Here is a 116550-nt window from a genome sequence, read left to right as displayed (position 1 = left end):
TAGCTGTCAACTTTGGTATTGAATAAAATGGCTTTGGTCCATAATGCCAGACCGTCACTAGTATTTCCTCGTTCATTAGTTCATCCATACAGTATTTTAAGGTATGTCATGTGACTAAACTGCCGCACAGGATGTTCCCAGAATCTCCTGATGTTACCACCCAGTTGGGATTAGCTCACGGAAATGCAACACACTGACAGAAGTCAGTGCGGCCGACAGCCGTTTACACCGTCCACTACCTAATGTAGGTTACATGTTACTAAAGCATATTTAACAAAGTTTCTAAGTTAAGCACAGAGCTTCAGACAGGTCAAACAAGCAGCGTCTGCATTTCAAGGAGGTCTGTGCTGAACATCTGCACGTGGACATTGAAGGTTCTGCTATGTGAGATTATCAGGCTGTGACAGTGTTCTACTTCTCCCACTGACCTTAGATCAGCTTGTCTCCTTTTGCTAGAGATGAACTCAGGAACTGGAGACTGTCACCAACCGGTTTGGACACGACATGCAGTTACTGTACATCATTATTGTTGCAGACTCGCTAATTATTACATCTGTATTCAATAAGTTGATGTATGTAGTAAAGTGAAGTAAGGAAGAAGTTTCTATGGACAAATGAACAACCTGATTAGTGTTTACAACAAAATTCTGATCTCAGTCTGTTATTTAACGCTTCATGAAAGTGTTGTGAGAGTGTCATGAGTAATGAGTAATTATTTTTACCATTTTACCAACATATTCAGAATCTCACAGTAAAACATGAAGAAATACAAAGTAAATGAGGTTTAACATGAAACGTATTTATTACAATTTGTTTCAAATTATTTATGAATATGACTTGTCTTGACTGTCTTCTGTTTACAGATGGAGGTCAACACCACTGATTATGTGAAGAGTCTCCCAAACCCAGCAGCACAGAGGGAGCAGTGATAAAGACACTTCCTCTATGTGGTTAGCACTGGGAGGCTCCCCTCTGTCGGGACCGGAGGCTGGAGGGAGCAAAGAGGCGAAGGATGCTAGAAGAAACATCACAAACAGATGTGTTGTTAACATACAAGTCTGCATTGAGATGTTAAGCTTATCACCACTTTACTACTCAGGTAAATTACTGCTCAGGTGATTACTTACAGCATTGAGCCTCTATACACACAGGTGACAACTTCTCTCCAGGTAGTCCTATGGTGTCTGTTGTCTCCATCCTCCACAGCTGCACCTGTCGCAACCAAAATGAAAACATTGGCTTCAGGAGCACATGACGTCAAGTACAGACTACGAATAAGCCACGATATGTCATTCTTACTGAATGTAATTGTGCAGCCGAATTTCCTGCAATCCGTTTGACATCTCCTTGGACTGCAGGACCATGGTCCAGATCGGTCGTCTCTAGTAAAGTGAAAGCATTAGAATGCAGAGTGAGTAACTACATCAGAGAAATACTTGAAGGACATTTTAGTTGTATTTACCATTGCCTGTTGTCTCCTTCTGCAGCTAAAAGACACAAAGACAAAATATTACACTACTGTCAATTAAAATGTAGAAAAAGTCAAATGTAAACGTATCCCAACTTAACATCTTTATTTACTTACCTTGTGTATTTATTTTACCTTAATCTGCAGGAAAAAATAATAAAACAGATAAAGTGTCACCAGATAAGTGTAACTTATCCTTTGTGTTTCTTTATCTCAACCTAATAGAACAAATAAAGTGGTACGTGTCTCCTCACCTCCTTCTCCTCGTCTCCTGGTGCCCTCATCGTCTTCTCCTTACGAAACTGAATGTGAAGAAAGATGATTAATTTGTAGGATCAGGTTGTAATACAAACATTTATTTCTACTCAACTACTTCCTTTGACATCTTTGAAATGGTCACACAATCAAAATCCTGTATTCACCTTTGTCCACTGGACTGACAGACACACTGGTCAGTACATCAGTATCAGTGGCACTGCTCCCTGTGGTGTGGAGCATGATTGGAACAGCAGACAACCATGTGTCCCCTCCATAACACATGATGCTGCAGTCCATCCTGCTTTGCCACTGAGGAGCTTCAGTGGGAGATGACATGTGTCCCCAGTGCCACTGTGACTGAACTGACCTATGGCTGTAGAGGAAAACATGGTAATAAAAATAATAGTTACCCTGCCAGACGCTAGAGCAACTTGCATGGGGGGGTCGACGGCCCTGCCAGGCGCAGAACTCAGCCTCCAGGGTGAAAGAAAAGTCCATCCCACCACCATGCTGAACTGTACACGCAGGCCCCAGTGCCAGACGCAACCTGCGACAAGAACTGCCCAGCCAGACGCAAAGGCTAGTTCTCAGGGTAAATATTAGCATTCAAACCTGTATTCATCCAGGAAAGAAAGAAAGCTCCCAGTGCCAGACGCTACCTGGGACAAGAACTGCCCAGCCAGACGCAAAGGCTAGTTCTCAGGGTTTGGATGAATACTTAAAATTACCAAGAAAGAAATCAAAAAAGAAAAAAAGAAGACAGTAGGATAAACTGGTCCTGTCAGAAACAGAGGCCAGTTATCCGTGAATGAAGAGGTGGCTGCTGCCATCCAACAAAGGCAAAGACCAAGTTTACTGTGTGACACAGTGTCTCACAGTAAAACATGGTCTTTTGGGAGCAGCCCCCTCCTCATCACTGTCCTCCCTACCTCTACCAGGTGTGCTGCTGCTGCTGCTGCTGCTAGGAGCCTCGTTGGTTTCCCCAACCGCTAAGTCCTCACTGGTCCCTTCCACTGTGGAGCCTGAGTCCTGAATAACAGGAGACAGGGGAAGGCCAGCATCGGGAACACAGGGCAGCTCAGAAGGAGCCACAATAGGTGGAACCAGAGGGGAAGGAGCAGGGGGTGAAGGTGGAATAGAAGAAGAAGGAGCAAAAGAGCATGGAGGAGAAAGAGGAGGAGCCGGAGAGCAAGAGGGAACAGGAGAATAAGGAGGAGGGGGTGTGGAAGGAACAGAAGAAGGACGAACAGGAGAGCGTGGAGGAGAATGAGGAGGAGCAAAAGAGCGAGAAGGAACAGGAGAATAAGGAGGAGGGGGTTGTGGAAGGAACAGAAGAAGGACGAACAGGAGAGCGTGGAGGAGAATGAGGAGCAGCAAAAGAGCGAGAAGGAACAGGAGAATAAGGAGGGAGGGGGTGTGAAGGAACAGAAGAAGGAACAGGAGAGTGTGGAGGAGAATAGGGAGGAGGAGGTGAGGAAGGAATAGCAGAAGGAACAGGAAAGCGTGGAGGAGAAGGAGGAGGAAAGAGATCAGTGTAAAGAGGAAGTCGAACATCTAAGTAAGAAGGCAGGTCAAAGCGGGGTACCACCTCAATGCCAGAGGTGGGGGGCCCAACTTCCTGAACGTGGGAAGTGGCTCGCTCAAAGCGAGTCCTCCAACGCCTAGGTGGACGACCGTGCACAGCAACTGTGTGTGAAAGCCAGAGAACAGACATTTGGAACTCACTTCATCTTCATTCACACTACAACAGGAGGCCTGTAACACTAAGCACCTAAACTGCATTCATGCTCACATTAGCTGCACTAACCCACCTTGCATCACATGCATCATCTACTAGTCAGGTTTCTACCATGTTTTCACACATGACAGGAAATGCTGCACTTAGTACAACAGTAACAACAGTTTTTAGCTCGTTAAATGTACAAACTTAGACGTCTTGTTCACATGTGTTTGTCCCATTGAAATGAGACATACTCTCTACACTTGTCTGACAAACAAACACATTTTAGCTGCAAATGGAAATACAGCGCTTGGTAAAAAAAAGTCAAGCTTAGCAAGCTAACCTGGGCACCTTGTTGCCATGGTGATTAAGAATAGGCGCCGAGTCGCCATCTTTTTTTTATTTCTACCAAATCTCAAACGATAAATGGGGAAGAATTGTGCCAAAGCAAAGCAAAATATCAACGCTTCCACCTTTGTTAACATATTCAACTGCTATTACACCTAGCATTTAACCTTTCAGTCAGTGTTTATACATCGTTCACCGTCAGACTGTACACACTTAAGACACTAGGAGGAGCCGCTTACCTTCCCCCTCCGGCTGCCACCGCTGTCTGCCTCCGCGGCTCCACCGTCTGAAACCGTGTCCAGAGCTCCCAGATCCTCGGGCGGCAAGTGGCGCTCCATTGCTTCTGCAAAACAAATTAATGTGGTCACCAGACTTTTGTTTTGCTGTCAATGTCTCCAAGACCAGAGGCAAATGTGTAAAATCACACGGCTGCGCTTCTTTATTAACTCAGCGCCGGTTACCATGGTTTTGACGCACGTGCACGGACGTGCGTGACCACGCAAAGGGGCCGCAATCAGACGCAGCTAAGCGATCTCTGCTAGCCTAAACATGGTCAGATTTTCTTTGTAGATAAAATGATTCGCCATGGTCTGTTTTCTTCGCGTCATATTATATCCGCTTTGTTTCGCCGCTCCAACCGTTGTATATTATTGTAAGTTTTTATCCAATCATATTTCACCAGGCTTGTGTCGCCAGGCGATAACCAATCAGATCTCGAGTCTGCGACTAGCGACTCCAATTATAAGGCAACATTAGCTCTGATTGGTCAGAAACCAAGTCAATCTTTTTTTTGTATTTCCTGTTCTTCTCCCTGCAAATTAATTCCGTGGTTACCATGTACAGGAATTTCCACATGGACTTAAATTTGAACTGAACGATAATGGAAGATGTTGAAGTTGTTTAGGGCTGTTTAAACAAAGACGTTTTATCTGAGAGCGGTTTTATTGAAACTTTTCGGCCCTGGACAGCTGTATTTAGATAGCGAAGGATGTGGTCGGTGCTCAGTCAGAGTAAAACACTGCGGTCCAGTGGATCGCCATTCGTTCATCCGTCATTTATTTTTTAAATTGATCAATAATCTAACTAGAGCCCAAAATAAATCACTCACTATCAACGCTACTTTCTGTTTTCATAATAAGGTGTAATTATGTAAATCTGCAAAAGAAATATCTAATATACAAATATACAATAAACTTCTCATCTAACAATGGCTGTGCACTTTTACTGTATAATGTAGGATTTGTTAGTAGTTGAAAGCGGCATCTAATGCTAAAAAACAGTATTAGCTGTCAACTTTGGTATTGAATAAAATGGCTTTGGTCCATAATGCCAGACCGTCACTAGTATTTCCTCGTTCATTAGTTCATCCATACAGTATTTTAAGGTATGTCATGTGACTAAACTGCCGCACAGGATGTTCCCAGAATCTCCTGATGTTACCACCCAGTTGGGATTAGCTCACGGAAATGCAACACACTGACAGAAGTCAGTGCGGCCGACAGCCGTTTACACCGTCCACTACCTAATGTAGGTTACATGTTACTAAAGCATATTTAAACAAAGTTTCTAAGTTAAGCACAGAGCTTCAGACAGGTCAAACAAGCAGCGTCTGCATTTCAAGGAGGTCTGTGCTGAACATCTGCACGTGGACATTGAAGGTTCTGCTATGTGAGATTATCAGGCTGTGACAGTGTTCTACTTCTCCCACTGACCTTAGATCAGCTTGTCTCCTTTTGCTAGAGATGAACTCAGGAACTGGAGACTGTCACCAACCGGTTTGGACACGACATGCAGTTACTGTACATCATTATTGTTGCAGACTCGCTAATTAATACATCTGTATTCAATAAGTTGATGTATGTAGTAAAGTGAAGTAAGGAAGAAGTTTCTATGGACAAATGAACAACCTGATTAGTGTTACAACAAAATTCTGATCTCAGTCTGTTATTTAGCGCTTCATGAAAGTGTTGTGAGAGTGTCATGAGTAATGAGTAATTATTTTTACCATTTTACCAACATATTCAGAATCTCACAGTAAAACATGAAGAAATACAAAGTAAATGAGGTTTAACATGAAACGTATTTATTACAATTTGTTTCAAATTATTTATGAATATGACTTGTCTTGACTGTCTTCTGTTTACAGATGGAGGTCAAAGCCACTGATTATGTGAAGAGTCTCCCAAACCCAGCAGCACAGAGGGAGGCAGTGATAAAGACACTTCCTCTATGTGGTTAGCACTGGGAGGCTCCCCTCTGTCGGGGACCGGAGGCTGGAGGGAGCAAAGAGGCGAAGGATGCTAGAAGAAACATCACAAACAGATGTGTTGTTAACATACAAGTCTGCATTGAGATGTTAAGCTTATCACCACTTTACTACTCAGGTAAATTACTGCTCAGGTGATTACTTACAGCATTGAGCCTCTATACACACAGGTGACAACTTCTCTCCAGGTAGTCCTATGGTGTCTGTTGTCTCCATCCTCCACAGCTGCACCTGTCGCAACCAAAATGAAAACATTGGCTTCAGGAGCACATGACGTCAAGTACAGACTACGAATAAGCCACGATATGTCATTCTTACTGAATGTAATTGTGCAGCCGAATTTCCTGCAATCCGTTTGACATCTCCTTGGACTGCAGGACCATGGTCCAGATCGGTCGTCTCTAGTAAAGTGAAAGTATTAGAATGCAGAGTGAGTAACTACATCAGAGAAATACTTGAAGGACATTTTAGTTGTATTTACCATTGCCTGGTGTCACCTTCTGCAGCTAAAAGACACAAAGACAAAATATTACACTACTGTCAATTAAAATGTAGAAAAAGTCAAATGTAAACGTATCCCAACTTAACATCTTTATTTACTTACCTTGTGTATTTATTTTACCTTAATCTGCAGGAAAAAATAATAAAACAGATAAAGTGTCACCAGATAAGTGTAACTTATCCTTTGTGTTTCTTTATCTCAACCTAATAGAACAAATAAAGTGGTACGTGTCTCCTCACCTCCTTCTCCTCGTCTCCTGGTGCCCTCATCGTCTTCTCCTTACGAAACTGAATGTGAAGAAAGATGATTAATTTTGTAGGATCAGGTTTGTAATACAAACATTTATTTCTACTCAACTACTTCCTTTGACATCTTTGAAATGGTCACACAATCAAAATCCTGTATTCACCTTTGTCCACTGGACTGACAGACACACTGGTCAGTACATCAGTATCAGTGGCACTGCTCCCTGTGGTGTGGAGCATGATTGGAACAGCAGACAACCATGTGTCCCCTCCATAACACATGATGCTGCAGTCCATCCTGCTTTGCCACTGAGGAGCTTCAGTGGGAGATGACATGTGTCCCCAGTGCCACTGTGACTGAACTGACCTATGGCTGTAGAGGAAAACATGGTAATAAAAATAATAGTTACCCTGCCAGACGCTAGAGCAACTTGCATGGGGGGGTCGACGGCCCTGCCAGGCGCAGAACTCAGCCTCCAGGGTGAAAGAAAAGTCCATCCCACCACCATGCTGAACTGTACACGCAGGCCCCAGTGCCAGACGCAACCTGCGACAAGAACTGCCCAGCCAGACGCAAAGGCTAGTTCTCAGGGTTTGGATGAATATTTAAAATTATCAAGAAAGAAATCAAGAAAGAAAAACAGAAGACAGTAGGATAAACTGGTCCTGTCAGAAACAGAGGCCAGTTATCCGTGAATGAAGAGGTGGCTGCTGCCATCCAACAAAGGCAAAGACCAAGTTTACTGTGTGACACAGTGTCTCACAGTAAAACATGGTCTTTTGGGAGCAGCCCCCTCCTCATCACTGTCCTCCCTACCTCTACCAGGTGTGCTGCTGCTGCTGCTGCTAGGAGCCTCGTTGGTTTCCCCAACCGCTAAGTCCTCACTGGTCCCTTCCACTGTGGAGCCTGAGTCCTGAATAACAGGAGACAGGGGAAGGCCAGCATCGGGAACACAGGGCAGCTCAGAAGGAGCCACAATAGGTGGAACCAGAGGGGAAGGAGCAGGGGGTGAAGGTGGAATAGAAGAAGAAGGAGCAAAAGAGCATGGAGGAGAAAGAGGAGGAGCCGGAGAGCAAGAGGGAACAGGAGAATAAGGAGGAGGGGGTGTGGAAGGAACAGAAGAAGGACGAACAGGAGAGCGTGGAGGAGAATGAGGAGGAGCAAAAGAGCGAGAAGGAACAGGAGAATAGGGAGGGGGGGGTGTGGAAGGAACAGAAGAAGGACGAACAGGAGAGCGTGGAGGAGAATGAGGAGCAGCAAAAGAGCGAGAAGGAACAGGAGAATAAGGAGGAGGGGGTGTGGAAGGAACAGAAGAAGGAACAGGAGAGTGTGGAGGAGAATAGGGAGGAGGAGGTGAGGAAGGAATAGCAGAAGGAACAGGAAAGCGTGGAGGAGAATGAGGAGGAAAGAGATCAGTGTAAAGAGGAAGTCGAACATCTAAGTAAGAAGGCAGGTCAAAGCGGGTACCTCAATGCCAGAGGTGGGGGGCCCAACTTCCTGAACGTGGGAAGTGGCTCGCTCAAAGCGAGTCCTCCAACGCCTAGGTGGACGACCGTGCACAGCAACTGTGTGTGAAAGCCAGAGAACAGACATTTGGAACTCACTTCATCTTCATTCACACTACAACAGGAGGCCTGTAACACTAAGCACCTAAACTGCATTCATGCTCACATTAGCTGCACTAACCACCTTGCATCACATGCATCATCTACTAGTCAGGTTTCTACCATGTTTTCACACATGACAGGAAATGCTGCACTTAGTACAACAGTAACAACAGTTTTTAGCTCGTTAAATGTACAAACTTAGACGTCTTGTTCACATGTGTTTGTCCCATTGAAATGAGACATACTCTCTACACTTGTCTGACAAACAAACACATTTTAGCTGGCAAATGGAAAATACAGCGCTTGGTAAAAAAAAGTCAAGCTTAGCAAGCTAACCTGGGCACCTTGTTGCCATGGTGATTAAGAATAGGCGCCGAGTCGCATCTTTTTTTTTATTTCTACCAAATCTCAAACGATAAATGGGGAAGAATTGTGCCAAAGCAAAGCAAAATATCAACGCTTCCACCTTTGTTAACATATTCAACTGCTATTACACCTAGCATTTAACCTTTCAGTCAGTGTTTACATCGTTCACCGTCAGACTGTACACACTTAAGACACTAGGAGGAGCCGCTTACCTTCCCCCTCCGGCTTGCCACCGCTGTCTGCCTCCGCGGCTCCACCGTCTGAACCGTGTCCAGAGCTCCCAGATCCTCGGGGGGCAAGTGGCGCTCCATTGCTTCTGCAAAACAAATTAATGTGGTCACAGACTTTTGTTTTGCTGTCAATGTCTCCAAGACCAGAGGCAAAATGTGTAAAATCACACGGCTGCGCTTCTTTTATTAACTCAGCGCCGGTTACCATGGTTTTGACGCACGTGCACGGACGTGCGTGACCACGCAAAGGGGCCGCAATCAGACGCAGCTAAGCGATCTCTGCTAGCCTAAACATGGTCAGATTTTCTTTGTAGATAAAATGATTCGCCATGGTCTGTTTTTTCTTCGCGTCATATTATATCCGCTTTGTTTCGCCGCTCCAACCGTTGTATATTATTGTAAAGTTTTTATCCAATCATATTTCACAGGCTTGTGTCGCCAGGCGATAACCAATCAGATCTCGAGTCTGCGACTGCGACTCCAATTATAAGGCAACATTAGCTCTGATTGGTCAGAAACCAAGTCAATCTTTTTTTTGTATTTCCTGTTTCTCCCTGCAAATTAAGTCCGTGGTTACCATGTACAGGAATTTCCACATGGACTTAAATTTGAACTGAACGATAATGGAAGATGTTGAAGTTGTTTAGGGCTGTTTAAACAAAGACGTTTTATCTGAGAGCGGTTTTATTGAAACTTTTCGGCCCTGGACAGCTGTATTTAGATAGCGAAGGATGTGGTCAGTGCTCAGTCAGAGTAAAACACTGCGGTCCAGTGGATCGCCATTCGTTCATCCGTCATTTATTTTTTAAATTGATCTAATAATCTAACTAGAGCCCAAAAGAAATCACTCACTATCAACAGCTACTTTCTGTGTTCATAATAAGGTGTAATTATGTAAAATCTGCAAAAGAAATATCTAATATACAAATATACAATAAACTTCTCATCTAACAATGGCCTGTGCACTTTTAACTGTATAATGTAGGATTTGTTAGTAGTTGAAAGCGCATCTAATGCTAAAAAACGTATTAGCTGTCAACTTGGTATTGAATAAAATGGCTTTGGTCCATAATGCCAGACCGTCACTAGTATTTCCTCGTTCATTAGTTCATCCATACCAAGTATTTTAAGGTATGTCATGTGACTCTAACTGCCGCACAGGATGTTCCCAGAATCTCCTGATGTTACCACCCAGGTGGGATTAGCTCACGGAAATGCAACACACTGACAGAAGTCAGTGCGGCCGACAGCCGTTTACACCGTCCACTACCTAATGTAGGTTACATGTTACTAAAGCATATTTAAACAAGTTTCTAAGTTAAGCACAGAGCTTCAGACAGGTCAAACAAGCAGCGTCTGCATTTCAAGGAGGGTCTGTGCTGAACATCTGGCACGTGGACATTGAAGGTTCTGCTATGTGAGATTATCAGGCTGTGACAGTGTTCTACTTCTCCCACTGACCTTAGATCAGCTTGTCTCCTTTTGCTAGAGATGAACTCAGGAACTGGAGACTGTCACCAACCGGTTTGGACACGACATGCAGTTACTGTACATCATTATTGTTGCAGCCGTGAGCCTCGCTAATTAATACATCTGTATTCAATAAGTTGATGTATGTAGTAAAGTGAAGTAAGGAAGAAGTTTCTATGGACAAATGAACAACCTGATTAGTGTTACAACAAAATTCTGATCTCAGTCTGTTATTTAGCGCTTCATGAAAGTGTTGTGAGAGTGTCATGAGTAATGAGTAATTATTTTTACCATTTTACCAACATATTCAGAATCTCACAGTAAAACATGAAGAAATACAAAGTAAATGAGGTTTAACATGAAACGTATTTATTACAATTCGTTTCAAATCATTTATGAATATGACTTGTCTTGACTGTCTTCAGTTTACAGATGGAGGTCAACACCACTGATTATGTGAAGAGTCTCCCAAACCCAGCAGCACAGAGGGAGCAGTGATAAAGACACTTCCTCTATGTGGTTAGCACTGGGAGGCTCCCCTCTGTCGGGACCGGAGGCTGGAGGGAGCAAAGAGGCGAAGGATGCTAGAAGAAACATCACAAACAGATGTGTTGTTAACATACAAGTCTGCATTGAGATGTTAAGCTTATCACCACTTTACTACTCAGGTAAATTACTGCTCAGGTGATTACTTACAGCATTGAGCCTCTATACACACAGGTGACAACTTCTCTCCAGGTAGTCCTATGGTGTCTGTTGTCTCCATCCTCCACAGCTGCACCTGTTGCAACCAAAATGAAAACATTGGCTTCAGGAGCACATGACGTCAAGTACAGACTACGAATAAGCCACGATATGTCATTCTTACTGAATGTAATTGTGCAGACGAATTTCCTGCAATCCGTTTGACATCTCCTTGGACTGCAGGACCATGGTCCAGATCGGTCGTCTCTAGTAAAGTGAAAGTATTAGAATGCAGAGTGAGTAACTACATCAGAGAAATACTTGAAGGACATTTTAGTTGTATTTACCATTGCCTGGTGTCACCTTCTGCAGCTAAAAGACACAAAGACAAAATATTACACTACTGTCAATTAAAATGTAGAAAAAGTCAAATGTAAACGTATCCCAACTTAACATCTTTATTTACTTACCTTGTGTATTTATTTTACCTTAATCTGCAGGAAAAAATAATAAAACAGATAAAGTGTCACCAGATAAGTGTAACTTATCCTTTGTGTTTCTTTATCTCAACCTAATAGAACAAATAAAGTGGTACGTGTCTCCTCACCTCCTTCTCCTCGTCTCCTGGTGCCCTCATCGTCTTCTCCTTACGAAACTGAATGTGAAGAAAGATGATTAATTTGTAGGATCAGGTTGTAATACAAACATTTATTTCTACTCAACTACTTCCTTTGACATCTTTGAAATGGTCACACAATCAAAATCCTGTATTCACCTTTGTCCACTGGACTGACAGACACACTGGTCAGTACATCAGTATCAGTGGCACTGCTCCCTGTGGTGTGGAGCATGATTGGAACAGCAGACAACCATGTGTCCCCTCCATAACACATGATGCTGCAGTCCATCCTGCTTTGCCACTGAGGAGCTTCAGTGGGAGATGACATGTGTCCCCAGTGCCACTGTGACTGAACTGACCTATGGCTGTAGAGGAAAACATGGTAATAAAAATAATAGTTACCCTGCCAGACGCTAGAGCAACTTGCATGGGGGGGTCGACGGCCCTGCCAGGCGCTGAACTCAGCCTCCAGGGTGAAAGAAAAGTCCATCCCACCACCATGCTGAACTGTAAACGCAGGCCCCAGTGCCAGACGCAACCTGCGACAAGAACTGCCCAGCCAGACGCAAAGGCTAGTTCTCAGGGTAAATATTAGCATTCAAACCTGTATTCATCCAGGAAAGAAAGAAAGGTCCCAGTGCCAGACGCTACCTGGGACAAGAACTGCCCAGCCAGACGCAAAGGCTAGTTCTCAGGGTAAGTCAGCCAGCGCTTCTAAATGTTGCAGGAGTAGTATTGTGTTGCTGCCTTAAGGAACTGCCCTCACGTCACCATTGAAATCCACGTCTGGGACTGCAGTGCAGGTCCGGTTTGCCACCGTGTATCCAGCCACGTCCGGATATCTGTGTCCACTCTGCTATAATAACGGTTGATCCACGCATTCGCAGTTGGTGGTCTGCAGCCGTCTCTCACGTGGCTAGGCTGTTAGGTCAACGGGCTAAAGCTAGCTAGCTGACGCGGAGTAAGATCCAGTTTTCTGATCAAACCTTCTCCTTCCAGTGTTGTGTCGAATGTAGGTAAAGTGGCTACCAACACCACAAAAGATAGAGACACCTTTATAACGCAATCCGTAGCAAGTATTAGCCTACTACGAGTTTTTTTAGAAATCCACAAACAAGAAGCGCTGCGCTGATGTTGCGCTAGTCTCTCCTCTTGCGCTACCTTCTGACTATCTTGGTTCATTGTCCCTGACAAAGGTTCACAGCACACTACAAAACTCAGTCAACTTAACATTTAATAAAATTTATGTGAATATTTGCTCATAATAATATATTACTTTTCTTTCTACTGTCTTTATAAGCTTAGATAATGAGTTTTTCTTTGTGAATAACAACACCAAAATTTACAAAGTCGCACCAGACAGCTGGAAGAAAGTGCCTACAGCCGCCTTTGTCCTTTTCTTCAGGGTCAAATTCTTTGTCAATGACATTTCTATTCTTATGTAAGTATCTTTTCTTATTTGCCTTGGAACTATACATACTGTGATCCTGTGACCTGCTGTGTGTGACGTTGTCCACTAGGCACAACCAGACCCGTCACCAGTATTACCTCCAGCTCAGGAGAGACCTTTTGGACGACAGGCTCTCCTGCCACGAGGAGACGGCTCTGTACCTGGGAGCGCTGGCCCTGCAGACGGAGTATGGAGACTGCATGTCTGAGGTGACTTTATTAATCAACGCATGACTCTCATCTCACTGCACACTCAGGGAAAACATTAAACAATTGATAACATTGGGGTGGTTGATAACATGGTTCCCCACGTTGTTTTAGGCTTATGGTAGGAACTACTACCGCCCCGACCAGTACGTCTCCAAGAGTGTGATGGAGAAACGTGCCTTGCCTTACATTCAGGCGGAGCTGCTGCGACTTCACATGAGCAATGCCCAGATGCTCCATGAGGAGTCAGAGCTCGAGTTTCTCAAGGTGGGCTGCTAGTGAAATCGAATTTAACAAGAAGTCCAGTAGTTGAATTGAATGTCTCTCTGTTCCGTTGTCCCTGGAGGTGTGTCAGCAGTTGCCTGAATACGGCGTCTTCTTCCACCGTGCGGTGCGTGAGAGGAAGCCTTCGGAGGAAGGGATAATCCTTGGAGTCTGTGCCAGAAGAAGAACAACAACAACATAGTTGGAGAAACCAAACAGCCACTACACAGAAGGATGTCTCAGCACAGATGGAACAACACATCAGGCCCAGTTTCAGCAGTGGAATGAAGTTCACATTCTGGACAGAGGAGGAGGAGAGTAACCTCACTGTTCTACCTCGCTACCTCCCATTTAGACACATGTAGTCTGTCTTATTACAACTGACTTTCGTGCCTCCTCATTCCAGAGGAAACCTCCACCTCTCCAGCTGTTCCTCCACCTGCTCTCTACTCTCACTGCAGATCAAACATCATTGTCCAGGGAGATTCCTGTGTGACCTCGTCTGTCAGCCTGTTCATCAGCATAGCAAACAAGAAGGGACTCAAAGCTGATTGTTGGTTTAGTTTGAACTAACAGAGTGGTGAAGACTGAAGGAAGTAATTCAGTTTAAACAACGCTTGAATCGTCTTTAAGAATATGATTTGTAAAATATGATTGTTTGACAGTATGAAAGGCAGCTGCTTGACTTTTTTTGTAGAATGGAATCACGGTGAAATCATCTAAACACATCTGGATCCTAAGTTTTAGTTACTGCTTTGTTCTTTGTTAAATCAGCCCATGAGTCACAAAATCAACACAACATCACTCGTTGATATGAATCTGTGTTTACTTTAAAGGATGTGATCCAGAACAGACCATACTGTATGCTGTGTATTTAATTTAATTTATTTTTAGCACCAAACGCTCTGTATTTACACTTTTAATCCCTAAAAGTAGTCTGAAGACTCGCTTTGTTGTGTTCCCTCTGTTTTGACCTGACTAACTACCACCATCCGTCATCACCTGTGATTTGCCCTCAGTCTGCACATATCTTCTGCTCATGTCCTTAGACCTCTAGGCAATTGGACAAGATTAGAAAGGCTCAGTGCAATAAGAAGTCTGTGATAGCTAAGTTCTTTGATACAGAAAAAGCATATTATATGTGGTAAAGGGAAGGTTTATTAATTAAATTACAGTATTATGAGAACAATTTCAGTTCAATTAAGAAAAAAATTAGCAATTGTTATTTAGTTGAGAATGGGACACCACAGGGAAGTATTATCCAGTGTTGTTTTCACTAATGATAAATGATTTATTTCACACCATAGGTGACACAGTAGGAGTATCACGTTTTGCATGGGGTTAATGGGGTTAAGAAAAGAATGTGGAATTACTAAGACACTCCAGGAAGCAATGGAAAAGATGAAAGGTCAGGCAATGAAGTAGGAATTCTGATTTTCAGTAGGGAAAATTAAAGTAATTCATTTTAAGAAAAGAATGCAATTTATATTCAGGCAGCACTCAAACTATAGAAAAACCTTAGGAACCTGCAAGACAAAGGTCACGAACAAGGGCATGACGGGAGCCATGTGGTGACAGACAGTAAGGTTGATCAAGCTGATCACGTCATTTTCAGCAAGGTTGCATGAGTTTGATGGTGTCTAGATATTAGATATACTGTATGTTCAACGTTCTCGCACACCAACCATATCGTACTATTCTGAGCTAAATCAACGGGATCACATTTACATTTGTTTCTTTGTTCCTCCTGTGTATTACACTCCTCAACAGAATCAGAGATTGACGCTTGCAGCAGTTTCAGTTTTCCAGTTTGATGCATGACTTCTCCTTTTAATAAGACTTTATTTGTGGTCATTTTAGAACTGAGGACACTCAAGTTGGGGTGTGAAGGACTGGCCACTAAACCAAACATGACCGTCTACAACGTATACGACTTCCTCCCTGTCTAGAAACTTTATGAACTCAGTGTCCGGTTTGATTCCTGGAGGCGGCCCTGGTGCCTTTCTGTGTGGAGTTTGCACGTTCTCCCCGTGTTTGCGTGGGTTCTCTCCGGGTTCTCCGGCTTCCTCCCACAGTCCAAAGACGTGCATTAGGTTGATTGGCCTCTCTCCATTGCCCGTAGGTGTGAGTGTGTGTGTGAATGGTTGTATCTCTCTGTGTTGCCCTGCGAAGGACTGGCGACCTGTCCAGCGTCAAAATATCATCCATCCAAAATGGATGGATGGATATGACATTTCAGCACGAAGAGAAATCAAGTTTTGGTTGTGTTAAAAACTGAATAATTCACCTTGAGTGGCAGTTTATTAACATTAACTTTAACATTTCAACTAAACAAACAGATGAGGGTCTGAGCGGTTTGTGGGTCTTGTTTGTTTTCTTTGATTGATTGGCCACCAATAATGAGCCTTTACAGCTGATCTAACCGTCGACACGAGCAGACACGAGATGCTGCAGAACAACTAGCTCAAACTACAAGCTTTTCGGTTTCCTCTGGGATCAGCAGTGGTTTGGATTGATTGAAATTCTGACCGCAGCGTCTGGATAACAATGTGCCTTGTCAGAGGAGCCGGAATATACCAAAATACTGAGAAGAAGAGGATTGAACATTTTTTAAAAAGATTCAGGAGAAGCCTGCAAACAAATGAAGATTGCAGAGTTTGGTTATTAGCATCCTGTTCTGCAGTGTGTCCTTCTGATAAGCATCCAGGTTGTTATCATACAGTTTATGGTTTGGTATGTTCAGCTTAGATGATCATTACATAGACAATCACTTGTGTCCACAATTAGATTTGTATCTGATTATTGTTACTGAGAGATTAAAATTGCTTTTAAGTTCTTTTATTACTCTCTTGTTTTTTGACAGAACTTTTATTTTGTAGGTTGTGTTTCCGTTTTTGCACGCCTTTGTTTCGCTAACTTGTGTGTTTCCGCCTGTTGGCTTGTGTTGCAGTTTGTCCCTCTGTAAAGCAACAGGCTGGAGGCGCTTGAAGAAATTGTCAAAAGGTGAAGGGAAAAGCATAGTTTGGGAGACTATTATGAAGGAGTGGCAGGAGGACTGGGATGAAGAGGGCAAAAGACGCAAACTTTGTTCAGCAGAAGGAATTAAAAATAAATTTACTTTCGATTAATAAATAGATTTGTAATGTATCAACATGAAACTGGTAACGTGTAATTAAAGTGAGCAACATAATGTCATACAAGTAAATTTAATAATAAATCTAAATCTTATGTAATAAAATATACGCATATACTATATCGTACGATATATTTATATATATTGTCATGATAATGCGATTCCTGTTCTAAAAAATAGCATTTATTTTACTTAAATATTATTAATAAACATAACTCATTACTTGTGTAACATTTAAGTTACGTTTAATAGTACATTTTACTTGATTCTGGTAGGTAAGCGGTACTTTATTTCTCCCCAGTAAAATATAATTAAAAATGTTGTCTGCAATTGTGGGCTGTGGGATTGTGGTTTGCATCAGCAGCAGCAACAAGTGTATCCACCGATCGGACGTGCTGTTAAAGTATCAAAGGCACAGTCACGTGGTCCACGAGAAACACGATGCCTCATGCACTGAAAAAAATGTTGGAAGAACTTAATTATGTTATGTCAACTGGTCAACATAATTAAATTAAGTTTTTTTAAATACAAAATTTACCCAGCTTTGGATTAGTCTGATTATTTGCAGGATGAGTATTTGCATGATTGCCTGTGTTTGTGGCCTATGTCACTTTCCCTGTTCACACTAAATTGTAACATTTGTCAAATTTACTAATAGTCCTGTGAGTTTGAATTCACATTTTTATTCACACTGTCATTTAAGAAGCCATATGTTTAAAGACATTTGTGGGAAAGAAAATGTTTATACAGTAAACAAGTAATAAAAATTCCATGTTGTCAGAGAAACACTCTGCAGAGACGTCAACAGTAATGAGTCAATGCCTGCTGCAGCTTCCATCTACAATAAGACCAGTGTTTGTGCCAATGCAAATGATACAGTCAAGTCACACTAAACGCACGTTTCCACCACCTCTGCCGCTGCTGTCCTCACCAGCTGCTGCTCATCACTCTACAACTTTAATATTTCCTGTTGTACAGTGTGTGTGTGACTGTTTCTCCGTTCTTTTTACTTCCAGGTGGTCCAGACGGACCTCACCCGGTCCACGTCTGTCCTTCACCCAGACCTCAGTTGGCTCATTCTTACAAACCCCATCCACTTTCTGCTCCATGATCTCCTCTTCTTTGTTGGTTTGCTCTTCCCCCTTTTTCTCCTTCACCTGCTCCTGCTTTATTTCTTCATAGGTTTAAATATTCATCCCAACCCTGAGAACCTCCCTTTGCTTCTGGCTGGGCAGTTCTCGTCTCAGGCACTGGGGCCTGTGTTTACTGTTTTACAGTACAGTATGGTGGTTGGATGGACTCTTCTTTCACCCCGAAGACTGAGGAATGGTAGTATAAATAGTAGTATAATAAAAGTATAAATTTTATGTTTTACAGGTGTATTGTGATATTCAGTCATCTGCTTTTATGGAGTTCTTAGTCTGACACTAGTAGTAGAAAAAAATGTTTGTATTCCATTTAAAGTTAATGAGATCCTACAAATGAATCATTAATTTTTCTTCACCTTCAAGTTTTTACAGGCTTTTAGGGAGATGGAGACAAAGAGGAGGAGAGGAAGTTGGAGGCAATGCCAGAATACTGTATGTAAAATTCAATGTAAATCATGTTTTTACAGATTCAGTGTGATATTCAGTCGTCTGCTTATTTAAGTCTTATGCTGAAGTAGAAACATATATGTTTTTATTATTGTTTGGTTCTGACTGTAGACAGTTTTCTTCTCTACTGGTACAATTAACAGAATGAGATTTTTCTTGTTTAAATAGCACAAATATTTCAGAAAGCCAAATTTAGATAATAAAACCACGAAAACAAATGTTTTCTTCACATGTTGGACTTAACTTAACTTATATGAGCGTCATTGATTCACATGCCGAGATCTTTGCTCTCATCTCTGTTGTTTTCCTTAAACTGGAATCCTCGACTTCCCAACGAGCCGGAGGATACGTTCCATCCACTGACTGACTCTGCACCCGTCATCTGCTGAACCATTCAATAAACCTTCTAAACGTGAGCTTGTTGTCTGGTCTGTTACTTGCTCCCAGTGCCTCCTGTCAGGGTCAAAAAAGCCACATTTTTTAGATGGAAGGCAAAATTTCTGCTTTAATGTAGCTAAATGTTTTAGGTTAGTAATTGTGTATTGTCACACTTGCATATCTTTTCACCTTGTGTCTTGTGATGTCTGACACTGTAAAGGCTTTGGTAATGTTTAGACTGAGCGATTTTTTTAATCGCTCACTTTAAGTTTGAGATAAATCATTTAATTATGATGTAGGATTTAATACTCTTCGAATAATTTATTTATATAATATAATATTTATTATTAAAGCAGTATGTTAGTATGAATGAACAATATCACAAATTACATTAAGCAAACTTATATTTCTGTAAAACAACTGAATAGTGCTTCTTTGCAACTTTAATACTGGCCGGTTTTTATTTGTTTGAGCAACTGTGTGATATATAATTTTCCATGTTCCCCACTATTAGGCATGATCACATTCCAAATTCCCCATTATGAACTTGTGCATCATGCTGACAGTTAAAACATGTGGTGTGTGGTGGTGCTCAGGCTGGTATCTAGTGCAGGCCGGGCTCACACCCAATGTTCCTTGACAAACAGCTTATGGAGCTTCAGATAGCAGCAGCTGGCAAACTTTATCTGTACAGGCCTCCACACTGCAGCATGTGTGCTTTTCAAAACTAGGAAAATTAGGAACCACATCATAATTAATTCAACTCAGTTTTCTTTTACAATTGACGCTAGCACTTTATGGATTGAAACCCAACAACCCAACAAATCCCACCTCCTGCTAGCGTTTTATTTCAAAAATTTATTTATATTAATAGGTAGATAATAAATTGCTAAAGTTGTTTTATTAAGAGACTTCTTCAATACAAGCCAAAATAATTTCAACTTTTTATGGGCAGACTGAATGAGTAAATAAAATAATAATATTAACCAACCAATCAATTCAACAGATACCTGCCGTCGATCATCTGACGACCCATCACAAGCTTGACTTGAAGTCAACAGCTTAGACGGTGGCGCTATCTGCGGCTCGGAGCCTCCGCCCCTCCCTGGCCGCTGCCCGATAACACGGAGAAGAAAACAGGCGCCGCCACGGAATTATTGCTTCATCTGCTTTTACGCGTCGCCTGCGAATTATTTCCACGTTACTAACTTAATAAAATGGTTGATTAACGACGGCTCCGCGCGCCCTCGTCGCCTGGTGTGTCGTCTCTCCCTGTGTACGTTCCGCCGCTGTTAATTCCCTGTTGGTAAGTGCGATGCTCTCAAAGAAGGAGAAGGCGCTCATTGCAGAAATATGGGAAAGTCTGAGTCCAGTGGCCGAAGATATTGGGTCAGATGCGCTGCTTAGGTACGTCCATCCTCTATTGAAGTAAAGTGTTCATATGTTACTTCAGAATTAAATTAATTAAAATTTATTTTCTCTTTGAAATAATAACTCACAGAGTTGATAGTAACCATAAACATAAAGTATATGAAAATGACCCTAATACAATGTATGATGATGATTAGGTCCTAATCACTAAGCACTAATCACAACATGTTTATTCGCTTCAACTGCAACCACTACCAGATAAGTTTAATATATATATATATATATATATATATATATATATATATATATATATATATATATATATATATATATATATATATATATATATATATATATATATATATATATATATAATTTCCATTTTCTATAGGATGTTCGCCTCCTTCCCAGGCACCAAGACCTACTTTTCTCATCTAGACATCAGTCCTAATTCCTCCCACCTACGCACTCACGGGAAAAAGATTGTGCTGGCCATAGCAGATGGAGCCAAAGACATCAGTCAGCTGACTGTCAGCCTGGCTCCTTTGCAGACCTTGCATGCGTACCAGCTCCGCATAGACCCCACCAACTTTAAGGTGCATGTCATTCATGTAAAACAACAAAACACGGGCCTCTCGGCTGCTTCTGTCATCATTGTTCTTCTTCGCAGGCTGTTTGTACAACATTAGATCAGATGTGTCTGATTGTGCTCCTTAGACGTCATGATGCTCTTTGTACGGTAATATCCTCTAACGGGCAAAATTAATTAATTACACAAAGGTAGACTTTACTAATGACCAAGTGACTTCTGCAGGCAGATGGTTTGACTGGACTTTAGTTATTTAGTATCAGAGCTGGATATAAATTCTTGGTCTATGACATAAAATCCTAAACACATATATTATTTTCTTTTTCTTATTTTTTATTTGTTTGCCAACCTATATTAATTCAGCATATTTGGATTTATGTTTTTGTGACATCGATTGATTTGTGGAACATTTTAATTTTTCATTTCATAAAGGAATCTGGATAATCACATACAGAAATGTAAATGTGATCTCTGTCTCTGAGTCAGTAATAACCAGTTGCATGCATCACTATCCTACCTTAGAAAAGCAGGAAGTAGGGAAATAAAACACACTCAAAGGAAACGTTAATTCAACATACATACATGTGCAATAAAATATGATGTTCTGTTTTGTGCTTTGGGATGATTTGAAAAAGAAATGTAACCATTTGTGCTTGACTGAACTTCTGGCTTCCCTGCAGCTCTTCTCTCAGTGCATGCTGGTCACCCTGGCCTGTCACCTGGGGGAAGACTTCACGCCAATTGCACATGCAGCGATGGACAAGTACCTGTCAGCGTTTGCAGCTGTGCTCGCTGAGAAGTACAGATGAGGCCGAGCCACAAGACGAACAAAGAACCTTTCTTACGCTAAAACATATGTTTTAAACTATTTGTGTGTATTACTATTTTTAATAATAAAATGTGCAATGAACCTGAAATCTTTCATCTGTTGTGTTGGAGTACTACACAAGCTTTTCTGTATTTACACATATGGACCAGCAACTTACTAAAATAAACTGTGTTTTTTTGTGTGTAGCATTTACAACCACAACTCCACCAAGATTATGTTTAAAACATTAATAAAAGCAGAATTCAGTGATTTGCAAGTCTCATCAACACATCAGATGGGCCATTTTATGGAAAATATTCTTTCTACCAGAAGAGGGTGAATATCATTTTGTACTGTAGCGCTGTAGCTTAAGTTGTTCCTCCCTTTTAAATGTAATATGCTTCAGACCCCCTTTATCACCAGCTATGAATTTGCCAAATGCCCCTCGGAGTGTTTTTACTTTTCTTTGCAACTTTAATAGGCAGGTTAGGCAGATGAAAATGGATGGATGGATTACTTTTTCAGGTTTTGTTGCCACATAGCCAACTTTTTTGAAACGTCTTCCTGCCATCAAATTTAAAATGAGCTAACATTTTTCATGAAATGGTAAAATGTCTGTTTCCAAATCTCACAATGTTCTTAATGTAAGCTGCAAATATAAATGTCTGTTGTTGTTGCATTCTGTTGTTTTTTACGTCTTATTATATATTTATAATATTTATATTTATTATAATATTTATTTTATTATTATTATATTTATGTTCCAGTTTTTTGGAATCGCACTTGAAAACGCTCGCTCATAGAGGACAAGTTAGAGAAAATGGAAAGGGATACACAAAACGGAAACAGCACCTACAAAATAAAGGTCCCCACACCGGAAGTCATGTGGCCGACAAAATGGTTTCATAAATAAATTTAAATTGTAAATTGATATTAAAATTCAGCGGTTAAAGGACATAGAAAATACTTCTGCACATAAGAAGATTGATAAAGTGACAGCAAACTGTGAAAAAAACTATAGGTCACATAATAGACTACAAATTTTGGAGGTGTGCGTGGTATTAAACGTGTCCTACCGCTCAATTTTATTTTTTTTATAGTTCTATTTAATATGTAAAATTTAACGAAACGCAACATAATCTTACAATAGCATGCGATTGAAAATCAAATGAGCTGCCACCACCAATAAGGTTTTACTAAAGTAAGATAGACGCTACAGAAGCCTAAAATTAAGTGTCCAGACTTCGATTTTAATACGTACTCATAGTTCCCCTGCTGGTGGAACCATGAGCTGCATGATGTATGTTGGAAATATTGCATTTGTGTTTTCAGGCAGGCAATTGTATTAAATGCGGTTTTAATTTTCCAATTTTTTTAATTATTGTTTTTTAACATTTTTTTAGTTTAACTATGCACTACATTAAACATTAATGTAAATATTTAATAGACAATAAGAGAAATGTAAAAGGCAAAGTACATGTTACATTTTAAATTCAATACCGGTTTAAAATAAAAATGTTTTTTTTATGTATAAAACAACAGCACATTGATATATTTAATTGTTTTGAAGACTAAATACCTAAATATATTTTAAATATTCAGCAACATTTATAGAAATACGATTGACTTTCACGTTAGAGTCGTGTCTTGTCCTGTCAGTAAAAATCGTATTCTTATGTTTATGACGCTGTTTTTATTCGTTTGTACGTTTGCTTTTCTCTGTTCAAATTGTCCCAGGTATCGGTGTAATGTGACTGCGCGTAATTGCGCACACGTAAAAAAGCAAAGGAAAACAAGTCATTATTGCCTATTGTCTTTTATTTCTTTATGGAAGAGACACATATGACGTGTGGACAGACATCGGGTCTCCTTAACGTGTCCAGGTGCTGGGTTTAGTGGTACTGCCTTCCCAGGGCGGACACCACCACAGCCAGGAACTTCTGGAAAGCGGCCTGCGTGTCTGCGGTGAAGGCGGTGCCCAGTTTGGCGGCGATTTCAATGGTCAGACAGTCAGCCAGCAGCTGGTGGAGGAACAGGGGAAACGTCAGACGACGTGACACCAACCGATCGGCCTTCAGGTGTGCGCTGTGCATTTGTTGTAATCCCGCAGAACTTACCCTGAAGTTGTCGGGGTCGACGTGCAGCTTCTCGGAGTGCAGGACGCTCAGCTCGGCATAGGTGGCCTTGATGTTGTCCATGTTCTTCACAGCCCGGTCCAGACCGTGGAGCACCTTGATGCCGTGAGCTGCCACGTTGGGGTTGCCCCTGATGGCCTCGGCGTTGTAGAGGTTACCGAAGGAGCTGAAATACCTCTGAGTCCAGGGGTAGACGATCAGACACCTGCCGGGGGGGGGGGGGGCGTGAGTTGGTTAAAAGTCCCAGTCTACAGTATCTGTACGAGAAGAACGCTTTTATTTATAATTATATTCATATGTGTGTCTTACCTGACCAGAGCCTTGGGTCCGATCTCCTCGTAGCTGAGGTTGGCAAAGATGCCGGTGATGATGCTGCGCTCCTGCTCAGTCCACTCAACCATGGCTGCTCTTGTTTTTGCGTTCAGGCTTGAAGAAAAAAGCTGAATACTGCTCTGCTCAACCCGCGTCTATTTAAACGCCCCAAGGCGCCCTCCACCCAAAAGAAGCCGGGGTCGCTAATAGGCTGGAGATGCGCAGCATCCGATAAAGAACACGCTTTTCCAGACGTTTCTGTGTGTTCGTAAAACTGAGAAGGTTCTAGAATTTTTTCTACAACATCAAAATCTGTTCTTCCGTTAGAGAACGTGAGATCGAACTTTTGCAAAAAAATATAAATATGAACTTGTGTGACGGAAAACTAGGAGAGTTAGAATTATTTAGAATTATTTCTCATCACACAGTTTCACATGAACACACACTGCATCCTTACATTAGTTTTAACAAAACAGTGTTAAGCTCCTGATTTCACTGTGGTTAATGAATATCGTGTTTTCAGAGTTAAATTTGGAACCTGAAAGTTCTTATCTCCGGTGTCTTCATTTTATTGCTTAATGTCCTGTAGAAGAAAAAGCTTTTCAGTGGAGCAGAAAAAAAACAAATGACTATTAGATTACTATATTTGGTCATAAAAACATTAACATAAGACGTTTTTATTATAAAAAGCTAATAACAAAACAATTTGTTTTCCTAAAAAAATAATTAAATCCAATTTTCCGTTTTTCCCCAAAATAATGAATGTACAATATAATGTATCTTACAATGTCAGAAAAAATAATTATGACATTTTAAATCTTATTTAATTGTATTGATCTTTGTCCTAAAAGCCACCGAGTTCACGCTTGTCTCTTGACAGAGCGTTTCATACCCCAGCTGTTATCTGTGCGAACATGCCGGTATTATCTGCGGCAGCGCCCCCTCCACCCAAACACTCGGTGCTCGAACTCTCGCTGTGTTTTGGTTAAGAAAATACTTGAGCGCTTTGATAAAGGCGTTAAGCGCTGTTGATAGGATATAAATTAATAGCCAATGCCAAAAGTAGTCGCATTAAGGAGAATCAATCACAGATAAATCTCGTGCTGCCTTAACAGCTGTAGTTCGATAAGACTCACTTTTTATTTGTATTTTAAGGGAGATATTAATGCTAAACCCTTAAAATGTATATATTTTACTGACTAACTTTGAAGGAATGTTTAAAATGCAGAAAAGGACACGCGCTTCTGAGATTAAATGAAAGAGGAAATTTTAAACTGGAGTAGGTCCAGGTATTTTAAACAAACTCAGTGAACCGTATATGTGTTAAATGTCTTTAAACAATAAACAAAAACGGAACAAAAACGAAAATTCCTAATTTAATGCACTTTAACGTTTTAAATCTGTGTAAAAATTTTGCTTGTACTAAAACAATTTTTCTGCGTTGTGAGGTTATGGAGCTACTGGACTATACGGACTTAGAGCAAAAGTAGAAACTCTAATAAGAAATCAATGTTTCATTTTAAATCGGATAATTAATATAAAGATTTTGTAATCTATTTGTAAGTATATAGCATAACGTCATTTTCTTGGACGTACGTACAGTAAAGCCTCTCATCGCTTTATGTCGGCACTTGACATCACTGCCGACGTCTGTGACCTAAACCCACTAAAGCTCAAAGGAAACTATTTCATTAACTAACGACCCGTTGAGACCCCGTGTCAGAATTGTTTCAAGTTAAACTCAAATTTTCGTCCTTTCCAAAGTGACGCCCCGGTGCGAGCAGCTGATATCACCTATTTGACTGGCATCCAGCCAGTGAAGCTTCTATCAGGCTCGGAGGCCGGGTGCCATCTGCGTCAGCGGTCGCGGCTTGGCACGCGTCCCCGTGGGTGGGACCCCCGACCCAAAAGAATTTAAGCAGGACGCCAAATTATCCATCAGCAAACGCTATCCGACTCAGCGAGAGAGAGAGTTAGAGAAACAAGTCGACATGAGTTTGACTGACAAAGACAAGGCTGCCGTCAAGGCTCTGTGGAGCAGAATCTCCAAGTCCGCAGATGCCATTGGGGCTGATGCTTTATCCAGGTAAGTGTCACTGGTTCCAATGGAAATCTTTTCACACACAGTTCACTAAACGCTCCACGCCTATTGTTCCCTTCTCACCAAGGATGCTCGTGGTCTATCCCCAAACCAAGACCTACTTCTCCCACTGGGCTGACCTGAGCTCCGGCTCTGCCCAGGTGAAGGGCCACGGAAAGACGATCATGGGAGGAGTCGCTCTGGCTGTGGCCAAGATTGACGACCTGACTAATGGCCTGCTGGACCTCAGCGAGAAGCACGCTTTCCAGATCAAGGTGGACCCGGCCAACTTCAAGGTATAGAGAAAACACATGCATTTCATGATAGTAGGAGTAGGAGATTGCTTTTAGCGCACACGTGTCATCGACCTGGGTTTTGATTTCAAATCAAATAAAAATAATAATATAATAATATAATTAATAAATTATATTTCGCAGCATAAACCCATTTTGAATTGTTCTGTTTCCGTGCAGATCCTGGCTCACTGCCTTCTCCTGGTGATCGCCAACTTGTTCCCCGCTGACTTCACCCCCGAGGCTCACGTGTCTATGGACAAGTTCCTGGGCAACGTGGCCCTGGGTATCTCTGAGAGGTACCGCTGAGCTGCAGCGGAGGCTCTGCCACGCGCCCAGCCCAAAACCCATGCAGACAAATGAAAAAATAAATCGCATCTAATTAATAAACCTGTTCAACTGCGTCTTTTGTGTGTGTTAACATGTTATGGGTCAAAAATTTGATTGTCCTAATTATGTGGACATGTTATGGGCAGAAAAACAAAGTAAGCGATCATATGTTTTGTGTTTTTATTGATAATGTCAAATCCACAATGTGATCATACCGTTTATATACATAATAAAAATGTCTAGAGGAACAGATTACATAACATTATGACACGTTCACATATCTCGTGATATCTGGAGAGAGGCAATGGTTCCAGGTTGGGTAATATTGCTCGAGTAATAAACACATAATGTTGACGGCTATGATTTCATAACGAGTCGTAACTTATTGTCCCCGAGGATTAGTCTGAAATGTAAAAGGGAGAGAGGCGTTGTAATACGTCATTCCATTCTGTTTACACCTCGGTTCCCGTCTGGATTCTCTTACCTGAGCAGAGCGGCGGCTACTACGCCTCCTCCGATGGGACCGACCCAGTACACCCAGTGGTACGTCCAGTAGTTGGCCATCACAGCTGGGCCGAAAGCTCTGGCCGGGTTCAGACACGTCCCTGATATATCGCCTCTGTAACAATTAATAACATGAGCAAACTTTAATCAGCAAAATATGGGGATGATTAAAAACGCAAAGACTGTCAAATAGTAATAATAAAAAAAATTAATGAAATAGGCCTATGAATAAAATTATTATTATTATAAAATATAAATATTAATATTTTTAAACGAATTAATATATGCATAATTGTGACAATATGTTTATTTCTGACTTACCAAAATAATTCATGGGGTTTTATATTATTTGGTTATTTTTAATTAACATTAATACATTAACATTATTTATTTTAGAACTGTTTTATTTGATATTTGCTTATAATGAAATGATTATACTGTATGTTGGCTTAACCTGAGTCATCACTAACTGTTTCCTTTCTTCACAGCAGCATGGTCATCGCCCTCTTATCTCACCCTGCCAAGACGTTGATGATGACGGTGCAGCCCACCAGGAACGGAGCCAGAGGGGTTTTTGTCTTGCTGTTGACCGCCACCAGCAGCACCACCATCGTGACCAGGCAGGTCATGGCCACCTCACCAAAGATGGCGCCAGACAGCTGGTCCTGCGACTTCAGGATGTCAAAGGCTGCTCCTGTGGCATTTAAATAGCGCCCTGCAGGAGTCATGATCTGCAAAGGTTGACATTGTCCAAAGGAGCCGAAATATAGATAATATACACTACAACGTTTTGCAATTTTACTTTGAATAAATAGGACTATTTTTTAAAATGACCTTGGCCATTCCAGCTCCAAGCACCCCTCCAATCAGCTGGCTCACAATGTATGGCCCCACCATGATCAGCTCCATGCCCCCACACAGATAGATGGCAATAGTGAAGGGAGGGTTAAAATGGGATCCACTGCAAGGGAAAATGAACAGTAATAACTGAGTGCTGCATGGAACCCACTAGTGGCCACTAGTAATTACATCATGGAAGCAAGACACACTGTTTCTTTACCTAATGTTATCCATGACTGCCACCATCACTGCCACAGCCAGTCCGTGCACCAACGCAGGCTGCAGCCGCCCGGCCGCCGGCACGTTCTCGATGACGGACACGCACCCGATGAAAACAAAGAACATGGTCCCCACTAACTCAGCCACACAGGGTTGGAACAGCTTCTCGTATTTGCTTGGTTTGCTCGCAGGCGGCTTCTCTCCCTTCTCCATCAGAGCACTGGCTGCTTCCTTCATTTCCATTTTCTCAACTCCCATTGCTGCTGGTCAGGGGTCGGAATAAATCTCCTCTTCTGGGACAGCTCTCGTCTGGAGTAGAGCCTCTACTCCGGATCCGGGCTGCAGGGTAACTCACAGGCACTGGGTTCAGCAGCAGACGGCACACTGAGCTATATTCGCGTCACGAGTCATAAACTATCAAGAATATAATCCCATTTCAAAGTGACCTGCCCGGTTCAGGTCAGCTAATGTTTAGAATAGTTTATATTTAACAGAACCAAGTTCTAAACAGGATAGAAGCTTGTCAAGGACCCTGTGGTCAGACGTGTTTGAGTCAAGACCAGCCTGTATTTCTCATCATTACTCTATTTAGCTGGTCAGGCACCTGGTCCATAAGTCAGTGACCTAGTTAGATAAGACCGACCCGGACCATCAACCTGACGCTAATGTGGATTACTTAAATGACTGGTTTCCAACCTTTTTATCATCTAGGCTCATTTATATATCCATAAAATGTGTGTAATAATCCACAATTCTTTAAAAAGCAAATGTATGTATCAGAATCTTGTTTATTCTCCTGTTAATCATCTCACGAGTTCACCTGTTTATCTCACGAGCCTTTGGACAGGCTGGGAACCAAACAACCAGGTCCAACCAGAGCAGGTGTAATGATTCAATACAAATTTATGACCAAATAGTTTGAATAAAGTCTGCATTATTATTTATGATGGCTTTATTATTGCCAACTCCTTATTCAGGAGTTGACATTTTTCTTTTTTTTTAGTAGGTTAAATAAACACATTTTAAAAAAAGGGTTTCAGATAATAAATTTCAAGGACACTATTTAATACTTTTATCCTCCTTGTAACACTCTATAAAAATATTTTCACATTATACTTGCCAACATCATATAAAGCAATTATAAAAAGCTCCACTTCAGTCGAATAAAACCATAAAGTAGTTGTACGATATTGCATCAGAAATAAATCCATTTTATAGTGCGTCATACTTATCGTCTTTCTGCATAATGAGCACATTTAATTCTTGGACTATTTTGCTGAGACTGGTATTTAAGCTATGAAACACTGCATGTGTGCACACTCTGATGATGCATATTACAACTTTTAAATATTTCTCTTGTTAGAAACAATTTCTTGATATTTACTGCCATGTTGCAGTTGATCAAAGGGCACCACTTTATGACATAATCTAAGTTTATTGTCTGGTGTATTGCCTCGTCCTTGTACCATAAATCCGTCAGTGCAGAGATTTTGGTTCAGAGCTTTGAACCCAGCTTTGAGAATAAAAGACAGATAATACATGCGGCCGATAAAAATGTGTTAAAGTTGCTGAATATTGCTTTTCAATTATGTCTGTATGTTTTCCAGCCATTTTTAAACACAGGTAATCAGGTGGTATCGCATCAACAAGACTTTATTAAATCATCAAATACAAACATGGTAGTAATATAAACAGAATTTATACAAATACACTTTGCTGACAAAGTTATAAGAAATAACATTTCACTTCAGCCAAATTCGAGTCTTGTGGTCACCAAACAGCAACCTGCAAAAAGAAGACATGTATTATTATTAAAGTACAGAATTTGTATTCCAACAAATAAGAAGCAGAGAATGAACATGTGCCTGAAGTCTAAAACACATGACTATAAGTAGACTGTAGTGACTAGAGTACACTTGGCTGAGCCCTTTAGTGGCTGCAGGGTCACGCCAAGTGGACAGCACTCGTTACATGGGCATCTGTCATGAATCTGCCTGTTGAGGGTGAGATACTAAAATACTCCAGAATTAAGGGCACTCTCCCTGAACTCCTCAAACTGCATCCGAGACGACTCACTGACTGACAATTAGTATGATTTAATAACATTTTAAGAATGAGGAGGGCTGCTTCTGTTCTGAGGGTGGAGCTGCACCCCCTACATGCTGTAGCTGAGAGGAGGATGCTGGTCCAACTCCTCTCTATCCTAGACAACACCCCCCTACACAGTGTGTGGCTGGACAGAGGAGCACCTTCAGCCACAGGCTGATCAGTATTACGTGCTCCACAGAACGCCAGCGGAGATCCTTCCTACCGGTGCCATCAGCCTGTACAACTCCTCCCTCTGTAAGATTCAACCTGTATCTGTATAGCATAGTACATGTGTATATGTATGCACTTACAAAGTAATTTGATATGAATGTGTGTTTACATGTAGATGTGTTGCTGTATAAGCAGGTATATGTGTATACATATGTATGTATATGGTACATGTATGCATATTACATGTCTGTCGTTGGTAATATTTTTTACTATTTTTAATTTTCTTCCTGTCTGTGAAAGCAATCATAAGCAAAACAATTTCTCTCAGGGATTAATAAAGTTTTTTGTTTCAGACTAGCAATAATATGTAAATCATGTTACATGTCATGCAACTATAATGATACATGCAAAGTAGCTACATAGTACTGTACATGTCAGTGCACAGAACCTCTTTCCCTAAACTTCATCTGTGGTTAAAAATAGTACTTTTTCTTTGTTGTAAATTGAGAAAATGTAATACACAGGTTGTTCAAACCCATAAATATCAATACAAAAGATCAAATGTCAGCGTTTCAACTGTCTGTGAACAGTGAGACAAATTATATTTACTGTGCAGCTTAGTTCAAACCGGTACTGTATCATACCTGAGAAAGCTGACGGTGAGCAGAGCACCACAAATTGGTCCAACCCAGTAGACCCAGTGATGAGTCCAGTGATTGACAACCACCGCAGGACCGAACGCTCTGGCAGGGTTCATGCAGGCGCCAGAGATTGACCCTCTGAAACGACAGCCAGCGCAGGTCATCAATAAAACACCTTTAATACCATTCTGTTGGCAAGATTAATACAGTGCTACATACTGTAGGCGCAGCGTTGATGTGTTGTCCCTGGATAGCATTGCAATTAACAGGTTGCTAATAAACACTGATATTCATCTGATACTTAATAATAAACTATGCCGATGACCTTGGTGTTTATTGGTTGGTCGTGTTTAGTCAAGTAATGGCCAAAAGTTAAACTTTAGTCATCGGACCACCTTTAGTGTCTCCCACCTCTCCTCTGGGGTGAGGTCGTCTTGTTGTCATGCTGTCATAAAGCTTTGAATCGTGAAGGATCCCAATAACTGCCGCTAGTGTATCTTTTGCCATGTTGCTTTTAATTCCTGTAGACGAGCCCTAGTTTCCACCTTGCATGCAGATTTAGGTAAGTGAAGTAGTTTAATAGCTCTTATTGATTTCTAGATTAAGTTCCTCATGACAAGCCGCACAACTTTAAATTGATTGCAATTAAGTAATCAGTTAATAAAATAATCTTCCTACGGATACAAACTTTTGTTTTGCTGCTTTGTCCTTGATATTAAAAGAAGCTGTTAATACTGTAACAAGTTGTGATGTGATTACCTACTCGGTCCTCTACACAAATGCATCATCCAAAGCACACCCTTGGCGCCTGCTTCCGAGGCTCTTACCCAGCGATTATGTTGGCTGTCACAGTGAGACCGATGCAGAAACCGGCCACTGGCGTACTGGTTTGTCTGTTCACGGCCCCCATGCACACCACTGTGGTGAGCAGCAGGCTCATCATCACCTCTGCCAGCGTGCATCTGACCAACTCGCCTTCGGAGACCACGAAGGCCCCTCCACTGGAGAGATCATAAACCCCGGGATTGTACACCGCCTGGAAGCACAGCCGTTCAACACGTGGCCTGCTAAAGGTAATATTCTCTAGCAGTTATCACGACTTTCCAGTGTTTTGTTACCTTGACCAAACCGGCACCAATGATCCCTCCTAACATCTGAACCAGAATGTAGGGAATCAGCAGAACCAGCTTCATCCCTCCACACAGGTAAACACTTAAAGACACTGCAGGATTAAAGTGTCCCCCACTGCAGTGAAACAGAATGACAGAAACAGACACATAATCGTTTGGATTATAATGAACTTATTAGACGCGTGAAAGTTACATGTATTCTTTACCTAATTTGCCCCAAAACCATGATGATCACTCCCAGCGCCAGTCCGTGTCCCACAGCAGGCTGCAGGACAGACATTGCTCCGTTTGCAATAACAGACGCGCAGCCCACAAACACGAACATGGTGGTTCCGAACAGCTCGGCCAGGCAGGGCTGCACATACTGCTCATACGTGCGTCTCCTCCTGTTAACGCTCTCGGCCGCCGCCTCGGCCATCCCTGTTACTGTGAAGGTCTCGGTCTTCGCTTGGGTTTCTGTCATGGTGCCAGGACCTCTCGCTCTGCTGGTGGACCACAGGCGCCTGTGCCTGGACTGACGAGCGCACAGATCTGCAGATGAGTGATCTTGGGGATGATCCACGAGGCAACAGGCTTCTTTTTTTGTTATCTGAGGCCCCACCTTCATACACTATGATGTATCCTCCTGAGATTGTTGGGCAGAATAAGGAGGAGCTAATAAAATTATTAGTTGTGCAGAACACAAGCACAATCTGATAACAAGATAAGAATGACAGGTATCTGATCACTCAACAACTTATCATTCTTTTTACACCAATAAAATATCAATTTCAGCTAAGTTGTTCATAGCTATGTAGGAAGAGATACGTTTGCTGGACAAACTTATCTTTAAAAAATAGAGAAAGTAAAACAAGTTTTTTTTCTGATGAGGTTTCATACATTTTAAACCTTATCAGAAACAGTATTTAACTTGTTGGACAATACACAATAACTATTCACTTTTCATTTTTATTATAGCGATATCTTTCTTGGGTTCACCCCCCACCTGCAGATTACCCAACTGATAGCTAGTGATTTTATGAAGTCTATCACAAAGTCCATAAAAGCATCACGTGGTCATACATAAAATGACATTTTCTTTATTCATCCGCACTTCAACAACACATATCAACAGCACATATCATAATCTAATCTATTTCAAACTGACGGTTGTTCATGTTCTCTTTGCTCAGAAGCAAGAGCAGAATAACATTTAGAGGCAAATGCAAATTAAGCAGCAGTTTCATATTCATTAATTTTTTTTTTTGCAGTTTGACATAGCAGCAAGCACACACGTTCTGCAACAAAATGAGTTCAAAAAGACAACGGAACAATATTGTGTGTAAAGTGTCATGAACGTCTTCAGGACCAACATATGAACTTCTTCAGGCAACAAACATTCTTGTTTGACTTGTTTACCGCTGTTAATCCAGTGCCAGTGATCTGACAAATCTCTTCACAGGTCTCACGGTAAAATCTTATCTTCTACACGAAGGACACACTTTTTCTGCTGACGCTGAGAGTCTTCCTACTTGAGCTGCTCCCAAACAAGCACTTTGTGAGTGTGGTTGTGTGTGTATGTGTGTTGTTGTGTGTGTGTGTATGTGCGTGTGTTGTCCTTCTCGTGGCACTGACATGTGAAATGGATTCAAACAATGAAGCAGTTTTAGTAGCAATTAAAATGTCAGCTGCGACAAACCTAAGGGAACAGAACAGGACATGCTATTATAAATGATATTCATTCAAAGTAAACACAAATTGCAAATTTAGACATTAACAAATAAGTATATACAAAGTAAATCAAAGCAGAGTTGCTTATGCTGTAGTTTTATATGATTTGTGCATTACCCAGCTTAAGTTTGTCTTTAGTGGCCCAACATATGCTGTAGTGTTGAAGAAGTTGCTGCAACAGTTCCTTCTCATCCAGGAACTCCAGTTTCTCAATTCTGCAAAGAATAATGTTTTAATATCTATTCAGTTTTTCTTCTTATGCAATCATAAAAAAAGCACCAAAGAATTTGAAGATAAGCACATTGACACATTCCAGTGCATTATATGATGATTATATTATTATATTATATAATGAAGTTTATATACACCCAAATGGAAAATAATTCTGACCTATCATATATGATTGAATTGTGTGTGGAAATGATGAAATGACTGCATGTGCGGTTACTTTACAGAAAGGAAAAATGTACTGTAATAGCAATGATCTTTCACAGATACTGCAGTATATCATGTTAAGCCAGTGTTACCTCGCTATATCCTCTTGAGGGAGCAGACTGTAGATTGTCATCATGTCCAGAGCATCAGCATGTTCCCAGCCAGTCTTCAGAAACCACTCCGTCTGTAAACACCATGCATTATCAGTGTAATCTCTGCATATCATTAATAGAAGAAAAACCTTAAAACCACAGCAAGAAACACCTGCTAATTGCGCCTGCAACTGTATTTTTTGTTGTTTTAATAACCAACTCATAGCCCAGTCCACGCTCCCTTATTACTTTTTATACAGTTATTGTGGCGCAATTGCCATGTTGTATAAGGTGTGCCAAGGTCAAAACTAAAAAAGCAAAAACATTTAATGATTCTTTCTTAATTGTGTTTTTATTTTTGATGCTACAATCACAGGTAAACTGACACAGGTTACGCTGTGTATCATTGAGTTGTTGTTGGTCACAGAGGATCAAATCCCTTACACTTCAACTACAACTCTAAATCACATAACCTTTAAGTAATATTGCGAATGGGTTTATTCAGTATTGCTGTTGACAAAATGTGCATAGCATCACCTGAGAGTCCAGAGATTGACAGGTCTCCACTCCTGCCAAGCTACAGTTGCGTCTCTGCAGGTTCTCGATCATCACCTGGCCAAATCGGTCGCTCATGTTTACCTGGACCCAGACAGGGATGAATGGACAAAGCATTATGTGGCCTCTTTGAGAAAGAATACACAATCCAGATACATTTTACCTGTGACAAGTCTAACAAGTTGTGTTGCCTTAGCAGGTACAGTTTACTTTACCTGTTGATAGTTGATGAACATGGCGGTGTGAAACGTTTCTGCTGCCCAGTGAACAAGGTTTGAGGACTGAGATGGTGTCATGTAAACCAGCACACACTCTGACAGGAATAAAGTAGGTAATCTGTAAATGAGTCAGAATCAGAATCAGCTTGCACAAGACAACCAAGGAATTAGATGTGGCGCCTACTGTATAGTGCCAATCAAACTAAAACCCAAGAATACAGCAATTGGTATCTTTAAGGTGAATGACCAATGCTTTAATTTTGTTAAATAAAACCAAGTGTTTGTTGTTTGTAGTTAAGGACCGTTGAAACCTTGGGATAAATGTTTTTAAAAATAAACGTGGCCTTGTGCATGTGTGTAAGTGCTACATTACACAAGCATCAAACACCAAGTGAGCTTCAAAGGTGGTTGGAAAAGCACCTGGTAACAACGTACAATATGAAAATATCTCTTTTAAAACATACTAATGCAGGGGCCTCTCTTATAAGTCAAAACAAACATTTTGGGTGGGGTACACTTCTAGGCCCCAAATGTCAAACACAAAATCTGCATTACAGCAATGCAGACACTTGGTAGAGTTACTTATCTTCAGTTTCTTACAGCGAGAAAAGACACAGATAAGCTTAAATTCTTAGACCTCTAAAAACATGCTGAGAAAATGATAACTGTTACAGAGCAGTACAGGCAGATTCCTGTCTCAGGTTGACGCATGTTTTAAAATCTAACCAATTATTTATGACTAATATGGAATAGAATATTGAAACCAATCACACAAAACACTTACTCCGGATTAAGCTGGAACTTCTTCAGTTTCTCATCCAAATTAGAAACGTCTCTGAGATCTGCACCGATGATACAGTAACGGTCCGAGTCCAAACTGTGGGCATCTGTGACATCAAATCAAAAATAGGTTTGTGACATTAAATAGGCAATTATTTATTTTATTTATACTCGTTGATGTGACATGAAATGGTGAGGTTATAACCAGAGCATTGTACACTACCTAAGAGTAAAGAGTCTGTAGAGTGGGTTTCGATGATAGGTTTGGACAATGGCGGTTTCGTTCTGGAGAAGAATGAAAAGAAAAATTGAAAATTATAAGCAAAAATGCAAACGTGTTTTAAAAGCTTTTCCCCAAATATTTACACATACATGTTACAGCAATTACATCTATCTTAAGTAACTTCGAGCAATATAGCTGAAAGTTACAATTTCGGTTGATGTTAGAAGTTACTAGTAATACAAAACCAAACAGGAAGTTTACCAAATTTTTCCTTCATTTTTTCACATTAAACTATTACTTTATCTGATTTGAGCATTTGTTGTTGATAAAAAACCCCAACATGACCTGTACAGACCGCAAAGACCCTGTGAGGATAATCTGTTACAAAATTTTTGATTTGATGGAAGGCCCAGGATTTAACACACATGTAAGTATAATATTTTGGGGTTAAGAAAGAAAATACATTATGGTCTCAAAATCATCATCAGGTTATTCGACAGCACTCTTAATCAAGAGTAGAAATAAGAAAATGATATGGAACAAAATGTTATCAATAGTAGATACACAGAAAAAACTATATGCACAAATTGATTACATGAACTGAAAATGTATAAACGTATATCATACTCTGTATGACAGTAATAGCAAACTCTCTTTTGCTTTTTAAATTCTTTCAGCTGAGCTTACTTTGTCTCTGTCTCCCCCTACAGATCTTAATTTGCATTGCAATCAAAGCATGAACAAACAGGTGTGTTGCTTAATGTACAGATTGTAGAAGTTAAAGGTTACATTTCTTGGTACCAGATCTATAATAATAACAACAACATAATTTCCTTACTTAATATTGTGTATTTTCCTGGCAACAACAGTTGGAAAGTCGACTTCAAAAAACTTCCTCGGTAGGGAATTTTCATCCTATCACAAATAAAGATATACACACAAGCTAAAGACCCATGATGTGAGTAACAGCGTAGAAAAGTCTGACAGAAAAATTAAATGTTAAATCAGGGTGTATAGGTAAAACCCTAGTGCAGCAAATCTCTACCTTGAGTCTCCAGAATGTTGTGTCCAATCCAGCCCCAAGGTTGATTACTTGACAGTCACAATTAGCTTTCTTTATAAATGTATTAAGGAGATGGTTTACCCCTTGAACACGAGCATAGTACCCTATCAAATGAGATGAGAAGGAAAATAAATAATAAATTTCAGGTCATTTCAGAAATATGGCAGCTAAATTCTAAAAGCAAGCTGACGAACAGATAGAAAGGCACGATAAACACTGCATCTGGGTCCCTGGTCGGGTTTACTGTTGACAGGGTCAGCTGTTAAGTGGTGTTAATAACTTATTATTCTCTTTACTCTTCTACAGACACTGCACATATTTGTTTAACTGAGCAGTATATAGTGTAACCTGCTACAGATCATGCTAATAATCATTAAAGCTTTACACTCATTATATTTTTATGATGAAGAGAGGCAATGTCCATTAAAGGAGTAAACACAAAATTCCTCAAAGTGGACGCTGTAAAACTTGCCTCTGTTGATTTCAGGTGCTTTTCGCTCTCCTGGAGATCTTGTGAAGTACTGGATGTATGGGTCCTTCCAGTAGCCTTTACTGGTAGCAAACCTAGGACAACAAGTAACAAATTAGAAGAACTGTCAAATTATTAACGTTTTAAAAACAAACAAACATTTAATCCGAACAAATCAAGACCAGTCTCTGCACAAATTTGTGATTTTCGCCTTTTTTTAGTCTCATAATAATTAATGGGTACTACCTTTTGCATGTCGTTGCATCGTCACACGTCGCCCTCACTGCTTCATCTGCAGTGTCCGAGTCTGTGAAGGTCTTCCGAGTGGCCATTATTGCTACTCTGGTCTAATGTTATGTAGTCAACACTAAATCGGTTGCATGCTCTTCTAGCTCCTCAAAGCTAGCTTTAGCTTGTTTTGACAGCAGGACATTTTTAAACAAGTGTTTCAAGTAAAAAAAATAACAATTAACCTGTGAGCATAGTTCAGTTGCTCAAGCACTCGCGTAAAATAAACATAAATATCGGGATGGAAACTATGAAAGCAAACAAATTGTGAGATAGTTATATTTTGCTGGGTAACAAACTGCTTACTGTACGCGAACCTTCTCCCGGAAGCAAATAAAAGCCACATCCGGTTAGAATATTTCAGATTAAAAGTGTCACATAAACCGCAGTATTTTTATTGCAGAATATCTGTCAGAGCTTTGTGCCGTGCTGGTAGCCGTTGCTAGTATTGTTAGATTATTCCACTTAACTTAACTTTTGTAGACTTAAGTACAAAAACTAGCAGCTAAAAGGCTTTTATCTGAAAGGTTAGCAGAAATCATCAAAGTGGAACAGAATGCTGAATCACAGTCTCACAATAAAGACAGGATGCCCATTAATTCCCACGTGAAGAAAGGTATTTGCTTTACAAACATCTACAAAGCCACTACAAAGCACTTTCCTGGGAATGACTCATGTTACTGAAACAATCGAGAATTCATCAGTGGAAAGTACAGCATGTAATCAGATTAAAGACATTATCCTTAGCAAATGCATTAAATCAATTTGCTATTACGGAGAAGGACACAGAGCAACTACAAGCCTGTAATAATTTTCACAGAATAGCCTTTATCCCTGTTGTTAATATGAGACATGGACATATACAGATATATCCAGTACTGTGCTAAAGACCTCAGTGACCTGAATTAATTTTTAATCTTTCTCTTTTAGTTTGTCTGACTTATTACGATCTGGAAAGAATACAAGAATGATGTGGCACTCTTCATAGTGATGGCAGTTTAATCCTCCAGAAGCCTGTCTGACTCATTTTACTGGTGTTAGTTGCCTGAATTGTAATCAATCAATCTGCCAATCTGAAACCTAACTGTCTTAGCATAAAGCATGTGATTAGGAGCCCAGACCTGCTGTTGTGCTCATAGGCTGCTTGTGAAATGTTTGATGAACACATTACACCTCCCTGTTTAATGAGTGAATTGAGTTTATTGGATTGTGGGAGCTAGTAATAAAAATGTTGGTGAACACAATGGAAAACTATAATTTTACTGCTGTGACAAATCCTTTTGGTGTCTTAAAAGCTTAAATGCTTGTTTAAGAATTTGACTAAAAACATGTTTAGATGTGTTCATACAGTATATTGTGGCAAAAGGAATCCTGTCAGCCTGTATTTGATAATTAGTATTGTTTGGTTCATACTTTTTGGTTTAATTACAATTGACTTTATTTTAATTACTTCCTTCTTGTTTTAGAGCTTGATGTTTTGTGCTTTGAGTTGTTAATTTCTATAGCAATTTCATTATCATTTTATCCTTTTTATTAGCAGTGCATTCTTAGAGTATCCTCTAAGCCACTCTCAATTACTCAAGTGTTGAACAAAACTATTTTAATTCTACGGTTATAGCAGATTGAGCCTTCAAGATTTCTTCATTAGTGAAAAACAAATTACAGTTGGATCAAAAATGGGCCAGCATCGTTTATTATAGTTAGATTTTTATAGTATTTCAATGAAAATATTTAAATATATAAATTCGAAGTTGTATTAGTTTTATTATTGCTGCAGATGTGTTTTTTTGTCCATAGTAAGTGTTGTGTTTTTGTCTTGCCGGTGTCCAGGGGGAGGTGGTGCTGTCTGGCAGATGCTGTGGTGCACTAACGTTACTTCCTGCTGCTCCTCCGTGTGTATGTGTGCACGTGTGCATGTGTGCGCGCGCGCGCGTGTGCTGGAGGTGAGTTCCTGCGGCGGCGGCTGCTGCTGCTCTTTCGTTTCCCTGCTCTGCTTCGGGAAAAAGGGACCGACGGATTATCCAGCTCGGTAACGTTAGCTCGCCAGCTAACGGTCGCGCTAGCGCCTGGGAAGAGCCATGAAAAGCCGCGGGAGCCAGTGAAAGTTTGTCGCGGCTTCCTTTGGAACTTGACTGCGTGGAAAGACACTAAAGGGGAGTTTTCGGATAATGCCGTCGTTTCCAAGGGAAAGTTTCCTCTAAATTTCCACTTGGGAAGGGCTAGCTAACGGGCTAGCGAGGCTACAAACTAGTTTTAATTGGCATTAGGCTCAATGGCTCGCGCTAGTTTCCCCCTGTCATAGCTACATCTTGGAAAATTCAGACGAGGCGAGGCCCTGTGAACTCCATGTCAAACCAAAGCACTGCTTTCAAGCGTTACTTCGGAAGACTTACGCTGCCAAGGGACCGAAAATGAAGAAGCAGTTCAATCGGATGAAACAGCTCGCCAATCAAACCGTTGGCAGGCAAGTATTCACGTCTGGAGCAAACAATCACAACACAAACTGTTAGAAAAAGCCAGAAGTGGTCTGTGTTGACGAGGTTACTCTTTCATGACTGAGATATTTCAATAAGTCATCGGTATTGGCTCCACATGTTTAAGGGAATATAAGCTTAGATATTTTTATCTATATGTTCTAGAATATGACTAAAGGGCAGGCTATAGTCGTTAGATTTTTTGGATCTATTGATCTTTTTTAAAGAATTTGATATGGATAGTGGATATTTCCTCACAGTCATGAATGGATTATGAGAAGGAGGGCACCTGGACACAGACATGTGACTCATCCACTGCCCTAGTCTATGGGAAACTAAAAGTGACACCTTTTCAAAACTCTACTTATTTTGAGCTTATTGTCTTTTTAATCCATCCTCTTTGTTAAGTCTTTTTGTTCATTTTTGTCTCCGTGCCCCTATAAAGTGTCCAAACCTTTAAGGCTGTTTTCAGGGCTGCTGCTCTGGTGAGAAAGAGAAACTGCAGCTGATCAGCTGTTTATGTATTCAGTATTACATCAAAGTTCAGTTTCAGTGCGTTGTAATAATGTGTCCGCAAACATTTATACCAGAAATCCAACTTAAACCATTTGAAACACATTAATTTATTTGAACATATTAATTGGCGAGCATGGTCTCACTCTAAACTTGAAGCATTCTACAGTGTCTAACCATCATAAAAAAGTTGCTTTTCCTGATAACCAGATTTACTGTTTTGTCTATACAGTGCATTATATAAACAAAAGGTATACCGTCTGTCAGGTAAAATATATAGAAAATAATCTCCATAAAAGTAAAGGGAAGTTGATGAAAGATATACAATTGTACTCCTATAGTCTTTATATATATTATATATAGTTTTTTTTATAAAAACATTTCAATGCATATTCACATATATCATACTTCGTATTAAAGCTAGAGATACATGTAGTTTTAAGGCGTCACTAATCATAATATTAGTTAATTTATAAAGTTAATTCAAATATTCTTTGAGACACTAAAAGATCTAGTCGAAGTAAATCCCCCAGGGGGTCTGGCAGCTGAGCTGTAGACTGTAACTGCTACTTCACTATCCTCCGTAATTGTTTGATAGTGACATAATTGCAAGAGCCTACAAGGTTCTGTCCTCATAATGTGCCTACAAGTCAAGACCAGGGAGAAGCAGGGCAGCTGGAAAAATCATAATCTCCTTAACTTGTGTGCCTGCTCATGTAGCTGCATCTGCAAAAGTGTGGAGTGCAAAAGAACCCTCTCTGCTGCTCCCTGGGTTCCTGTGATTGTGTGAAGGCAGAACTCTGTGTTCAGTAAGCAGCCACTCTGAGGAAATGTCTCCTTCATGTTCTACAAACAGGAAGCTACCTCCCAGTGACACACTGGTGCGTTTTAGGTAAAAGAGAGGAAGGGAAAGAACTGAGAAACTGATGTGCAGGGAGAAACTGCATAGGGAGCAGGGATTATATTAAAAACCTTGATCTCCTAATCGCAATATGCTGTATTTTAATTCTCTGATGTAGTGTATGCCTGCTCATATCTGGCTAATGAGACCGGATAGTAACACCTTTACAGGGGGTAATATAAATACAGTATCACACACAGATAAGCTGGACAGCAGTACTGTTTGTTTTGTTTGTGATATCACCTTTTAGATCTGCGCGAGATCAATTACACAGTAGCTATGGAAATATTTTGATTGATTTTCTTGTTCATCTGACGTAGGCAAACAGTAGAGAGAGACAGTTATTCAAACCACAATTCAAATCTAAAAGCGATGGAGGTCAAAGGAAGACACGTTCACTTTATTAGGTCCTGAAAACATAATTCTAGAGTAATTGTGGAAGTTGCTGAGAATGGCTGTTAGCAGGAAGTCGAAATTATTGTGTTGGCGAGATCTAAACATAAAAACATATTGCTTTCCTCCAGTTAAATATGTCTTTTTACATTTAATTAAAATTAATATCCGGCTTGTTTAAAGCCATGGCCCAACATTTTGGGAAGTCTACAAATTAGGGTTCTGGCAAAGACTTGGAAAAATAATAATACCACCCTGATTTGTTGGTTGTAACATCTAGACTCATTATCGTCTCATTGTAATGTGAGTTCATTGAGAGAGTGAAAATAAGAAAACAGCGTGCGCGATTCTGTTCAGAGAACAGAGGAGAATAAATAGTTTTCGATCTCTTATATATCATCAACATCGCTTAATATATCTTTTTTTTTTTTTTTTTTAAAGAAGGATAAAATAATCATTATTATGACAAATTACTGAACCTTTGTCCTACTATATGTGACTGGTCTCAAAGAATTTATCAGTTTTTGCACTGTAATATATATTAATTTTATTCCATATCTAACAAGGAGTCTTTATCCTGACTTGATACTAAATCTGATACAGGCCTCCTGCATTTTGAAGCTTAGCTCAACCTAATGTTATCACCAAATTAACAAAGTGACTCTGGGTGGTTCCCCCCATGTATCACCTGATCAGTGAACGTACTGTAGGTGTGTCAGCTTTTGTGTTGCTGTTGTTGTCAATAAACTTGACCTACATATAACTGGATTGTTTTTGCAGTAAAAAAAATATATATAAAACAAAAAAAAAACACAATGTTAGAATGATATGTGAAAGATTTGTTCACAGCACTTGCAGTAGTGTGTCTCAATCAGGATAAGAATAAGTTGTTGTTTTGATACAAATATGTTAAAAAGGCAACAGCAATTCTTTTTTTAGTGATGATTAGTGTAAACCTAAAACATTACCATCCACACAGTGTTTATGTTTTGCTCATTGTTGCCCAGGGCTGATGTTAGTATAATGGCTCACAAAATGAATGGCATCAAGGAGATTAAATGAACTGGCATTTCTTCTCCCAGGTAGTATCATCTGGGTCCAGTATCCATTACTTTATGCCTTTAGCTGCCAACTGTTGCAGCAATAAGAGGCAGGGCTTCCTTACGCCTCGGCACTAATTGTATGGTGGGCAACAGCTGCTCTATTGTGCATCTGGCTAAAGTATTCACTTACTCCCCTTTCCACTTTGATAGTACATTGCCATGGTTACCATTTTGAACTAGGGCTGTGCAACTAGGATCTCTTGTTAATAACTCGCATGCGGTGCACAGTGACACACTTTCCTCCAAAGGCTGCTGCTTCACGGAGGCACAGTGGGGTCAACTCTGTTCTCGCTAGGTCAGCTGATGCCAGCAAAACAATTGTTGTTTGTCCTTTGCCCAGGCTGCACACAGCCTGTTTTTGCCTTTGTGACACAGTACATTTTGGGGTTAGTTTACACAATTGCTGCTTTAATAAGAGCCAGCAGTGTCTTTCCTTGCAGTCTGGTCATTCAGGTTTAACCAGGTTAGGCAGATAACTTTAGCAAATGTTGCTAGCAAATGATACTTGCTTAATAACTGGAGTACTTGTCAAGCTTTGGTGTGTCTCTTGGCCTGTATACAGTTTAGTCTAGTTTCCTTTGGTGTTTTGATTAGATTTAGCTCATGAGCCACAGAGGCTATTAAGTGGACCAGATGCACAGTGCTGTGTTTGAACAGCATGGTGGTGAGAAAAGCATTGCATTTTTAAACTTTTAATGTTCTCATCTTACACGAAGCAACACGTATATAACCTGTAGAAATGACATACTGTAGACGTTTATCTATCAAAGTCTGCATGATTGCCTAGCTTTTAACATCAGAGCATCAACAGGACCACAAAGCATGTGTAATACCCCAGAACATGTGTTTTAAATTGCGTCCTCGTCTTCACACTCTGTACATGTGCATCGTAATGTTTGTGGTTCTCTGTTGTTTTCCACAGCTTGCTGGCAGCCTTGTTTGTAGGTTATAGGTCCTTACACTACTCTTGACCTCACAAGCTTCATTATAGCTCCCTTGCAGAGAAAACCTTTCTATACATCACTAGCCTCTAGATTATTTTGGTTTGGCACTTTATTAACCTCCCACAACCCTAGAATCATCTTTGTCTTACCCCCCAAACTATCGTCCCTCTCTGTTAGTCTCTCTGTTTCTGTCTGCCACTGTGTTGTAATTGATAGCAGCTGTGATGAGGTTACTATAGTTCATAGAGAGCAGTTTTTGGAGGAGGGCCCAGGCTTCATTTAGAGCTCCAGTTACACATAATGCAGGCTCACCACTGTCTGCAGATCACTTCGTTCTGGAGGCCAAACCTGAAAATGGTGGTTTGACTCAGCACAATCATTATAACCTGCATATAAAACCACTAGAACTAGAAGAATAAGAATATAGTCACATTTTGAATGACTCATAATGAAGTGTTATAAATAACCAAATGTCAGCTTCATCTAATTAAAACTGCAGCCATTTCCAATTCATTGATCTGATGAGAGATTTTCTAGTTTATAAAATGTCAGAAAGGTGTTTTTATATTTGTTCAGAACATTATTGCTTAAAAATAGCCAAAAATATTTTACTTTGTTAATTTCTTCTGTTGGTCAAAGGTAAAATTCAATATAACATTTCATTCATATTTAAAGGCAATCATTATTTTAATTTAAATGCATGTAATGCAGCAAATAATCAACAGAACTTGCATGATTTGGCTGAATAATAACTATAATAGTTACAGTTATAATACAATAACTGATTTCTTATTTTGTTTTGTGTTTAACTGAATAACTGATTCTTATTTGTTTTGTTTATTTTGTTTTTTCAATAAATTATTCATACAATTACATTGTTTTATGTAATTATACTGTTGCAGGGGAATACTACCTAACAGGTGGATGACTTTACCAAAAGCCATCAACCTGAAGGTGTTGATAAGCAGTATGAGCTGAGCTTGTGTTTTCCAGCCTTCTCCCTTTAAGTGAATCTAATCTGTCTGACCTTGTCAAGTCCACCTATTAGTTTACTATTAATAGGCTCTGGCAGTATGGCTGCATGTGGCTGTGCTGAACACTGACTGCGGATTATTAAAGTCAAAGCTTTGAGTGAACAGTAGAATGCTTTCTGTGGCACACTCTTATTTAGCCTGATGTAATATGTTAATTAGATATAATTCACTTCTAAAAAAGGCACGGTGAGATTTTTTTTTATGCAGCTGTAGCACAGTAGTGTGACGAGAGACTCCCCAGGCTGGATACCAGCCATGGCAACAAACTAAATAGACCCACCCTCGACTGAAAAATTCCCATAGTTGTCTTAGTCACTAACCAATGTTTCAGTCTACAGTCTACAAGTGCAGAGCAGGAACCAGTCTTTCTGGAGCAGTGTCATTGGTCAGATATTTTCACAAGAACTATGTAAAGTGCCATTTATTTTTTTGTTTTTGTTGTCTGTTAATTGTAACTTGAGATCTCTATTGTGCTTTTTCACCCACAGAGCAGAGAAAACAGAAGTCCTCAGTGATGACCTCTTGCAGGTAAATTATCAATCTGACTGGACACTGGATTTGGCAGCTTCTTTCTGACTGAGGACACAGTTACCCAGACCAGTATTTGCCACTGGCAAAGGTTATTGAACTGTACTCTGGGCAAAAGGTCACATAAAGCATAGTGCAGTGTAATAGACTTGTCACAGGCTGATTACTGAATTGTAAGGCTTCTTTTATCTTCCCATACATACTTTGTGTTGCCAGTTGATGAACCAACTTGACTTTATGCAAATCATAGTGAAACTCCAACTTTATTGTCCAGGCCTGAACAAGCTGCACACCATTCTGCACATGTCTCTGTATATGTCTGTGTGGGAAAGCTGCCTGTGCAGGGATTTCCCCAGAGAGAAATCTCCAACAGGTGGGAATGGAACAAAATATTGGCTGCTCAGCAAAGACATTCCAACATGTGGCGGTCATAAATGTCCAAATAAACTCAGCTGACTTAGCTTTAATGCTTCAGGGCAGCCACAACAAACACACTTGATATTCTGTCCTTCATCTATTGGTCTATTTTAGCTGATCCTTAACCAACCTACATATAAATATCGCATCATACCTTCCTCAAACTAGCCTTATATGGATGAAAGAAAAATGACAGCGAGCGTTAAATGCAGCATGGGCTGATGATGATTAACCATTTGGTTTGCTCTTAACCAAAGCTGGGATCATGACAGCTGATTTTAACTGTTTCTCAACTTCTGTCTGCAACTCTGTCGTGCCACAACTAGCTGCAAATGAACAATTATGTATGAAAAACAACAAGTAAATGTGGGATGAAGATCCAAAAATCACTCGTACATGAGGGAATGTGGTCCCTTAGCTTGATCTGCGTCTTTATTCTTAGCATGGTTATCTCAAACCCCAAAACCTTTTCGTATGTGGAGTTTCCGTGTGCCAAAGAGACACCCAGAATTCTTGTGCCAGCTGTTCATTCCTTGCTGCTCGTCTTCTCCTCTTCACAGCCCCCACTTACCACAGGGTATGACACATATAGTCCTACAGTACACCCCTACAGTTGGGTGTAAGTATAGGACATTTTATTAGGCAGTCCCCTGTTTGGCTGTTCCATAATCATAATGTGTTCCCATTGCAAACAAAGAATATTTGTTTGCTACCAGTGGCTCACTAATTCCACCGTACATCACATTGCATTATTTAGTTTATCCTGGACAAGTAGAGGCATGTTCACATCCCTTTCTCTTGGAAACCAGTAAACAAACACTGGCACAGACAGATATCTTTCTGTTTGTTCTGCTTGTGTGCAGCGTCAGGGCTCCCTGGTGTATGACACATTCTGGAATTGACCAGGTGTTGACCTCATCATGTAGCGTGAGGGAAACATATCCTACTTACTTTTGGTTTAGGTTCTCCCTCTACTCTGCATTTTTATGTTTTTGACTGCGTGTGTGTGTTTGAGTTTGACCTAATTTTCTTAAAGTGAAAGGAGGCAGACTCAAGTACTCTGTTTTTTACTCCAGGGCATTTAATCTATACGTTTCCATCACACCCACATGGAAATGACATTAGCGTACAGCACAAAGAGGCTAATGTGGGAATCTCCAGGTTGTTTTGTAGCAGGGTTTCAATGGGCTTGATTCTTCAAGCAGTGCTCATAGACATGTTTCTTATTTAGACCATGTGTATGAGAGTGAGCATGCATATTAAAGTTCATATTTTACCCAGCTGCTTTGGGAATGCCGGGGCCTTCATGGGTTGGGAATGACGTAAGAGCACAAGAACACTGGGAGGGAAGAGGTGGAAACTGGTATTTTGTTTATCCTCCCACCACATTTGTTTCCCTCCACTTCTGTTTATTTGCCTCTTGACCTCGCCCTTCCCATTTATAGTTGTAGCACTATTTGTACGTGCATGTCATTTTATAACAGTAAAGACTCCCACTTTGCGTCATCAAAAACACTTAATCCTCACATAAACTACATTTGAAATCCCCATGAGAGTTTGTGTTTGTGTAATCCAGACTTTTAAGAAGACTTGTACAGTAACTTGCAGTCATGACATTTAACCTAACACTGGTACTCAATCTCTGTCGGGCACCTGGCTTGACAGTCATGAGTCATCCTGCAGAACTAAAGTTGGTATATGGCCTCAAGCCAAAAGAGCTGTAAGTCTCATCAATGCCAGTATTATAACTCTAAAGCCTAAAAGCACAGAGTGGGTCTGTGTAGTTGGACGAAGGCCTGTGTAATCAGAAAGGCCCTTTTAAAGCCACAGCACCCTTCACTTTTGGTTACATCCCAGTGGCTACAGAGACACTTCCGATGAGTCATGTGCTTGAAAGATAACATTCCTGTGTTTTACCGCAGGGACGCGCATTATCAATCATGTTGGAACTTTGACCCCTGAATCCCTCAGACAGTTGCAAATCAAATGTCTGCATGAGGTTGATTAGTTAACCATGATACATGAGCATTGTTTTGTTAGTTTATAAAAAGAGATGGTACTGTTGTTGATGGTGAACAATCAACTTCACTCAAGCCCAAAAGGTTCTTGACTTTGCACTGCTTTGTCTTATTTTCCTGTCTTATTACAGATTGAACGGCGCATGGAGCTGGTGCGTGTGGTGTCCCACAACACGCACAAGAGGATGGTGCTGTGTCTACAGGGACACGTTGGTGCTGATGCAGAGAAGAGACATGTAAGACACCTGCAGTTTAACTTTTTATTGACTGTTCAGAATAAGTAGTAACTCAAGTTTGGTGCCACCTCCCATGCAGTTTTGAGTTCTTGTTTTTTGTATAAAATACAATTTATAATGAGCGGGCCTATAGTCCATGATGTCTTTTGTGTTTTCTACCCTACACCATCTACAAATGCACTACAGTCTGTACCACGCCTCTATACAGGAAATGGTCAGGTAAAAAAAACACAGATTACTTATTACACTTCTCTGGTCCGCTGCATCACTTGCTCCATTTCCCATTCAGATCTCTGTGCATGACACTTTTGAGTTAAAACAGGATGCTGAACTCTCTAAATGAATATTGTGCTTGTAACTCAACTAAAGAAAATTAAGTTCTAGCAACTTCTCATTTCCCCAGCTTTTTAAATGCCATTCAACATCAGTATTTTCCTTTCTTGCTTTGGGGAGCTTTATTCCTCTTCCTGACTATTCCCTGTCAACCTCTAAACTGGAAAGCCATTGATTAGTTTCCATTGACTTAAACATCAAATGCTGATGCTTCTGATAAGATATGAATACTTGTGGTGTCTCTGCACAATTTGGTGCATTTTCCGATTGGTAGACGTGTAATCACTTTTTGGTTGTCTCGCATGCACAGAAAAAGCTTCCTTTGACTGCACTATCCCAGGCAATGGTGGAAGGTGGAAACCAATTAGGTGAAGACTCTTTGATAGGGTGAGTTTGTGACACATCACACGTCCAGTTCCTTCTTACTGACATCTGAGCACGTTTGTTCTAGGACGTTTGAATGTAAGGATGCTGTCTGCTCAGTTTAGTTTTTTTGGTCACGCGACTTTTAGCACTTCTTTCACACAGTAGACGGGATTATATGTTGTGTCTGAGAGACAGACATAACGTAAACAGGACGGGGAAGTTTATAGACGAGGATCTGAAAAGTGAATGTTTCGGTTTTCCAGTAGCTATAGTTTGGTCTGGAAATAAAGAAGAAAGGGGAAGTTCAAAAAGCAGAAAGTCTGGTTGTATTTTTAATCTTACTAATTTGATTTATTTGAATGCTTATGTGATCCTAACAATGGACAATATATACACTGTATGTTGTCCTGATTGATTTAGCTAAGACACCCCCTCTCCTTATAGTATTCATGTGATGTACCACACACAAGTGTGCTATGAATTTTGTACCCCTTTGTCTTCATTTTGCTGTATGTGTGGTAACAGGAAAATGATGGAAGTGTGCGGCGATGCAGAAAATCGTCTGGCTTCAGAATTGATGCAGCATGAGCTGCAAATAGAGAAAGACGTCTTGGATCCGCTCAGCCAGCTGGCAGAGGTCAGAAAACCTAAAGGGGTCCATCACAGCTTATTTAGTAGATAACAAGCAACTTATACAAAAAAGAACACACAAAGTGTACAGGTTGCCATGTTTTGTTAAACAGTTTGCAGACCTTTAAAATTGTGTAGACTGTCATAACAGTATTGATTATATTATCACAGCATTAGTCAAATAATTGAAAAACAGTACTGAAGTAGAATTTTAGTATAGTCTCCAAAAGGTCTTTTAAAATAACTTGCTGAACTTGGTTTGTTTTGGGTCATGTTACTGTAGGTAGACATCCCTAACATCCTGAAGCAGAGGAAACAGCTGGCCAAATTAGTACTGGACTATGATTCTGCCAGAGCAAGGTTTGTCCATCCATAGCTCCCTGTCCTTAGGGATTTTTTTTTTCTTTATTTAAACTAAAATAAAACCAAAAGTCTACAAGACTCCTGCATTTTACATAGCTTTACTATCAAACAAACGTCTTCATGGTATCTTTTAATGCCCTTTTTTGTTTTTCTGACCTCAGGTGGTTGCAGGCAACCAAGTCAATAATCTCAGGAACAAACACTCAAGCATTAACAGCCAAGGCTGATCTACTCAAGGAGGAAATGGATGAGGCAATGAACAAAGTGGAGCTTTGCAAGGTAACCACTATTCATATATTGGCTTTAAACACATTATATAGAAATATAATCGTCATTATCTTGGACCTTGGACCCAATACAAAAATCTTGAATATCTTTTTTTTTACCTCGCACATGTTTTCAGTCACAGATTAACAGCAGGAGATTTTTATTCATGTACTTTAATGCTCAGCTCAGCTTGTTGCTATTCTTATTTTACCAGATCCTTAATGAATAGTTGACAGCAGCTGTGCTGTTCTTTCCCTTTTTTGTATCTGGCTTTATTATTGATTTCACATTGTGACTGTATAAGTATAGCTTTTTAAGTTCCTGTGTTTCTTTCACAGGACCAACTAGCTGCAGATATGTACAGTTTTTTCTCAAAGGAAGGCGACTATGCCCGCTACTTTGTAATGGTGAGTGAAGTCACAACTGCTTCTACAGTAACTGACTTTCTGTGGGGACACAAACTGTGCTAGATATTGTATTAATTTGACTGTTGTTGCTTGTCTTACTACACTTGATTATATACTTATTATATCCCCATAAATGTCCTTGTGTTTCTATAGCTCTTAGAAGCTCAAGCTGATTTCCACAGAAAGTCTCTCACTGTTCTGGAGAGTGTTTTGCCAACCATCCAGGCTCAGCAAGGTATAATGAACCCCAACACACCTCTGTTCATTGCGTACTACATCAATATTGTCTTCTTTGTGCGGCTGTAGCTTCTTCATTGCTTGGTGTTTCCATTATACAATGCTTTTTATTATAGGCACTGAAAAGTTTTGTCAAAAGAATGATTTGTAATTCACAATTTTTTTCACATTTTATTTTCCATTTTACCACCTCTCCAAGCCAAGACTCTTGGCATGTGGCTATGACTCAAGAGCTCCACATACTCACCTTTTCTCTGGGTTCTGTAGGCTTTCCCCTGTTGTTGACCCAGAAACCTGCTTTACAGAGCCAAGCCACGGATTTGGGAAAAAATTGAATGAAATAAGAGCATCTGCTTTCAATGTCCTCTTTCCTTTTTATTCCTGTCCAGACTCTTGGACGGAGAAACCTGCATTTGGCACTGGGTTGGATGAACACCTGAAAAGAAGTGGAAGGGAGATTGCGCTGCCCTTAGAGGCCTGCGTCATGATGCTTCTAGAAACTGGCATGAAGGAAGAGGTGAGGAGGGATACAAAGATACCTGCTTTAGTAATTCACTTTTGTGTGGTTTGTTCATTTTAATGTTTAAGGTTAATTAACAGCATCTTTCTTTCAAACTCATCTCATCAACCGTGGGTTTTATTTTAGGAAAAACCTTTGAGATGCTCTTGAGGTGTCAGTTGTCTTTCCAGTTCTCTGCCCCAAAGAGTCAAACTGAATTAGTTAAAGCAGCAGTTGTGTCTTGTGACTTGTGAATAAACATAGAATAAAATAACTTTAACAAAGACCTTTTAGCTTCTGAACAACTTGCATCGGTTACATTCATGGCTTCTTTTGTTTTCATTGAATTAATCCCAAGCTATAAATTAAAATGAGTTCAAAGAACAGAGCAAAGTTTCTTACCGTCACAGTTTAATTTCATTTTGATTTAATGTAGTTAATCTAGTTGTTGCCTATAAGAAGTCAGCTGTTGATACGTAGCATGAGAACAGCTCCATGTTTCTGCCTTGTACGTCCCTATAGAGTATTATCTAACATAAATATCTGTCTTTAACTGTCTTCATGCTTTATCATGTATAAAAACAGCTGTCACAGCTCATTAAAAGTCACATGGAACTGTGGCTACAATTAGCAGCTCCACTGATAATTAACAGAATTGAAACCAAGTGTTTAAGGATTTGTATAGGGGGATATTTTAAGACTGCAGTCTTAAGAAAGAAGCTACGCATGTGGAAATTTCTGTAAGGCTGTTTCAGAAGAATGTTTTCCACGCTCTATCCCTCAATCATAGTTAGAATACAATAGACCCCACCCATCAACCAGATCTGGCAACTGAGAGGGTTAGTGAAAGTCTTAACTGCCAAGCACATAATTTGTGACCCACTTGATTCCCTGGTGAGTTCAGTCTGTGTCATTATGGTGTGAAGAGGGTCTTTGTTTACAGAGCTGAGTGGAGGGTGTATTTGTTTGCCCACTTTGAGGTTTCATTACATTACACGTAGCCAGAAGAGACAGACCATGCATTGCGTTTTTACACAAGCATACTGCATCTTTGTTGTTACTGTACTGGCTTACTTGTGTGTGTGTGTGTGTGTGTGTGTGTGTGTGTGTGTTTAAGGGTCTATTCAGAATCGCAGCAGGGGCGTCCAAGTTAAAGAAGCTTAAGGCAGCACTGGATTGTTCCACATCACAGCTGGAGGAGTTCTACTCTGACCCACACGCTGTCGCTGGTGTGTCCCAATATCCAAAGATTTTACTTTACTTTAGAGTTTGCTATTACTTCAATCACATGCTGCTTCTCTGTTTTTTTTAATCATTTTTCTGTCTTTGCAGTTTGAAATACACATATAATACAAGGTTAGCCTACAATTGATTTCTTGTGAAAACAGCTTGAAAACAAAATATAATCGTGTGATTTTAGGGGCTCTGAAGTCCTACCTGCGGGAACTTCCTGAACCTCTAATGACCCACCAGTTTTATGATGAATGGATCCAGGCATCAAGGCAAGAGTGATATCCAGATACTGAAAAACATGCAAATAAAAAAGAACTAATTCATCACTTCACAAAAATGACAGATAAAACAGTGTAAATTAGTTTGGCAACTGACTTTTGCCAACTTTTGATCATATTTTGTAGTGTGTCAGATCCAGACAAGAGGCTCCAGGCGCTGTGGGTCGTGTGTGATCAGCTACCAAAGAACAACAAAACAAATCTAAGGTACGTAGTTTATTTAGTTGTAGTATATTTCTCTGTGTATTGATTGTAGCAGTATTAATGTGATTCCCTTTGTTGAATGAGACAGTGTTTATATCTGTGCTCATGCAGGTATCTGGTGAAGTTTTTAGCCAAACTGGCTCAGGACAGTGAGGTGAACAAAATGACTCCTAGTAACATTGCCATTGTCCTGGGACCCAATCTGCTCTGGGCCAAGACTGAGGGGTAAGAGGGGGTGTAAGAAATATTGCATTGATTATGAGAAGCAAAATAGCTACTTTTTATTTTATAGTCACACTCATGTTGTTTTTGATCATGTTTATTTGTACGCCAAGGAGTCTTGCTGAGATGGCTGCTGCTACCTCTGTTCACGTAGTGGCCATCGTGGAACCCATTATTCAACATGCTGATTGGTTCTTTCCTGAGGGTCGGTTCTAGTTTTTTTTCTTATCAGTGATTAATTTCAGATCGTATTCCAGTACACTCAAAGCAGTGTGTGGTACAGTAGTCCATAACTAGCATTCCTTGTTTCTACAGATGTGGAGTTCAATGTGTCTGGAATGTTTTCGATGCCCACACCCGCATCCAACCAGAATAATCATGTGGATTATGACTGTGGTACCATTGAAAGGAAAAGGCCTGGCAGTATGATTGGACCAGAAAATGATTCAATGCGCAAAGACAAGTAATCACTCTGGGGGGGGGGTCTTTGTACCTACTTAAACCTAAATCTCATAGTTTTTAATAGTTTTTTCTTTCTAACAATAATGACTAAGTTTTCTATTTATTTGGGAAATAATTTAGCCTGAAATCAGGTTGCTTAATCTGGTCCCCTTCTCTTTCTTAGACTAAATATTTTTTGAATAATATAAAATACATCCTGTGTTTTCTGACTTCTCTCTGTTCTGGGTTTGAGTTGAATCTCAATCCTGGTTTAATCAGTAACTTTCTGATCATTCTTTGTGTGTGTTTGTTTTGTTCCCCCTTCACTGTCTCCCTGCTGTCCCTGCGTAGCTCCCCTAACAAGCACTCGGACCACACCCTACGTAGAGGCAGTAACACCTTAGGTAGAAAGCAGCACACTTCACCTGCCTTCCAACCTCCATTACCCCCTGTGGAGGCTCCAGTGCAGGGGCAATGGGCTGGGCAGGTCCCTCAGCACTCAGCTGAAGCCCAGCCTCAAGCTCCAACAGGGGGCTCAGGGTGTGAGGCTGCCCAGAATAGCATGGCACAGAGTCTAGCTGCTCTTGCAGCTGCTCAGCAACTTTTAGCTCTGCACACAGAAGAGCTCAGGTAAGGGCTACTGCCATGCACCGCTGATGGGGAATGGCACAGCACGCAGCATGCTTTTTTGCGATTAGTTTTGTTTGGTAATACGTCATCTTGTCTATCTAGTACAATATAAGAAGCAATGATATCATCTGTTCTCAACACTTAGTTGATAACAGATAATGTGACTGCCTCTTATATTGAACTAAAATTATACCAACTTGATACAGTAGTTTGTACAAAGGCTTGCACCACTTGTTCTTAATCACTTTAGCGCATTTTTTTTACAGCATCAAATCATACCAGTTAGCTGAGTACGCTGGGTTCTCTCTACTCTGTTAGATATTTCATATGTATGGGAAATGCCTTGTTTAGGCCTAGGCAACGGGACCTGCAACAGTCGGTGAAGGAAAATTGTAATCGGTCCTAGTGAAAAGCATGTGTGTCCTCAGGAAGACCCAAGGTTATTAACCAGTGGACACCCAGGAAACCCCCCTTCTGGATTTTGGTGGTGACCTGAAACTATTGAAGCACAGTGAACACCACCACCATCAAGGGAGGAGCTCTCTAGTTGAAGCTATGACTGCCTTTGGCAAACCCGTCCTCTTCCTGGGCGGCCCAGCAGACCGTCCTCAGAAGGCATGACCAGCCACCGTGTCTTAAAGAGTACCCACACACCTGACTTGGGAGATGGTTTTCCATACAAATGTAATGTGTAACCGAGTGAAGTGGCTCTCTGTGTAAAAGGACACATTTTCTTACACCAACAGTTGCTGCTATGCAGCCTTTTCTCTGCAGCCTACAGAAAGAGCACAACAATGGCTTCATGTCAGGTCATTTTGCTAACGGTTGCTCTCAGGGCCTCTAAACGTCTCATTTCCTCCCTGATAAAGTGGAATCAGCAGGAGCGTCTCACTAACTGGATCAAAGTGTTTGAAATCTTGGACACTGGTGTTTTTGATTTGGTTAGTGAAAGAAGATCGTTCATGTGTCCAGCCAGAAAAGATAACTTAGCGCAACCTGCTTTCAATTACGCTGACTATGCATGGAGGCTACATTTTAGATGGGTTTTATTGTTGAAGCCGTGCAGCAAGCAACAGCAATTTACCCTGCTGTATAGACATTAGTCAGTGAATAGTGTTAAACAAGCTTGTAAATGTTAAAAGGCTTTGTTCCTATTCCCCTTTAAAGCAATCCAAAGCTGCGTGACTCCACCCCTGCCCCAACTTCTCTGCTGCAAAGGAATGGTTCTGGAGGAGGCCAGGCTGCTGGACAGCTAGGTACCGGGACCCCTGGGGCTGGATCCATGGGGCCTAGCCCACATATGCTGCGCAGAGGTAGGAATTATGATTATATTATATGTGGCACATAGAGATTTCTGTAGTGGTTGTCAGAAAATAAAGCTTTGCAACTTAAAGACGTGGCAGCTTTGTTGGACAATATGTTTATTTTCTACCAACACCTTATCAGGTACCAAGAAGCAGGCTCCTGCCCCTCCCAAACCAACAAACCCTCCTCCCAGCCAGCCCTCTAACTCTGTGAGCACCAACTCCTCCTCTTCATCCCAGTCCTTCAGCCCCACGCCTAGACCCCTGTCCAACCACTCGCCCACATCTCCCACCCTACAGCCCACACCCAGACGGCACTCCAATAACCAGCCCCCGATCCAGGCACCCAGCCATCCACCCCCAGAGCCTCCAACCCAGACCAGCCCTCCAACACAGCATGCGTCACCCAGCCAGCCTGCTGGGGACCAGCATAGCATGGATGCGTCACCTCCAGGCACACCGAGTCCTCCAGATAGCCCTCCACCCTCTGTTGCCATGCAGGATGCGGTTGCTCCACCGTCCCCATCTCCCTACCAGTCAGGCTCACTTCCCCGGCAGAGGCCTGTCCCCAAGCCCCGAAACAGACCAAGCATCCCACCACCTCCCCAACCAACCACACTGACCAATGACACCAATGGGATCTGTGCCACTGCTTACAAGATGATGGGTGAGCAAAGAATTCATGTATCGATTGCATGTGAAATACTTGTAGTTTGTGTGTGTATGTGACTGCTGAATACTAATGGGCTCTTGTTCTAATAGTCTTGCACTGTAATACCTCCACAGGATAAGGTAAAGAAGCACCTGTGAGGTTTGTTGTTAATTGACTTTTTCAATAGTATCACTTTAACGTCTCAATCTCATACCTATCAACACAGCCACCTCCCTCTGCCTGCTGCCTCTGTCCCACTGTAGTGTATGTATGAGCCCTGATGTCTCACTGTCACACTGTACTAAACCCTCTGTGTTATTATCAAGGTTAAACTATGCAGAGGGACAGTCTGGCATCAGTCTGGTTATGGGTTACCAGTCACTGAAATGTTATATTGGTGTCATTGTGTTTAAGCCGACGTGTCCTGAATTCAGGTTTCTTATGCTGAACTGAATTCACGCTAACTGGTCATCTTCACACTTTTTTTTTCTCACTGTAGGTGGTCTGGCTTTTTAACTTTGTGGAGCATGTGTAACTCACATGCATGTAACAAACTGTTTTGTCAGTATGTTTTGGTTTTACATTATTATTTAATAAGGGGTTTCCGGTATTAATGTTTCTACACTTCCAGTCACACACTTAATGAATTCCATGTTGCTCCAAACTGCACACTTGGCGTCCACTGTAACTGCGTTCCTTTGCTGCTGCCTCTGATCAAACACCGCCACCTACTGGTGAAACCGCCACTCCGACAGAACTACTTGTCACTGCTGAACCTCTGCTGTTTAATCTATGGAAAACGTGACACAACCTCGCTGGATGGCAGCTTTAAGTGTTTTCATACAGCAGACACATGTTTGTGGTTATTGTTACCATAAAGTGTGCTTGACCGGTTCTCAGTCTGTTGTGGATGTAATGTATGTTGAGAATGCATGCAGGGAAAACTGTAACCTACAAATACTAATATTCATAGATTGTTTGTTTGTTTTTCAGGATGCTTTTTCAACAAATGTTTTATCTTTTTCAGACCCAGCGATGTCTTTCAAAGGGCTGAGTCGAGCTTTGGTCCCTGAGCCCACTGTAGACCAGCCAGAAACAACCCCCTCTTCATTCTCATCCCCCATGACTCCTAAAGACTGTGACCTGGACACTGAGAGCACTGTCCTATAAAGAGCAGCCACGGACACGCTCTGTTCCAGTAACCCCACGCTCCTCCGCTCATCACATCTCCCTCATTTTAATCACAGCCCATGTGCAGCCCTCTGTCAATTCTAAACCTCTGCTCCTACAGTAACTCCTTGCTTGGGTATAATTCACCCTCTGGTAGCCACAATGCAGGCCATCAAGCCTTTGGTCCACCGCATGATGAGAAATTAGCAGGGTTTGATATGATGACATGTTTTAACTAAGAAACCAAAGCTTCAGATCAGCTACACTTCATGTCATCTGATCTAAGTGGTGGCCAATTTAATAGATGTCATTAAATTACTACAAAAAGACCAAACAAGTTGTGGTGGATGGATTTAAAAGCTTAAAAATAATAGTTTCCAAATGCACAAATGTGAATATTTGCTTCACCTTAATGACTTATAATATTAGCCTGCATTCAGCGGCATAGACCTCTTGACCTCCATGATTAGTGAAGTGTGTTTTCAAGTAGCTTTGTAACACACACACACACACACACACACACACGCACGCGCCCCCTCGTTGTCTGTGCGCAGAAGTTCCTGCAGAACAAGCTCCAGACAATCAGCAACCAAGAGCAGAGGAGAACAAAAGGTTTAACAGTAACGCCCTCGGACAAATGTTTTCATTGATGATGATGAATAAGCGTGGATGGAGTCTGACTGTACATGGAAGACAGTGTTGAAGGGGTAGGGCAATGTGTAAGCATGGGCCAACAAGCCTCATTGGAAACTCAGTGTGGGGTGTTCTGTATCTTTTTTTACTGTTGTAAAATGGCCTTAGGACAAGATGTAAAAGAGAAAACAGCCTTTCTACTGCACAGAGAACAGAAATGTCAGCAGCTGAAGTAGAAACCAAAACTGTTGTCTGAAGTGTGGGTGGTGACTGCAGGTTTCCAGTCGTCGCAAACACTTTGACTTTCCACTCTTTTGTATGAAATCCTCCATTTGTGTATTTATTCACTGGTTTTACAAACGCATTACTAGTGTCTTGACATAATTAATGCAGTCTTTCAGTGTCCTTCATGCCTTATTGGTTCATCCTAGAGCAGTGGAAGCATTATATATTTACTGTAATTAGAATATACTTGGCTTTAGTTCTAGAGTATTTACCAGAAGCTGTGCTGACTGCAGTCATGTTTCAGGGATGTAAGGAAGGCGTCTTGACGCTGTGCAGTAGAAGTTGCTTATGGTTCTGTAGTGTTCCACAAAATTATGTATTTAAAGTGGTTTCACTTTCTTTGTGGGCTGAGAGCAGGAGTGGTCTGGTTGTGCACCCATTGTTTGTATTTTCCATCTCTTTGTGTTTCCCTTGGGTGTTTTCTGGGGCATTATGCACAACAGGCTATGTGTAAGTGAATGTAGCAAAAGGAGATCCTATCCATCCTGTTCGGTCCTCACCTGGATGATGCCTCAACAGCTTGTATTGGAGTGCAGGTCAATGACCAGTTTTCCATTGTGGAGGATTTTTTTTATTGTTCCCATTGAGCTGAGAGCACACAGTGCTGCAAGTCCTCAGTAGTGATGTGGGAATTGAGTGTCTCTGCTTAAAAGATTCTCTTTTTTCCTGTAAGCTTTACTTTTTGGTCTTGAATATATCAGTTTCCTGAGAACCACCCTAGTACAGTATGGTACCAACAGAGAAAATCTTTGTGGGTACATTTGCCCTTAAAATGAGCTTGGTTTGGTTTTTCAGAGACTGTCAAGCATTATAATCCCCTTCTCTTTGCTTCTATACCTCGCTGCCTTATCCCTGTGAATCATGAGAGCTTGGCATCAAAAGCTCTTTGAAATGAACAAATGCCATTAAACTAGAAATTGTGATGCTGCATTTAAGCTCCATAATTTTGTATGTATGTTCTTGTGAGCTTAAGTATGCAATAAAAATGTTTAATATGAATGCCTGGTTACAGTATATCCCTATTCCAAAGAAAATAAAACACTATTTATGTAATCTATTTATTGAATGACTTATTGATAGAAACTTAATTTGAGACTCTGTACTTCTGGCCCAGTTTAAAGATGCTTTGCTAGGCCTTTGTAATATAGCATGTAAAATCATTGAAAGAATATTACTCCATTGTGTCTGAAAACTTCACATGGGTCACATTAAATGAATATATACAAGTAATGAAGGACATACTGTACTAAATGTTAAACCCTCATGGCTTTTTTGCCACGCACATAAAATCATCATACATAAATACATTTGTTGCTTTTTTGGTAAATCTCTTAAACAACTTCAGACCCGTCCAAAACTACCAAATTTAATAATTTTCAGAATTTGCTGCTATGGCAGGACAAAAGCCTTACCTAAAATGAATGATAAGCACAGTGACAAAAAGATGTTTTAAAAAATGCACTCAAGCACATTATTATTATAGATTAAAAACATTCCTTTATTTGAAAGCACTGAGACTAAAAAAAATGAAACTAACAATCACAAAACAGGAGCAATTTCCCATGAAAACATATAAAAATGTTATAAAAGGGAACCTGGAGACAACCAATAAATAATTCTAACAAGACTAAAATAGATGTATTGTAGTTCATACCTACAGTATAATATCTGGGAAAGGTAAATGCTACCAGCTGCACATTTTAATATATTAACTGCAACATGCAATCGATAGGGACAAGAAACACTATTACTACACTAGTAGCAGCTATGATTGCTTTTTTACGAGAGTACAGTTCTCTTCAAAAGCCTCACTAAAGCTGTGCATAAATAAAAAATAAAGTTTCTAGTTCGTGGTTGATACTCTGGAATAAAAAAATAAACATAAACTACAGTAGGAGTTGAAGGACACACAAGTACACAAAACATAATGATAGCCACAACCTCAACAATAGTTCATTAACAGAAATACAACACAGCTACAGGTACAGTGTTCTGCAGAGGAGATGTGAAATCACCATGACAACCAGAGAAGCAGGAAGTGACCATTTACAGTATGCTGTTCATTCCTTGAAGTGTCTGATGTTCTTTTGTTCAATAGCCGCCCACCTGATTAAGCAAGACTGTGTTCACAACGAAAGACGTCACCGCTAGCCTTCACAATAAAGGCTTTTATTTATGTCCACAGAAAAAGGAGCGCCAACTGCTGAAAATTATTTAGTTTTTATTATGAGTTTCATTTTACCGTGCTCAATGGAAATCTGAATCTGGAAAAAAAACACTGTCAACCTATTTTTATGCTTCCAAATTTCATATTAGTTTGATTTTAGGAAATAATGTGGAAAAAGTCTCAATGTCATGTACAAGGAAATATGTACAAAACTAACTAAGGAAAAAATAATTGCTGGATTCCATAGCAACCCAATACATACATACATTTTAAATTCAATCACTACTCATTACTTTAAAATTCAGAGCCACTGACCTCCATCTACTAATTATTCCATTTTTTTTGTAACACTTTAAGTTAAGCTATTAAATTTGGGTAATTTATGTGTAATATTTCTTTCTTTTTACTTCATGCTTTACATCACTCATAATATAATTTAGTGTTTTTAAAAATACCTTTTTGGTAACTGTATTTTAGGTAATATATATTTTTAATGTTTTTTACCACTTAAATATCAATTTGAATACTGCCTACTTAACTTACCCTGGATTTAATTAAAATTTTATTTAAAAATTTAAAATTAAATGTTATTTATTAACACTTAGTGTACATTTAAATTGTGTAAGGTCTTGGCGCGTAATAAATACATGAACTGAATATTGAATTTAGCTAAATTTAGAAATTGAATGACCGTAATAAAAAATTACAGCTAAATATTTGAGAAAAGAAATCGCATTAATGTAGATAAGAACAACCACATATATTATTTTGAGTTTTACATTGTTTGACGTGGTGAGGCAATGAGCTCATTGCTGTGTCACAGGTCTTATCAAACCTTCTGATCCACCATTAACACTAAACTACACTTCCACTTCCAGATAACTGTCGTCAGTCTACATCTATGCTTAATCTTTACAATTTTCAAATATGTTCTGATAAAAAATATAGACTTTTCACTAATGTGTCTCTCACTCACTGGCCTGAGGACACCTGAATGTTCCTGCACCACCTGGCACCTATTATAACAGCACTACTGCACACGGGGCACTCATTATAATTATCTACACATACATACAGTTTGCTTCCATGTTCACTGTCAGGTTGAGATGTTCTTTGCTGAGTGTCTCTGTGTGTGGGGTCTTGGCACTTTGGTTGTGTTGAGCAGAGTGGAACCGCAGCTGACTAGCGTTCCCGGTTTGGCCAGACATCCACATTTTTTGCATCTTCTACCAGGCCAGGGGGGAGGACAGTCTGGGGCTTCTGGGGTTCTCTGGAGTCTGGGTTTCAGTAAGAGCTCTCTGCAGAGAAAACATCCACACTCTATTCTGAATTACGCTCATAGTCAGACACTGTCCATCAGCAAAAAGAGGATCACTACAGTCATGTACCTCAAACTTGGTCATAAACTCTGCAAAGATGCCAAAGAAGGCCTCTGTGCTAATGGACTTGCTGTCTTCTCCAAAGTAGGAGGCCACCTTGGAGAACTCCTCCATCACTCGGGTCTGCAGAGACTCCAGAGACTGGATGGCAGGATGGCTGTTCTCCAGAAAACTCTGTGGATGCAAACAAAGGGACTTTGTTCTTATTTTGCAAGACAGTTCACTCTGGAAGGTGAGTTTTAGAGTGTTTAGAGTGAAAAGGGACCAAAAAATGTCAGTATTGTTATCCTAGAATGGGTTTGAAGGCTCCTGTACTGACTGTTTATGGTATGTTTGGTATGTTTATGATACATGAGCTCATGCTGGGAACCAAGTGAAATCAGTGAGTCGTAGGCGAACTCAATGTAAGGTGAACATTTGTTCCAATAATGGGGATTTGAGACGGCCAATCGTACACTGGAGTGGGGAGAGGGGGATTCTATGCAAACAGAAGATGTGGATGATGTTGAAAAGTAAAAAAAAGGTAATAGAGCTACATGAGACGACTTCCCTCTGGCACATACGGAGCAAGAACCCTCCACTAGGGCAGACAGACCTGGACTCAACCAGGATCAGGCTGTTGTAAAGCCTAACAATGCTGAAAGTAGGGTGGAATCTGGCAAACTGGAGCTGGGCTCGGAAGAAGACTCTCATGTTACCAGAGTCTCCAGTCTTGCAGAGTTTTGCCACCAGTAACTGTGTGTCTTCAACATCCTGACATGTTTCCTACAGCAGCGTCAAGCTCCATAGTTAACTGGACCCTGGGATGGGGTTGAATGAGGATCAAACCATTGAACGAAAAGCTCACACACTGCTGTGTGTCATGTGTAGTGGATATTTAAAGCTGCCAGCATACGCTCATGACGGACGCAAAGTGGTCCTCGGAGGTGGGTGGGGTCTTCTGACAGGCGGCTCTGATGTCCTTGATGGTGTTGTGAAGGTCACTCAGTTCTGCTGTGATGGTTCTCTGGTTCACTGAGAAGTGAAGAGTTCAAACATTTCTTAAACACGTCAACATGTATCCCATTCTTTTTGTCTTATGAACAGCATGAATCCAGATTTAACCAGAGTTTATTGTCACAAGCATTTCACAGGGTTCTCCTTTCATCACAATACCTTTGGCTGCCAGAGGCACCGTTACAAGGTCTCTGGAGAAGTTGAGCAGCTCAGGGAAGTGTTGGCACAGAGACTTGGCCAGAATGTGGAGAAAGGTGGATTTCCCGTCAACCGTCTTGGTCGTGCTCAGCTGTACAGAAGGAGACGGGTTGAGTAAAAGCCCGATGAAGCGGGTGAACAGTGTTGAGCTGCAGGAGTCAAGGCTGCACCTCCGTTAGGAAATTGATCTTGAAGCTGGTTGTCCTGTGGCTCTTTGGCTGCCCGTTGTTCAGGTAGTTCCCCATCGCCAGAACAAACTGCGAGAGAGTGGGAGAGACATTAACTAACAGCAAACCCGGATGTGATGATTCACCTCTGCTGTTTGACGTCCTACCTCCAGGATCTTAGCCAGTTTCTTGCTGCTCCTCAGCTCCACTGAAGCCTTGTAGAGGTAGTCGTACGCCACCTTCATCTCCTCTGTCCTCTCCTGCAGGGTCGTCTTAAAGTGGAGGCTCCGCAGGCGTGTTTTGTACTCGGGCACCATCAGCATCTGAAGCGTAAAGCCCCTCGTCACACAAGCCATTCGGCTGCATTTTTCAAACCCGGCCCGGTGCGTTTGCGGCGCCGCACCTGGAAAATGAACTGGTCGGGCTCGCTCAGCTTGGCCGGGTCCTGGTCGAACTGCTCGTAGCGCTTGACCTCGTCGTCGTCGGGCGCGTAGAGCAGCAGCTGCTTGATGTGGGCCGGCTCCAGCCGCTCGGTCGTCATGTTCATCAGGACCTGGCGCAGCTCAGCGGGGGAGAGCTTCAGGTGGGCGATGAGGATGGCTGCAGGGAGGAGGAGAGGTTGCATGTGGTCCCTGAGCCTCAGGGTCAAACCTGTGTCTCCAGTGTTCAGACACTGGTCCAACCACCTTTCTGGTGTTAGTTGCATTTGAATGTTTGACCTTTACAAACTATTCTAACACGTTTGGCCCCTCGGTTGTGTCTGTGTGATACTCACAGGCGTTGTAGGCCTTCTTATGGGAGAGGATCTCCACCGTGTCTTTCTTTTTAAAGTTCTCGGGCAGAAGAGCTGGTTCTGAGGGAGAGACTGATCATTTCAACAACAGTGTAAGAATGCGTGTTCCAGGCACCAGGAGGCCCAACTCACACACGTGCAGTGGCCACAGTACATGAGGCAGGATGATGGATTAAGAACACAGTTCTGTGCTTGTTAGAAATCAATTTAAGGGGTAACAGCGAGGTGTTAGTTCCCTCTGGCAGAGCTGGGTTATTACTGAAGGCCAGGGAGGGCGGTGCCTTAGAGAATGGCCTTATTTGAAACGGGCAGAACGGAGGGATGTCCTTGAGACCTCCTCACTGACCTTGAGCGCGGCAAGGTGCCGGGGGCCCGGCGAGGGGACTCCTCTGGATCGGTGTGCTCTGAAGAGTACTCAGACTGGCTCTCCTCCACCACCAGAGTGGGCATGGCCCCACTGCCCTGCAGCATGGACACCACCTTCTCATGGGAACAGTTCCTGAAGAGTACAAACGGGGGAGAATTAGTGCATTAAAGGAACATTTACAGTAGTATTACTAATGCCATTTGTGAAGATGCCCTACACCGTATGCTGCACTGACAGCTCCCACGTATCGTATCATTTATTTTCTGTCCCTGCCTGTCACTGTTTTCTCGATCACCTCCTACTTCTGAAATGAGGTGGTGAAATCTCACGGCGCCAATCAAAACAGTGCAGCCGCGGGAACAGCTCCGTGCTATCAGGGTGCCTGGGTGAGTAACAGTGTTTCTCCACCGGGATTTAGATGGATGGATATTGGCCGGCGTTTGCGGTTAACGCTGTGTACGGCTCGAGCTCACGTATGGTGGATTTCTTATATCTGCACTCCCACAAGGGGCTCTCTGAAGATCCAGAGGCCAAGGGTCAAGAAGCTGCACTACGTAGACTCCTACGTGGAAAGTTTAGGACGCAGAAGTTTGTGTTCACGTGCGTTGTCCCACGCATCCACTACTGCACATAGTGGATTTGGATGTTTCTATCATAATACACTGTCATAATACAGTGATTAAATGTCTGAACAAACCACTGAACTGATACAGTAGCGTCTGTATTTACCACTACTCTGCTTTCCATGTTAATATATGAAACATGTTGCATGTTCACTTGTGGTAGAAACTGATGATGATGATAAATGATGAAGATACCGATTTTTCTTTCATGCACTGAACAGAAAGCGGCGAAGAACCGCACGTTCTCCTACTGAGGCTGTCGGTGACAAACCTCATGTCCAGGCCGTTGAGGAAGAGGATTTTGTCGCCTGGTTTCAGTCCGCATTCCTCGGCAGGGCTGTCTGGGAGGGAGCGAGAGAACGGAGCGTCAATCAAAGAGCCGGGCTGAACGGAGGGGAGCTGGTGACTAATGCCACGCTGTCAACGAACGGGTGACAACCAACAAAGCCGATCGTCTCCATGCTCAATCTTATTACGTAAGGAGACGGTGCTGTCAAAACAATCCCCAGCAGAACGTGTTCCGACTGCACTGCACCCGTCCAGCATCACCTCATCTGTCAACTCACTGCTGAGTTTTGATCACTTTGAATGTCATTTTATTATTATTTTTTTTTACCCCGTAGCTCTGACAACTGTTTCTTTCACATTCGAATGTCGTCTCAGCATGTTCAGGCGCTTTCACGCGCCCGGGCTTTGTATCGCGGATCGGAACAGTAAAGAATCTGAAGATCACGACGAGAACCACCCCCACCATCTCCATATCAGCCTCCGTGAGGCCCACTGAGTCAGTGCACTGGCTGCTTCAACACACGATGGTGGGAGATGGTGGTGGGTGGGAGCGGTGCAGTCATCGCCGAACAGACACACACAAACGCGTACACGCAGATTTAACATTTACAGGAGCAACTTTTGAAAGGCTGAGAACTTGATTTTCAATTTGAGTGATTACCGTGGCTGTGGAAGCAGTAATTACCCAGACGATAACGGTCAGGTTGGTTTCTCTTGTAATATAATAAAGTGTCAGGTAAAATGCAGCTCGTTTTTTTTTTTTAGAAACGGCACAATTTAAAAAAAAACTTTTAAAAGTTCAAGCAATAAAAAGAACCTGCTTTGCTGAACTGAAGGAGTGAAAAAAACTCATTTAAGAATTTAAGAATGCATTTGATTATGTAACATTACGTGCATTAAAATTAAATAACTAGTTGACTCTGAATCTGCTGCCAGACATAATATGTGTGAAACCTGTGAATGTAACGTGAGCATTGACAGATTTGCTGTGATGGCTCTTTAGCCGTACAGCGTGTACTGAAGCGTGTTTTCAGTTGGTGACTCATGGGTTTCTACTTCCCGGTACACTCACCGTCACACACACAAAGCACTTGTGGTCACCTCCGACCCCAAGCGGCTGGCACAGCTACCGAGTCGCCCACATGAAATACGCCTCGCCACCCGACGCGCAACGTTCGCTACTGTACGAGCCCCACACGCAAGCAGGAGGCGGGAGACTGGACCGGCTCTTACTGTAGAATCCGTACCTGGAATGACGGCGTCGATGCAAACGGGAGCGTGGCCTCGCAGCGTGAAGCCAAAGTTCTTCTTCCCCCTGTAAACACGGACAATCCTGAGGACACACACGGGATGTGACGTCGTGAATTTCCTTCATGATTAAAAATGAACTGAGAAAAATGAAATATTAGAAGCTCATCGGTAATAGAACCTTTGACAACATACTACATTCATTACCAATGGTGAGAATGCGACAAAGAAGACGACAAAGAAGACAACAAAGGAGAAGACAATGAAAAAGAAGATGAAGCAGAATACAAAGAACAAGATGAAGAGGAAGAAAGGAAGAGAAGAAGATGAAGATGAAGAAGAAATCGAAAAAGAAATATTGTAGTTTGTTACAACATTTATTGATCCACTGACCATTTGTGGTGGGTGCGTCACTTTTGTTTTCATTTGTCACTTCCTGTACAGTGAGACCAGGATCAAGTATACATCGCTTCACACATGCATGTGTGTTTTATTCAACCAGCTCCTGGCCTAAATAAAAATAATTCGGGACAAACTTGAAATATATAAAAAAAACCTTTTGTTTTGACATTCTGCTGATGGTGACGCTTCGCTCCCGGAGGATGAATACTTAGCGGAACATCCAGTGACATGAAAGCGGAGACACGCTGTCTAACCCAGTATGTTGCCATGGAAACAAGTCAAGGCAAAACAACCTTAGCATGTAAACACGATGGGGGGGGGGTGAAAGAAGACAAAGTGGGATGAGAAAACAGACAAACGTGCTCTTAAATAGCTGCGGCTCCTGTAGGTTATGTAACAGGAGCTGAATGCAGATGGGTGAACTGGGTGCTGTGGAAGAGAGAGAGAGAGAGAGAGAGAGAGAGAGAGAGAGAGAGACACGAGGGTGCGCACGGCCGCCGAGGCAGACGCAGGATCAGCCTTGAGAACACTTGAGGAACTGAATATGAGACTACAGCACCATTTTCGCTGCTCTGTCCGTCCGTCTGTCTGTTTACCTCGCCACTGCAGGGAGCAGAGTGTTACACAAGACTCTACAGGGACTTAATTCAGCCCAACTTCTTGTTTCCACTCAGACGTTCATTTCCCATAATTGCCTGCTACTGTGGTGTGACCTGCAGAGTTGATTACAATATGTAATCAGCCACTGCAATATGAATGAAGGAGCCTTTTTAATGTGGTGTGGAGATGTGGGGGTGGACCGTCACCACTGTTATCCTTCACTGTGATGCTACTAATTGGACAGCTGTGTTGCCAGTTAGCATGTTGCACATGTGAGGAAGTAAAACCCAAGCGTGTGACAGCTCCTGCCTAAAGGGATGATTAACTGGCCACGTTAGAATTTCAGATGACAGTTTCATGTATTGGTCTTTGATCTTTAAACGCGCGCACGTCTTTATTGAAATGGCCACTCATGAGCTCACCTCTGATTGGGTCCGATGGGAGGATGTGGCGGCATCCCAGACACCGACTTCCTGCCCCTGTCTCGCTCCACGTCGTCCCTCCCTCTGGGCTCTCCCCCATCCCTGGGCACCGAGCTGGCCCGTTTGGACCCGTGGTGCCGCTCGGAGTGATCCTCGCTCCGACTGCGCCGGATCCTGCCCTGCGGCTCGCTGATGCTCTTGCTGCGACAGAGCCGATTGATCACGTTCTGGGAGACGGCCTCGTCGAAGCGCTGCCGGTGCTTCTTGGGGATAAAGATTCTGGCGAACATGGTGTCATGTGAGGGGGAAGAGAGGGGCGATGTTAGATCGGGCTCTTAGAGCTGCGGTAGAAAAAGATAGGAGGAAAGAGGAGGATCTATATCACAGATCCACCTCCATCCATTTAGAAAGCACTGAGTCCACAGCAAAAATGTTTAGATATCCACAGAAAGAACAGCAGCAAGTCAAACATCCAGCCTGAGCAGAACCAAAAAGTGTGGATCGACTCAACAGCTACTGGTAGAATCTTCACAATCCAAGTCCAGGCTGATTCAAATCAACAGGCTTCCTGCTTTACGACTCGGACTCAAGAAACCCAATTAAGATTTTGATTGACAGGTAAGATTCGGTCCTCGGTGGGTGACGGCAGTCCACAGAGAGAGGAGAACAAGTGAAACGGAGGAGAGAGAGCGGGTGAGGAAACCTTGGCATCAGTTGCCACTCGCTGCTCAAGAAGCCTCACTACTGCAGCGTGAGCCTCGCCACCAGAATACAGCGAGAGAAAAAAGGTGTGGGAGTGAACAAGCATGGGATTTCTCCTCTCTCTCTCTCTCTCTCTCTCTCTCCTCACCCACAGCGTCTCACTCTCTCGCTCTCCCACACTTCCGTCCACTCATCACCTCCGAGCCCCTCTGCGTACGCGCACGTGTTTGCGTGTGTGTTCTTGTACTTGTGACATAGTGTGAACCCCCAAGAAGGGTTTTCCTACCGAGGAGAGGACAATTTCTGAACGTGGGGACATTTCAGGCCAGTCCTCTCAAACGTGAAGGTCTGTTGTGGGGTTAATTAAAATTATAATATTTATGATATAATATTAAAATAAGATATTGGTTAGATACTGGTTACTTCAAACTTTACCATAAACATTTTATAAACATTAAAAAATACTGTATGTTCTAAGGCTCAGCAGGAAATCAAACAATCTTATTTCCCTGACTTTTTAAACTATTGCTTTTAATCAACTAAACTGCCCAGTAAACATTTGAAAACCCACTGATCTATTAAGAAACACAACAAGACACAAACAGCCCATTGCATATGTTAAATCAAGTGTTTTTCTCAATGTGGGATATTAGAACTAAGATATTAAAAGGGATTAAAATGAATCAATATACTGATCTGGTTTTATCACGGTGACATAAGGATGTAGATGAGTCTCAAAACACAACACAAGCATTTTTAATTCCCACCTACAACAATCTGTTGCATTGTTACTCGTTGATATGCTGCTGATCAGATGAATCAGCCTCGAGCCGACAGGGTGTCGCCTGCTGCGTGAAAAGCAACACCGGTCGCTTAATGAACAACACACTGGCTACCAGTATGCATGACTTATTAAGCTGCATGAACAAAAATTTGACAGGCTAATGAAGTCAAAAGGATCCGCATAACACACAGACAGGAGGAGGAGAGAGGAAAGTCTGCCTATTTTATTAATGGAGATGTATTATATTAGTATTTTTAAAAGATCTTTATGTAATTATGAGACCTCAAAACCCTGCTGAATTTGTGCATTGCGGTTTGTTTGCTTGATCATTCAAACATAATATATTTATTGCAGACCTCAGAACTATCCAACTATAACATTTTGGTGATGCCCCCCAGTGGTGAGATTGAGGAATTACACTGCTGCACTGCTGCTACTTTGTACACAGGAGCTTTCCGATCAGCACCACTGAACACTGACAATATTCTCTCATTCCCCGCTTCCACTTTAGACATGAGGCTAATTAATGGGCTTTATACCATGAATATACCTTATGTTATGTACAGCAATGCGCTCAGTTGTGTGATAGTGAAACTCTGCATTCATTCATTCATTTGTTGTACTGCTGGAGGTTGTCTGCGACATTCTGGGGGATCACAACAGTGGTGAGTTGCAAAAACACATGGTTGAAACCAACGAGTCTGTTGTGTTGATCGCACAACATAAGGATTCTTGTGGACCTGAGCAAAGTTCTATACTGTTCCTACACGTATAGCTGTAAAATAGACTTTTTGGCTATTATATACAGGAGCAATATTATTTAAACATAACACTTGTTTTCATATTCCAGTTCAGCGCATAATGACGTTACCAGGACAACGAGAAGAACGCTGGGACATGACCTCGCCTACGTCATACGCGCTCGTGCTAAGTTACATGAGGATCATGTCTCATTTGCATACTAAGCACCCCCCCCCTCCCCATAAACAGCTCGTTCTGTCAGTGGGCTTGAAGCACAGGCCAAAGAAGGCGATGATTTGTACAAATTAACGCCTCATTGAGTCATTTCGGTCTAATAATTAAATAATAAACATTCATGTCCTATAAAATCCGCTGTTTTCATCAATCAACTGAAAAACATACACCATCTGTTCACATGAAGAAAAACATTCAAATCATTTGGATGAAATCTGATCTAAAATCCTTTCAGGTTTTGTTGTTTACATGTATCTGCCTGAGTCTGCTGTCTGAGCACAGACTACTGGCTACAATGAGCAGACTCCTGGGATATAAATAAATGTGATGTAGGTGTAGCAGCCCACACAGTCCCCATCTTTTTACTGTCTCTACTTCACAATTTGTCCTCAGTTCACATCACAGTGCTAACGTGTGTGTGTGTGTGTGTGTGTGTGTGTGTGTGTGTGTGTGTGTGTGTGTGTGTGTGTGTGTGTGTGTGTGTGTGTGTGCGTGTGTATGTGTTATTACTAATTTGCTTTCACATATGCAGATTTTCATTCACTCTGAATATGCAGCCATCTGTTAAAACAGCCACCTCATCACAAAAAAAGTTTTCCCCATCAACTCCTGGAAACTAAATGAGTGCTCTGACCTGGTTTTTAAAGAACAGAGATCTATAATTATCTGAAAGAGTTGTAGAGGAAGCAGAGGCTGGCAGGCAGGAAGGGACGGGATCTCAAAAGGGAGAAATGACTAGGAGAAAACTACAAGGAGGGAGACCTTGTTTCATTTTCAAATACCCAGATGTGGCTCAGGTCCAGATGTGATGTTAAATGTGTGTCTGTTGTTGTGACTAAAACATTTCATACATGGTGGAATTACACAGTCTGTGTGCACTTAAATGATGATGTAGAGACGCTTTCCCATGAGCAACTATTACTAGTATTCCATGAAAGGTTCCCAGGGTGTGTAATAGTCTACATACTGCAAATGAAAGGTTTCACCATCAGCTTGATGTCCTCCCAGTTTGTTCTTTTGAAGGCTTCGTTCCCTGTTCTCAGCCACATCTCATGCAGCAGCTCCTCTTACCTGCTTTGACTGTTTTCACCTGCTCTCTACCAGGATGAATACACCACTCCATTCACAGCAGGACTGTCTGCTCTTCCCTGCTGCTCTGTACCAACCTGGCGTCTCTGTCAGGCATAAAAGCCTCTGTCGTTATCTGAATCACGCGTTTCTCTAAAGGCAGGCAAGTTATTTAGGTTCATGGTTCATTTTTGAGTAGAGATTGACAAGACATGCACACTAGTCACTCTATCACAGAAAAAAATAGCTTAAAATAGACTCAAGGTTTTGACCTTTATCTTAAATAACTGTGAAAAGTTCTGAAGCAGCTCATACAGCCAAGAGTTTGCAAAGTGCCATAATATAAATGGTACCTTCACTACAATTAGTGTCCTAACGAGACATTACAGTTACAGTATGATGGTAAGTGATTCAACATTAAATAATGTTGATCACTATTTCAAGGGAGCAAAAGCAGCTCCATACTAATCAATTTTAGTTTTCAAGGTGCTAATAAACCATTTGTTTCTTTTACAGACTCACATTACAAGAATATAAGGATTCAAAATAATATGAATTGAAAGAAGATGTAAATACTGAGACTCCAACAGATGAAGCCTTGAGTGTGTGATAAGAGAATCCGTTCGATCGGACATCACTTTGAACTGCATGAACATGCCACTGAGGCTTCACTTAAATAATTAATCACACATTTAAAGCTGTGCGGCAGCATTCACAGCCTTCAAAAACTCCAAGTACACAAGCAAGGGATTCAAAAACGATCAAACATCAACAGTAGCTGCTTTCATGTACTGTCGCAAAGACAATGACTGTACACTAACACGCTGCGGAAGTGAACGCGCCATGAATAAATATGTACTCACCCCAGGCAATTCATCGTCTCAGCTGTCACTCATAGCTCGACAATGAACTAAAACCTAAGCGCGCGCTGCAACTGTGGCAGCAGCGAGCCAAATCGCTGCTGCGGTGCTACCTGTGCAGGCAAATGTCAAGAGAGACCGGCCACTCCACACAGAAAAGTAGAGCTCGGCAATAACGAGAAGAGGGACAGGTGAGAGGACTGCGCGATGAGGCGACGGGAGAGATTTGATTGTCATTATTAGCTCTAAGTCCATGACGTCGGAATTATTTATGCCCATCCTCGTAACCAAATTATCTCCTTTTGCTGGAAACCCTTCTTACAGTATATTAATATAGCTAAAAGGAGTTGGACGTGGGGTACTGTAGTAGTAGTGGAGGGTGCCAGGTTAGTAAGTACTGTAAATACCATGGCTCCGGTTGTGAAGAACGTGCAATCTGTGGATACACTGTCTGGGGATTCAGACAGAGACAGAGCGCTCGCTCACTTTGGCACATGCAGCAGACCACTACATAACTTTGGCTCCCTGAGTGGGATTTCATTGTTGGAGTCTTGACGTCGTTCCATCGCATTTGAAACATCCTGACTTCAAATACCTGTTGGATGCACCTCAAGGTTTCTGAATGGTGGCTACACAACATGGCTACCTGTGCTGCAAGATGTCTCCACGTAGCAAACACTCAACTCAACTCAGCCTCTGCTGAAAGATTCTAAATATTTATATTTTTTGATTCTGTAACTTTACTGCTTAAACTCCAGGCATCGTGTCATGTTAGCTTTACAGGTTCACTAATACTAATACTGTACCATGGGTCAGTGGGAATTACCCCTGCTGGCAGATGGGGGCCTCCTAAACCTACATGTAAAGTGCAGCTTTAGAATTGGCAGCAGTGGGTGAGACCCTTCTAATTGAACCTGCAACCAAATGGATAAAAGAACCACAAAAGCCTATTTACAGAGTCATTAGGGTTAAATCCTGTGCAGAGAGGATGCAATTCCAAAAGAGGTTGCACTGTTGCCTATAAAAATAGAAGGATTTTCATTAAATTACTGTGCCAATAAAATGCATTATTGATAATCTGTTTGAAAACCTTTATTGATCACCTGGTCAAAGCTGATTATTGATGTGCTTTATGTAAATAGGAATTTTAAAAAAATTGTTCCAACTTTATGCGCAATAGTTTCACTAACGTCACAACACTGGAAGCTGTGCAGAAGCTTAGACACTGTACTGTCTGAGCTGATTCCTATAATACAGCATGTTCCCAAATCACAGCGTGTGTCAAACAATTGGAAAAGGGTGATGTCCTGCTTGTTTGTTTCAAATTCAAGGCAGATGTTACTGTACAGACAGGCTGACAGTGCAAAATACCGGGAATAAGACACGTCAGCAGCAGCAGCAGGCGACAGCTCTCTGGTTTGACATCACAGGCGCGTCTTACCTGATGCTAGAGATGAGCTGTCGATGCTCATCGGTGGTGAGTATCTCTGGCAGCACGGAGGCCAACCACTCCACCCGCTTCTCCGCCGCATACTGCTTCAGCACAGCGAAGAGTCTCTCTTTGATTTCAGGTTCATCGCCTAAGATCTGCTCCACCTGGTGGAGACGACACAGCGGTTTAAAGGCTTCACCTGCAGATGAAAACAGCTTTACATACCGGTTTTAAGGAGCCTAGACCACTGCTCCTAAACCTCACACATCAAGAGAGGGGATTCATAGGAACTTAAAAACAAAGACATCTAATCTTATAGAACAAATTAGTATTACAATAATTATACAGTATGTGGTCTATCAACTCTAAATCACTGTTAGTAGATGTATTCGTGACCTTTAGATAGATGTATTCTGTCTTGTTGGCTCCAGCACAATGAATACGTTCCTAACCAACTTAATTTTCCTAGAATCACAGGTCGAGGTGTAGAAGTAGCAGCAATCTGTAACTCAAACCTCCCAATTACTCCTAAACCATAATTCATGAGAACCTCATTCTAGACCTACCTATAATCAGCACACTCATTAGATCAAGATCTGTAAGGATGCTCTAGTCAAATCTTGAGTACTTTGACCCAAGAGGTTTAGTTAATTATAGTTGAAAGGAAGGCAATTATATGAGAAATTATACAGTTTCCAGCAAAGGAATATCACTGAAATCATAGCACTGAAACAGCTCTGGTTGGAGACACTAATGATCTTCTCTTAGGTTCAGTCATCAGTTCAGAATCTCTACTTGTCTTTACTTTCTGTATATTTCTGCAGGTATATTCAGGTTCAAAGCAATATAACTCCAACATGCAGATGATGACCCAACCAACAGCACATACTGTATGCTTGCTGCTCTGAATACAAAAATACATGGTGACGGATTCAAAAGTACCTTTTTGTTGAACTCTAGAGCTTTGTGTTTACGGTCCATCCTGGTCCCATCCCCTTCCATCTGACTGTCCTCCAGGCTGATACTCCGTTTCTGCCGCTGGCTAAGGCACAGGACCCCCAGGCGAAGCGTCCTCCCCTGGGACGCCTTAATCAGCGCCGCCGCTGTCTCGTGTTGTCTGACTGGGATTCCACTGACCTCCATGACATAATCCCCCGCCCTTAGGCCTGCACGACCGGCTGGGGAGCAAGGAGAGCAGTCCTCCACCAGCAGGGGGCAGTCTCCAACGATTGTAAAGCCAAAACGGCCGTCTGGACCTGGTATAATGTCCATCTGGACAGAAAAGACAATTTAGATCACTGTTTCCACACCTAATCACAAAATATATCCACAGGTTATAGACGATGACATGCACTAAAACATGCATATACAATATTATTGTGGATCGTAGGACCTGCTGTATGCGGGACACCACCCCGATGCTGGGAGGAATGTTCTTCTGAGTCTGGGCGATGGCGACCACAGCTTGCGGACCCAGTGTCGACACATTGTGACCTTCGATTTCTAGGACCTGGTCCCCTGCCTGCAGCCCTGCCAGGTGGGCGCTGCTGCCTTCCTCCACAGACAGGATGTAGCTGGGTCCATTCCCACCGAGCTGGAAGCCAAAATCCTCAGGCCATCCTTGGTTGGACAAAGGCATGCTGAGGACTTAAGAAGAGGGGATTATAAACTAAAAGAACTGGTTTGAGGCCCGAGGTGACAGTGACATTGAGAAGGTACAGTAGGTTTGGCACTTTACTTGAACAAACAAATAGAAACAGGAACCCTTACCCGCTGCAGCCAACACATCTAAGTCTTCCGGCATTGCAAAAACAATCCTACACGTGTGTTTAAGTAGCTCTTTGCAAGACACCCAACTCTGCGGCTCCATGCCCTGCCGCTCCTCCGTCCTGCCGCCGTCTGTCTCAAGCTGTAACCCTCTATCCTGAACCATGACACACTCAGCGGTCCCTGACCTGCTTCACACTCCCCGGCAACCAATGGAAAGGAGGCGTTGCACAGACTCTGACCTTAATTAGCTAGAGAGAAGTTACTCCAAATGAGTTTTCGCTCTCGGTGCACATGTAGCTGTTTTCTCTTTGAGTAGTAATTATGCAGTGACGAACTAGAGCACACTTCTGAATGTCCTGATGAGAACAGCCTTCAAAAAAGAGCTATATAATGTGAAATAACAACCTGAGTAAGAAAAGGTGAACCCTTATGTGACAGTTTTTTACAAACATACGAGAAACACTGAGGCTTTCACTAAATAGACTCTAACCTAGTGTATTATAAACCCTCTATCTCAGCTGGAGGCTAAGAACTGTGATCCAAAGCCTCTAAAGCTACAGAACAGCAGAATTAACACAGTGGTCGAAGGCGATGAAAGACTTACAGAAATCTTTAGACGGACATCGAGAGCCTCGTTTGCTCTGACGAAAAGAGCATCTGCCTTTTTTGTTTTGCAAGAACTTCTTCATCTTGTCAAACAGCGGGTGGTCTGCTAGCGGGCTACCATAGAACCTATCTTCACAGAAAGCATGCAAAAAAAAGAAAGTGCCCCCCCAACCGCCCCACCAGCCAGTGTCAAACAGATGAAGTGGCAGATTTCAAACATAACCCCATTCCTCCGCAGCAGCTTCCTCCTGAACAAAGTGTGAGTGTGCATGAAGAGCGAGCGCGGTCTCCCAGTGAGTGTGTCAAAGAGTTAGTCCTGCGTCTCATCCCTGATTCATCTCAGGGCCAGCCCGCTCGCACAGTGTTAATCAGGAAACTAGGACGTGTGCACCCAAGCACCTCACTTCCGTAATAATTCACTCTCCAAAAAGGCTATTGTGAGGCCTCATTTTTCTATTAATAAACCAGTGTGTCTTTTTCCTCCTCCTCCTCTCTTGGCAAGGTGGCTCTCCGAGGGACCACTCCTGGCCCAGAATCGCTCTGCGTCGCTGCAAAGGAAGCCTGACGAGCGCTAATTGGAGCGTCTGCCGTGCCTGGAATTCGCTGCGCCCCGCGCGTGTGAGCACGTTGTAATGTTGAGTCCACTGGGACGGAGCAGGGGCAATGTAAGACTTTAGTCTGTGGGATTAGTAGGATTATGAGCTGAATCTTCAGCTCCTCCACCCTCTGTCATTAATAGTGGAGGAACACATGCACCACCCTGATGACGGAGCGCTATCGTAAGAAGGTGATACAGCATGTCAGTGTGTGTGGGTGAACATGGACAAAATCAACCTCAAAGGATCAGTTTAGATGAATTCACAGACAGACAGACAGACAGACAGACAGACAGACAGACAGACAGACAGACAGACAGACAGACAGACAGATCTACGTTATCCCTTCAAGAATAATAACACTAAGCATTGATGCAAAATTGATCGACAGTACATTAAGAACATAACAGTCTTGCTGATCCAATCTTTTCTAAAGAGTTTCTAAAATTTCCAAACATTTTACTTAGGCCTGACCAGATGTTAACAAAGCTACGTAAAAAGATGAAACCATGACTCACACAGCTACATACTGTATTTGTGTGCTGGTGGAAAAACACACACACACACACACACACACACACACACACACACACACACACACACACACACACACACACACACACACACACACACACACACACACACACACACACACACAGAGTGTGTGTTCTGTTCTTGACTGTCCAAGTCTTTGGTAATGTCCCCTAGAATTAATTAAAAACATCTTATTTTTAAAATACCCTGAATATGTAAACACTTTTGTTGTAGAATTATAAAAAGGTAGAATAACTGTTCCTTCTGTTAAACATAAATAAATGCAATTTGTTTCTTTCACATTGGAATATACAGTAATGCTAAAAAGGGATACATCAAAAACCACTGATGTATTATCTATCTTTGACATTCTATTGCAGTTATACTTCTTTTATGATATTAATTTACTGATTAGTAGTAAATTGTGTCATTAACCTGCGGTTAAAAATATTTAGATGCAAGTTAATTCAAGCTGAAGAGAAAGTGAAGAAACATGCAGATCTGCTGAACTGTCATTAGTGATACAGCTCACAATAAGGGACAGCCAGTACGGCCCAAACTTAATTATTAAACACAAGTGCCTGTAGGTCCAAACACACAGTCACACTCTTCTCACACACACTTACAATATGATTAATGTAAAGATGGAAAGACCATGACATTTCGCAGACTCTCTAAAACCCTGCTACTCAATTAGTCTCTTCAGAAAAAAATCATTTAGATATTTCAGGAAAAACACAATACTACGTAACACTAAAGGATCTTAGAAAGCTATATTTATTGATGCCTTTTTACTTGCAACGCTCAGCCCCAAACTCAACACACATCTCACAAACTACCTGTTAAGCAGACATTTGCTGTAAATCTACACACAAGGATGACCACGCATCGCTCACCTTTTTAAACAGCATCCGTAGACATGTGCACACAGCTCCTGAGTAAAGCTCCCCTCTCCAGCGCTGTGAGCTGTAACATGAGTGCTGAGCCATGACCGCAACCAGATCCAACAGGTGTCTTGTGTTGTTGTGTAGAGTCCTGGATGACAGAGACAGAAACTGAGTGACTCGGAATTAGCTATTGATTCAAACATCAAAGTCAAAATTCATAATTTGAATATGTAGTGTAATTCTAAGTGAAGTAAAGAATAAGCTACAGTTAGTCCAGTGCTGTTAACTTACTCAATTACTGGGCTAAACAAATTTGAGGTGCAACAATTTTGAACAAGTAAATTTATACTTTATCTAAAGTCATATATACCTTTCACATTGCTACATTTACTTTACTAAACAATTCTAATTCTGACGCAACTTTCTGACTTAATAATCAGCATAGAATGCTTTATATTTTCAAGATTTTATGGGCAAAATTGGTTTTGTAAAATTACTATTGTTGTAATCAAAAAAATGGCCAGTGTACCGTAAAAACTACTTTAGAGACTTTGTAAAACACTAGTCTGTGATGGGTTGCATGTTAAACTTTAACTTTAAAAGGACGGTATTAAAACGGTGCATGTATATTTTGATGTGATACTCTTTATATTTATTATAGACAAAATATTTCATACTTTCAACTCTCAATGTCCCAAAACATTAGGGTCAGCAGAGTTGATAATAACAAATAATTTTGCCTACTGTCATGCAGCGGCATCAACTCGGTGTTTCGTACTTACGAGTGACCATGTTAACTGCTGACCACCTTCCGAATGCAGTCTCTCGTTAAATTTGTCTCGTAATGTTTAAAACAAGAACACGGCGAATTATTACATAATACCACGATATGCTCTAAACAAATCAATGTAAACGGATAATATGCTAACTTTCTTAACTGCGAGCAACCGGTGCTGCATTCGGAAATCGGTCACCAATTAACTTGGTCGCCCGTAAATTCAAAGCACCGAAAACTGTTAGCTTTGATTTTTAGCTACATGGATGCTAAGGAAGTAGCATGTTTTCACAGAACATGGGCCAAACGTAAAGCTAGTGGCCAGAGCTTTAACCGAACTCACTGTTTACATAAACTAAAACACTAAAAGACCGCATGTGTGACCTCTGCTAGAAGGTAAGGGAAGGAATAAACGGACTTTATGAAGCAAAGTAAGCGATAATCAATGGATACGCAGGTTTGAGCACCAGGTACCAGGCAGGTGAGTTTGTTAGCATGCTATCGTATATGTTTACAAGCCGTATCAGTAGTGGTTTATGAACATTCACCACTTTAAACAGGCTACACGACTAACGTATGATCCCTGTGTTCTGCCCGTCCGTAGCCGCCTTCCACCATCTGTCCATTCTGCCACCTGTTTTGCCTGTGATGCCGCCAGAGACATGGATTTCCTGACGCTGTTTGCCATCTACGTGGTGGTGGTGCTGACATGTATAGCCCTTGTCTGCAAATACTCGGGCCAGCAGGAAACTCCGTTTCACACAGTGTTCAGTTATGTAGCAAAAGTAAGTTTACTAGAGCTTCGTGACAGCACGTTGAAAGCAAAGCGACACTGCGTGGCGCTATTCCACCTACAAAGGCGAAATTACAGTTTAAGGCGACACTCTTAACTTCGACTAAATTCAAAAATTGTTCAGTAAAGGTATTCCGACCTTCATTAAATGTAAGCTTTATTGTACATATGCAATGATAATTTAGTAGTTTTTCTATAATTAGAACAGATCAGACGTATTATTGGGAAAGCGCATTTGGGACGGTTTTTACTGCTGTAAACCCTAGAATACGGGCGCAAGACATTTCTTTGCGCGGCAGGCGTCGATGGATGAACTAATGATTGCTCACGTATCCGTTTGTAAATGTAGTTCCTTATTCTCCGCCGCAGTTAGATCTGATGCTGGTTTTCTTTCCAGGTGTTTAGCTCCTTCACACCAATGTGGATCCAACGCTTTTTAACGCGGATGTTGCACAGGCTGTTTCATCAAAGGTTGGGACTGAAATAAACCCAGTTTCATAGTATTTGTAACAAACAGTATGTATACAGTGTAATAGCGGTACTTACTTACACATAATTTTAGTCTTGCATTCTCTTCTCAAGGTTTTTGTTAAATTGGTGTCACTTCCCCCTGATTTCAGAAGCAACGTGTTCATCTATCTGCACATCCTACTGGAGAGCGCTGTGTATTTGGAGTTCTCCTATGAGGTGTTTGGCTTCTGCAGGGAGATGGACACCACCCTCACCAGCCTGTCTGTGCCTTACGTCCTGCTGGTCATCAAGACCTACCTCTTCTACCTCTGTATCAAACGAGATCCAGGTTAATGTTGGAATAGTAGACAAATACAAATCGTTGTAATGTGCAACAGTGCCATGTTTCTTCCAAAATGTCTCTCACCCTGATCCCTCCCCTGACAGGCACAGTGACAATGAAAAAAGTTTCTGGCCAGCTCCTTATGTATCCATATGATGAGAAGCTGTTTCACCCAGGAGTCTCATGTCCTTCCTGCCAGCTTGTCAAACCAGCTCGCTCCAAACACTGCAGTAAGAATTTAAGTATACTGAAAATACGTCTGGATGGTTAAATATTTATTTGGAACTCCTGTTGCCATCACTGGACTGAGGAAAATACTGTGTGTATTTCAGGGCTTTGCAACAGATGCGTCCTGCGTTTTGACCACCACTGTATCTGGGTGAACAACTGCATCGGCGCTCGGAACACGCGCTACTTCCTGCTGTACCTCTTCAGCGTGTGTGCCATGGCAGCAGCCATCTCCTTGCTAACAGGGGACATGCTGCTTCACACTGTGCTACGCTCGGGGCTTCTCAGGGCCAGTTACATAGATGAGCACGGCCAGCAGCAGTCAGCGGGGCCCCTGTTTGTGGCACAGGTCGGACTCAAAACTGCTGACGTACATTGATTACATTTATTACAAACTGAAATAACCACTTTGCTCTCCCCTTACAGCATCTGTTCCTGACCTTCCCCAGAATTGTCTTCATGTTGGGCTTCGTGGTCTTCGTCTTCTTCCTCCTTGCGGGTTACGCTTTGTTCCATTTCTACCTGGCACTTGTCAACCAGACGTCCAACGAGTGGTACAAAAGTAGGGGTCACGTTTGTCAGCACTGTCACCCAGACCATCATCATCATCATCATCATCGCCCAGTGCCAGACCACTCCACGAGGTCTTTCTACAGCCGAGGGCTCCTCCGAAACCTGGGGGAGATTTTCTTTCCTCCGCAACCTGTTAAGAAAAAACACAACTAAAGACACTATAGCCTTCTCTGTTTTAATGCTGCATTTACTGTATGTGGCCTTAGAGTTTGTGTCTCCCTAAAGCTGACTGGAGAAATAAAGTTTACTAATTTTTATATGGGCTTTGGTGTCTCTTACACATTGTAATGATTTGGACATAGTCATTCAATCATAATCATTTTTATTGTGTCAAATAACAGTCTGTTACCTTAGGTTGCAGCAGGTAGCAGCAACCTGCAGTACAAAAATACGTGCTTCTCAGAGTAAACAAATTTTATCTATTTAAACTAAATATTATAAAAGAGTTACCTAATGGCGTTATCGCGACTAGTTTAGCAATATTGGCCTTAAAGACACGAACCAAACTTTGGATCCAGAAAGACACGTGTGGACGTCAGTATCGTGGTACTGTCGCTTTAAGACAGTGCGGAACTAAGTGGAGAGTTGATGTAATACCCGGTGGAAGGTCAGGATCTCTGGTGCATTTCAACACTACATTTATTAGCAATCGATAGATTAGAGTCGCTTAAAAGGTGCCAGGAAGGTTAAACGGCGCGACCGTGACTCCAGCACCACAGACGCGCATGACCGCCGGAGGCGACGCCGCCGCTCTCAGTGGGACACGAGACGCACAGTCACGGCGCGTGCGGAGCCGGCGATCGGAGCCACCGGGGGAGTCATAGCGGAGAAGACGCCGTGATGTCTGCGTCCAAGTGCTCGCGCCTGAGCGGGGCGCTCATCGAGCAGCTGCTGGACTCCGTGGACAGCGTGCTGTTCGACTGCGACGGGGTGATCTGGCGCGGCGACCAGGCGATCCCCGGCGCCGCGCAGGTCATCAACCGGCTCAAGGAGAAGGGCAAGCGCGTCTTCTTCGTCACCAACAACAGCAGCAAGACGCGGCGGATGTACGCGGAGAAGATGTCGGGCATGGGCTTCAACGTGAGCGAAGAGGAGGTGTTCGGGACCGCGTACTGCTCCGCCGTGTACCTGAAGACGGTGTGTCACGTGGAGGGGAAGGTCTACCTGATCGGCAGCGACGCGATGAGGCAGGAGCTGGAGGCCATGGGCATCCCGCACACCGGGGTGGGGGCCGATCACATCGTCGGCAGGCAGGCCGACTGGGCCAACGTGCCTCTGGACCCCGAGGTGAAGGCGGTGGTGGTGGGTTTCGATGAGCACTTCAGTTACATGAAGATGAATAGAGCCTTCCAGTACCTGAGCCAACGGGACTGTCTGTTTGTGGGAACCAACAGGGACACCAAGCTGCCCCTGGAGGGGGGCAAGGCAGTCCCAGGTAGGAGCAGTCACGTTTACAATAACCTGTAAGCATGGATATTAACTAACTATAAGATATGGGGCCAGTTTAATACTCTGACCTCCTCCTCCAGGCACCGGCTGCCTCCTGCAGGCCGTGGAGACGGCCGCCCAGCGCCGGGCCCAGACGGTGGGGAAGCCCCACCGCTTCATGTTCGACTGCGTGGCCTCCAAGTTCGGCGTGGAGCGCGGCCGCTGCCTGATGGTCGGCGACCGCCTGGACACGGACATCCTGCTCGGCTCCAACTGCGGCCTGAAGACCCTGCTCACGCTGACGGGGGTCAGCTCCGTGGCGGACGCCGAGGCCCATCAGAGGAGCGGCTGCCCGGAGCGCCAGGGGATGGTGCCGGATTACTACGTGGACAGCATCGCGGACCTCCTTCCGGCGCTGCAGGGATGAGACGTCCGGACCGAAAACCCGAGGAGTCTGGCCACACTCTCACATGTCGTCTATGGCCTCTAAAAGGGAATATATTTTGTTACATTTAACGACCGAGATTCCAAAATCAAGACTTGTGATTTGTTAAACCACATGAAAACCATGATATAAGTAATTAGTTATAGATCAAATATGAACAATGATTTCCAGTATTGTTTGAATCTAATTTAAGCGTTTACAAGTAAACAGTGTTTGCTTTTAGAGGAAGAGGTGCACTGTTCTTTGAAAGAACTCTTGCTCAGTCTGTGACACAATCTCCCAAACTCAAGTCAAAAAAAAGGGAAGAGAAATAAGTGTCTAGAGTTTCACAAGACGTGTGTTCAGGTTTAAAGCACTAGACATAGAATCAGGGAATGAGGGGAGAAGGCACTGAACTGCTTTTGCTGTTGCTCTGTGTGTTTTAAGTAGAGAGTGAATGTTGTCACAGCCCAATGGCGAATAAGTGCAAGTCATCCACACAATAGATTTTTCTTTCTTTCTAAATGTCCCCATAAACAATGGATATAATGCTCAGATGTGTAATAAAACAAACTATCTTAACGAAACCGACCTCAGCCTCTTCTCTCCGCGGAGCTGAGCTCCAGTTGGAGCTGTCTTTAAAGTCACCTTGGGCTGTCGTCGCGCGGATGCGGCGGCAGCCGGAGGCGCGTATCACCTCTCGCCTGGTGAGAGGAGCTTTCCACGCGGCGCCCGTCTCGCCCCATTGTCCATTATCTGGCTCGGGAAGGTGGCCAATTCCTTGTGCACGCATATGCATGCACAATATGCACACGAGTAGAAAGAAGAGACATATTATATATAGGAGTCATATTCGAATGGGAAGGCGTAAATAAGGGGGGGATTCTGTGGAATAAATCTCGATTGGTGGCGCCATTCAGGGTTCTGTTTGTGTGAGGAGGAGGAGGAGGAGGGGGGCGAAGGGGGAGGTCTGTGGGGCACAAAGAGGAGCCGGTCAGGTGTGCAGGAGTCCCGGGCAGCGCCGGTCATGACCACAGCTCCGCGCTGAGAGCTCGCAGCAGGAGGCAGAGCGCGCGAGGAGCCGCCCGGCGTCGCAGGATGGCCATGTGCTGCAAGCGTTCGGAAAACCACGTGGAGGAGGTAGGGCGGCGGGAAGGGGCCCGACCCGCGTGGGGGCCGCCGGTGACTGTGTGTGGGTCAGGGTTCGTCTGAGCAGCCTGTTTACGTGCGTCCTGTGTGTGGCGCCGTCCCGCTAGGGTGGGGGCCCAGTGGCGTCGCCGCGGTGCCGCTTCCCGCACCGAGCGCTGTGGCTCAGCCTGTCGGCCTCCCTGCTCCTGACGGTCCTGGTCCTCGGCCTGACGTGGCACCTCGGGCTGTCACGGCCGTCCTCCCAGGTGCGGCGCCTGCACCTACGGTAACACAACACCTCCACGCCGCCGCTGTCGTTCCTAACACGGAGGCTTGTCGCTCCAGTCGTTGCAGGTGGTGAGGATCACGGTTCCCGATGAGGTCGGGCTCGCGATCAACCAGACGGCGGTTGTGGACCAGCAGAACCACGTGGTGACGTTCTCCGTGGCCTCGGCACCAAATCAAAGGTCCACCGTGGTCTTTGATGTCAAACATGTACGTACTGGCGATTTACCCACGAGCTCCACGGAACGACGGCGTAACCAGCGTGTGTTTGTCTGCTGTGTCGCAGGGGTTGATATGTTACAAACCCGTCCACCAGGACAGCTGCTTCCTGCGAAAGATGGAGCAGCCGGACTACGACCACGTGCACTCCCTGCTTCACGAGTCAGCGCACAAGGTCTGATGTGCATTATGGCTTCCCTGAATGTTCAGGATACGTGAGACGCACCGTAAGCATATTGGAGGTGGGGCTGCCCTTTCAGGATTCCCAGGTGTTTCCAAAGTCTGTGCCTCACTAATGTGAGAACTGGCGTTTGTGCAGCTCACAGGTCCCACTTAGCCACGGCGTACTGGGTTCCATATGTCTCGCGTGGCTTCCCAGCGCTCCGTATGCAGAGACGGGTGAAGTATACAGGGCCTTTAGGAAAAGCATAGCCCCGCTCTCTCACCTCCATGGCTGAATTCCTCAGCATCATGCGATCCTTCCACCCCCGTGGACCTGCCGGGGTCCTCTTACAAAGAGTCCTGGAGCAGGCACAATGGCCACTCTGTGTGAGGCCCCTTCGCGCTTTTAAGACTCCTCTGTTTGTGTTGATTAAAATAGAGCCCGATGCAGCGGTCAGCAGGACGGGGACACACAGTGGGTCAATTCAAAATCGAGCCCTGTTCATTATTACAGGTGACTGGTACGAGGCCAACGATGAGCCACGCCGGTAAACTGAGAGCCGTTCCTCTGCCTTATCATCCTTCTGCACAATAGCCTGTTTCCACGCATCAAAAGCTGCATTCGAGCGGTTTTGTGATCTTTTTCCCGTGGTGTCACGTGACTCATATAGCACTGCTGCTGATTGTGGTCATTTAATCTGCGATAAGTGTAGGCCTCTGTGGACTGAGAGGAGACGTGGTGTCACAATGGCGTCCTTGGTCCCTTCTACGGCAGAGGTGGTTACGTGAGGCACTCGGGTGTAACACTATTTTAAGTGGTTCACCATCAGAACCAATCAGAGGTGTAAGTGGCACAATTACACACAGCCTTTGAGCTAAAGAATAGCACAAACGTGCAAGTGTTTAGACGTCATGAGGAAGGAGGAACTTTTGTGGGTTTCTCTACTCGTCTGTTGTGGATTTTCTGTTAAGACGCTGTGATTCTGTCCTCAGCAGAGCCGGTTCCGCCTTTCTGCCAATGAAACCCAGAGGCAGATGGAGTTCCTGGGCGTGCTGGCAGCCAGTCAGGTGGAGGCGGCCGCGTTGGAGAAGCCGCTGCAGGCTCTGTGTCAGGACAGGTCCGTTCACTGGACCCGGATGGCCAAGGGTGAGCACAGCCAGGCTTTCTGCTTTCTTCAGGTGTTGAACATGGGCCTGACACGACCATTTTCACCACAATATCAGCTCCTGGCTTTTTTGTCAATCTACACGTGCCCTGTGCACCAGCAAAGTTAAAATTAGGCAGCTGGCAGACCCATGAACTCAACATGTCCGGCTGAAACCTAAGACTACCCATGCTTTGCAGTGACCTTTTCACTGCTGCAGTGAAGGGTGGCCTGAAAAAAACTACTGATACTTTAGTATAATGTACATTAGTTGATATAATCAGCATCATCTGATGATAAAGGTTTTTCAAAAAAAATTTGAGGCATGCAAAATTTTGCAGATATATATTTCACAGGTCAAGTACTCTTATTTTGTCTGGCCTCTGTAGCTGAAATCCCAAAGCTGTATTAATTAAAAAACATGCTATTTACAACCTGATCCTGTTGCTTTAGATCTGTATCATTTTGTCTTGGTCAGGTCCTGGCAAACAGAGGCTGGTCTACTTCTGCATCGACATCTGCTTCCCCAGTAACGTCTGTGTGTCCGTTTGCTTCTATTACCTCCCAGAGTGATGGTGCTTTTCCTTCGTACTGTCCCAGCAAATCATCAGGGAAACAAAGTTGCCTTTTTAGCTTCCTTTATAAAAAAACAGAAACAAGCCAGCATTGAGTTTCCTTCGTGCCATACAGCTGCCAGTAAACCAACGAACAGCCAACTCTTCGAGTTCCTGTCCGTCCTTCCGACAGAGAGGAGATGGAGACAGGCTGTCACAGTTATCACCACAGCCCCATCGTCACCCTCGTCATGGAAAATGCCCTGTGAATGTGGCAGACTTCAGACATTGTAGAATAAAAATCCCCTTTTTTTGTACTTGCATTTAACTGTGCAACTGTAACCACTGCTACAGTGTTTTCATCTGTCTAATAAAAGCCTGTTGGATATTTCCAATGTCCAGTTTTTCTCAGGCTGGAAAAGAACAGTGAGGGACTTGTCTTCATTCTGTACATAATTTACTCTTAACACTCCATGTAATCATTATAAGAAGAGTATGAAATGACTTCTGATACAACAGCGCACAAAGATTTGAATTTAAACTTTTATGAGGACTTTTATAGGGCAGTTGATTTTCACTACCATGTGTTTTCTTCTGACTGAACACTTCACAGGAAAATGGCAAGAAGAGCCATATTATTGTTCATTCACACTTAATATAAGAGCAAGTAGGTCCCACTGACGTCGACACATAAACACCTTCATGGAAAGAGTTTGCTGCTTGTCTAACATTGTTTCACTGATGCAGCGACTGCGCCATCCCCAGTGTCATTGCTTCTGGTCTGATTTCTCCTCCTCAGCCGAGCACACTGTCGTTGAAAGCGAGACACACCACGGCCTTCTGATGGCCGCTGTATTCCCTCTTGATCTCTCCGGTCTCCACGCACCACAGACGAGCTAGGTTGTCTGAGGAAGCTGCAGATAAAAAAAATACCTTAGGTTTACACCGAGATCTCAATCATTCAGCTTTTTGTCATTCAAGTTATAGCGATTGACCTACTGACAACTAAAAATAACAAAGTGAAATTTTAATTAAAAAAAAATTAATATTTAATAATTTTTAAGGGTTAGGAAGAATGGTAAGGATGGCGATGCCACGACGTCTGCTCTTTGTTCAACTATCCCTGCTTCTCCACTGGCTGAGAGTAGGCAGAACAGAGGGAGCCCGTGTGTTTTATCTGTTTAACAAGTACACTCTCATCAACAAACATCCCAATCCTGCTTACTTCTGGAAGTGTCCCACATTTTAATAGTGGTTCACTAACAACCAGAAACTAAAAAATATTTCCTCCCTTTGCGTCATTATAATTACTAGTTTGTATTATAAATTACATTAACACTGTCCAGATTTAGAACTCACACAAACCCAAAACACCCACTGTCTTGTTCTGACTGTAAAACAATAATTAATAATATCATAATAATATTGTTTGCATAGGCTCGTGAACTGACCAGTTACAATATACTGGGAGTCTCCGGAGAAGGCACAGTCCCACATCCAGCCCCTTGATGTCTCTCCAGGATTGTTGCTCTTGATGCTTAGTTCAGTCATCAACGAGAAATTGGATGTTCTCCAGATCTTACACGTCTGATCTGCTGAGCAGGTGGCCAAAAGTCTGGAGGAGACAATAATACACAAAAAGTTAATAGTGTCGACAACACGTTCAATTACGATTCTCAGAGGACAACAGCATCTTCTTCAAGTATCAAACAGAAGAGGCAAAAGTGAAACTAATTTGATTAACATTCATATTTTTCTGTTAAAATAATATTTTCATTACCGGACCATTTACAGACAGAAAAGGTGTCGATGGTTGAAGAAGAGAGTTCTTACGTTGAATCAGGGCTGAACTTGCAACGGAGAGAGTAGCGTTTGTGTGCAGGGATTTTAGTCTTAGGGTTGAGCTGAGTCATTTCATCTCCAATGCCTCCAGCAAGATTCCAGACAAAACAATTCCCCTGATAAGGAGAAAATAGAAATGAAAATAGTCTTTAAATTTAACATACTGCAATATAACTCTCCTGAAATAATAACTATTTCATACGGACCGAGCTGTTGACTGCGGCCATGTAACTGGCATCTGGGTCAATGTGAACTGAGTTGATTGAGACCTCTGGTTCAGGAATCAGCTGCTCATTGTGGTCAGTCTTGAGATCCCAAATATGAATTACTCCACTCTGATCTCCAACAATCAGCTCTGCCTAAAACAACATGTGACAGTACAATGCATTTTTTTATGTATTCAGGCCATTGGCACGATCTAGTTAACATTGGTAGATACATCTGTGTCTTTCAGACCTATGAAGTTGGCACTAGTAATAGCCCACTCGGAATCAGAGTATATTTAACACCTCACCTGGTTGGGATGAAGACACACACAGTTGATTGGAGCATTTACTTGGAAGATTCTCTGACACTGAAGGTTTCTTGATCTACAGGTGAACAGATAATTTGTGCTAGTTAATTTCTTTTAGGTAATTTTAAATTAAACCTATTGATTTATTTTGAGACAGGTCTGTACCTCAGGTCCCATATGCGAGCCATACAATCTTCACCTCCTGTGTACATCCAGCGTCCATCTTCATGGAATCCCACAGATGTGATGTTCTTGCTGACTCCATCATAGTTAATTACTGGGTTGGGATTGTTTGAGTTTAAGTCGTACATGCGGATGTGTTGATAACCTTAAAAGCAAACATAAACACAGGCTAAAGCAACTGTGATAATTGCATTATGCAGCCCTGGTTTGACGAAGATGATGACGAGGACTAACCTGCAGCTGCAATCATACTCCGGTCAGGTGTAATCTCAAGTGAATTTACCTGCTGGAAACAAATGTTAAGGTAATGGCATATTCATCTGTACCTTCAAAGCCTATTTCTAATTTCTGAATGCAAGAGTGGTACAACCCAGTAATACTGCTATAGTGATACAGTGTCGTTTTAGTGCCATAGCAGGACATCTCGAAAGGTTAACTGTAGCCCCAGTTAAATCCAGGTTCCAGTTTGTAAATGTGAGTCCTCTGGATGTTTCGGATTTCACTATAACGTGTGTGTCCGTTACAGTAAGGATACGGAATCCTGGTGCTGCACCGTCCTGGTGCAGATGCCGCTGTGAGCTTGCCAGAAGCGAACTGTATGGTCGTATCCAGCAGTGGCGAGAATGACTGGGTCGCTGCCCACCGTCCCCTGGTTCACGTTCATGCTTGTGTCAGAGATGATGCTGCGCGCGGCGCTAAAATGAAGGAAGAGTCAGCGTCTGTAGTTTTCTCATTGCCATTACCTCAACCGTATGCACACAAATACAACATTGCTGTCATGCAGAGAAATAAATCGTTGAACAATATTTGTTACAACGTACATGCTAACGCTAGCAAAGTAGCCTGGAAAGATTTAACTAGCATTAGATAACGTTTCCAAGCTACTTCGCAGAAGTTTAATTTTCGTTGGGTATAAATTTGCATGTGTACAGTACGTCAACTTAGATAACACAAGAAATAAGACAAGCTTTGATTACCGTCTGTCGTTGGTGTTTACAGTATGGCACGTCTCGGTAATCTATCCCCTAGCAACACACACTATAATAATAGTTCCGCCTTGTATGTTACGTTCTGCTACTGTATAAATAGCAGAACCACGTTTTTGGATAAAAAAAACATAGATGATGCACATGTACGAAAAAAAGTATGAATTGTTTATTCAGATTTAAAACTAACCAGAAAGAAAATAACCAATGTCATAAAAATCGATGAAGTCTTTCTAAAGGTCAGTGGAACTTCTTCAAGATTTTCAGTCATAAAATGTTCCTTGCTAAAAGTTGGACAGCTTCTTTAACCCTTATCTCGTCTTCGATCATTTTTGGCGTCATTTTGGCTGTTACAGCTTCTGGCATGATGTTTTTTTCTATGCTTTTTAAAATTCTGAAAAAAGTAATAGACTAGTTAAAAAAGCCGTCTCTGTCCTGGGCTACACACTGGAGTTCATGGAGGAGGTGGAAGATAGGAGGATGTTGACTAAACTAACATCCATCATGGATGCACTACATTGTTGAGACTCTGAGCAGCTCCTTCAGCACCAGACTGTTACACCCACCATGCAGGAATTTGAGCTACGTTCCTCCCCACAGCCATCAGGCTGTACAATATATCACTACAGACACAATTGTCACAATCCGCCGGTTCCCTTTCTGTTGGTGTTTTACTGGTATTATATTTTTACTGTTACTGTTGTTTACTGTTTTTTTCTTGCACTATTATAACCGTTATTTCCTTTTGCACAACCTTTGTACTGTTGGTGTTTACTTTTTCTTTTTTGTCCATCATGCTGCTGCTGTAAGCACAAACATTTCCCCATTGCAGGAATAATAAAGTCGTATCCTATCCTATCCTATCCTATCCTATCCTATCCTATCCTATCCTATATTGACATCCTACTTCTAAATCGTGAGATAAATATTTTGTATTTGTGTGCTTGGCTCTAAATGAAATACCATTAAATAAAAGAATTAATATTTTATTTAACATTTTCAAAAGCCAAGTAAAAAATAAACACTTCAATAAATATATTAGATAAATTACTATAAAATAAATAGTATCTGTCTACAAAAACAGGAAGTCAATATATATAAATATATAAATATGAGTTCTGTTAAAGAAGGTAAAGGCGACAATAGTAGCTGCTTTCATTGCATGGTATCTTTTCGTTATCCCAGTTGTTGCAGCAGGGCAGACATGTGCTGCTTAACCTCTCCAGGGTCAGCCAGCAAACAGGCCAGGACTATCCCCTTGATCCCAGTCCTCATCTTAGTGGAAGGGATTATCTACAACACACATATATATATATATATATATATATATATATGATTATGGAAGATTACAGTACTGTATATGTTTGTAAAGCTTATTTAAATTGCATAAAAGCAAAAAGTTACAATACCTTCACATATATTTTACATCTCTCCAAAAGAAATTTCCATTTCAATGCAGTCCGCTCATCCTCGGTTAAACTAAAAAACTCCTCTGGCTGCAACAAATAAAATGAAAAAAACAAACAAAAAAAAAAACAGTTTATCTCAGCTGGAAGTCAGATTCTATACATATGTTTAAATAATTGGACCATTTATTTCCTTTTTTCACATACTGTGCATATTACACAGACCTATCCTGCAAACAGTACTACATTTAGAATCAAGACTAAATAATCATCTTATTGCAGAATAAAGCGGTACAGACGGTGCAGCCAAGCATATTCTCTGCCACTGGGCTTCTGAGAGTGCAGGCCTGCAGGGTGCCAGTGTGGTCTGTGAAGTCCACCATGAGGTTAAAGCCAGTAGTGGTTGAGAAGGGCTCATCCCTTGCTGGACATAGGTTATTGGTGCAGACCTGTGCATCTTCAGATACCTGGAACTTACACCTGGAGCTGAGACAGAGGTCAAAAAAAGACTAACGCATAGGCAATATGTAGAATGGCTATTATCGACTGTGTCTACTTGGTGCACTTACCACCACATCTTGATGACTTTTGAAACAGATAAGTCAAGGTTAAGCTTAGACATGAAGCTGTATGTGATTCCAAAGAAAGGCTCTGAAGTGTCACAGCCCTTCTGTTTCAGCTGATCTACTGTGTACACATCAGTGATTGAATCCACTGCAGAAACAGAAACATTATACAGTATGTCTTTGCACGTCTTTAGTCATGTTGACTGTTAGAAAGTTCCTGTTACCTGAGAATAGTTTGATAGGCTGGGGATGAATAAAATATTTTAATAGTTATCTAATGCTAACAGATGTCAGTTTTCTCATGCCACGCAATGGCATAGATATAATCAGGACAGTTCAGAGGGAGTATTTGTAAGAAATTTGCTAGAAATGTATCATTGTGCCAATTGTGTAATCCAACTTTTCCATTACTCTAATATCTTAAACTTTACCCAACTGTTCAACTGTGCAAATACAGAGCTTATTTATTAATAGATAATCAAATAATATAGCCGAGTAAAATAAAATCTTGATTGTAATACTGTCAGAATGTAAGTAAGAATAAGGAATTCTTTACTACATTTTCCTACCAGGAATGTCCTCTGGCTTTTCATCTTCATCTAGAGCTCCGGACTCAATCGCTTCTTTAGCATATCTGAAAAGCAGACTGGCTTCTCGGGTATCTAAGAAGAAATGATGACTATGAAATCCTTTCCTCAATGACAATATTCTATAGGCTACATCATATAGTGTGTCAAGCTGTCTGCTCGTGTTTTAATAAATAAATAATCTGGTGTTGAATTAGTTGGACAGCAGAGGACAGAAAGTCTTACCAGGATTGACTGTGATAACTGTTTTGTAGTTAACAGTTGCTGCCATGCCTTTTCGAAAGCTGTCAAAGCTAATTTTTGCATCAGCAATGAAGAGCACTTTGAATGTAGAATAAACATAAAAATGAATTCTTAGATATTAAACATAAACACAGTCATATCAAAAATCTACCTATGTGTGTCTCTTTAATACATGGTACTGCAGACCTAAATAGCATTTTATCAAATCATTTTGTCATCTGAGAATGAGCAGCAACTGGCACCCTACCCGTCTCTCCAGGATTCAAACTTTGCATGAGCTGAATGACCTCTCTGTCCCAGCTGAAACCAAGACAGAGTAAATATGTCATATGTGAACTTCAGTAAGTCAAACAAAGATTACGTGTCTCCAAAGTAACTTAAAGGTAGATAAAATGGAAAATCCTGCAAATGCGAGGACTACGGTGTCCAAATGAATTAAGTTATGCAATGTACCAGATGAGGGAGAAGGAAGGGGCAGAGTCATCGAAAAGCTTAACTTCCTGCCTCTGCCCTTTGCGTCCTTCTGATGTGGTGAAGTGCTTTGGTTCTCCAATCTAAAAATGTAAACAGAATTGTTCAAAGTTCCTATTACTTTATCTAGCCTTCATTTTAAAATGTAGGGACATTCAGTACAGAATCTGGCCTAATCCTGAACTGTGAACCATGTTTTTAGCACTGAAAATGTCATCAAAAGACAAAACAAACACAATCTGCCTGTTGAGCAATGGCATGACATATTTTTATACAAAGGAAATATTTCCTCAGCTTCTACACTGATTGTCAGAAACGTATCTCTTTAAGCAGATTTCCCAACCTGGCTTCAGATTGACTGTTTCATGACTGACTGAAAATAGTGTACTAAACCAGTTTTTACCAACATTTTCCATTATATTGTGACAGAATGTACTTTGGAGAAAACAAACAACTGTTGACAAACCACAATCAGTTGGTGAAGAAAGATTATATAGTATATTACAAAATTGTAAACACAGTTAACCTTCTGTTAGTCCAGGTACATCGTCCCAATTGAATTCACTTTTTATCATTTTTTTGTTCAATTGCCAAATTAAAACACTAATAATGTAGTTCAAAAGTACCTGTTTATTAACCAAACATGTATTTTGCATATCATCCATCTATCCATGCTTATGGGAATCTAATTATATTATGATAGGGACAGTAAACCCTGTACTACTGCTCATGTTTTCTGTGTAAGTTAATCAACATGAACTTTCATACTTTTCATACTGCTTTATTTATAACAGTACAATAACTGTCTTAATATGAATGTACCCTACCGATTTTACTGCAGCTAGTATATTTATCATTGTGCCATCCATCTTCTGTCCGTTGGCCACTATGTCTCCCAGGGAATAGAAATCTCTCACATCCTTAACAGGGATGTGAATGAGTGGTAACAGTCTGTCAGCGGTATCCATGTCAGCACACAGACACACCTGGGAATGGGCCTCTGTCAACAGCAACCTGTAGCGACTGAGAAAGCAAATACAGCCCTCATATACAGTAGCACCAGCATCACATATTACAGTATTACTTCATATTGTACTCAGCACTTGTTCTCACCAACTTTCATAAAGCAACATGAGCGCGTTATTATTAGATATGTATCACATACCTTGGTGTTGTAGGACAGAATCGTTCCCCCTTTTCTGGGTCTTTGTTAGAAATCAAAGGATTTTCAATTGTGACTAAAAAACAATAAGAAATTGTTTTTGCATATATATGTCATTATGTACATGTTTCATATTTATATGCATGCAAGAATATTTGCCAGGTGTACAAATACATCTTCGTTACCACAGTCCCCAATGCAGAAGCTGCTGGAGAGCCCGTTGATGTAGCCATCATTTCCCCAGGCTGCCACATTAATGAAGAAGTCAGGTGAGTCCCTAATGGTGAAGCCAAAGGTGAATCTATCGGAACCAATATCTGTAATTTAGAAACAAGTTTAGTTAGTGCTGCAACAGAACAGAGAAGACATCTCAGGGAGTTAATACGCTGGATTAATCGTTTCTCCAGCAGAGGGGGCTGCTGTACAAGACACCGAGATCCAACCCTACGTCAACAAAGACGTAGGTGGAATAAAAAGATACTAACTTTTTCTGTCAGGGAAGCTTTTGACGTCGCTTTTCCAAATAATGACGCCGGCTACTTTCTGAAAACAACAACAACAACAACAACAACAACAACAAAAAACTACAACAAAAACACACACTTAACATTGAAACAACATTGTCATTGTGCAGACTGTTCTCAACACCAAAGGTTTATGAAGAGAAATATACCACAACGTAAACTGATGTGAACTTACTGGGTGATAAATATTGGGATGCAGCTCAGCGATGGCAATGAAGGTCTGAGCCGCCATTTTGTTAATTCAGAATCCCGGTGACGTTTTTATTACTGTTACAAACTCTGTAAAGTAAGAAACCAATTAAGGCATTAGTAATAATTCGCTTGTAATTTCACCCGAGATAAAACAAATGTAAGTAATTTCTTATTTCTATCATAAACTAACGCTGAAATGAACATAATGAACAAAATGTAAGTAAAGTAAATCCATGTTTAAGGTTAGCTTAGTGTGAAATAAAATTAGCGAACCTGTTAACAACCTGTTATTTTCGTCTTAATTATCATTTTGGGAATACTTTACCTTAACTTAAGTACAACAGTCACATAAACCTATATTAATTTACAGTTCAGAATTTACCTGCGTCTTGTTCTTCCCGGTAAAGCTTCTGCACGAGACAACTGGCAACTGTGATGCTTTTAATAACAGTCGGAAATATCTACATTAAGTATTTAGTATACAGTACGTGGCATTAAAAAATAAAAAATAATATAATGAAAATTAAGCTTTCTTTAAAAAAAAATACGATTTTCTATACTTTTGTATAGTATAACAAATAGACTTTTAATTATAATAATAATTATTGTGGCTCAATTATTCAGTCACCTTCATACATTGTTAAAATAAACTTGCTTCTTATTCTTCAATGTATAAATGAGGTATATAAAAAGTACAATGAAATAAATCACAATGGTCAGTGTAATAATATATTGCATATTGACGCAGAAATTGCAATAATTAAGAATACATATACACATTCTACTTATACTCATTGACTGCTTTTCCTTCATTTTGCACTTGTACCTGTCAAACACAGGGTAGCTGTGATGCTGATGCATGAAGGCTGAAGAGCAGCCTCTTCACATCAAACAAGTAGACACTACCGGATCTAATGAATACCTGAGTTAATGCGTTGTTGCCTAATGTGACGGCCGGCTTTCACCACATATTTTAGTACAGTAAACATTTAAACAGCTGCACAAGAGGACAAGCCAGCAAATAGAGGCGCACAGTCACATTATATAGCTCTGTTGGCCTGACAAAACTGGTCAAGAACAAGGATGTCTATGAGTTAACGTGGCACCAGGAAACCATAGACTTTGTGGTCATGTCATCTGACCTTTGACATTTGGGAAAGGAAAAAAGAAAGAAAAATTAGTTTTATTCATGTTTTGATAGGTTCTTGATAAATAATAGTCTTCACGTTGTTCTGAGTGTCGTGTAGATTGTGATTTCCCTGTATTTTTTGTGCATACTCTGCTTTTTGTTTGTTGAGAATCATCGTTAATCTTTCATGTTCCTATTTCTTGCCACTTCTTACAGTCTTTTAGACTCTCTATTCTGGCTTAAGCCAGCTCATAGCCATCAAATCCAGCTGGTGTTCTGGTAGAACAATGCACTCTGTCTTTGCTCATGTCCAGTGAGACGTGACTACTGTATATGACCGTGGAGGAAACCTTATTAAACGCTTTTAATAATGTGGTGTTGAAAAGCCGCATAGAGAAATGAGTGACAAGCATTATCACACTTTTGTGTTACCATATTAAGGACATCAGTACACTCTGGTAGTGACTATGTTACTTCACTGTGTGTAATGATCTAGCAGATTTCTTCAATGACAAACCTGCGAAAACTGAACATGTATACTTTTGTCTTGGTGAAACACACTGACCTATATCATTAACCTAATTGTTTTCAACTAACTCTTGGACTACTGTATATTGCAGCTACAGCTAGACCATGTCCTTCCTGTTGTAAAGGTGGCGAGTAGAGGGCGCACACTTGGCCAGGGCCTCTGTCTCAGGGTCTGTGATGATTGGCAGCTCTACCTCGTTGCCTAGTCACACACTTGTTATTATAAAGTTAGTTAACAAAAAGTGTTATAAATGTTTCATTATAGACATACTGAGATGCAAAAATCATTTTTTGCTTCCTACCTTTTCAAGGAAAAAAAGGCTGTTTCATGTGTATCTTCTGGTCGTCTGTCCTTGGGATGGTAGTAACATCACATATGGAAGACATCATGTTGCTACAGAACAGCTCTCCTCACCAAGCGCTAATAACAGTGTGGCTATGGGTTTAATAAAAAGGAATGGAACGAATTATCATTATGTTCTGCAGTGGCCTCGGCAGCCAGTCAAGACTATATCCAGAGACAGGGAGGGATGACAGAGAGAAAGGGCAAATGTGACTGGGAAGGCAATAACCAGTCAGGCTCCCAGGGTTTAATGCTGTGGTGGAAAGGAATCACGCAGAGCTATACAGTAAGCGCAGAGATAATTAGACGCCGACAGTAGTTTGACAAAGGATGTCAAGCAGATTCTTGATTAAAATGGATGTACAAATAGCTCAGCTAAATACTGTATAAGAACGAAGGTCAGTGTAAGGAGCCTGTAAGAATATTTTTGAAAATCCACTTAAAATGAAAGAAAAACACAAACATGGGGCACCACCAGCTGTTTTCTTTCTTCACTTGTCCCGTGATCGCCATCTTAATGATCAAATTACCTCGTCTATTTAGGAGTTGTCAAGTCTGAGTAGGAGAAAAGACAGCAGAGACACAAATTGAGCAGTCACGAGTGAAAGTTGGTGCCGCTGGAGCTTCTTGGGTGGCCGGGCCCGGCCCTAACACTTGTTTCTATATGCACTGACATGTCTGTGTGTAGGTCGGCTGCTGATGCAGGAGACAGAAGGTTAGACCTACAGCATAGAGGGAATCCTAATGGCTCCATCAGGACAAGTGCAGGGCCTGTTATGTTATACTGTATTGTATTAGCTCTGTACAGATATGTCACGGTGTCAGCCTCTGCTTGCATCAGTAAAGCTACTAATAATGTTGCTGTTCTTTTGCCGCGTTGTGTGTTGACACTTGATACTGACCTCCGTGCCGGCTCTGTGCCTTCAAACTGGTTCGGTCTTATTGAATCCACACCAATTTCTGTACGCATGATTTGCGTTCCCATTCGTCTTGGGACATTTATTTTTACCTCTAAGCCATTTTCCACGTTATGCTCAAGACCACCAGAGTTGGACTTGTGGTATTTCATTCTGGCCTCAGGTTTACATACCTGGATGCAGCAATAATTACTGGATGGATTTCACTGGAAGGATTCATTGAAGTTCAGTCAGTTCAGTTTTCTCAAATGCTGTTGCACACTGTTGAATATCATGATGAGGAGAATTTTCACACATTATTGTTATGAAAAAGCATTTTCTCATGTTAGTGACAAAATAGTGTTAAAAACTCTCCCTTTAAAGAAACTGGTAAAATCCTGTATATTTTTTACATCTAACGTTTATTCTAGATGTAAATAAACGCGTTCAGAAATGTGTTATTTCTTCTATTAGCATCATAGTGACTGTGTAATTGATTTCCTTTTGACCTCAAGACTACTGTAGCTACTGATCAATGCAGTTGAACTGCAGTCTGCAGAGTTGCTCTTATAGATGCAAGACGGCAAACAATGCAAAAAATCTGAATTAACCAATATTCACTGCAAGGGCAGGTGTCCCGGCATGAAACACACACACATACACATAAAATCACACACATCTGCTCACCATCCTCATAATTGTGGCTACATCAATACTGTATTACCTGCTCTGCCTTAGATGTCTATTGATCACAACACCAGTGGTTGTTCATGCGCTGGTTACGATGCGCTCTATTACCACTGCATTAGTGTCAGCCTCACAGATCAGGATGGTGGGATTAACTGGGCATCATGGCAAAGGTTGAATTACTGTATGGAATTATGCTGAACATTGACCTGTAGAAATGTGAAGTGTTTCATCTTTGGAGCGTTTGCGTTGGACTGGATGTGGAGTATGGATTAGGTTTTTAATAGTATGGGTTTGTGTTGTCTGTGTTATCGAATATCAGAAAGATGAAGAATTTCTTCAATCCAAAAATTACTCCTTTATTTTATGTCATATGTCATTTATTCTGATTTGGATTTCTGGTTTCATGTCTTATAGTCACAGCATGTTTACGCCATGGCCGGTCTGCAGTTTATTCATGGTAGAATATGTGTTTTTGGCCACTATATGAAGGTCCAGCTGACTTTATTGAGATTTTGTCATGTTCATGGACTAAACAAAAAATAAAAATAAAAGAAAAAAAATTTATGACCTGGAAATAATTATCTGGAGTTTCATTTGATTGGATTCCCGTGACTGCTGTGCTTTTTTTCATGGGTGCCATGTGTTGAACAAATGTTTGTTGGACATATTGAACACTGAGTTTGTTCTTCCACCATATTATTTAGCTTTTTCTCTTAGAGGGGCTTTTTAGTTTGTTCTGTCCATGTTTTGGGAGTATGTGTTTCTATAAAATGAGTTGATTTTGACTTTGATCAAAAATGAACCATCATTGCAGAACATGTTCAGTCCCATCAAGACTTTTTATTACCTGTATTTAAAATTCTTGACACTATTATAGGTCTGACTGATTACAAAGATTATAGATTCTGATTTGGTTTGATTGACCATGAGGAACATGATTCCATATAATTAAAAAATAATGATAGACTGATACTGTCATCATATAACTCTTTTAAATTGTGGACGATAACCACATCTGTTTCTTCACATCTGTATTTGCATTACATTGCTGCTGGTCCTCAGCTATGTTTCCTGTTATAAAAAAAAATCTAGGGAAAAAAAATGTAAAATGTGTGTGGTCAGCAATTTCTATTTTTCTTGGGACTTTTCATCAATTTTTTTGTCCATCCTTGTCTATTCAGCCTCATTTCATCTTTTTTACAGATTCTGCTTTAATCTGCCTCTTCACCAGTGTCTGTAAAATCTGACCTGATGTAACGCTCTGCTTGTGTTTTATCATTTGTGCAGCAACCTTTTTATTCAATACTGACCGTAAATCTCTGTCCTGCTTGGAGCCCCACACTAAAGCGCTGTGATATTAAATAATGAAACTCTGGGAGGTGATCTGGTCCTCTGTCAGGCCCCTAGGGGAGGGGATGTGATATTGTTCCCATCTCTGGCTCCAAAGCAGGAATTAACTATAGCCTGGATTTTAACAGTACACAGCACAGGAAGAGGCCACTGTCTCCAGTCTGCATGGATAATCACTAAAGATAATAGAACTTTAGGTTTTCTTTTTCATATAGTACCATCAGTTAATATTTGCTAGAACAGGCGGCAGAAACTATGGTTTTAACGGTACACACAGCTGTATGAAGTGGTGCTGGAGTCCTTTAAGGTGAGTTAGGGTGTTTAAAGTGTTCAAGCTCTTATGATAAGCTTATATCATAAGATTATGTTTATGCTGTTAATAAATGCATTTGAACAAAAAAAAATCTATTTTGTCAAACAGCAATACAACAATTGTTTTAATTTTCATATTGTCCAACCTAAACTATTTTTTAAATTATACAGTATGTTAAATGAGGGCACGTGATGCTTCACTTTTATACCTTTACTTTATCTTCATGACCAGAATATTGATTAAATAAAAAATTCCATCCATGTTTTTTCGCAGTCATTTAGGTTTTTTAGTAATATACTGTGAAATAATGTTCATTAGTCACAGTCCATTCTTAAAAATAACTACTAACTACCCCAACAGACCTTTTAGCCTGTTATAAAGCATGGAGCTTCAGGGTCAAAGGTCATCTATAGATACCCTCTGTGGGGTCTGCTCTAATAATTACTCTTACTGGAGACAGGTTGCATGTTCTAATAACTGCATCGTTTTGGTCAGCATGTTTTTATATTAAAATCCTGTTTTGTAACTTCAGTAACCAAATTAACACATCTGAATGAATTTTCTGATTTTGCATCCATTCATTCATTTATGACAAACAGACAACTGATGAGAGCAGCACAAACAACATTAAACAATCATCTCAAACCAGGATCTGACTCCAATTCAGCCAGGATGATTAAATGAAAATGTATGTATGTATTGTAGTGTAGTGGCCAGTTTGGAAAAAGTGTTATTTTTTAAAATAATAAACTATAATTGTTTTGTGGTTGCATTGTTTCTTCTTAACTCTTAATTCTGACATTCAGTAAATAACATTAAATGCTCAAATTCAACTGGTTACAGACATGAACAGATGTTAAGGCAACGTGTTACTTGGATAAATACATACATACAATCTGTAGAATATTTCTCTTCACAGTTTTGCATTAAACAAAATGTTTGGTGAGTAATTTTATAACACATTTTTTACATGTTCCACTAAATGTGGATATTCTATCCATACATTATTTTATATACAGTTGATTAGTAGCATCTCTACTTGAGCCTTATGATTTTTTTTCCCCCAAATCTCATACTTGTCTTACATCAGAGGAGCATTGTTGGATATTGGTTTGCTTGCCAAGATTCTTAACATAAAACATATGAATTGCTTCATCATGAACACGCTGTACTGTGGTAAAGAAAGATCCTTGCATTTCTGGCAATGAAACCAACAACTCAGTGTTTAACACTGAGAAGCCAGTAGTTTGCTAAAATGAGGAAGGTGTTAGATAAAATGTGGTACATCTCACTAGAAAATCTTGAAATGGAGCAGTTAATGTCAGACTTGCTTCTGACAGCAGACCTTCTTACTTCCTTATTGGTGCATGCTTCAAGGTCAGAGGGCAACAGATGACTCCTCTATTAAAAGTCTGCCAATGTAAATCCCACACACAAAGAAATGACTCTGGCATCACTTTTATTAAATCTTTTATATATTTAGTTTAGAACACATCTGCAATAGAGTAGATTTGTATTTTAGATTGATATATTAATTTGTATCTGATTGAAAGTCAGACAGAATCCTGCAAAACACAGGCTACCATTCATAACTGTCACATATTATGGGTCCTTCTGAGCAGTTTTCCAAATAATGACCAGTTAAGGTCTATCATTCACAGTAAAGGAATCTATAATACAAAATGGTAATAGATTAGTCACTTTCCTCTCAGCGCTCCTAGAATAGCCCTCTGCGTGTGAGGGTCATGCTGTATGTAGGTGACACTCGTGTGGTGGTGCAATGCACTTTGAACTCTGACCCCTAAACTGAACAGAGGGGCTGCTCCTGACCTCCACACAGCGCAGCAAACACAATTGTGGGGCAGTGACCGGCTCTTCAGGACAAGTGATAATATTTAGGTCATTATAGGGGAATGTGGAAAATAGACTTAGCCTGTGTGTGTGTCTGTGTGTGTAATATAGTTGAGGCTGGCCAGTTGAGGCTGGCCATTAATGTATATCTTATAAATGCGTTCAATTCATTATAAAAATATATAATTATATTATTCCCTGTATTCAGTTCAGCAGTTGAATGCATTTTTACCATTTTAAAGGACAAAAAAAATGACCAAAATTTTTATGTTTGCATAGTGACTTCTGTTATACAGTATTTTGAGTTACAGTACATTGTTTTCTGTGTTAAGTTAAATGTATTTATGTTTATAGAATCAGAATATTAAAAGGTATAAGCTTATGTAATGGAGTTCAGTATCATGCCATTATCATTTTGCTGTGGAGATGCAATAAGGCTTAGTCATTACTTTAGTTAATGGTGTGAGGTTCTGTATGTCATTAGGTAACCTGTCCATCTTTACATCCAAGTTTAACTTAATTTATGCAAGTTATGTTGTACACGCTCAGTGAAGCTAGATGCTCACGTGGCCCATTACTGAGAGGGAGAGTGTGTGATGAACAGAAGGGTTTGAAAAATGGAGACTGTGCTTTTTGCCCTCAGATAGATTAGCCTTTATTGTTATTGTTATTATCAATTATATTATTATCAGGGCACCTGATAAATAAGACCTTTGTTTTTTTCTCAGGTCTCACTGTCTGTGAGAGAGACCGAGAGACAGCGAGAGATTAAAATACTTTCTATAACTAGAGAGTATGTATGTTGAGATATAAAACACAAACAAAATAAAGAAATAAAGTTTATTATATGTTTTAAAACAAACAAAAAGAAAACAGATGTAAAAGTTGCAAGCATTGTGGCAACTGTGGCTCAGGAGGTGGAGCAGTCAGCAGACTCTGGCTTCCGGTGAGTCAGATCAAGCTGCCATTAGTGTGTGAATGTGTGTGTGCTTGCATGTGTGAATGGATGAATGAGAAGCAGTGTTCAAGTGCTTTGAGTACCAGTAAGATAAAAAAGCACTGATGTTTTAGTTTTGCTACACAAAGACAAAAATGGACGTCTGGTTTTACCTGTTTCATTGTGTTCAACGCACAACAATCGCTGCTACATTAATCTGCTGAACATGTACATGTAAAATAATCAACATGACAGCAATGACATTTAAAAGAGAAAATAAAATGAAGGCAAATGTTAATGCTTGAACTAACAGCAAATCTTTTTATTACGTTATTATCACGAGCAGCAATCGGATCTGTTTTTATTGTAGAAACACAATTTAGTGTAACATTAAGCTCATCTACTGTGATGGACTGGCTGCCTGTCCAGGGTTTAACCTCCAATTTTCATCCTACACAATATGTACTGTACCAATGACTTCAGGGTTCCCTAAGTGATGGATCTTCACTTTCATTGTGACCTTCTCTCTGTTGAGAAACGGGGAAGGGAAACAAATGGGATAGTCCTCCTCGTTTGTAAACAAATGAAATATTAACTTTAACGGCCTCATATATTTAACAGCAAACTGATGTCAGAGAAACCCATAAGGACTCTGTCTTGGAAATATTAAAGCCATACCCTGGTCCACCTTTATGCATTTCTGTTAAGGCCTCGCATCGATTGCAGATGTATGGAGGCGATGCAGGTGTTAAATAATATTGTACAGATGTATGGTAGCGATCCATGCTCAGGCGCCCGCTTAAATCAAAGCGACATAGGACGTAACAAATATGAGCACATATTCCCCCTGCCTATAAACTAAACAGTCAGTTATTGATCTGGAGTACCTCTCCTCAGTGGAGGTCCTGGAGGCTGAAACCGTAATACTAATGGATGGCGGCGCTGTGCATATGTGTGTGTGTGTGTGAGTGTTAACCGGCATGTAGCGCTCCGCAGTTTATGGCACCAGGCTCACAGGTCAAGGGGGAGCTCAGAGGTCAAAGATTGCCACCCTCCAAATCGCCCTGGCGCATTGATTGCTTACGCATCAGAAAAGCGTTAGCTTCAAATTTAGCCCGTGTGCTTCCAGCTCCATGGCCCCACCCCCACCTCATCCCACTGCACGTTCACATTACTGTCCTTCATTTCGATTCTGCACACTTGACCTCAAAACGGTTTATAGAGAGTGATCACACTCTGGAAGATGCTTAATAACATGTGAGATTTGTCTTACGTTCATTAAGGGGGCCTATGTCCCTGAAATCATCAGCTGATAAACAGAGCTCTACCTCTGGTTTGCACCATTAGCCCTAATGGTGCAATACAGAGGCCTCAGTAACAGTTTTAATGCAACTGGGTAAATGTAACTTTTTTTAATCTAGTTTGATTTCACAACATGATATTTGTAAATGCTGTTGCCCACCACTATGTTGGTAAGTGCAACGCTTCATGCTAAGCTAAAGTCTAAACAACCAACCACTGCTGCATCAGTGAAATGTTATTAGTGAGTTCAAGCCCTTCCTTTTGTAACAGGTACAGTAAATATCAAATACAACATTTTCAACATAATGTAAATGTCTGCTACTGTAGGTGTCAAAGGACTACACTTTTACAATCGTCTGCTGATTTATTCAGACTTTCGTTATGAGCAGCAGCAATTTGGGCTCAGTATAAATAAATATTGTATAGGGGTGGTTCTCCAAAATACAGATAAGAATGGGCTCCAAACTCACTTTAGAGCAAAGGTTTTAGTTGGCAAACATCCAGTAGATACAGTATTGGAATACAAGATTCTCAACAATAGTTTGTCATCTTATAAATTAGCCTTTAGAAATATAAATGCATGAAAGAGTGTGTAGAGTTAATGAAGCAGACACATTTGGGCTCTGTAACATTTTACACAAGCATAAATAACAGCATATTTACAGTACAGTGCAGCGTGTGCTGTGTTTTAATGAACAGTCTTTGGTTCCAGGCATCCACCTGTTACAATTTATTATAAAATTAAAAGACAGTATACTATAAAACAAGCTTGGACTAGAAAAAACTGCATACACTAGAAATGTGTCAGAAATTAATTGTACTATGAAATTATTAACCTGCTTTTATGCTCTTAGACCTTTTATGTATCCCTCTAAAATCTCCCTGACCATGTTTCTCCCATGTTGTAAAGATGATGGCACATCCTGTAGTTACAGTATAACATAGAAGTTAAAGGCATGTAGTTAGCTTTGATGATGCTAACAATCTCTACTTATCCCTGTCTAGTCTTTGTAGTAGGTAAACAAATAATGTAAAAACTGTCCTAAGATCTAGACCTTTGCTGACTTCCTGTTTAGTCCCATCCAAAATTATGTCCAGTTATTTGGTAGAACTTTAGGTTGAAGGGTCTGTAGAAGTTTCTGAGCCTGAGCAAGACGTCTGGGGGGATCAGTGGGTGGGGTCTGCCCTTGGACTTCCCCAGGCAGCGTGGCCTGCTGCTCCCCTCAGGCTTTTTTAGGCAGGGGAAGCCTTTTGTCTGGTTAAAGTAGAAGTGCTTGTCCGTCACCACGCGCTTGAGTCCCAGGAAGTCCTGGACCCGGCCCATCTCGCCCGCGGGGTCGGTGACGAGGCGCTCGCCGCTGACGAACAGAAAGCGCGAGAGTGGAAAGAAGCGCAGCCAGTTGTCCAGGTGCTTGGAGTAGATGCCGATGCGCACGGCGCTCCAAGACGTGTCGATGAGGCCTGCCGTGAGATTGCGGAAGGCCAAGTTCTGGAAGGACAGGAGTCCAGGGGATTTGGACAGAGTCTGGGTGTAATCGGAAACAGCCCGGGTCACGGGGTCACGGACCACCACGATCAGCTTAGTGTGGCGACTCATGGAGAAGACGCGGCGAGGGGCTTCTTTGGTGATGAAATAACTTGGGGTCTTCTCCATTGTGATTTGACCCTCCAGTGTACGGGGCATCAGGTTCCTGGTGGAAAGGAAGAACGAAAGTAAAGGAAGGAAGGAAGGAAGGAAGGAAGGAAGGAAGGAAGGAAGGAAGGAAGGAAGGAAGGAAGGAAGGAAGATACAGTCACAATTTATTGAAGCTGGACTCCAAAGCACATTTGAGAAAATATCAACATGTGGTCTTCAGCGTATGACAAAAATATATTGGGAAAAAACATTTCTTTGATGATGCCTCACTTCCATTGTAGGCTTTTTCGATTGACCCGACTTTGTAATTAGTGGCCTATATCTGTGATTAAAGGCAGTTACACTGACTGAGAGGGGGTTTGCGAGTGGCTCCTGTAGGAAAACCGCATGGCTACTTTAACCTCAGAAGAGTCTTCCTTTCCGTTCCCTGCCTCCTCTCAAACAGCCCCATACGGTCACTGCCTGGGCTGTCTTAGAGATAAAGTCCCACAGATCTGAAATGATGGCCACCTTACTGCCATGTTTTCGACCCATCTACCCTCTATTCCTTTTCCAATAGCTTTGTGTTTGTTTCTGGTTTCTGCACATTCGCAGAACTATGACTTTGTCCTCGCAGCTCTGCAATGCATGCAGTTGTTCTGGCAAAGCTTCAGGGAGGACTTATGATCACAGAGAGAAACCTCAAGAGGCCTTTACTTTCTGATCTATAACTTGTGATCTCTCAGACTAATGCACACTAATGTTGTTGATATGATCTAGTGGTGCTAAATATTCTGCTAAAGATCTGCCTCTGGGATAAAGAATATACTCTAGATAAAAATAGAAATTCAACTCCTCTATGCTCTTCTCATACAGTATTTAATTTGTTTAAGTTGTCAGTGCCAGAGTTAGAGTCAGATTTGTAATCTTTACACAATTCAGACTTCACTCTCAGACTGACCCCATCCTTCTGATTCAGACAGACAGACAGACAGACAGACAGACAGACAGACAGACAGACAGACAGACAGACAGACAGACAGACAGACAGACAGACAGACAGACAGACAGAACATTTGATGGCAGTAATCTTAGCCACAGTAATAATTACTACAGTATATTAGTAATTGCGGTAATGGCCACAGATCATGAGTTCATAATGTTCTAGCTTTAGCTTTTCTCTGGTTGATCATGAGTGATTCAGGTATCAGTAAACAACTGTGGCTGAGAAAGAAAACTAGTACATCAAAAAGGTTAACACCCCCTAAATATAGCCTGACTTTCATTGAGAGTCTATGTACCCTGCAGGAAAGCAAATAGCAGCAAAAGTGTTTCTTAATATCTTTAATCATGGAAAAAAGGCACTACTAAAGACTAAAATGAAACCTTATGAATTCTGCTGTTAAACTGACAGTTTTCGTCTGTCAATATAAAACCATTCACACCGGCTTTCAAGAAGATTTATAGCCTGATGTGGTGATGAGTCGGCGTCTTTGTAGTTGGTCTGTAAGTGATTGGCCTATGGGGCTGGGTGCTACGGTGTTCAGTACATTGAGTATATTGCATTAAAAACAAAAGAAAAAAAAACACACAAAGATGCCAGAACGCTTTAAGGTATTTCTAGTTTCTTTTTGTGTTCTGTGTCTGTAGATCTAGTGGAAGTTTAATTGAATCCATGCATCCAACGGAGGCGTGGCTCTTCATGGGATGCTGAATGGGGCTTTCAGTGACATTGTGTTTATATTCTGGACTATTCTGGAGGAAAATACAAAAGAAAGAGACAAAGAGACATTAGAGCACAGATGGAGAAAATAGGAACCAGGAGCGAATCAAAGAGGCCACAAATCCTTTCATTAACCTGAAGCTCTCATCACTTTTTCTAATCTCAATTTATCTCATGAAGATGAAAACACTTTATTTGTTTATATTTGTGTTCATTCTTTTTATCTGATTGCATTTGGTGTGTGTGTGACGTAGCCAGCTCCCAATGTCAAGATTATAGGCAAATCATCACTTACTGTACATTACTCTTAGCATCTGGAGCAGAAAAGCAGTTCGGTTCCCAGATGTGTATACAGATGTGTCCAGACACTTTCACGTACTGATGACTACCCACTGATGCTCTGTGTGGGTGGGCTGTGATTTATGAGTGGTTTTATTAGGAACAGGCTACTGTTTATGACTCGAATAGGAGTGTTTTGCTGCGTTTACTGACCTCTGTCAGGTGCACAACAAAAAGCAACAAGAGTGGAGCGAAACGTTCCCCATCTGGAGGCCAAGTTGAGGTGGCTACATATTTAGTCACAGTCGAGTCAGTACCAAAATCCTTTAACAGCTTTAGTACTAAGCAAGGATTATTGATATAAGAAATATACAGTTTCCACAAAAAAAGCTATGCAGAATCTGCTGAAGCAAAAAGAAGTAAAAAGTAAGAAAAAAACACACTTTGCCCTGTGGCTTGTTGAACTCAGAGTTTGGTGACCTACTTACAGTACTTCACTTCCACAGAAAGACAAGCTGGCAAAATAAACACATTGAGCCTTAGCCCAAATTAATTTTAATGTCCTTAAAAGCCATCTACTTAAAATAAAGGACTTTTATAAAGGGAAGGTTTTGCTATTTCAAAATAACAAGCGTTTTATTTTAGCATCTCTGTTTAAGGGACAGTGAATCCTCTTTGTTTTGACCCGTCTCTCACACGCACTCCTTCAACACATCCCTTCTCCTCAGCACTTTTCCATTATCTGCATCCCTGCTCTGCAGTCTGACCTCCCTCAGTCTGTTATCAAACAGGCCTCCCTGTCCTCAGCCTCCTCTCTATTCAGTCTCTAGTCCAGTTAATGAAGGCATCTGTGATTGAGAAAAAAAGAGTTTTGGCAGACGTTAAGTGTAGTTTAGTAATGTCTGTTACAAACTGAGTATTTGAAATTCATTTTTATTTTATTATATATTATTTTATTTTAAGAAAATTATTCTTTTTTTTTATTCTGAGAAATCGTCTTAAAACACATACACAAAAAACATACTTCAGCATTTTACAGAATTGCAGAGTAAAACCCAACTATCCCCTTTGAGAAAGCACTAAATGACAGTGGGAAGGAAAAATTCTCTTTGATGGAGGAAGCCTCCAACGGAACCAGGCTCAGTGTGGGCAGACATCTGCCTTAAATGATTGGGGTTAGTTTACCAAGCTCATGTACAAAACATACTAGTCACTTGCACTATGAGCAATGTAGCGTTATAGGGGGTATTTGGAGCTTAACAGTGGAAACTAGCAGGCGGTCCTGTGTGCTGCATTTTAAAGACTGAGGCTGATATTTAAATACAGTATATTGATTAACATTTAATGTTTTATTCAACTTATGCAGAGTGTCTCGAAAACAAACTTGCTTAAAAGATGAGTATCATGCTGTAATCGTACGCCACACACACACACACACACACACACACACGCACGCACGCACGCAATATGAATATGCCTTCCACAGGACGCATGCACATCTGTGAGCAATAAAAGGCCTCAGTGTGTGTGTGTGTGTGTGTGTGTGTGTGTGTGTGTGTGTGTGTGTGTGTGTGTGTGTGTGTGTGTGTGTGTGTGTGTGTGTGTGTAGATGAGGCAAGTGTTTTGGGGTTAGGAAGTTTCCTTCTGGCTCCAGGTTCCAGAGTTCAGGGAGCTGTGGCTCATACTGGCTTCTCTGGGCCTGAAGCCAGAACCCTAGACCCTCTTAATACCTACCTCACTCTTCCATCCTGAAGGTCAGAGGCGAGACCACCAAGGATCACAGTGGATCCTATAATGTAACATGCCGCCATGCGAGGACTTCCTCCATGTTTTGTTTGTCCATTGTTTTCTTCCTCTAACTGTTCACTTCCTTCACCTCTGACCTTCGATTCCCCCATTTCTCTCTCTGCTTCAAAGCCTCCACTTGGCCTCTTCTGTACCCTTCAACGTTAGACTGCTATGGAGATCGTTGACATGTGTGATGGAATTTTTAAAACACATCGACATCTTTAATCACTACAGGGGCACAGCTTAAAGAAAAACAGTATTACAGTGTGTGTGTGTGTGTGTGTGTGTGTGTGTGTGTGTGTGTGTGTGTGTGTGTGTGTGTGTGTGTGTGTGTGTGTGTGTGTGTGTGTGTCAGTAACTAACTCCCTGTCTGTTGCATCCTAACCACACAGTGACATTAAACAGCTCAGACATCACTTCACTTGACTGGTCATTTCTGTGTAACAGTCTCAAAGCAGAAATGTACAAACATACTTTTTATGACAGTTTTAAAATGAAAGAGATTATTTTATTACACTATTAGTGGATCAAGTACACATTAGGTCATTTTACAGATTTTCTTAATTAGATATTGTATAATGTATGTGTGTGAACCCCATGCATCCTATCATGAGTGCTTTACCGTATTCTCTGTCACGTGCATAAAAGTATTACATCTATATTGTCGTCAATTTCTGTCTTCTGAAACTATTTCTGCACTACAAATACCTCTACACACGGAAAAAGAAAGGAAGACAACATCCATACGGTTACATTTACTTTCTGACTCTGACAAGACAACATAACAACTACTTCAATACTTTTTCTTAATATGAACTTAAGCCTTGATACTTTGCATTCCCCTAAAAACCCTCTTCTGGGCCATTTTATCCTTACACTCCTTGGTTCATTGTTAGCAGTGTCTGTGAGCAGGGGCTCAACCACTGGAAATATTCCATCAAGCAGCTTGCGATTGGTGCCATGTTGCAGGTTTGTCAGAGGGGACTCAGACCTGGGTTCCACTTTCACACACATGAAACACAACGCAGAAAGGTTTGAATGGACATGAAGCAAGAGCTGGTGTTGGTTTCCAGATTTCTAGTTCAACTCTAACTGTCTGTGCCAGAACCTAAGGCCTAATTAATCTCATTTCCTCTAGAAGCCAGCACAGACTTCACTAAGAATTAGCCTACTGATTAGATAGACGTTTTCTAGGAAGCAGACAAAGAAAGTTGTGTATCTCTGTGAGAATTCCCAGGGTGGAGATATATATATATATATATATATATATATATATATATATATATATATATATATATATATATATATATATATATATATATATATATATATATATATATATATATATATATATATATATATATATATATATATATATAGAGTTGAACTTTATATATATCTGCTATCACTTTATTGACCCCTGCCCATTAAATTCACATCCTGTTTTTTCTGGCTAAACTTCCTTCACCTGTAACCTGTCAGACATGGTTACTCAGGGTCATGCATATACTGTAAGTTGACCTGTTTTTCCTTCCTACACTTAGAGTATGCAGTTTCAAATACACACAAACCAATGGCCCCTTTTTGTATAGGGATCTATACATTTTCAGCCTGGAAACACTGCTTTAAAGAGCATATGAATTTAACGGATACCTTCTGTAGGTGGTAATGAAGCCTGAACATTCCTGTCTAGATAGAGTAGAGCTAAACTTTTTGTGTTCTCAAGGAGAAGAAACTATTCTGTTGCTATTCTCACAGTTGCTGAGAACAGAAACCAAAAACATTAAGTCAAAAAAGAGTGAGGCTGTGTCAGGAGTGTGGCCTGAATAAGCCGATCATTCAGCTCCTTGTCAAAAAGACAGAATATTCAGGAGTTCATTGTTTTCTGTTGCAACAGCGTGATATTGGCACTGAGACAGAGAGCGATGAAATGAACCTACTCGGGTCTGCGATCGATGTTGGGATGTCACATTTACTGTATATGCTGGGACCTTGACAGTGTGATGAACAGACAGAGGGCTGAACTTCAGCTTCAGGTAGAGCTGAGGCAACCAACCAACACCACACACACACACACACACACACACACACACACACACACACACACACACACACACACACACACACACACACACACACACACACACACACACACACACACTCGCTGGCACACCATGGCCGTCTAAACTCTCATTCTACTGTACACCACAAAGCCACAGAATCATTTCCAGCAGATGGCAAAGCCAAGGCATTTCCACATATAAGCATTTTTTTCACAAACTATTTGCCAAACGCTTCCTTTAAGGATGTGCGTATGTTTTACTTGGTTACCAGATGGAGACAGAGGCCAGTGCTGTCTTTCTGAGCTCTAATATGGAGAGAGCACTTACAGTAGGAATGAAGACCTCTGAGACCGTACTTGTCTACTGATACTTTCTAAACCAGTTTTAGATTATCTTTTGCGAGCTATGGTTCTAACTGGGTACTTGGCATCATAATTAGCTTTAATTAATTTCATAAGCCACTTACTGTAGCTAACAAAAGACAACAACAAGAACGGGTTAATTAGTGAGTTAGGATCAAGGAAGAGGTTGGATGAGACCAGAGTACTGGTTGTAGAGTTTAAGTCATTAGATGTAACTTATACTGGACTCTGATTGGGACTACTGCGACTTTTGTATTGGATGTCATTTAGCATATTTATTTATATAAAGTTAGATACTATTATACTACAGTGTGTACATATATAAAGTTAAGTTAAGTTGCTTATCAATCACTTACAGTACTTTACATCCCCCACCCCACAACCCACCTCTGCTGGAGTATCATACTGTACATGTTATCAACCTCCTGATGTTTGCAAATGAACATTTTCCTGTAAATCTGAAACTTTACGACATGTCAGTAGCTGCAAAAGTGTGCTCTGTTCAGGGTCCATGTAAAGCGTAAGCCATCAGTGTCACAATCATTTGTCTGTTATTATAACTAAATAAACTGTCTATTATTATAAAATACTAAATACTAATATCCACTCTACTTAAATTATGACTCAGATTTATTTTCTAATAGCTGGATGACAGTCAAAAAATCATCCCTCCTGGATTTATTTTTTAATTATATACAGCATAATAATAATAAATTTCAAATTACAGTAATAAAAAGCTTTGACATGAGGATTACATTCATTATAACTCCTAAAGAGAAAAGAAGAGGAAGAGACAAAATTAGGAACTGTGTCAAAGGAGAACGATCTTCTAACAGAAAGTACGAGTAAAGGTCACCTGTTTCTCCAGCTGTAACAAACCATAGTCTTTCTGAGTGTCTGTCAGTGTTATAGTCAGCTTCACAGTGAATGTTGCTTGATATTGTTTCCCATTTTTCATGTATCTACTGAACCTTCAAGTTTTAGTCTCCTCCACACATCACTGTATCAAACCATCATTTACACCAGTCTTTTTACGCTCATTATCGCCCACTGCAAAGCATCCTCCTTCAGGTTGCTATAGGCGACGAACACACTTTGACACTTTGGGAAGCTGCATGTTCAGCTATTTAAATGATCATATATGGTCGTTAAGGACAGTGTGAGTCCTGTACATCAGCCTCACTAAACACTGTCGACTCTACAGACAGCATGTGTCTTATAATTGACAATTAAAACATAAACGTATTTTATTTAACAGTTTATTGTTATTATTATTATTATTAGGACCATTTAATTGCTTGCGACCGATACAAACTCGTATAATCGGGTGAAAAGCTGCTCACCTGTACCAGTCCAGTCCCTTCTCATAAAAGCGGTCGAAGAAGTGCGGCTCGGCGCCAACGGCTCGCACGTCTGGATGAATGCGCAGGAACTCCAGCAGCGCCCGCGTGCCCCCTTTCTTCACCCCGATGATGATGGCCTGAGGGAACTTTTTGCTGCCAAAAGTGTTTGATATGGACATATTGTTGGACGGAGCATCGCCGAACGACGCGTTTGACGGTTCTTCCTGGAGGGTGGAGGTCTGAGACGCGCTGAACGTGGGCGACGCCGCGCGCCTGTCACTTACTGCTTTAACGTGACGGCTCTGCTGGTCGTGCACTGGTCTGGGCAGGGACTCGCAAAATCCGTTGAGGCAGTAGAAGAGGTATGTCAGGAGCATGATCATGGTAAGGAAGACGGAGCGCGCGGACTGGCCCCTCAGGTGTCCAAGGTTCAACGCAGCTCTCCATTTACTACATCCCATGAATCCTGGGGGCTTCAGAGGACTTCATGTTACTGCCGTTTAAAGTCCCGTGGCTCAAAGTGCGCCCCCCGCGCGTCAGGAAGCCCACGTGTTCCTCGGGTTCTCACTGGCCGTCCATCTTTCCTCGGAGTCTTCTCAACGTCATGTAAAAGCTCCCGGTGGACTTATTTGACTCACGTCTCTTCTGCGCGCTCCCGTCTCTTTAGTTCAACCCGTGCTCGTTCCCGTCGGCCTGTGGCACATACGCCCTGTTGATCAGACACACGCCCCTTTCATCCTCAACGTGCGTCACTGACACAACAGAATAAATAATACTACTAACGCGATTTGCACTCTGGTTCTTTTTTATAGGGCCAATTTAAATATAAGGGGAAATAAGAAAACGAGGGGAATGCAATTAACCTTTATTTCCCACTCAACGTTCACCACATATTCAGCACTTGATGGCTGCGGGTTTGAAACCCTCACTCCAAATGACTGCGGTCAAGTGAGCCGTCGTTCGTTCATCCGTCGTTCAGCCAGCCGCGCTTCAGAAACGTCTTGCGCCCGTATTACGCGCTTTACAGCAGAGCACAAAACACGCTCGTCGCGACTTCCTCTTTTCATAGTGACACGTCTGGTCTGTTCAAAATATTGAAAAATACGAAACAAAATATTGCATATATAGAAAAACTGTCGCCTAATAAAGATCTGTATACTTTTACTGTAAAATTAAGCATTTATTAGTATTTAAAACTACCATGTCATACTGTGAAACTTTTATAATTAATAACTTAACTTTGGTGCATAGTTCCAGGCTCAGACCACTTTCCCCTTGTTCTACTAGAGTTGTACTATCACCACACAAAGATCTGTATATTTTTACTGTATAGTTTTGGATTTATTAGTATTCAAAACTACCATGTCATATTGTAATACAGTCAACTTTGATCATTAATAACTTGACTTTGGTGCATAGTTCCAGGCTCAGACCACTTTCCCCTTGTTCTACTAGAAGTGTACTATTACCCCACAAAGATCTGTATATTTTTACTGTATAGTTTTGGATTTATTAGTATTCAAAACTTCCAGGTCATACTGTAATACTCTATGGGCCTTATATTCAACTATGATGATGAATAACTTGACTTTAGTGCATAATGCCAGGCCCGGATTATGTCACTTTTCATATAAAAAACTGTGAGTGAAGCTAAGCACACACACATTAAATCCTTTTATTACCATCTGTTAGGACTCCAAAGTGTGACTTTTAATATTGAAACTAAATGTTTAATGTTTAATATAAAGTCATGGAACAGTCAAAAACTGAATATTTATGTGTGAAACATACATTAATGTGGTGGAGGAGTTTGTGTACCTGAATGACCCCGGGAGCTATGTTGTCGGGGGCTAAATGCCCCTGGTAGGGTCTCCCAAGGCAAACAGGTCCTGGGCTGGGCTGAACTGGAGGAAGTGTCCGGAGAGAGGGAAGTTTGGAGTTTGCTTAGACTGTTGCCCCCGCGAGCCGCCCCCAGAAAAAGCGGTTGAAAATGGATGGATACTGAAATCGTTATTTGTTCTCATTAAACCATTTCCCATGTCTGGAGTTTGTTTTATCAAAGTTATTGCCGTCTCTGTTCTTACACATTTTAGTGTTCAAAACTAGATATTACAATGTAAAT

At 41.4% G+C, this 116550-nt stretch overlaps 15 protein-coding genes across 29 annotated transcripts in view; 7 read left to right on the top strand and 8 right to left on the bottom strand.

The window, feature by feature from the left end:
• The first annotated feature begins 12510 nt into the window (after positions 1-12510).
• Positions 12511-14980, top strand: LOC114846029 (tyrosine-protein phosphatase non-receptor type 13-like). 2 transcript variants are annotated; one of them, XM_029134768.3, is made up of 5 exons: positions 12511-12587; positions 12672-13225; positions 13305-13443; positions 13555-13707; positions 13787-14980. In XM_029134768.3, coding segments are annotated over exons 2-5 (414 nt in total). In that variant the 5' UTR covers positions 12511-12587; positions 12672-13223; the 3' UTR covers positions 13907-14980. The 2 variants fall into 2 exon arrangements, with proteins under 2 accessions (XP_028990601.1, XP_055360567.1); XM_055504592.1 differs by lacking the exon at positions 12511-12587 and having other exon boundaries at positions 12642-13225.
• Positions 14981-19981: 5001 nt separating this feature from the next.
• On the top strand, positions 19982-21687 carry zgc:163057 (Hemoglobin subunit alpha-D-like). Its single transcript, XM_029134767.3, has 3 exons — positions 19982-20217; positions 20573-20777; positions 21451-21687. Exons 1-3 carry the CDS (start codon positions 20126-20128, stop codon positions 21577-21579), a joined length of 426 nt encoding a protein of 141 aa, XP_028990600.1. The 5' UTR covers positions 19982-20125; the 3' UTR covers positions 21580-21687.
• Positions 21688-23375: 1688 nt separating this feature from the next.
• hbbe2 (hemoglobin beta embryonic-2) lies at positions 23376-24180 on the bottom strand. Of its 2 annotated transcripts, XM_029135100.3 has the most exons (3): positions 24023-24179; positions 23696-23918; positions 23376-23599 (listed from the first exon to the last, which is right to left on the bottom strand). In XM_029135100.3, exons 1-3 carry the CDS (start codon positions 24112-24114, stop codon positions 23471-23473), a joined length of 444 nt encoding a protein of 147 aa, XP_028990933.1. In that variant the 5' UTR covers positions 24115-24179; the 3' UTR covers positions 23376-23470. The 2 variants fall into 2 exon arrangements, with proteins under 2 accessions (XP_028990933.1, XP_028990931.1); XM_029135098.3 differs by having other exon boundaries at positions 23376-23918; positions 24023-24180.
• Positions 24181-25951: 1771 nt separating this feature from the next.
• On the top strand, positions 25952-26802 carry hbae5 (hemoglobin, alpha embryonic 5). Its single transcript, XM_029135101.3, has 3 exons — positions 25952-26111; positions 26194-26401; positions 26579-26802. Exons 1-3 carry the CDS (start codon positions 26017-26019, stop codon positions 26705-26707), a joined length of 432 nt encoding a protein of 143 aa, XP_028990934.1. The 5' UTR covers positions 25952-26016; the 3' UTR covers positions 26708-26802.
• Positions 26603-28870, bottom strand: aqp8a.2 (aquaporin 8a, tandem duplicate 2). Its single transcript, XM_029135097.3, has 5 exons — positions 28293-28870; positions 28067-28193; positions 27749-27963; positions 27213-27347; positions 26603-27131 (listed from the first exon to the last, which is right to left on the bottom strand). Exons 1-5 carry the CDS (start codon positions 28547-28549, stop codon positions 27086-27088), a joined length of 780 nt encoding a protein of 259 aa, XP_028990930.1. The 5' UTR covers positions 28550-28870; the 3' UTR covers positions 26603-27085.
• Positions 28871-29928: 1058 nt separating this feature from the next.
• aqp8a.1 (aquaporin 8a, tandem duplicate 1) lies at positions 29929-32907 on the bottom strand. The gene is made up of 5 exons (XM_029135240.3): positions 32528-32907; positions 32310-32436; positions 32019-32227; positions 31195-31329; positions 29929-30076 (listed from the first exon to the last, which is right to left on the bottom strand). Exons 1-5 carry the CDS (start codon positions 32782-32784, stop codon positions 30034-30036), a joined length of 771 nt encoding a protein of 256 aa, XP_028991073.1. The 5' UTR covers positions 32785-32907; the 3' UTR covers positions 29929-30033.
• A 470-nt stretch (positions 32908-33377) lies between these two features.
• lcmt1 (leucine carboxyl methyltransferase 1) lies at positions 33378-38501 on the bottom strand. Its single transcript, XM_029135239.3, has 11 exons — positions 38113-38501; positions 37870-37961; positions 37380-37501; positions 37173-37249; positions 36335-36396; positions 36116-36218; positions 35329-35449; positions 35096-35197; positions 34559-34650; positions 34149-34246; positions 33378-33999 (listed from the first exon to the last, which is right to left on the bottom strand). Exons 1-11 carry the CDS (start codon positions 38196-38198, stop codon positions 33977-33979), a joined length of 978 nt encoding a protein of 325 aa, XP_028991072.1. The 5' UTR covers positions 38199-38501; the 3' UTR covers positions 33378-33976.
• A 1489-nt stretch (positions 38502-39990) lies between these two features.
• arhgap17a (Rho GTPase activating protein 17a) lies at positions 39991-60099 on the top strand. 6 transcript variants are annotated; one of them, XM_029133230.3, is made up of 22 exons: positions 39991-40618; positions 46005-46044; positions 48611-48715; positions 48902-48934; positions 49359-49435; positions 49940-50051; positions 50328-50404; positions 50569-50686; positions 51013-51081; positions 51235-51316; positions 51708-51835; positions 52935-53046; positions 53238-53319; positions 53455-53535; positions 53644-53757; positions 53868-53959; positions 54070-54217; positions 54547-54825; positions 55993-56138; positions 56272-56796; positions 56916-56940; positions 57809-57947. In XM_029133230.3, exons 1-21 carry the CDS (start codon positions 40566-40568, stop codon positions 56918-56920), a joined length of 2478 nt encoding a protein of 825 aa, XP_028989063.1. In that variant the 5' UTR covers positions 39991-40565; the 3' UTR covers positions 56921-56940; positions 57809-57947. The 6 variants fall into 6 exon arrangements, with proteins under 6 accessions (XP_028989063.1, XP_028989061.1, XP_028989062.1 ...); XM_029133228.3 differs by having other exon boundaries at positions 56892-56940; XM_029133229.3 differs by having other exon boundaries at positions 56892-56921; positions 57809-57946.
• A 241-nt stretch (positions 60100-60340) lies between these two features.
• grid2ipb (glutamate receptor, ionotropic, delta 2 (Grid2) interacting protein, b) lies at positions 60341-76288 on the bottom strand. The gene is made up of 17 exons (XM_055504601.1): positions 76111-76288; positions 75734-75987; positions 75283-75612; positions 74350-74504; positions 68520-68798; positions 67095-67180; positions 65831-65900; positions 64864-65068; positions 64724-64760; positions 64552-64641; positions 64180-64376; positions 63944-64099; positions 63780-63866; positions 63571-63700; positions 63311-63429; positions 62425-62589; positions 60341-62334 (listed from the first exon to the last, which is right to left on the bottom strand). Exons 1-17 carry the CDS (start codon positions 76271-76273, stop codon positions 62263-62265), a joined length of 2595 nt encoding a protein of 864 aa, XP_055360576.1. The 5' UTR covers positions 76274-76288; the 3' UTR covers positions 60341-62262.
• Positions 76289-79754: 3466 nt separating this feature from the next.
• Positions 79755-82152, top strand: zdhhc4 (zinc finger DHHC-type palmitoyltransferase 4). 2 transcript variants are annotated; one of them, XM_029133234.3, is made up of 7 exons: positions 79755-79989; positions 80113-80293; positions 80699-80772; positions 80922-81100; positions 81199-81324; positions 81427-81671; positions 81749-82152. In XM_029133234.3, the coding sequence occupies exons 2-7, from the start codon at positions 80171-80173 to the stop codon at positions 82046-82048; spliced, it is 1047 nt and encodes a 348-aa protein (XP_028989067.1). In that variant the 5' UTR covers positions 79755-79989; positions 80113-80170; the 3' UTR covers positions 82049-82152. The 2 variants fall into 2 exon arrangements, with proteins under 2 accessions (XP_028989067.1, XP_055360026.1); XM_055504051.1 differs by having other exon boundaries at positions 79765-79904.
• A 142-nt stretch (positions 82153-82294) lies between these two features.
• pgp (phosphoglycolate phosphatase) lies at positions 82295-84334 on the top strand. Its single transcript, XM_029133238.3, has 2 exons — positions 82295-83330; positions 83425-84334. Exons 1-2 carry the CDS (start codon positions 82736-82738, stop codon positions 83748-83750), a joined length of 921 nt encoding a protein of 306 aa, XP_028989071.1. The 5' UTR covers positions 82295-82735; the 3' UTR covers positions 83751-84334.
• Positions 84335-84502: 168 nt separating this feature from the next.
• Positions 84503-87664, top strand: bricd5 (BRICHOS domain containing 5). 2 transcript variants are annotated; one of them, XM_029133240.2, is made up of 6 exons: positions 84503-84887; positions 85004-85141; positions 85221-85370; positions 85447-85554; positions 86538-86688; positions 87165-87664. In XM_029133240.2, exons 1-6 carry the CDS (start codon positions 84846-84848, stop codon positions 87257-87259), a joined length of 684 nt encoding a protein of 227 aa, XP_028989073.1. In that variant the 5' UTR covers positions 84503-84845; the 3' UTR covers positions 87260-87664. The 2 variants fall into 2 exon arrangements, with proteins under 2 accessions (XP_028989073.1, XP_028989072.1); XM_029133239.2 differs by having other exon boundaries at positions 86535-86688.
• Positions 87665-87769: 105 nt separating this feature from the next.
• Positions 87770-90834, bottom strand: mlst8 (MTOR associated protein, LST8 homolog (S. cerevisiae)). 2 transcript variants are annotated; one of them, XM_029133235.3, is made up of 9 exons: positions 90757-90834; positions 90315-90474; positions 90014-90065; positions 89762-89924; positions 89597-89672; positions 89289-89441; positions 89074-89198; positions 88692-88855; positions 87770-88154 (listed from the first exon to the last, which is right to left on the bottom strand). In XM_029133235.3, the coding sequence occupies exons 2-9, from the start codon at positions 90441-90443 to the stop codon at positions 88036-88038; spliced, it is 981 nt and encodes a 326-aa protein (XP_028989068.1). In that variant the 5' UTR covers positions 90444-90474; positions 90757-90834; the 3' UTR covers positions 87770-88035. The 2 variants fall into 2 exon arrangements, with proteins under 2 accessions (XP_028989068.1, XP_028989069.1); XM_029133236.2 differs by having other exon boundaries at positions 90315-90462; positions 90757-90828.
• Positions 90835-91737: 903 nt separating this feature from the next.
• meiob (meiosis specific with OB-fold) lies at positions 91738-96522 on the bottom strand. Of its 3 annotated transcripts, none has more exons than XM_041068645.2 (14): positions 96299-96522; positions 95900-96003; positions 95686-95743; positions 95386-95517; positions 95204-95276; positions 94866-95061; positions 94021-94121; positions 93815-93867; positions 93550-93645; positions 93307-93399; positions 92741-92885; positions 92471-92657; positions 92175-92261; positions 91738-92058 (listed from the first exon to the last, which is right to left on the bottom strand). In XM_041068645.2, the coding sequence occupies exons 2-14, from the start codon at positions 95954-95956 to the stop codon at positions 91942-91944; spliced, it is 1395 nt and encodes a 464-aa protein (XP_040924579.1). In that variant the 5' UTR covers positions 95957-96003; positions 96299-96522; the 3' UTR covers positions 91738-91941. The 3 variants fall into 3 exon arrangements, with proteins under 3 accessions (XP_040924579.1, XP_028991380.1, XP_028991379.1); XM_029135547.3 differs by having other exon boundaries at positions 96242-96521; XM_029135546.3 differs by lacking the exon at positions 96299-96522 and having other exon boundaries at positions 95686-95802.
• A 9154-nt stretch (positions 96523-105676) lies between these two features.
• LOC114846293 (heparan sulfate glucosamine 3-O-sulfotransferase 6-like) overlaps positions 105677-116550 on the bottom strand; it is a 12265-nt gene continuing 1391 nt past the window's right edge. The window contains exons 2-3 of one of the 3 annotated variants that reach the window (XM_041068603.2): positions 114429-115137; positions 105677-106946 (exon numbers count right to left, since the gene is read on the bottom strand). In XM_041068603.2, coding sequence (XP_040924537.1) covers positions 106328-106946; positions 114429-114889 — 1080 coding nt within the window. In that variant the 5' untranslated portion in view covers positions 114890-115137 and the 3' untranslated portion in view covers positions 105677-106327. Of the gene's footprint in view, positions 106947-114428; positions 115438-116550 lie in introns of those variants that run through there. The other 2 variants (XM_029135123.3, XM_055504050.1) reach the window with 2 other exon arrangements.

This window comes from Betta splendens, chromosome 19 (genome assembly GCF_900634795.4).
Source record: "Betta splendens chromosome 19, fBetSpl5.4, whole genome shotgun sequence".
In the NCBI taxonomy this organism is placed as follows: Eukaryota; Metazoa; Chordata; class Actinopteri; order Anabantiformes; family Osphronemidae; genus Betta; species Betta splendens.
This window is presented reverse-complemented; position numbering and strand designations above follow the sequence as displayed.

Bases quoted from the DNA above. Each gene is read 5' to 3' on its own strand.
- LOC114846029 (XM_029134768.3), top strand. The intron at 13,444-13,554 runs GTGACTTTATTA...ACGTTGTTTTAG, and splicing joins ATGGAGACTGCATGTCTGAG to GCTTATGGTAGGAACTACTA. The intron at 13,708-13,786 runs GTGGGCTGCTAG...TTGTCCCTGGAG, and splicing joins CAGAGCTCGAGTTTCTCAAG to GTGTGTCAGCAGTTGCCTGA.
- zgc:163057 (XM_029134767.3), top strand. From the start codon at position 20,126: ATGCTCTCAAAGAAGGAGAAGGCGCTCATTGCAGAAATATGGGAAAGT. The intron at 20,218-20,572 runs GTACGTCCATCC...CATTTTCTATAG, and splicing joins GGGTCAGATGCGCTGCTTAG to GATGTTCGCCTCCTTCCCAG. The intron at 20,778-21,450 runs GTGCATGTCATT...GCTTCCCTGCAG, and splicing joins TAGACCCCACCAACTTTAAG to CTCTTCTCTCAGTGCATGCT.
- hbbe2 (XM_029135098.3), bottom strand. From the start codon at position 24,114: ATGGTTGAGTGGACTGAGCAGGAGCGCAGCATCATCACCGGCATCTTT. The intron at 23,919-24,022 runs GTAAGACACACA...CCCCCCCGGCAG, and splicing joins GGACCCAAGGCTCTGGTCAG to GTGTCTGATCGTCTACCCCT.
- hbae5 (XM_029135101.3), top strand. From the start codon at position 26,017: ATGAGTTTGACTGACAAAGACAAGGCTGCCGTCAAGGCTCTGTGGAGC. The intron at 26,112-26,193 runs GTAAGTGTCACT...CTTCTCACCAAG, and splicing joins GGGGCTGATGCTTTATCCAG to GATGCTCGTGGTCTATCCCC. The intron at 26,402-26,578 runs GTATAGAGAAAA...GTTTCCGTGCAG, and splicing joins TGGACCCGGCCAACTTCAAG to ATCCTGGCTCACTGCCTTCT.
- aqp8a.2 (XM_029135097.3), bottom strand. From the start codon at position 28,549: ATGGGAGTTGAGAAAATGGAAATGAAGGAAGCAGCCAGTGCTCTGATG. The intron at 28,194-28,292 runs GTAAAGAAACAG...TTTCCCTTGCAG, and splicing joins GCAGTCATGGATAACATTAG to TGGATCCCATTTTAACCCTC. The intron at 27,348-27,748 runs GTGAGATAAGAG...TAATTGTTACAG, and splicing joins ATCATCAACGTCTTGGCAGG to AGGCGATATATCAGGGACGT.
- aqp8a.1 (XM_029135240.3), bottom strand. From the start codon at position 32,784: ATGACAGAAACCCAAGCGAAGACCGAGACCTTCACAGTAACAGGGATG. The intron at 31,330-32,018 runs GTAAGAGCCTCG...CTGTCGTTTCAG, and splicing joins ACAGCCAACATAATCGCTGG to AGGGTCAATCTCTGGCGCCT. The intron at 30,077-31,194 runs GTATGATACAGT...TTCTTTTTGCAG, and splicing joins CTCACCGTCAGCTTTCTCAG to GTTGCTGTTTGGTGACCACA.
- lcmt1 (XM_029135239.3), bottom strand. From the start codon at position 38,198: ATGGCCACTCGGAAGACCTTCACAGACTCGGACACTGCAGATGAAGCA. The intron at 35,450-36,115 runs GTAAGTGTTTTG...ACTCATTTACAG, and splicing joins AAGTTCCAGCTTAATCCGGA to ATTACCTACTTTATTCCTGT. The intron at 35,198-35,328 runs GTAAAGTAAACT...GTCTGGGTCCAG, and splicing joins TGTTCATCAACTATCAACAG to GTAAACATGAGCGACCGATT.
- arhgap17a (XM_029133226.3), top strand. From the start codon at position 40,566: ATGAAGAAGCAGTTCAATCGGATGAAACAGCTCGCCAATCAAACCGTT. The intron at 50,687-51,012 runs GTAACCACTATT...TTTCTTTCACAG, and splicing joins ACAAAGTGGAGCTTTGCAAG to GACCAACTAGCTGCAGATAT. The intron at 56,797-57,808 runs GTGAGCAAAGAA...TATCTTTTTCAG, and splicing joins CACTGCTTACAAGATGATGG to ACCCAGCGATGTCTTTCAAA.
- grid2ipb (XM_055504601.1), bottom strand. From the start codon at position 76,273: ATGGTTCAGGATAGAGGGTTACAGCTTGAGACAGACGGCGGCAGGACG. The intron at 63,701-63,779 runs GTGCAGCCTTGA...CCTTCTGTACAG, and splicing joins AGATCAATTTCCTAACGGAG to CTGAGCACGACCAAGACGGT. The intron at 62,335-62,424 runs GTACATGACTGT...TTTTCTCTGCAG, and splicing joins AGTTTATGACCAAGTTTGAG to AGAGCTCTTACTGAAACCCA.
- zdhhc4 (XM_029133234.3), top strand. From the start codon at position 80,171: ATGGATTTCCTGACGCTGTTTGCCATCTACGTGGTGGTGGTGCTGACA. The intron at 80,773-80,921 runs GTTGGGACTGAA...CCCTGATTTCAG, and splicing joins CACAGGCTGTTTCATCAAAG to AAGCAACGTGTTCATCTATC. The intron at 81,325-81,426 runs GTAAGAATTTAA...TGTGTATTTCAG, and splicing joins AGCTCGCTCCAAACACTGCA to GGCTTTGCAACAGATGCGTC.
- pgp (XM_029133238.3), top strand. From the start codon at position 82,736: ATGTCTGCGTCCAAGTGCTCGCGCCTGAGCGGGGCGCTCATCGAGCAG. The intron at 83,331-83,424 runs GTAGGAGCAGTC...CTCCTCCTCCAG, and splicing joins GGGGGGCAAGGCAGTCCCAG to GCACCGGCTGCCTCCTGCAG.
- bricd5 (XM_029133239.2), top strand. From the start codon at position 84,846: ATGGCCATGTGCTGCAAGCGTTCGGAAAACCACGTGGAGGAG. The intron at 85,555-86,534 runs GTCTGATGTGCA...TTCTGTCCTCAG, and splicing joins TTCACGAGTCAGCGCACAAG to CAGAGCCGGTTCCGCCTTTC. The intron at 86,689-87,164 runs GTGAGCACAGCC...TGTCTTGGTCAG, and splicing joins CTGGACCCGGATGGCCAAGG to GTCCTGGCAAACAGAGGCTG.
- mlst8 (XM_029133235.3), bottom strand. From the start codon at position 90,443: ATGAACGTGAACCAGGGGACGGTGGGCAGCGACCCAGTCATTCTCGCC. The intron at 90,066-90,314 runs GTATCCTTACTG...ATTTGTTTCCAG, and splicing joins CGGTGCAGCACCAGGATTCC to CAGGTAAATTCACTTGAGAT. The intron at 89,199-89,288 runs GTCCGTATGAAA...TCTCCTTATCAG, and splicing joins TGGCCGCAGTCAACAGCTCG to GGGAATTGTTTTGTCTGGAA.
- meiob (XM_029135546.3), bottom strand. The intron at 95,277-95,385 runs GTAACGAAGATG...ATTGTTTTTTAG, and splicing joins CTTCTGCATTGGGGACTGTG to TCACAATTGAAAATCCTTTG. The intron at 92,059-92,174 runs GTATTGTAACTT...TGTGTGTTGTAG, and splicing joins GATGTAAAATATATGTGAAG to ATAATCCCTTCCACTAAGAT.